Here is a 144,179-nt window from a genome sequence, read left to right as displayed (position 1 = left end):
TTACAGAAAAGCAGAGAGGGTGTCTCAGATTACCCACACATTCATACATCTGTTACCATTTCATTCATAAAATAACCTCTTATTTTAATAAATAGCCATAGTTTTAGATAATTATTAGAGCGATAATGTGCATTATTATTGAGATAATGCACATGTAATCCCCAAACCAAATCTATGAGATGTCTATCATCACATGTTGGGTAATGTGATGTGGTAAAACTAAACGACCAATGCAAGGTCATCTCTGTTTTCCCCCCACAGTTACCATTAAATATCAAATGATAGCAGTGGAGCAGGATTATGTCCCCTGTAGCTCTGCAGCTGTTCACTGTTTCCTCTTTCTGATTACATTATTTTAATGACTAGACATCACTGCCATCTTCAAGCATGTCACTTTCTATTTAATAAACAATTTTTTTTATGTATGTACAGTATGTTTGTGTGTGTGTGTGTGTGTGTGTGTGTGTGTGTGTGTGTGTGTGTGTGTGTGTGTGTGTGTGTGTGTGTGTGTGTATATATATATATATATTAGTGCTGTCAAATCGATTAATCACAATTAATCACATCCAAAATTAAAGTTTGTGTGTATGTACTGTGTATAATTATAATGCCTATAAATACACACACATGCATGTATATATTTACAAAAAATGTGTCATTTGTGTATAAAATATTTGTATTCATATATAAAATAAATTAAATATACATAATATACAACAATTTTTTTTTAAATATACATGAATGAGTGTGTATTCATACAAAAAATATATACACAGAACACACACATATATTATGTAAACAAACTTTTATTTTGGATGCGATTAATCACAATTCATTGATTTGACAGCACAAATCCTAAGTAAATAAATAAAAGCATGATGTGATGTATTTAACCCTTAAAGGGGCAAGCATAAATAAATTTGATGGAAAAATGATTCATTGCTATTTTTGTATGTATCTAGACTAAAATGACACAGTTCATACATTTTTTCCAAAATATGACCTTTATTTTCAAAGTTACAGTCTGTATCTCCCAGGATACATTGCCCATTTAGGGTTACATTGTAACATGTATTCTTTTTTTATTATAGTTCATATGAAAACTTTTAAAACATTGAATGAACAATTATTTAGCTAAATGTTTTCATGTTATCCATGCAACATTAGAAAAATTGGAAAAAACTGAACTTTTTCTCCCAAGATGCCTATGCAGGGTATACATTTGTGTCTGAGTGTGTGTGTGTGTGTGTGTGTGTGTGTGCGTGTGTGTGTGTGCGTGTGTGTGCGTGTGTGTGCGTGTGTATGTGTGTGTGCGCGCGTGTGTGTGTGCGTGTGTATGTGTGTGTGTTCGCGCGTCTGTGTGCGTGTGTGTGTGCGTGTGTGTGTGCGCGTGCGTGTGTGTGTGTGTGTGTGTGTGTGTGTGTGTGTGTAATAAAGTATTGGGAAGGGGGGTTCCTTCCCTCTTCCCTCCACTCATTTACTAACATTTAGGCCTCAAAACATAAGAATATCTGTGAGTGATCAGCCCTGTTAAATACCCTTATATGGGCAATGTATCCCCCAGGATACAGACATTCAATGGCTGATAATCAAAGTTGTGAGACGATTATTTTAAAAATATGCACAAGAACATGTAAAACTATCCTTAAAAAACTATTTTCTAAAACAAAATCACTCTAAAATATCATAATTGTGAAAATATAAAAACACTTACCTCATGGCCAGTGTCTTTTTCCACGTATGCTGCCATTTTGGATTTTGATACAAATGTTTGGAATGTTGGCATAAAGTCACATGACCCTGATTACATGACCCATCCTCCCATTAGTGTTTCTCATCAACTGCAACCACATAATGCCCATCCCCCCATGGCCCTTCCCCCTACAGCCTGTTAAATGTCTGTATCCTCCAAGATACAGAAACTCTTTAAGGGTTAAAAAAAAAATGAATAGAGTAATTTTTTTTCAAATGTCCAAAAGGCCTGAAATGTCTAATTTTCCTTAAAATATGAGATTTCTTAAAGCACCATTTTGTTTTTTCCATCTTTCCTATTTTTTGTTATTATGTATGTAATGTACTATGTATGTATGTGGGGTTAGGGTTGTAGGCCTATGTATTTATTTATTTGATGTTGGTTTAGATCTTTAGATGTCTAGAAACAGTAGAAACATGCTGGGCTTTATGTGTCACTTATTTCGAAATGTACTTGAAAATTAGGCTATAGGCTATTAAAAATATATACATTAGCCTATATTTGTGTGCCTTGAAAGCAATAGGCTATAACTTAATACAGATATAATTGACAGAATGCTGACTTACATTCACAATACTTAAAAACTTTATAAGGATTTTGTTTTACAAGAAGCCTATTTTAATGTTTCTCTTTTCAATGGGAAGCTACACATATTTTTCCTTAAAGAATGGAGCTATATTTCAAACAGGCGACCGCTCAATCACAGTGTTGCGCAAGTGTTACGCAGTGCTGACGCACATGAACACGTTTGATGTGCTGTTTATTGTCATGTTAAACATTTTCGGTTGCTAGACTACAACAATGCCCATTACATCCGTACAGCGAAGAGAGACGCGAAACGACGCTCTGCAATATTATCGCGTTAACTGTAGTTTTCACATGCAATATCGACGTGAATCTGTTGCTTTTCTTAACGGCGACATCAGGAAACAGCTGCGTCTTGGGAACTTCTTAGCACCCCTTCCCATGTCAATGCTCGTTTATGCTGTTTTATATTAGGATTTACACACACATTTGAAATGAGAAAAATACGATTTCCTGCTGCATCATAAAACTGGGACATCACAGGTCGTACGTCCATTGAGCATACTGTATGAGAATGTATTATGGTCCTGTTGTTTGTAAAAGGTGATGATAAAATAAACACAGGCCATCACATAGGCTATAATGTCTGTAGTAGCTGGAGAACTTGTCACGGAAGAGGAGGTGGAGGATCTGGTAAGTAACAGTTCATGATGCTTAAATACGAATTAATGCTTAATTCGTATATCTCCTGGACTGTAACATTAGCACAAAGTACCATGCAATACCATCGATTTTGGAGATTTACTATGGTAATAATGCATCAGGGTACCACCCCTTATAGAAAAAGTTATCTAAATATAGGTACCGTATGTCATGTGAATATTTCATGGTAGTGTATTAATAGCAGCCTACTTTATTTATATAAATGTTTCATATAGATATATTCATTAATATGTTTTTTTTATTTATTAATGTTTCGTATATATTGTTTGTTTTCAAGGCAGAGGACAGTCTCTGTAGCAGCTATGTGTCTGACACTGAAAAGGTGAGATAGATAGTCTTTAAAGTCCCCATGAAATCAAAATGGAAGTTTGGCTTTTAGTATGAATATGTTAGCCTTAATGTTATAAGCTAGTGTGCTCCAAAACAATGACAACATTCGCATTTAGAAGATATAAGCATTCAAAACTTACAGTCTCACTCAATGACTTTTAAGACATCACTCCGAGTCCGCACTTCAGCTTCTAATCAGATTTTCTGTCCAATCAAATGCTCTCTAGAATCTGAAGGGTCCCGCCCCCTACACTATAAATAGATGCTGAATCTGAGGCTAAAATCAGTCACTTGTTCACACATTTACTATTTGTTTACATGGTGAATGGGCACATAGTGCACTATATATGGGATAGGGAACGATTCAGACAGTGTAAATATGCTTTCCATTGGGGCAAATTAAAGGGTTAGTTCACCCAAAAATGAAAATTCTGTCATTAATTACTTACCCTCATGTCGTTCGACACCCGTAAGACCTCCGTTCATCTTCGGAACAGAAATTAAGATATTTTTGTTGAAATCTGATGGCTCTGAAAGGCCTCCATTGGCTCAATGGCACCGTTCACTCTCAAGACCCTTAAAAGGTACTAAAGACGTCGTTAAAAAGTCCATCTCACTACAGTGGTTCTAAAATAACTTTATGAATCGGCGAGAATAGCACTACAGTGGTTCTACAATAACTTTATGAATCGGCGACAATAGTTTTTGTGCGCAAAAAAACCCTAAATAACGACTTATATAGTGATGACGATTTCAAAACAAAGCATCATGAAGCTTCGAAGCGTTATGAATCACTGAGCCGAATGATGATTCGGATCGCGTGTCAAACCGCCAAACCGCTGAAATTTGGCGATTCAAACTGCTGAATCGACTCAGTGATTCATAATGCTTCGAAGCTTCATGATGCTTTGTTTTGAAATCGTCATCACTATGTAAGTCGTTATTTAGGGTTTTTTTGCGCACAAAAACGATTGTCGCCGATTCATAAAGTTATATTAGAACCACTGTAGTGAGAGGGACTTTGTAACGACGTCTTTAGTACCTTTTAAAGGTCTTGAGAGTGAACGGTGCCATTGAGCCAATGGAGGCCTTTCAGAGCCATCAGATTTCAACTAAAATATCTTCATTTCTGTTCCGAAGATGAACGGAGGTCTGACGGGTGTCGAACGACATGAGGGTAAGTAATTAATGACAGAATTTTCATTTTTGGGTGAACTAACCCTTTAAGTCTGGTTTCATCACGTTAGTGTCTTGCGAACCGCCAACGCATAACCAGTCTGCTCCAGTCCAGACTCCAGAGACACGATAGCACAGAACGGATCATATGTAGTCGGCACATACCAGAAAATGTATCGGACCCATTTGAATTCTGCACAGAATGCTGTATTTTAAAGCGATATGTAGTAGATTAGGAAAAGAAACGGTTAGAGATTAGGAGGAAACTGCAACGTCACTGAGCTCAACAGCTCTGGGTGAGCTGTGATATAATCGAGTTGTGATAGTGTAAAACTGCTCGAACTGGATTTTGTCCATCAGGAATTGATTGGATCCTTATGGTTTGCTGTCGGTCGATCTCATGTGAATGCGTCGCCTGTCAATAACATCATACCCTCGATTTCTGGTTTTATTTTATAGAAACCATGGAAACACCAAAATCACTTTAATAAATTGTGTGTTTTATTAGACAGGTGAGCAACGGTTTGGATACATTCATTGACAGAAAACAAATCATTGTTTTATAGCTCAACACAGTTAGTCTTATTGTTTAAATCTCCTTTTCTTGATTTACCGCGAGTACCATGTTTTACCATTCCTAATATTTATCTAGATGCAGTGTGCAACAAGTCTCATAGTAGCTGCCGAGTGAACGCATAGAGTAGCATTATAACATAACTTTCAACACACTAAAATAATGTATCTAATATGATAAAACAGAGCTGCGTTACCACACATACACATGACCGGAAGAAGCGGAAGTGGTCGTCTGTGGCATAATAAAAGCTCTGCGAAATCATGGCGTCATTAGACACTATTGTTTTGAATAAGTGACCTCTAGCAGCAAAAAATTAAATATTGTGGCTTACTATTTTAGGTTAACAGGTTTCGATAGTTCAACTGTTGTTTTTTTATTCTTGAATTTTTGTGCCAATATGGTCTACATTTAAGTGTTTGATTGTTGTTTTCTTTTCAGAAGTCAAGAAAAAAGAAAGTTTCAGGCAGACCACCTCCTTCTCCTAGTAAGTTTAAGACTGCCACAAAAATGCCACAACCTTTTTTCTTGCGCATTATATCAACACAGTATTGTAAAAATGTGACGTGCTTGTTTCATTGCGAGTACTTATTGCAACTATATACACTGCAAATATGCCTTTAAAATAATAAATATAAATATTTTTATTCAAATAAAGAATCACCATACCTGAACAGTGCAAACTTGCATTTGAAGAAAACCCCAGTAGCATCATGGAGGACGGTGAAAGGGACACAGCTCCAAACCTGTAAAACCCCTCCTGCTGGTACACCCAGGGATGTCTGGCTGCACTTACAGAATGATGGACATGGTCTGTTACTTTTGTCTATTTTTATATATAACCATATAAAAATATAATTTCTACCAAAAAAGTTTTTCAGATATGTTTACATTCTAAAAACCAATCAAAGTTCAGATCTGCAACTCGACATAAAAATGCAATTTTGCTTCTCAGATAAAATGTACCTTGTTTTAAAGATGTTTAGACATTTTCTGGAAAATTAGACAAGATTATTATCACAGAAATTACTTTCAAAGCAAACCTGTACATGCAAATGTAATTTAACTCTATAAAGCCTATTGTTTCATCTTTATGCATTAATTTTTAAGACCTCCAAATTAAAATTGTACATGCCTTCTGCTCCAAATTAAAATGTTACTTGCCTTCTGCCCTCTGATTGATAGTATATACCTTTTTAAGAAGTAAAAGTCCTTTTAGTATTATTCTGAAAAAAAGAAGTCCACCTTTACATGTGGTGCACATGTCTTTTTGCTGTGAAATCTTTGCTGATTTTTATAAAGTAAATGTAAGAATACATTTTATATTGTTAGTAATATTTCAAGATGAACATTTACTGGACTGAAGCAACTTGGGTTTACTTGATTGTCTATACATAATTTTTAGGAAAATCGTGTTACAATGTTAGTATCAAATATGATACATCAGACTTTTGAGAAACGTTTATTTGTACGTCTTCATTGTATTCCATTAAATTACACGTTTTGCCCCCACAATAAAAACTACAGAGTTTTAGTCATAAAACTAAGCATTTATTATCTTTCTAAGACATATTATTGGGATATATAGAGTGACAAATTATATTTATATGCATTTTATGTAAGGAGTCTGCTATTCTGTTTACATTACAAGCCTCTGAGTAAAATTTAGGTGTTTTCTCCTCCTCAAGTGTGAGCTCCATTTTCTCATTATTTTATTGTCTATATAAGCTTAATGGATCCTATATGATACAAAACATAAAAAACATACCTGTATGACATTTTTTAAATTATATTTTTTCTGACTATTTTGTTAGGCTTTACAGGGTTAAATTTTGTTTATTTCAGAAACATTGTCAAAGTCTCCAAAAGGAGCAGATTACAGTGTCACACAGACCAGTATCCTCATGACCAGCACACCTGAATACTTGAAGGAGGCCTTAGGAATGAAAAAGCCAAAACATTCCCGCTCTGCATCTAATGGTGAGATAAAACCAAAAATATTAACCTGAATTATATCCATATAACAGGTATTATTACATTTTTTTTTCTACTTTTGTGACCATGTTATTTTTACAATTTTTTATCAGGTTATGTTCCAGGGACCCCAGTCTATAAAGAAAAGGAAGAAATGTATGATGAAATAATTGATCTAAAAAAGGTGACACTCTCCTCTCGCCCACTCACACGCTGTTGTGTACTGCAAGTGTTTTTCAGGATATGTTTTTGGAATTTTGATTACATCAGACTGCATGTTTTCGACGAATTGGGCTTTGTGTAAATTCTCAATACTATCAGTCCTATATGTATACCAGGGATTAGTGTTTAGGATTAGTGTGTCCCAAATCATAGTTTGTTAAAAATAGCATGCCAAATGCTCCTGGATGGTGTATTATTTACACTGGATTTTAGGAAATATTGATGTAAACTTTTTGGGTTAATATTACCTACAATTCCTTGTGCAGTGCAAGTGGAGGAAATGGTTTGAGATGTATTTCAGTATTGCATAATTTTGTCTAAGATTTCCTGTCACCAGCCTAGAATGTAGCTTTCTTTGAAATAGAAGTATGCACACTGAAATTGCATGTACCTACATATTTCCACTCCCTTTTCTCAGACCATCCAATCCCAAAAGACTGAATCTGACAAGATGAAAGCCAGGCTGCGTCGTCTTGAAGAAGACAGCACTAAGAAAGACAGACAAATCGAACAGCTGCTGGATCCAGCGAAGGTAATGAGTAATTGTCAGCAAATCCAGCAGCAGAGATGAGCTTGAATAGTTTTTATGAGCGATTACATCCCCTTTATTGCGGAAACGAGTAGCTTAGTGTGTGTGGCCTGTTTTTCACACCACATGCATAAGCAGCACAACTGCGATTATTCAGTCACACTGTTCAAACTGAAAATAATATGATTTCTGTTTATTGAATATTTGATTTTTCATGAAAAAAAAAACGTTATTTTCAGGGTGGATTACTGTCAGACATAGTACACTACCATTCTAAAGTTTGGGGTTGGATTTTTTTTTTAATACTTTTATGAAATGTTTTTATTTAATTTTCCGAAATTAATACTTTATTCATCAAAAATACATTTAATTGATCAAAAGTGATTTACTCACCCTCAAGCCATCCTAGGTGTATATGACATTCTTCTGTCAGACGAATACAATCAGAGTTATATTAAAAAATTCTGGCTAATCCAAGCTTTATAATGGCAGTGAATGGCAGCCCAAAATTTGAAGACCACAAAAGGTGCATCCATCCATTAGAAAAGTAATCCCACACGTCTTCTGGGTTTTAATAAAGACCATCTGAAGTGAAGCGATGCGTTTGTGTAAGAAAAATAACCATATTTACAACTTTATAAAGTCAAATATCTAGCTTCCCCCAGAAACAAAAACATTAAAAAAATTCTACTGACCTCTAACTTTTGAATGGTAGTGTTCTCTCAGAGCTTATTGATTTATAATAATTTTTACGTAATAATTTTTGCATTGATCATATAGGACCCATATTATGCAAGGGGTTTAGTGGACAGAAAGACAGATCCTAGATCGGTGAGTATCCCATTATAAAAACAATCACATTTCTTCAGATCAATTATTCTTAATTTGATGAATGATATAAAAACTAAAAATATTTTTTTTTCTTTTTAAACACACCAGATCATTAATGGACTGAAACAGAGGATTCTACGATTGGAGCAGCAGTGCAAAGAAAAAGAGAATGCCTTGAGGTCTGATGCCAACTTCATTTATATTATACAGTCATGTATTCATTAATCATTAATCGGGTTATTGTGAATCAATACAGTATAAATAAACTTAACAAAACTTCAACATGAGAGCTGTTGGCTAAGTGGAGTCCAAAAATCTTAGTCAATATAAATTGTAAATTTTTAGTTGAATACAATGTTGTGTAAACGCCTCCTAAGACTCCAAACTCTTGAATTTTCCATTTCAATTTTCACTCAGTATTTAAATTTTATCTTGATATAAACAAGATACTCCAATGTATGTTGTACCTAAACTGATGAATTGTGTAATTGCCATTACAGTCAGCTTCAGAGTGACCTCAAAACTACCAACATGCAGGAAATGAAGATCATTGTCGAAACCTACTTTGAGGAGGTAGCTTATATTATTTTATATAGAACTACATGTATTTTAGTTCACTATATATTAAGTTATGTGGGGATTTTTAGTAATACATTCTTTATTTTTCATGCTTAGGTTCAAAGATTGCAAGCACTGTTAGAGTCAGCTGAGAGAAGGTACAAACATTGTTAATTTTGTTAATTTTACTCATAGTTCCTCTTGATTCCAAGTGATTCGAATCAGTCTTTCTCTAACTCTATTTTTACTCTCTTCAGTAATAAGGTGGAGAGCAAAGACATCAGGCGGAAGAACAAGACCCTTAGTGCGACGGTTCTGAAACTCACAAAGACTGTTCAACAACTAGAGGACGAGAACCAAGAACTCAAAAAAGAATTGACAGAGGAAGAAATGAGCATGATGGACAGCCCTGTGTGCCGCGCCAAGGGTACTTACATTTACAAAGGCGCATCTTAACTTAGATTCACACTATAAGTGGAAACCAAGCATGGGCCTGGTTTCACAGACAGGGCTTAGATTAAGGTGTGCTGTGGTATCTGGTTCCAAGATGTTAGCAGCAGATCCTTTAAGTCCTGTAAGTTCGAGGTGGGGCCTCCATGGATCGGACTTGTTTGTTCAGCACATCTCAGATGCTCGATTGGATTGAGATTTGGGGAATTTGGAGGCCAAGTCAACACCTCAAAGTTGTTGTTGTGCTCCTCGAACAGTTCCTGAACCATTTTTGCTTTGTGGCAGGGAGCATTATCCTGCTGAAAGAGCCCACAGCCACCAGGGAATACCGTTTCCATGAAAGGGTGTACATGCCCATAGTGCATCCTGGTAACCCTTGTCAAACTCGCTCAAATCCTTACGCTTGAACATGCATTTTAGTCCAGGACTAGGCTTAAGCCTTGTCTGTGAAACTGGGGGATTGTTTTCTATGAACAACCATACTGGCTTAAGCCTGCCTAAGATGATTAACTAGTCTTAGCTGGTTAGTTGACCTGGCCAATTTGGTGTTTAACTGGTTTAATTGACCGGCCAGCTGGTCTCCTAGCATGACAAGCTGAAATGTGCAGAAAATAAAAGGTCTGAACTAAATATTTAGTATTTAAAATTATTCCCGCACACAGGGCTGAATTCAGTTAAATTATGTATCGTATTTTTATATTTACAGGTTATATGGATTGGAGTAAACAGAGACTTGTGCGACGAATCCTGGAACTTGAAAAGGTGTGTGTGTGTGTGTGTGTGTGTGTGTGTGTGTATTGAACATTACTTGTAGAAAGTAATGATCATGTGAATATAGTTTGTCTAATTTTTTCAGAGAGTAGAGCAGATGAAGAATCTTCATATTACTAAAGCATCAGACTCACAGAAGAGCGCAGAGGAGAAAGGCACTGAGTCAGAATCGGCCAATCAGAGTGATTCTGTCAACACAGAGATGGAGCCGTCTGTGATTACAGAGAATGATGCGCATTTGAGGGGAGCAGTTAAGAAACTGGCAGAAGAGAAAAAGGAACTACAGGAAAAACTAACCCAGAGAGAGTGAGTGCACTCACAGCATACACACTAGCATTACAATGTTGGGGGTCTGAAAGATTTTTTTTAATGTTTTTGAAAGAAATCACCAAGGTTGCATTTATTTGATTAAAAAAGTTAATTGTGAAATATTGCAATAACTCTTTTCTATTTTAATATATTTTAAAAAGTCATTACCAAAAAAGACATTAATCCAGTCTTCAGTGACACATGATCCATCAGAAATCATTCTAATATGCTGATATAGTATTATCAATGTTTAAAACAATGAAAATATGTCTCATTTATTATATTTATACTTCTTAAATGTTTAACGTATTTGAGAGTAATTCTGATTTAAAGTATTTGTCATGTCTTATCAGTGAAGAGATAAAGCAATTGTCTGCTGAGAAGGATGAAGGTCTGAAAGAGGTAGAAAACGCGCTGAAGGAACGAATTCGAGAGCATGAGAGACTGATGCAAACACACAGGTTTGTAATATAAACATAATGAAGGAATCAATAATTAAAACTATATTATGGTGGTGTTTTGGAAGACGCTGAGTTCTCACAAGATTGAATCACATATGTGATGTTACTGTTATGCAAGACAAACTTAATAAATCCTATATTTCCAATGCTGTATACAGTTCTTTCTATATTGAAAGCATTTGTGCTCCTTTAGAGATGTTTAGAGAAATTATTTTCTGTGGTTATTGTTGGAAGAGTAACATTTATATTGGAAACAAAACATTCTTTTACTCCTGTAACATTTTTGACATTTTAAAAACCTTGTTTACTTGTGCAAAAAGAAAATGAATTTCAAAGGTATAGAAAGTTACATTTCGATGAAAGATTATGAAAACAATTTTTTTTTCTGTAGAATAACATGCATTGATGAATCATGAGCAAGGAAATGTATTAAGAAAGAATGTAAAGTCAGTTTAGATTTCATGTTTTATTTACAGGCAGGAGATGGGGGCACTAACTGTAGAAATCAACTGTTTAAAAGAGAAACTAGAGGAGGAGAGAAACCTCCGATTAGTACAAGATCCAAGTCAGGTAATACTTTCAAAATACTTATTAGCTACACACACGAACAGACAGTGAAGATGGCAACCCATAAATCTGAAACTGTCACCACAATCCATATATTTTCTCATCTCACAGGTTCGGGATGGTTCTTTATCATTAACGCTCACAGAACCATTGTCATCATCAGCGGTTGCGTCAATAGAGATGAACAGAGCAGCTAAGATCATCCAGACACACTGGCTCTCACACCGAACACGGGTTGGTACAACACATCGACATGTACTGTACTACCACAGTGAATGTAGATCATGCATGTCCTCCTTTAATCTTCTGCTCCTTTGCTTAGGATCTAGTTCTCTTGCAATCCTGTCTCAGAGGGCATCTAATCAGGCAGAGGCAGTTAGATGGACAGAACCAAACAGACCCAGCAATCATCCCTGTTGCCATGGTAACTATTTTTGTATATTTTGTTTTATACACATTTTATTTACAGATATATATATAGTTCAATCATGAAACTCTCGAGGGCACAGACTGATAGGTCCTTTACATGCAATCTGCAAGCAATCACGTCATTACCACGTGGCACACACTAGCCGCTTTTCCACTGTCTGGCCAGTGCGAGCCAGGGCTAACAACATGCCGTGAAGGGCCAATAGCCTCAGACATCAAGTCACAAGGCCAAAATCAAGCTGCGTTTCCACTGTCGGGCCAGTAGCCCCACAACGCTACCCTAAAACCCTCCCTAAAAAAGCCCTCCCACAACCCCACTATTTCACCAGCATGGGGTTAACTGAAAACTAGCTTGATTGCAAAATGAGTATGACAAAAGCAAAAGCTTGGTCTTTACTTAAAGATTTAAGATTCCAACATCGATTGGTGCACATCAGTCATTCTGAATCAACATAAAAAGAGAACAAGCATACTTATTCAGTCATGCCTGCTTCCATTTACATGTAATGAATGCAAGGATAGGATATGTGACAGGAACGCAAAAAACAACTCCACTGGACTTTTAATTCAATAGGCTGACATATGTAGAAAAAAATATTGATAAAATATCATATGTTTTCAACTTGAGTTAGTGTGTAATGTTGCTGTTTGAGCATAAAAAAGATCTGCAAGGTTACAAAGCTCAAAGTCCACACCAAAGGGAGATATTTTATTTAACAGAAATAATTAAATTAAAATAAAGTAAAAAAAACATATTTTGTCAGTTTACTTTAATAATTTTTACTGTATTTTTCATAAAATAAATTCAGTCTTGGTGAGCACGAGAGTTTTTTTCAAAAACCTCTTAACATTTAAAAAAATATTCTTAAAGGTGCACTATGTAACATTTTTTCAGTAAAATATCCAAAAACCACTAGGCCAGTGTTATATATTTTGTTCAGTTGAGTATTTACAATATCCCAAATGTTTCCAACTATTTGTAAATCGTGAGAAATTGCTATTTTAACCAAGGAACCGGGACGTGTGAGCGAGTCGCCTGTCAATGGCGTCATATCTGCGTTACACTCGGTTTCCGGTTTTATTTTGCAGAACGCACAGAGTAACGTCATTACATAATTTTCAACACACTCAAATGTATCTAATATGATAAACAGAGTTGCGTTACCTCATACTCATGACCGGAAAAGCGGAAGTGGCGCCGGCGACTGTGGCATAATAAAAGTCCCGCTGCTCGCGAGGCGTGTGTTGCGTTCATCTTATTAACAATCGCTCCAGCGGCCTTGCTCAGCTCCCACAACACTCTCGGCCCTGCTCTGCTTCATACAGCATGTTTTCTGCCCGAGTCCTATCCCTATTCTTTTCCACCGGCTGTGGATGTACCAAGATTCTGCGCTCAAACTTGGTGTCATCAAACTACGCCTTTGTTTTGAACAGGTGACCTCTAGCGGACGGAAAAGTTACATAGTGCACGTTTAACAACCCCAAACTTTTGCACGGTAGTGTATGCTGTCAAATTGATTAATTGAGATGAATCGCATCCAAAATAAAAGTTTGTGATTACATAATATGTGTTTGTTTTTTATATAATTATTATGCATATATAAATACACAATCATTCATATATATATATATATATATATATATATATATATATATATATATATATATATATATATATATATATATATATATATATATATATATATATATATATATATATATATATATATATATATTTAAGAGATATTTGCATGTATATACTGTATATATATGTTTGTATAATTGATATTATGTATAAATATTATATATGTAAATATAACACATTTAAAATAAATTAAAACTTAAAATAACTTAAATATAAACAAGCATGTGGTTGTATTCATATATACATAATAATTATACACAGTACACACACATACAGTATATTATGTAAACACAAACTTTTATTTAGGATGCGATTAATCGATTTGACAGCACAAATTTTTTATATGATGGTACTGTACATGGGATTATTATATTACATGTCCAAAAACCATGGTAATACTTATTGGGCATAACCCTCCTGGTAAAGACATGTTTGATATGTTTCACATCAAAATATTCCTTTTAAATATAATTTATATTTATATTTCAGATCCAATCAGGTATTAACACTCAGGCTGTAAAGGAAGAGGAAGTGACTCTGCTTCAGGCTGTCTTAAGGGCTCATCTCAAACGCAGCACTCTGAGGATGAACAGGTGATTTAGATACATAGTTTATACACTAAATTACTACATTACTACACTGAAATACTACATATACTACACAGTTTTTGCATATTTCCATATTTATATTATATCAATTCCATTAAAAAAATAAACCTTGCACAGATGATTGTTCTGGTTAGAGAATGCAAGAATGCAGTCGCAACAGTTGGTTTGAATGAATATGTTTGCATGCATGGCCAGGTGGTCTCCTGACAGACATACGTTGACTTGACTTTGCAGGGCGTCTACAGTGACACAGTCTGAATCTTTCATTCATCAGAAAAAGCAGTATCTCTCAACCCCTCCACTGCTGCCCACAGGGTCCCCACAGGCCATATTTACGAATAAAACGCAAACCTCAGGTGATTATTAATCTTTATTAATGTGCTTTGTTCTCACTGAAGAGATTGATATGACCTCAGGTTAGTTTTCTTGTTTGTTAATCTAGGATTGTAGTAAAGCTTGTTTGTACGGGAAGAAGGAGGCGGGAACCGGCGAACAATCAAAATATTTAATCAAACATAAACACAAAATAAAAATGGCGGCGACAGCCCCTCACGGTCGACTGCCGCCTACACAAACACAAAATGAAAACAAAAAGGCTGCAGCCCCTCACGGACGACTGCAGCGTGCACATAACAAAAACGTCCTGGCCTGGTCCTCTCTCCTCCCTCACTGTCGTCGCTCCTCCTTTATACTCCCTCACTCCTCCGCAAGGGCCGAGATCGCTGCGGCTCGCAGCTGGCTCTCATCCTCTCTGATGAGCGCCGCCTCGTCCCGCCCTCACGGTCCCTCGGCCTCGCTGCTCGCCACAAGGATCAATAAGACTTTGTTGGTTTTCAGGTTTAGAACGGTTTGATGAACCAAAAATAAATTTTGTAAACAAAGATGCAAACCTGGTCATCTCTTGTGCTGACCTCTCTTTAAAGTCACTGCAACTTGTATTGGATGCTTTTATAATTATATTCTTTCTAGGTGTAACTGCAGAGAAACTAAGTCCTGCTTATAATGATGAGCTACATGACAAGAGATCAATACCAGAATATAATATATAACTCATTCCTAGTACAGTACCGTTCAAAACGTTTGGGTCAATAAGATTGTTTTGTTTCTTTTAAAGAAATTCATACTTTTATTCAGCAAGGATGCATTCAATTGTTCAAAAGTGACAGTAAATTTCTATTTCAAATAAATGCTGTTCTTTTGAGCTTTCTATTCATCAAAGAATCCTGAAAAAAATTATCATGATTTCGGTAACACTTGACAATAAGGTTTCATTAATTAACAATGACTAAAAATGAACAATAGTCTACAGCATTTATTCATCTCAGTCAACATTTATTAGTACATATTTAAAAATACTAAATTTTTATTAGCTGCATTTTAATTAACTAATGAACTAAGATTAATAAATACTGTAACAAATGTATTGTTCATTGTTAGTTCATGTTAATTAATAAATTAACTAATGGTAACACATGAGACCTTATTGCAAAGTGTTACCATGATTTCTATAAAAAGTAAATAAATAGAGACACTAAATAAGATAAGATGTTTTTTGAGCACCAAATTATCATATTAGAAGGATTTCTGAAGGATCATGTGACACTGAAGACTGGAGTAATGATGTAAATGGAGTAAATTCTGCTTTTCCATCACAGGAATAAATTACATTGGTCCCACTTTATTAGGTGAGGAGTAAATAAATAAATTAAATATAATTGTTAAATATTGAACTTTTGTCACTCAGAAATGCACTTGACAGTAAAGAACTGGTTTTGAGCTAGGATGCATTAAAGTGAATTTACTGCTATTAAATTCTGTCATCATTTACTCACCCTCAAGTTGTTCCAAACCTGTTTGACTTACTCTCTTCTGTGAAACACAAAATAAAATATTTTAAAGAATGTTGGCAACCAAACCATTTTGGTTTGACTACCATTGAATATTGTATGGACAAAAAAAAGACTCAAATGATTTTCTTATATGTTACACAGAAAGAAATTCATTCAGGTTTGTAATGACATTTGAGTGAGTAAATTATCACATTTTAAGTTGAACTAACCCCTTTAAAAACAATAATATTTTAGAGTTAACACCTCATTTATGTAAGACACAGATATCTATCTTTCACGAGGCTCTCATTGAAATAACATTTCATTACATTTCATTAGAACTATTAAAAAGTTCATAAAACATTCAAAAGAGGAAAAAGTGGTCCTTAATTCATGGGATCCAGGCTTTAAAGTTGTTTTGTTGAATTATCCTTTATAATGACATTGTAACTGTAGTTTCATTTAACTGTAAGATCATAGTAGTCACTGATACAACCATGCTCCTCATTACCATGGGTCTCTAAAATAAATAAATAATAAACTATTGAATTTGTAATACAAAATATTGTAAACATGTATAAAATACGAATACATTATAAAAGTGATTTATATTCTGCAATATTTAATGTAAGTAATAATAGCAACATTTTTAATAAATACAGTTCTGCCAAAATGCAATATTTCCTCACTGTAAGTAGCTGCAAGGTCAATTATTATAAAGGTGTGGTGGTGCTAGATTGACAAGTTTGTAGTTGTGTGAACGTTTTCCAATTTACCTCGTAATGTACTGTATTTACATGGTCGCGGCTGTTTTCAGCTGATTCACCACAGAACCTGTAATGTTCCCATATCACACGACTGTATAAAACAAAATTCGGAGTCAAAGTGCCGTTCATGTAATGAATCCACAGAGTCATAGAGATCCATTTGCAGCTTTATTAGTGACAAAGTCAGACAGACAGGGTATAGATCGGTAGACAGGAATGGTATGGGCAAGGCAAAGAATACTCAGGTAAGCTAGCGCTGATGATCGGGTCAGGCAGCGAGGTTTCAAACACAGGTAACAGTACAGGGTCGTGGGAGCCAGAGTATGTTCAGATAGCCAGGAAACAGTCCAAGGTCGAGGTAGCCAGAGAGTGGTCGAAGATTTCCAAAAACAGTCCAAGATCTAAACCAGAATAAACAGAATGAGTAGACAATTGCTCAGTATGTATGCCAGGGCAAAACAAGACTTCGCACTGAATGGGTGTGAGAGAGTGATTCTTATACATGTGGAAATTAAGTGCAGGTGTGAGTGTAATCACTGAAGAGCAGGTGTGTGATCAGTCCGGGAGAGCAGCATTATGGGTAATGTAGTTTGCCTGGCCATGGTCAATACTCTGGAGATGGATCCCTCTGTGAATGCGGAGGTGACGCAGGAGACTCCTGTGTAACAGAGCCCCCTCCCTGCGAGCGACTCCTGGCACGAGGAGACAAACGGCGACGGGGTCTTCCACGTTGTCGAGGAGCAGGTTTATTTGGGTGTGATAAGTGGAATTTCTCCGTGAGTGTGGGGTCCAGGATGTCCTTGGCCCTGATCAAGCACCGTTCCTCCGGGCCGAACCCCTCCCAATCGACTAGGTACTGCAGAGTGTTACCCCTACGTCTGGAGTCTAGTAGTTCTTTTACCCGATATGCCTCCTCGCCGTCTACCAGGACAGGTGGAGGGGTCTGCGGTGTGGCTCTCTCCTCTGACACTCTCTCGGGACTGTTAGCGGGTTTCAGCAGGGACACATGGAACGTGGAGGCAATGTGGTAGTTAGTGGGAAGTTTGAAACGAAATGACACTGGAGTGATTTGTTTTAGGACTTCGAATGGACCGACATTTCTGGGACTGAGCTTACGGCAGGGGAGTCGAAGCTTGAGATCCTTTGTGGACAACCATACCATTGACCTGGACGGTACTGTGGAGCAGGACGACGATGCTGGTTGGCGTGGTGTTCCTGGCGCCGGACTGCATGTAACAGGTGTGCGCTTGATCCCAGACTTCTTCGCTCCTTTGGAGCCATTCCGTTTCCGAGGGAAGTTCTGTGGGTTCCCCGGACCAAGGGGATAGTGGAGGTTGGAAACCTAGTATGCACCGGAACGGAGTTAGACCAGTAGCGGGTTTGACCAGAGAGTTCTGGGCGTATTCAGCCCAGAACAGGTAACGCTCCACTCTGTTTGCTGCTGCTGACAGTATGTGCACAGGAACCGAATGATGTCTTGGTTTAAACGTTCTGTCTGCCCGTTGGAATGGGGGTGATATCCGGAGGTCAGACTGATGTTCACATTGAGGTGTTTGAAGAAAGCCCTCCAGACTCTGGAGGTGAACTGTGGCCCTCAGTCTGACACGATGTCATCAGGCAGGCCGTAGAATCGGAACACCTGATTGCAGAGGATTTCAGCCGTGGCGAGTGCTGTGGGCAGTTTGGGTAAGGCCCCCAGTCTACATGCCTTGGAGAAGTGATCGACTATTGTCAATATGGTGGTATTTCCCTGGGATTCTGGGAGATCTGTAATGAAATCTATAGCGATGTGGGACCATGGACACTGCGGAATGGGCAACGGAGTTAGGAGTCCGGCAGGTAATTGACGAGGCGTCTTGGAAGTGTTGCAACTGGTGCAATTTTGGATGTGGTGGGTTGTGTCGGCGAGTAGAGTGGGCCACCAGAACCGGTTGCGGAGAAGGTGAACAGTGGCGGTGATACCGGGATGACCGGAACTGGGCGTCGCGTGTACCTGGTCAATGAGGTGGGTGCGTAAGGGAGCAGGGACATAGATGCGATTAGGTGGACCATTCAATGTAGGTGGCTCCTGGCGATTGAACTGGTTCAATCTCAGTGATGATGTCCCATTGCACAGGAGCGACGAGTAGGTTCTCAGGAAGAGTATTCTCGGTGATCATGGGTTGGAGTGTCTCATCGGTCTGGCGAGAGAGAGCGTCAACCTTAATGTTCTTGGAACCAGGACGATACGTGATAGTGAACTGGAATCTTGTAAAGAATAGAGCCCACCGGGCCTGACGGGGATTCAAGCATTTGGCCGCCCGGAGAAACTCGAGGTTCTTGTGGTCGGTGAGGATGATGAAAGGTTCCTGTGCTCCTTCTAGCCAGTGCCGCCACTCCTCTAAAGCCAGTTTCATGGCCAGTAATTCACGGTTGCCCACGTCATAGTTGCGCTCAGCTGAGGTTAATTTACAAGAAAAGAAGGCACAAGGATACATTTTTTCAGGCATGCCTTGACGCTGGGACAGAACTGCACCTACTCCAGTGTTTGAAGTGTCCACCTCGATGATGAACTGACGTGTGGGGTCTGGGTGCCGCAGTATGGGAGCAGAGGTAAAGCGTGTTCGGAGCTCAAAGGCTTTGGTGGACTCAGGTGTCCAGCTCAAGCGATGGTGCGGATGTTTGGTCATGGTGGTCAGCGGGGCGGCCACTGTACTGTAGTTTCTGATGAACCGACGATAGAAATTCGCAAACCCCAGGAACCTTTGCATGTGTTTGACTGTGTGGGGAACTGGCCAATTTAGGACCGCCTGAACCTTTTTCTCGTTCATCGCCACACCCTCTGGACTGATGACGTATCCCAGGAAAGACGTTCTTGTGCGATGGAATTCACATTTCTTGATTTTGGCATAGAGCTGATATTGAATGAGTCGTCTGAGAACAGATCTGACATGCTTGACATGTTCCTCCATGGTTGATGAGTAAATCAGTATATCGTCGATGTAGACGATTACCCACCTCTCCAGCATGTCCCGAAAGACGTCATTCATGAACGCCTGGAAGACAGAAGGACTATTGGACAACCCGAATGGCATACTTCCAAGTTGTAGGCATTACGGAGATCCAACTTGGTATAATACTTGGCTTGACGAAGCTGTTCGGCGAAGCGGCCGACCATCTAGCGCCTCGACTGTCAGAGAGAAATTCACAGGGATTAGTTTGGAGTTTATGCTGTGCAGTGAATTCATGAGACATAAAATTTCCCGCGGCTCCTGAGTCTAGCAAAGCGGAAGTGTCAATCATTCTGCCGGGTAGAGAGAGACGAACAGGTAGCGTGAACCTGGACCACCGATTGTTGGAGACTGCCAGGGTACTCACTGGTTGAGCCTGAAGAGACGGACAAACTGGGCAGGAGAGTCTGCGATGACCAGACTGTCCACAGTAGAGACAGAGGTGCTGCTGCAGGCGACGCTCGTGTTCCTCAGGAGTGAGAGGAATAAAACCCAGCTGCATGGGCTCTGGTGCATCCGTGTCGTCGGAACGAGCACGATAGGAAGCTCGAAGTGTGCGCCGAGAACGAATAAGGTTGTCGATCTGAATGGCTAGGTTGTTGTATTCGTTCAGCGTTCTCCCCTCATCGCGGCAAGCTAACTCAGACTGAAGTTCATTGGTGAGACCTTATCTGAACAGGGTTTTCAAGGTGTCCTCAACCCAATTGGTCTGTGCAGCAAGGGTGCGAAACGTGAGGGCATAATCGGCGGCGGTTCTTCTCCCCTGAGTATGACTGAGAAGGCGTTCACTGGCATCACCGAGCTCAGTGGAGTGCTCAAAGACGCTGCGGAACTGCTGGGTAAATGATGCAAATGTGGAGAAAGGAGATCCATCCGGCCTCCAGATGGCAGTTACCCATTCCAGCGCCTTTCCGGTGAGGAGCGAACACACGAAAGCAATTTTCCCAGAATCGGTGGGATGGAGTGCTGGCTGTTGATCAAAGTAGAGGTGGCATTAGAGCAGAAAGCCCTTGCATTTAGCCGAAGCGGCGTCATACTTCTCTGGAAGAGCGAGACGAGGATTGACTGAGGTGCTCACCGAGGGTGGTGAAACCCCTGAGGCCTGATCGACGCAGGAGACTCCTGCGTAACAGTTCATCACTTCATCAGCAGAAACGCAGCGCATGTTCGTCCACGGCAGCACATGTGCAGATATTCGCTTTTTGCATTTTCCCATGCGCTCAAAAAAAAGAAGAAAAAAACTGCGTCTAATATGGACGAGGGGAAGTCTCTCTTGCTTTGGCCTGTCAATTCAGAAGACAAACCAATGGGCCGCTGTCCCTGCATGATGGACCAGTCGGTGGCAAAAAATATATAAATAACCTTGTAGGCTATCGGCCCCAAAGTGTGTCGGCCCATAGGGAAAATGCCCGGTATGCCAGATTACCAGTCCAGCCCTGAGGTGGCCTTAACTACTATGTACTTACATCAGAAAATAAGTACAATGTACTTATTGTGTCCATATTGTATTGCAAAACACTTTTGCTGATATTAAGGTGGGATACGGGTAAAGTTAGGGACAGGTGTGGTGGGTAAGTTTAAGGGAAGTGTCAACAGTGTAATTATAAATGTAACAGATGTAATTACATGCAGGTAATTTTTTTAATGTAAGTACAATGTAGAAACATGTATGTACACAATAAGTGCATTGTATCAAATTATTAATTTAAATGTTATTACATAGTAGTTAAGGCCACCTAATATAAAGTGGGTCCATTACATTTTAAAATATTTTCAAATACAGAAGTATTTTAAATTCTAATAATATTTCACAATATTACTGTTTTTACTGTAAATAAATGCAACCTTGACTTGAGCAAAAGAGTCTTTTGAATGGTAGTGTATGTCTGAGAACACCAGTATTTCTTTGAATAATCTCTGATAAACTACCATTATGCTCATTCATCTATTTAATGTAATTACATGTCCGATTTTGTTTTGTTTGTATTAAGAAGACCTGAAGACCCACCAACAGCAACCAGCCACTGAAATTCCAAAGACCATTGACTCAGATGACTCTGATGACATCATTGTGTCTCCTTCAAGGCCACTGAGAAAAAGAGAAAAATGCTTAAATCCGTTCAGTGCTAATGACTTGATTTAGCTCTTAGTTGTTGTTTTTTTTACTATTTGAACCTCAAACGGTTTCATAAATAATGTATTTTCTCTCTTAACTTAGAACACACAGATTAACTTAAGGGAACTGAAACAAACAAACTGTCATTTATGGGCAATAATGACTGGACAGAGAAGAACATGGATCATGGACGATAGATCATTATGGTTTTGTGATTTCACACTTTATTATTCTGATACGGTCACATTCTTTTGACTTCTAGGAACTGAACCTTCAAATAATGTAGACATTTTAAAAGTTCAACTCCAAAAGTGCCTTGTGTTGGAAGATCATCTCTAAATGAGGTTCAGGGATTTAACATTCTTCATATACTTTTCATTGTAGATAAATATACACATTACACTAAGCAGACTATCTTATAAAGTATATTTAAGCCATTGTGTGCATTTAAGGTACACCTCTGATTGATACAAAAGTACTGTGAATCTCCACAAACATATTGCTGTATAAGAGAACTTCGAGTTCAGATTGGGGGGAAATGACAGTAAATGCTGTTAATGCAGTTATGAATGTCGTCAGTGTGTTTAATGTTATTATAGACAAATATGTATTGAACCAATAATAGCACTGAAAAAATGTGTTGCTGTTTTCTTGTTTCAATGTCTTTGCTCTAAGAGCACATAGTTTTTTGTGCCATTGTCTTTGAATTTTTCTTTATTAAAGATTTGTTTTCTCTGAACTTTTGTCCTTTGTGCTAAGAGTGAAAAAGTACCATTTCCTGATTTAGTCTAGCAATGGCTACCTGATTGTTAATTTAAGAAATTAACATATACACTACAGTTAGGTGATCTATTAGATTTTTTAATGCATTGGAGGCACAAACCCCAGTATATCATATATCAGTGGTTTTCCACATTTTTGACTCCAAGCCCCCCACCCCCCTTTTAAGAGCTGAATGTTCCTCAAGGTTTCCAATCTTTTTAACCAATAACACTTTTCCTGTCGTGATGTAGCGGATAAGGGTTAAGGATAATGATTTTTAAAATATATGCACGAATAAATAAAGCCTACTCTATTGTATTTACAAACCTACTGGCAATTAAAATGTTACTGTAAATTTACAGTAAATTGTTTACAGTGTATAGTTGTCAACAGTTGACATGCACAGCTGAATCTTAAAGGGTTCGTTCACCCAAAAATGAAAATTAGGCCATGATTTACTCACCCTCAAGTCATCCTAGGTGTATATGACATTCTTCTTTCAGACGAACACAATCAGAGTTATATAAAAAAAATGTCCTGGCTCTTCCAAGCTTAATAATGGCAGTGAATGTTGATCTGTTTTAAAAGTGCATCTATATCCATCATAACTGCTCCACACGGCTCTGCAGGGTTAATAAAGGCCTTCTGAAGTGGAGCGATGCATTTGTGTAAGGAAAATATAAATTTTTAAAACTTTGTAAAGTAACATTTCTAACTTCCGGCAGACCGTCTTCTGTATTCAACTTACGGAAAAAATCGAATGCCTCTCGCAGTTCAAAATGCTTACACTACATCTGACGACATTGCACAGTAATGCTCGTCAGACGTAGCATAAGCATTTTGAACTGCGATGGATATAGATGCACTTTTATGACTTCAAAAACAGAGCAACATTCACTGCTATTATAAAGCTTGGAAGAGCAAATACATTTATTTATATAACTCTGATTGTGTTCGTCTGAAAGGAGAATGTCATACACCTAAGCTAACTTCTAAGCTATTCTCAAACATGTACATTTCCTGTTTATGCTATCTACACCCTTAAAGCTATAATTAATAATTAAAATATAATTATTATGTATTCTTAGCTAGCCTATCTGTGAAATCCAAAAAACTGATTGGCACTTTTTTTGTATATTAAGTAGCCTACGAAATTAGTTTGTGAAAATAGAGTACTTTCAGTACATTATGCAAGTGTACTTTTTCACCTAGTGCTTGCTGTCGGCCCGGCTGCGCTCGTCCGGTTGTCACCTGCTGACTGGCGGCGCTAACTTTTAGAGTAACTTTGTCTAACAAGATAACTTTACCAGACCCAGCTAGCTTTTGAAGGAGTAACCCCTGTCAATACAATTGGATTAGCTGCCTGAAACGGAGAGATGTCCGAATCAACAAACACCAACGTGATTAAATCGGATTATCTTTACGTTGTCAGATGATATTGCCTTTAATAGAGCAGCACAGGTTAGTCAAAATTTGCTAGCGGCTGGCTAGTCAATGTTAACTGAATATAAAGCTGTCAGTTGCCTTACTATGAGTTATTATTTTGCTATCTTCCTTACCAGTCTTTGTATATATGCGTTTTAACGCGAGTTCAAACATCATATGGCTGCGGGATTGTTTCTGTGTGTTACGATCGGGGCAAACCGCATAAGTTACAATCCCCATTGTGACAAGGCTGAAACCGCAGTATCTGCTGTGTCAAGAACGGGGAAACAAAGCTAGAACGCAGTAACATCACTTACTGCGGTTTGCCTTGGTATTGGCTTGGATTTTGTAGTTACTGCAATTTTGACACGCTCGTTTCTCTAAAACTGGACAAAATTGAACCAGCAAACTTTGTCACAAGACAGAACAGATGTCACAAAGCCCATTTCAAGTCTTAACTCAATTTTGACCAAATGTGTAGTTACTGCGCTTTGCCTTTGGAAGGCAGTATGGCTTGAGGGTGAGTAAATGCTAATTTCATTTTTGGGTGAACTAAAATCTCCGGGGAATCTCCTGAGAGTCTGCTGGCAAAAAGAGAACGGGATAGACCCCATAATAAAACATAGAGACATTGGTTTGGCTTTTCAGAGATGGCCAGAACTGAGGGTTTTGTTTATTAACCGCCAAAGGGCCACAAGTTACATACAAGGGCACATGAATAAAAAATTGTAATAATTCAATATTAGCCTACATTAAAAAAAAAAATTGTCGATTTTGATTTCATGGTGACTTTAAAACTCAAATCTAGAGGTAAGTATAGCTGGTTTGTTAAGGGTTGCAAAAATAGAAATATAATTAGCCTATAATATTTTGTTTGACCTCCTGAACATTTTGTTGACCATTTTGTTGAAAAAGACAAAAAATAATACATTCTGCAGCTTGTAATATTGTCATGTAAATACTATTCAGTATGCAAATAATTGCTAGAACGATGAGGGGAAAGTTTCAGACGTTACCTTTTTTATAACCTAAATAGCAAAACATATTTGTATAACGTTTATAATACTTATAAGGTTTATAACGTTTTTATAAAATTTGCAGACGTTACCCTTTTTATAACGTAAACGTGTTTGTATACTTATAAACGTTCTATGCAGCATAATTAGCATTAGCATAACCGTTGAATTAAGAAAAGCTGGAAAATTGCGGATAAGAACAATAAAAAGAAGGGTTTTAATACAGCTTTGCTTTGATATATGATTTGAAATTGCGTAATTTGGACACCAGAGGTCTGTAAACACACGAACCCATTGGAGAATTGAAATAGATGGACGTGGATGATTGACAATCGCGGCCGTTTGTAGTCTTCGCACAAATCACTAGTTCATCCTCGTAATGTGTGATATCATCTCGTATTTTATGCAACTCAATTTTAACGCAACAGAAATGCACGAGGGCTGATCACACGCGTCCGCTGGAAGAAAGCGGCGCGGGAACGTTACCTTAAAACAAAAGCGCAATGGGCATCAAAGGCGTTTAAAGCTCTCGCTTCAGTTCCAGTGTGTCGCTGGATAACATGCAGACGGCAGTGACGCAGGGGCTGCGTTGGACAAGAATCTCGATGCATGCTGACTGCTGAGCACAGATAACCCCGCTGTTGCTGCTTTTCGACCAAAAACATCGAAGGACAGAGCCATTTGTCTGTTGTTGAAATCATCGCAGGTTTTTGCTGGAACGATGGTTTAGGCTGATAACGGGTAAGCACGGATTCCCGATAACAAAAGCCTGCCTGAGCATTGCGGTTTAAATCCTAGTATATAAACAATGCATGTTATGTTAATTATTAGATTTAAGAACAATTCTGTATGGTAATGTAATTAAGAACAACGGATGAGTGTGTGGGCACAATTCTAGGGGAAAACTAGCCATTTGTTTGGTCTTTGGTGCAGATTTTTAACCCCTGCTTAACTGCAGGTAGCGTGTAAAGAGACACTTTTAATGCATTTGATGCAATGCGACGTGATGAAACAGCCGAAGTCTGGAATTGGTTGCTGAATGCATCATTGTGTCTTTTACAGTCAGAGATCTGCATGAACACTATGGCTGCAGTGGTGAATTATTCTCCGCCGTGGTGGGTTAACCTTTTCCATCGCCTTCCGCACGTAAACCTACAGTTTCAGCTGACCAGCAGTGATTTCCGACCGGAGGACTCGGAATATCAAAAGGTAGGTCGAGTTCAAGTGCTACACGATTTGGAAATATGAGACAACGTCAAGATCGATGTGTGCGTGCGGAGCGGCAACATCAAAGGTTGTTCTCATCTCAAGCATGACGTAACCCTCTGAAGGCTTTTACTGCAGTGTGTGGCAACTAGTTAGGTTTTGAGGGATTAGATTGTGAGCATTCAGAGTGTCACATATTTGACAGCTAATGGGATAGTTATGAATAATATACACAAAATGTGTGATTCATACATCATTTTGAGAGTTGACCCAGAATAGACAATGCAGTAAGACAATACTTGTCTATTTAAAACAGTACAAATAAGCACTCTGGCTGAAAAGACTGGTCTGCTGGTTCCCGACCAGGCTTGACATCTTTGGTCAACCAGATTTGTATTTTTACTGGTTAGTAGCATGGCTTTGTTGATGAGGTAGCTTGATCAGTACTAACTAGTTTAAACTATGAAAATTCACACTGGTCAAGCTGTTTTTACGCCTAAAAAGAGTGGCATTGATCAGTTTTAATGACTTCATCTCACTGAGCTCCTCGTGTTGCACATGAGAACAGACTGTCCAATCACTGAGCAGTTACTGTCCAGAAATGATGTTATGCTTAGGAGCTGTGTGGAGATAGTCAGTGTTTGTCTATTTACCCACCCACGGAAATGGATATCAACACCCAGTAGGAGACATTATGAGCCTGTGCATATATAATGCATTTCTACACGAGTATTCAACATTTGGTCATATGTATAATGTAGAGGCATTCAAGATTACTGTTAAATCTCAGTCACAGCAAAATTAAGGGAATGCTGCCAAAAAAAAATGAAAAAAGCAGCCTGTTTGTCAGTATGTTTATTGGTGTAAACATCAAAATAGATGTTTTCACATCGTCTGCTAAGCAAATTTGCTCTGTGCTGTTGTGTTGTGAAATTTTGATTTAAAAATTACAAGGTCAAATAAGACATAAAAAACACGCATGGATGAATGGCTTCCTATAATATCAATAACTTTCACTCAAAATAGGGTGATTTTTCATGTCCTGACAACTTTCAAGGGTCTAATGCTATTTCATGCATTCTGACTTATTTACACTGTTAAAGAGTAGGATTCTAATCATGGATGCTAAACATGGCCAAAATTAGTCTAGAAATCTAGACGCATCCTAGCGGCAGCAAATTTTATTTGCAGTCAGGGTCGTCTAGCAACTCTCCGTTGGCTTGGGAGCTGGAAAAAACAAACTCTGGTCAGACCAATCACATCGTGTATAGAGTCGGTGGGCGGGCTTACCATAATGACGGCAGAGTTGCGGCGGTTCCGCGTGCTACTTGTAAACAAAGAAGCTGGCGAACAGCGGTCTTTCGAATCGGCTTTGGCCGCGACTCTGGGAAGACTTGGAGTTAAGTTTTTCTTTGAGAAAAGAACAAAGAACGGCACTGAAGTCATTCTTAAGAAAGGAAGATGTGTTCTGAGTTTTTCCGACCGGATACGGCGAAAGTTTAATCTATCAACTAGCTCCGCTTCATCTTCGCTGCTCTGGTTGGTTGTAGCGCTATCCTATTGCGTGCAGAGGGAATTTGAAAGACAACCGTTTATCCCAACCCTCGGATTGAGCCCTTCCAATGGTGAGTTCCCAGACCCAACATCTTGATGTGGGTCTGGCTTGTCAGGCTAGGCCAAAATGTCCAAAAAAACAAGTTGGATGTGTGACAGAGTATTTCTGTGCCAAATACACTCCTTCAGGATTCGTATAATTTTCAGAAAGTTTTTTCGAGTATGGCCCTGTATGACTAGCCTGGCTCCGCCCTCCTACGTACTTCCGCTCAATTTTCATTTTCCTTCAGTACTGTCTGGGATTGCGGTATATTGTCTGGTTTTCTCTGGTCAAATTTGAACTGGTCCAATCAGCGAACAGAGGGAGTGGCTGAGAACGATGACGTTGATGTCGTGCGCTAGTTTGAGATGACATGCGTCACGACCAACCGTTAGCGATTGGTTATGGCCAGGGCTCTGAACCGGTTCAAGGAACGGAAACGAACGAAATTTTAAGAGGAACAAAAACGGAAACGAGATCAAAATCAATTTGAATCGTTCTGAACAGAAACGTTAATTTGAAATGACCATTAACCGGTTAATAACGTTATTTTATTGTTCTCTTTAATATTTTAATTTGGCAGTGACCAATGATGAATTGAGTAGTACAGCATGTGACGTTGACGGATCAAGCGTGAGTGAAATGCCCGCGCACCAGTCATCTATGAATCTACCGTCATTATAGAGCGCGCATTTTCATGCAATCAAGTACATTTCTTTCCCCGCTGAGGTCTACAATGAAAGCGCAGGTATTGGAGGACATTATTTTCGAACGTTTAAATAAGCAGTACGGACTTTAAGCTCAAATAGACTGATTTAGGCTAGTTTATGGATTTTGTTTAAGCCTGTCCAAGTAGGCTACTAGCATCTATCAAACATTTTTCCTATAGTCTTTCAGATTGCCAATACAGGACAGGTCAATGTTTTCTATATAGACGGCTGATGCTTCGTATTAAATGGTATGTTATATTGCATTAAATGATCAAGCTTTATTAGCTGACTTAATTTGATTATGTGATGCAAGGACGTGTTGCGCAGTGTTTGCTTTGAAATTAGCAGTTGACGATGCATTAAAAGAGCAATGGTTATTCAGTTTATTTATTCTTTATTAATGCAATTTTTAAAACAAGTCGTGTTGAAAAAAAGTTATGTACAAAGAATGTTATCACTCTTCTGAAAATAATTCGGCATAAGAGGGCCACTTTAGATTGTCTAACGCTCCATTAAAACAGGTCCGCTGTTTATGCTTTGTAATTCTAATGCATGTATTTCTGGTTTTAAAAATGTTATGAATTAAATATTCAAGTTTAATTACCATGCGTTATATTATTATATAGTGAAAATAAGTCTATTTACACATATTTGTTTAAAGTATAGGGTAAAATAAAATTAAAATAATGTTATTAACCGGTATTTTTTCATATCAAACCGTTTTCGGAACAGTAATGTTTATTGAGGAACGCAAAAACGGAAACGCTATAATATCGATTCTGCTCGGAGTGAACCGATTGATATTTTTTTTCCGTTTTTAAGCCCTGGTTATGGTAGATCCAGAGTGGCTCTGGGCAGATCCAATAGTTTTAAACTTCAACAGAGTACCCGCCTTCAAGGAAGTTAACACTTGTCAATGGAGAGTGACCAGACTCTCTGTACAAATTAAATGTACGAGAGTCTGGTAGGACCAGCCTGTCCTGACGTCATAAAGGATGGAATTCCTTGTATGGGCACTTCTCCCGGATGAGCGCGTGCGCACATCAACCAGAGCGAGAGCAAGAGCGCGCCCATCAACGAGCTTCGTCCGGGTTACGTAAGCCGTTGACAGCGCTGTCATTTAGTTTTTATACCACGAAATCAACAATGTCACTAAAATAAGTGTGTTTTTGGTTGTGAGGGAAAGATAACCTTGTTTAGCTTCCCAAGTAACCCAGCGTTAAGGAAACAGTGGATGCAGTTTGTTTTTCTGGAGTTCTGCAAGTGTGCTTGTTTGTTCCAGGTCACGAATCGAAACCGCTGGCAGTGAGTGAAACCGCATCAAATGTCTGTGTTTTATTGGCAATTGCCGCTTGACTCTTTTGCTCCGCCCACTGCATGCCTCCACGAGCTCGGCTGTTTTCGTACAGGTACAGCGTATCTGTCTTTTATAAATATGATAACACTAAATACTCTTCAGCGATTAAAAAGGATGCAATATTACTCTATAGGTACTCAAGATTGACACACAGTGAAAAATTAGCGCTGAAAAGGCTTTGACAGGGTTATTTTTGCAATTGCATATGCATTTGTTGGAGTTTTCCTTTCAGGCGGCAAATTTATGGGAGAAGAGTATTTAAATAAATCATACTAAGTAGGGGCAGGGTTGCCAACTTTTAAGTTCAGGTTGGAGTGAGATTTTTTTTCAGAGCATGTCGTAACTCTCTTTTTTTTTTTTTGGCATTTGGCGTTTTTCAACGCCAAATGCCAAATGCCTTAGAGTTGGCAACCCTGAGTAGGGGTGTGACGAGACACTTATCTCACGAGACATGACGTGACACGAGATTGGTTTCACGAGAACGAGACAAGATTTTTACTTAGTTTTTTTAAGAAATCCTCACTGATGAAATGCATGACTAGAAAATTTGTTTGCAGGTGCATTTGAAATGTTTTAACTCATCATCTTGTAATAATGAATGTCATTTCAGGTCTACTTTCCGAGTATGAATTATCATATGCAGTAATAGACAACAAGCACTATAAAGGTTTTGCCAAAAACTCAACTGACTGGCTTCTTTCATGTATGATTGTCTCTTCAGACCTTAGAACTGCATATGACCTTCTTTTGACCTCTTAACTAAACTCCTTCCCACAAATTGATCATAGATATTATACATATACAACAATAACAATAATACTATAATCAAAGTACTCAATATTCAAAGTGCAAATAGAGACCACATTTTTCTTCAAGCATGATACAGAGCTAAGAGATGGTTACAACGAGACTTATATTGGGAGATATTCGCGTGCCTCAGGGCTTTCAAACAGCAGTAACATATTGAAATCGCATTTGAATGCGTGCTCCCGTTTACTTTCACTTTCAATTTCACGATTGTGCGTACTCTGTGAATAGGGAGCGGTGGTGCTGAACGGGCATTTTAAAATATAAGTCTGACGCTTCTCATGCACAACGAATCCTCTGCCACGGTCCAGTCCACTAACATGTAACACACACTCGTAACACACGCTCAATGTCTTCTCTTCACGTGATCAGTGCTCGTGTTGGATGAGCTGATGGAATTGAAGCGACTGTTATCCACCTGAATTAAATTGTTTTTATTTCTATAAAAAGCAATACTAGAGTGGAGGTGTACACCCTCAACCTCCGTCATGACAGGTCATGACGTGGCACAAGATCTCGTCACATCCCTAATACTAAGTGATTTACTAAGGTTTGCTCTAGTCATTTTACTCGTATTTATTTTTTACCGCCCAAAAAAAGCATGTCTTAAACCAGACACCGATTTGTGCTGCTCTTGGTAGATTGTGTTGGTCATTATGGAAATGATCCTGATGCATTTAATTTTCCCTTCGTCAGTAGATCATTCGCAGAACTTTCTACTCCCATCTGCGCTTTTATGGGATTGCGCTCTCATGCTAATTTGCCTTTAGTAAATCTGGCCCATAGACCTCTTTCAGACAGAGATGAAGGTCACAGAGACACTTTTCAAGTTCAAATGTCAATAAGGCTTGTTTACTGTCCACTACATAAAATGAGGCTATTTTGTCAAAGCGTCCATTCTCCAGAGGACCATAGGAAATAGCATCCAGCTGCGTGAAATTGCAGCCATGGTTGCCTTTGCTCTCCAGCTATAGCTGTCAATGACCACATCCAGAGCACTCCAGTGCTGTATGGCAAAATGGCCAACAACAGGCACTTGTTTCCAAAAAGAAATCTGCGATTAAAAAGATACTCAGGGCTGCAGTAATAGAAATGGATCTCTCCGGTTCAAACGTTGTTTGGAGACATCGAATGAATGCAATGCAGTGCTGAATGCACCATCAACTTATAAAGTTTGTTTAAGAGACATGGGTGCATTAATCACTGCAAATTCAGCTGAATACAAATGCAATTTCATTTGTGCTGTGAATAATTTTCCAAGGTCAAGATCTATTATAAGTGATTACATTCAACTCAGTGCTGAAAGACGACTGAAACCGATGTGCTTGCATGTGAATGTACTAACATTGTGGAAAACATCAATAAGGTGTGATTTTCCTGGGATGCTGAGATGAGATTGGCCTAGTTGGTTGGCTTGTTAGGTCCGAGGTCACAGGAAAGCCACAGGGTATGTGGGGGTAAATCTGTATGAGATGAGGTCATGACAAGCCCTTGGGTCTGTCTGGCCTGGCAGAGCAGAAGGGAAGAGAGTGAGGGAGGGAGGGAGGGAGGGAGGGAGGGAGGGAGGGTGAGGAGAGGAAGAGGAGAGGGGGGTTGGGTGTTGTTATTCTCTTTTTGATAAAAGATGAATGCACCCCTTTCTGTGGGCTTCTGTGAAAATGGGGTTTAATCCCTAATGTATCCCAGAGTGCTTTGCAGGCATCCTTTTGTCAAATGGACACATAGTCTTTATGCCAGTACTCCTTCGCTCTCATTCTCACACTCTCACACTTGCATGCTGGGACATATGGGGGTCTGCACTCGTTCACACCGACACATAGGGAGAGCAAGCAAACTACTTGATTTGAAGATCACATGCCAGTACAACAGTTGAAAATGGAAATTATAACCTGTAAATATCTACTAACAATGGTAGTTGATGCATGAAATTAATTCTCTCCCGACCTGCTTCAAATGCCGTTCACTCCCCTTCATAATTTTAATATAATAAAATGTTATTAAATAATACTGTAATAAAATACATAAATAATAAATTATATATATTATTCTATATTATTTTAAGTAATCTCTTCTGTTGAACAAGGCTAGGCTTGTTTGATTTAAAAAATACAGTGAAATTAGTTATATTGTAAAACTTACTTTAAATTGTATTAATGCTTTCTATTATATATTATAAAATGACATTTATTCCTGTGATGACAGCTGAATTTTCAGCATCATTCCTCCAGTCCTCAGTGTCACATGATCCTTCAGAAATCACATTTTGTGGAAATCCTGATACAATTTTTTTTTTCAGGATTCTTTGATGAATAGAAAGTTCAAAAGAACAGCATTTATTTGAAAACATTTTAATAGATTTTTTTTGTAACATTGCAAATATCTTGACTGTCATTCTATAATTTTTATCAATTTAATGTGGGCTTGCTGAATAAAAGCATTAACTTCAGGCCAAAAAAATTTATAAAAAATCTTACTGACCTCAAACTTTTGGTAAACCTTTTATTTATTAGTCACTTGTTTATTTATTAGTAACCCCTTTGGTGATGTTAGTGGCAAAAAGGTGAATATAAGATCATAACTTAATGTAAAACAATTATACAATTTTAAAATGTTCGTTTTAGCTGGAATATCTTTTTAAATGAACACCTTTCTAAACTATTTTCTCAACAGCTTCCATATAAATGGGACAAAGATGGCACACATGCACCCATATGAACTCGGGCACACACATAGGCCTATCCAGTGCAATTTTGGCATTATTCAGCCCCCAAGGACCCCTTCAACCATCTTTAAAACTGTGCTTACATCCTGGCACTGAGAAGAAGACATATATTTGCACTTTTGGATTGAAACCATCTGTGCGGCGGAGGGTTCGCTTGGATCTCAGGGCACTCAGCACAATAGTTTGTCTGGATCTGGCCCACCAGTAGCTGCCAAAACATGTCAGCACTTTGTCCTCCTCTTTTCTCTGTACTTTAATGCCACATGGACCGTATCCACAACCACACTGGACGTTCTTATGTCTTTCTATCGAAAGGTTAATAGTGATTGTCTTATTCGCTAATGAATCATTCTTTTAAATTAGTTCTTTTTTTAATGATTTGGTCAAATCTATTCACAAAGGGCCTGTAGCTCACGACTTCAAGAGTTTTTACAATCTGTGAAATTTAATTGAGAACATGAATATAAACACTAGCATTTAACTAATATTTAGGACTGTTTCACTACAACACAATAACATAACCACACAGGGACTTCTGGGAATGCTGTGAAAGTTATAATTCACCCAAAAACAAAAATGTATTCACTCTCATGTCACTCCAAAATTGTGACAATTTATCTTCAAGAACTGTTTTTGTTCATGCAATGAAAGTTAATGGGATCAAAAACAGCCCAACAACATAGTTATATATATTATTAAATTATATATATTTTTAATTTATTTAGTTTTTGTAACCATAATTTTAACCACATTGTTGCTAGGTTCAAAATGTTTAAAACAATAAAGTTTTTCATGTATTACATGTTTGGAAGGCCATGAGGACAGAATTTTAAGTTTAAGTTTAAATGACTTAATCTGTGAATCTTTTTGCAATTGTTTCGTTTAAACCATGGCTGTGTTCCAGTTCGTTTTTTTGCCCTTCCCTCACTAACTTCCCTCAGTCTCGTTGACTTGGATGTACGTCATTGCTCGCGTTGCATGAGTGCCCACTACTGGCTGAACCCTTTAATTGGAACGTCCTAAGCCCTTGATCACCTGGAATCCGCTATGGATTTGATTTATTTACTTTTTCCCCCCTACGAATTTGTTTAATGCAGCATTTTTTATGTATATAGGTGTGTTTGGGTTGTTTAAATAAAAAATATCAGATTTGTTTGTGGTGGGGGTAAATTAATTAAAGTCTCTTTAAGATGAGTCATTTCACTCGGCGGCCATCTTTGAAATGCCTCTCGGGCATGTAAGTGCAGCTATCTCTTTGAATGGGGAAACTTCAAATTCTTACGATTAAATTTCATATTTGAAATCACCAATGAAATCTGACAACAACTGTCTCATAAATGTTGTTTCTGAATGCTCCAATCATGACTGCAGCTGCAGTGATGCGAGACTTTACTAATCAACAATTGGCTCTTTCATTTAGAAGGCGGTGCTTATTCACCATATTGGGCGTTGCACTTTCTCCCAATTATAAGTAATTGGAATGCACATTCTTCCTATATGTAAGTTGTTTTTTTTTATTAATTTATTAAATGCGATCTGCGGCGACGTCACAATCGTGTTGCATTGTGGTATATGGAGCTGCCTGAAGTGTACATATGATATAGATCGAGGGGTCGAGGGCCTATCCATATAAACTTCACTTGTCTACTTCATGAAGTGGAATGCACTTCAAAATGGCGGCGGGGTTCCCCCTAAGACAAGTGCTTAGGAAAGTTTACGAGTGTGTGTCTAAAATGTATTTATTTATTTAATTATTTATTGTGTGATTTGAAAATGCAGCATACACCTAGAAAAAATTTCCGTAAGGGGACAATAAAGTATATCATATCGTATCGTAAGCAAAGTGGAACAAGGCCCAAGTGTCTAAATGAACCAAGTCTCTAAAATGAGGTAGAGCTATCAATGCTAGAAGATAACACTATGATAGTTGTAGATGTTATTCTGTAGAGTCATATTTGGAGGTCTAGTATAGCTAAACTAAAGATGTAATTGTATATTACAGTATTTGTGCCTCCCTTTGTTCACCTTGGGCTAGCTGTCTACTTCCTGTATGTGGAAAATGGGATTAGCAGATGCTGACTGCACATGTGTTTTGGTTGGTATCAGGCTTCTGTTTTCTCAGCGTTACTGTAGTAAAAATCTCTGCACAACTTTTGTCTGTTCTGTGTCCGAAATGAGAGGAATTTATGACCCTTTCTAAATTTGCAATAGTTTGAGAAGATTTCTTTTAGTTGAAGACGGCTCCTACAGCTGTGTTGCTGTTCTCATTTGACGTGGAAAACGCACTAGGGTTTTTTTTCTCAGTAGGGAATGCTGGAATAATTAAAAGCATATTGGGCAGGAAAGGGGCCCAGCTGGCAGGAAGTCACGAATAGTGCAGATGAAACGATTTACACCAGAACACTGCGCTGTACACACAAAAACACACGTACTAATGACACATAAACACTGAGCTGAGAGGTAAATGTCATTGCGCTTAAATGACCATGATTACTGTTTTAGCTTAACCATTATTCTCTTTGCACAGATTGAGGTAATATGGTGATTTACGTGTTCTGTGGTTTTGTCAATAGCAGTGTGTGCTACAGCGTATTACTGTGTAAAATTGTGCTGTCATAGACCAGATCCTAAAGATCTGTTTAGTTATTTACATGCACATTAATTAAATTGTCTGGGTTTATTTTTTGGTTTAATTAAAAGCACTAGAGCTGCAAGATTCATCTTTAAAAGATCGCAATCTCGATTCAAACACCCTTGCGGTCTTATTCCAAAAATCACTTTTGAGTTGTACATTTATTTTTATTAGTTTGCAAAATATATACTGGAAATTCACTTTTAATCAAATATTGTGAACAAAAATGAAAGCAAATAATATAAGAAAATGTGCTCTTATTTTGTAAATCGAAAACAGAAATATTTTATTATAATTTTGTCCAGACTTGAGGTATATAGGCATATTGGTGAACTGTTTATTAGTCTACTAGCTAAGAAAGGATATGCTAAAGGAACAAATGAATATTTCTGACAGTAGTGTTGTTGTGACTGTTAATAGTGCCCATCTGCTTATATTTACCAATTCTGGTGCTTCATAATGATTCTAGAGAAAATTTGACTTTAAAAACATATTGGATTCCTGCCTGCACATTCATGAAGTATTTGTGTTTGGTTTTAAGGCATTCCTGTAATTAAATAGTGCCAACTAACTGCCATCCTGCTCTTTATTACTACTGAGTCGCACAATACAAACTAAAGTTGAATCTCGCCCTCCCTGTGTGTCTCTGAGGGCTGGTAATAAGATAATTACATTTGAGAGTTTTAGGCTCCCTCCCCCACTCTCATCTTCTCCTGGATTTTTTTGTATGGTCTCTGCTCTTTGGTCTTGATCGCTTATTAGTCTCCGTTTGTGATCAAATTTAAATGTGTTGCCTAAACTTCATCACTTGTCCAGGAAATCTCAGCTTCATAAACTTGGGTTTGAGTTAGTGTTAGGCTATAGTAATTATAATTAGCTTTATATAAAACAATAAATAAAGATATATACACGTTTAGATTAGCAACGAAAGTGTGTGTGTGTGTGTGTGTGTGTGTGTGTGTGTGTGTGTGTGTGTGTGTGTGTGTGTGTGTGTGTGTGTGTGTGTGTGTGTGTGTGTGTGTGTGTGTGTGTGTGTGTGTGTGTGTGTGTGTAAGGGAGGGAGGGAGGGAGAGAGCTGATAATTAATCCTCTCTAATCTCTTTATGCTCTCGGTGGTGACTGACTCAAATGAGCTTTGACACATCAACAGACAGAAGCTGACATCTCGTTCACAGGTCCCTCGATCTCACAGATGACCAGACAGGAACGAATATTAATGTTGTAAAAAATCTCATGACACCAGCTTTAAGCCATAACACTAACAATAAAGCATTTCAATTTAACTTTATGGGTGAAAATGACCGCATTGTGTCAGTGACACTGGTGGTCCTGCCGTGATGAGCGTCTGCACGGGTATCTGACTAGGTCACTCTGGGCATTTGAGGTCAAATTTGTGATCTTGCTCTATTTAGCCAGCCAAAGCCTGTGATTATCAACTGTTTGCAGATGCTGCATTTCCTTTTATTCCCTGAACTGTCTTTCAGTAAGGTTTTTAGAACAGAGGTTATCAACCTTTTTGACTCGAAGGCCTAACCCTGACTGTCCAACGCAATATTAGAACATTAACAGAACTTGTGTGTGTGTGTGTGTGTGTATATGTATGTGTGTAGCCTATGTATGTATACATTACTTGTTCATATACATTACGTGTGTGTGTGTGTGTGTGTGTGTGTGTGTGTGTGTGTGTGTGTGTGTGTGTGTGTGTGTGTGTGTGTGTGTGTGTGTGTGTGTGTGTGTGTGTGTGTGTGTGTGTATATATATATATGGTATATATATGGTATTCCAGTGGAAACGAACAATTCCCTTGTATTCGTATGTTTGAAAACCAAAGAAAAAGTCTGAAACCAAACACTTGTTGCTTAATATGATTTACCCAAGTAGGACATACATCTGGATCAGCACCCTTGTTAGTGCTGGATGAACATTCAGAAGATAATTTCACTGTGATTTTTAAATTATGGTTGGGAATACCTCTCGGGCTTTGATTTTGATAGGAATGTTGTTCCAGGACTAACAAGGGATGTTGATTCAGTATCATGTCCTAGAAGATTTTGGCACCATATTGTGTGTGTGTGTGTGGTTATGCAGACTTGTATACAGTAGAACTTCTGAGCTCTTACGACACACAGCTCTGAGACCAAAAGAAGTCTCCCGTGTTCAGCCTGACCTACATTTTCTGCATATGGAGATTTTCATGGTACACAGTAGCCATGGATTAAAAAAAAAAAATCTAGATAATTCATGACACTTCTGGTGCACTTCAGCTCTTTGTGGATGTAGATCTGGATTAAACATGCAGGACTCTTTTTTTATATCTAGAAAAGCATTTCACACACAAAGAAATATAATAGTCTAAAATTATGTTACTCCAGATTCCAATAAAAAAGGATACGTGATACTGTACGATAACAAAAGATTGTGATTGAAAGACCCAGCCTTCAATGGCCTAATGGTATTCTTTATTGTTCTCGGTACATTTACTGCTCCACTAAAAACAGAGGTCTAAATTACTCTTTCTCTCTCTCTCTCTGCAGTCTGTGTTGTTGCTAGGTGCAGCAGCATTGGTGTGTTTGGCACTGGACCTCCTCTTCCTCCTTTTCTACTCTTTTTGGCTGTGCTGCCGTCGCAGGAAGAACCAGGACTCTCCCAATGCGGACTGCTGCTGCACCGCTTGGTGTGTGATCATCGCCACGCTCGTGTGCAGGTCTGTGAGTTGCATGCTTATACACTTCAACACAAAACTTATCACGTAATAATGCAGCAACCAGAAATGGAAGCTTGTATTTGGCTAATCTTAAAAGCTCTTCAAGGGCACAAGAGACTAAACGTGTGTTCACACTCGGCAGGTTTGGTTCGATTAAAACAAACTCGATTGCCCTGTTAGGTCAGTTCATTTTAGTAAGTGTGAACGCTGCCATCCAAAACCCTGTTGCGCACCAAACAAGTGGACAGAGACTCCTGAACATGAACTCTGGTGCGGTTCGACTGAAATATGTACGCAATGTCACAAGATGCTCAAGCATACCTGTTTTTTCTCATCATAGGAGCTATGTTGCCCATTACAGTTGGGTCTCTTGCAGCTATTCTTCGTTTGTGTGTAATGGAGGAATTCCTGGTGCTATTTTGACTCCTTTACACATTATATAAGCTCTTTGAGATCTCAGCTGGTAAAAATACCATCATATACGGACTACCGGCACATCCGGGAACTTAACTCTTAATTTCGTCAACGCCCCTTTTTGGGGGAAAATAAACTAGACTTCCCATAGACTTCCATACAAAATAGCGGCACAAAACAACGTCCGTACATAGTTGGCAGGCTTGAATAACTTAAGAAATCATTTATTAAGCATTTATTTTTTGGTCCGGACCAAAATAACCTTAACTACAAAGTGTGCACACACTCCAGGGCTCCAGACTAACTTTTTTCACTAGGAGCACAGTGGCCCCCAACTGAAAATTTTAGGGGCACAACCAGAAATTTTAGGGGCGCACACCGTAAATCAACATGCTAACCAAATCTACTAATTTCCACTGTATTACTAATAGGGATCGGTATCGTTAAGGTTTTAATGGTATTACTACTCTTACCGATACTGCTTATCGATCCGGTACTTTAACAGTATTCTTATCGGTTCTTTTTATTATACTTTTTTTAAAAAAAATTTTATAAAAAAAATAAACACAATTAAGAACATAATTAACATGGCTTTATAATCTGAAAAGTAAAATATCTATAGCAAAAGAAACCACAAAGTTTGAACAAAAATATAAAACATCTATTTTGTGAATGGACCAGTGTGTAGGCATTCGGAAGGTCTGCTAACATTAATATTACAGTAAAGAACAAACCTACAAAGAAATCTAATAAAGTAATGAAATGTAAAATAACACTGCATAGTTTTCACTGTATAAATTGATAGATTAATGCTTATAAAAGCTTATAAAAGTTATTAATTCAAGAGATGTGAATATTTTCTAATTGCCTTTTGTTCGATTCGAATTAATGGCTCAATCGTCAGCAGGTTTATAGACGCTGCCCCTTTAAGACCGATCGAATGTAGAACTAATAATATCATATTCTCCTATTTCTCCAAACTATTTACGCCCATTTAATATATAAACTGTTAAAATAACTACTCTCCAATCCGGTCATTTTGACACCGGCTATTTGTTGTTTATTTGATGGTTTAGACGCGCACACGAAGCCTAAAATATTAAGTGCAAGTCGGTCCATTTCGCAGCACACACATATAAGCCGCCTTGAAGTTGGAAACCGCGTCTCTTGCGCGGATTTTTGTGCATTTAATAGCTCTTTATTATCAAACACATCCCGCAGTTTAGCAACAGTAGAGACTGCAGTTTACAACAATCACTGAATCTGACGTTTAGTTTAGGTTTAAGGAGAAATGACAGCGCAGCTGTGAAGGGAAGGATGAGCTCGACGAACATGGCTACAGGAATAGTTTTAACTCATTCCATCTTTTTATAATTCTTGGAAGCCAAAATCGAAAATAAAATTAGATTAATATCACAGCACATCCCTAAAGTTTAAGAAGACTAAACTTTTGTGTAGTTCTCTTGGCCATCGTCACTCATTAAAGCTGACGGTGGTGTTGTGTTCGCTGCAGCTCCACGTGACCGTGCTCGCTCGCTTTCTCTCTCTTCTGGATTGCGAATGGCAAAAATGCATCACGGACAAATGGTTTAATATTATCTCATATAGAAACGGCTGGCAAAGATAGAATTTGCCAGACATAACGTCTATCAATTATAATTAGTAAGTGTATTTTCTTAATTTCTCCAGTACCGACAGCAGGCAAATTTACTGGTCGCACATGTGCGACTGGATGTAAAATTCAGTCGCACACTTTCAAATTTTAGTCGCAAAATGCGACCATTTAGTCGCACTCTGGAGCCCTGCCTCAAAGGGTTAGTTCACCCAAAATGAAAATTGCTGTTCCACAGAAGAAAGAAAGTCATATAGGTTTGTAATAATATGAGGACATTTATTTGTTGACTCATTTATTTGTCCCCTGCCATTGATGGAATTTTCAATTATTTATAAGACCAGGGCAAAATCGCTAGCCCGACGTCCCAGGCCTATGGTATCTTCCAGCCGGGCAACCAAAACGTATCACGGCCTTGCCCGACGGGCTATTTTAAATTGTGAATAAAATTCCTTTCTTGCTTTGCGTTGTTGACTCTCTTGACTGGTTATCTGAAGGAAAATTATGATCACGGATGTTTTTGATCATGCTGATTTGTCCGCAGTGAAGTTTAGCCGATGTATGTGTGTGCGTTTGTGATGAGTGGAAGCGCTCGATGTATATGACAATAAATTAATAAAGCCTATAAGCCTACAGTGGAGAAAATTGTGAAGTCGTTGTGTGCGTGCGTGTGTACGTGCGTGCGTGTGGGCGCTAAAATCTTAAGAGACGCATAGAATTAAGTTGGCGTTTCAGTTCTACAAAGGGAAAAAGACAGGTCAAGACAGAAATTAATAGAAATTTCAGTTCAGGTAGAACCAAAACAAAATCCATTTGTAATGATGATTGTAATTTGATTATTTTTCTTAGGTTTTTGTTTAAAATGTTGATGTCCATTTTTTTACTAAACTCTCCCACATTCAAGTGTTGATTAAAAAAAGACAGCATGAAGCTAAAATAAAAAGGTTTTCTTTTTTTTTTTAAAGAAGAGTGGGTAAAGAGTTAACAAAAGCCAGAAAATAAGAACAGAAGAGCTCTCAAGTAATAGCTGTATGACACATAATTCATGTAACGCATATGGCAGCTTATTAAACGCCTAACCCACGCTGATGAGCGCCGCTGGCCATGATTCATGTGAAATAGTAGGTGTGTGTTTCTCTCTGCGCAGTGAGGAATGGATGGTATCTCGTCTGTATTTTTAGTGATAATCCATGTCTGCATCTCAATGTACGACTGACAGCATCCTGCACACACTCGGCTGCGTTAACCCGTTCTTGCTTAGGATAGTTGGGACATTGCTGGGACATTTTTCATAACCCACATGCTATCATCTGACTCTGATAGTTAGGTAAACAAACTTCCGCCTGCTTTTTTGTCAGTTCTGATAAATCATTTACACTAGTTGACCTAGACAATTAACCTCAACATTTTAAATAATTTCTTTAGATTGACATGGTACTGAATTTCATCTTCCTTTTAAATTGGTTCAGTTCAGTAAATATGGAGGCGTTTGTGTGCAGTTTATCTTGTTGTGGTCTCTGGTTAAAACGTCTCTAATTATTCCTGTCAGATCTCTTTAAATATAGAGAGGGTTGAGAGGTCAGATCAGGCTGGCAGCCATTGCACACTGAACCCTGAACACAGAGGTTAAGTAGTTTAATCAAGTGTCTGCATTAGTTGGGGGTTAAAATTATGTCGGCTAAATTGTCCTGCGATGACCCCGTTTAATAATACCAGCTGCTATTTTCTGTGGTCGTGATGTAGAAACAGAGTGGATTGGTTTTGAAATAAAAGCTTCGCTGAAATACTGTGGAGGGTTGTTGGTTTCGTTTTTTAAGTGGGAGACTTTGCTGTAGTTGTTCACACTTGGTCAGTAAAAGAATATCTGGAAATAACTGCCTGTCGTGATCTATTGGGAAGTTTGCAAGACCTGGGATTTTAGGTTCCTTCATTTATGTAAACAATAAAGGTGTGGTGACTGAGGTCACATTTACAGTTGTCAGGTGAAATTAAGCAGGCGAAATCCAGGAATTCATGTGACATGGGGCGAAAAAGTCCCCCCATGCAGATACCGCTTGTGTTCAAGTCTACAACTCTGTACATCAATAATGATTGTTTTAATAACTTTGCAAGTAATCATAAAGTATTCAAATAAACTAATATGTAGCTATTGAAGGGAAACTCTTTTAAAGTCCCCCTATTATGCTATTTCAAAGTTTCCCAATTTAGTCTCCTACAACAGGTTTACATGCATCAAAGGTCAAAAAACACTTTCATTTTCTCATAATGTACATTGCACATCACCACATTTTTCAATTATTCTCAAATAACGCATTGGATGAATCAGTCTCTCTAAATCCCTCCTTTCCAAAAGCGTACTCTGCTGTGATTGGTCAGACGGCCCAGTCTGTTGTAATTGGTCTTCCGCGTACAGCCCACATCGGAAACAAAACGCTTATTACAATAAGCTTCAGCTGCGGAGACTTCCTAAAGCTCAGCAATTATACACACTGTAAAGACGACAGTAACAATGACATCGATATTTACCATATCAATCCGAGTATTAGTCCAATGATGAAACATTGGACAATATAAAACACAAAACTACATATTTTGAACACCCGGTAGAAAATATATACATCAATAATTAATCATACTTACAGGTTGTGATTTTGAGGAGCAAGCTGTTCCAAATGAACTGGGTACTGACCAGGGCCGGGTTTCCCAATAACGATGTATCTTAGCTCTAAAGAGCGTGTTCTACGAGCGAAGTTACGATCACTCGCAGCAATTCCACGTGCGTTTCCCAAAAATGTACTTAACATGAACGCGCGAGAACGCGCTCTAAGTGCTACTTAAGAGTCGCTGTCCATTTGCGAAGTGCTGAAATATAACCTTATATGGAATCGTTTCCTCTGAACGTTTCACCTAATAATTGTCATCTGATGTGGATTAGCAATCAAAACACGTCTAGGCTATATAAAGCAACTACCTACAGGCTGAGGCACTGACAAAAGGCTGAACAAAAAAAAAACAAGAAAAGATACCTTTCAAAAAGACGAAATAAATATCCTCATTTAATTCAGATGTGTATTTATAATTTTTTTGTTTTTTACCTGCCCTCATAATTTTTTTGTCAGTTTCCACAAAAATATTAAGCTGCAGAACTGTTTTTTTTATTTTTTTTATCAACATTTATAATAATGAGAATATTAAAATAAAAAAATAAATAAAAAAAGTGTACAATAAAGTACAATCAAAACCTTATAGTATTATCACAATGCACTTGAATAAAGTTAAAGGTGTAATCTGCCGGTTGTCCTGTAGGTGACCTCATAACTCTGTCCTCTTACGATACACTTAGAGATTTACGATTACTCCAGAGCACTCGTAGATCTACGATCATTTTCAAGTGCTACTTAAGTTACGATGCTTTTGGGAAACAGACCTTAATATTACGATCACTCGTACAATCGTTTTTACGATCAACTTAGGCTTACGATGCTTTTGGGAAACGCAGCCCTGACCTAAATCCCACGTTGAACTCTGAGATTTGAGAAGCACTTTTCAGTAAAATGACATTTGAGGGCTGGTCAAGTTGTTCGTGTGCGGACAACGTACAACATAGGAGGCCATTAAGCAAATATCTTTTCTAGTGACGTAGAACCATAGCGCAGTGGGATTTGAATAAAAAAACGACTCGTTTAGGCGGATTCCCAAATTTATTTATTGTGCACTTTCGGCTTTACAACTTTGCAGAACGTTTACATTCACAAACAACTATATTACACACTGCTTGAAAGGGAATATTCGAAAAACCACAATAGTTTAAATTAAACTCTAATTTGTGTAAATAATAAGCCATCATTTTGCATATGAATTTGGAATAGTTTTGTTTTCATTAACTGTTACTCATTATTGTTCTAATCACTTTTGGGTTCCTTCCTTTGTCTTCTGTTCTGATTATTTTCTGGGCTCTCCTCCCATTTATCCCCCCACAAGGGTCATCAGACGATCTCCTCCCCTCTGTTCCACCCCTTCTGCCTTCCCTCCCTCCTCCTCTCCCTCATCAGCATACGTCTGTCCTATATCTGACTTCATGCTCTTCCGTTCATGCTGTGATTGACAAACAAAGAAGAGATTAATTCCCTTAGAGAGAGATGGATGCAGAAGAACCAGAAAAAAGGACAATGTCGCCTGATTGATTGAGCGAGATGCAGATAAAGCTTAACGGAGAAAAAAGAGAGAGTTGCGGATCAGACAGAGTGATGGGTCCATGGCAGAGATGAGAGATGTCATGCTGATATGATGGCTCAGATGAAACACATTGTGCCTCATGCATCATTAAGCACATCAAATAGTGCACAGCACATGCTCATGGGTGACCTAAAACACTGTGGCGCTCTCCTAAAAACTTAATCTCACTAATGTTTTGTGTCTTTAGCTTTAGTAGCTCAATGAATGTTCATTCAGAACGGTTCAAAATACAGTAAGCAAATAATTTTCATGACATTCAGTTCCATTAAATGAATTATTTCAGTAGGGTTCAGAACAAGTTAGGCTTTAACAACAGTTAGGGTAATGTTGATCACCACAAAAATAATTTTGACTGGTCCCTTTTTTTGAGCTTCCCCAAAAGAACCGTTATTGGAATCTTTCATTTGAATTTGAATCGATTCAGGTCAGAGAAATACAAAAATGCTTCACTTGGTTTTTCGCTATGATTCAGATTTGGGTGCTGTTTACAGAACTACGTTTTAAATTAAATACTGAATTTTTTTATGCGTTTTGGCTGTTTATTTAGCCTACATTCAGACTGCAGATAAATGTGGGCCCAATACGTTTTTATTTTTAATACATTTTTTTGCAACTCAGATCTGTTTTTCTCATGACCGTGTGAACCACACAAACCACATGGAATCTGATCTTTTCAATTCCGATTTGTGCCATTTCCATATGTGGTACTAAATCTGATACAGGTCAGATGTTTTGCAATGCGACTTCAGTCTGAACAGTCATATCGGAATTTATGCGACTTTTACGTCACTCTAGAGCACAATTCTGCGCTTATCGGAGTCATTTCAAAGATTTTACATAACGACATATCAAGACAGTTGTGAAAGTTAGTCAGTGGAAGGGCAGGTATGTGTCAGAACTAAGTGTTACAGTGACAGCTCTAAACACAAACAAAACATGAGGCTCGGATACATTTGCTGGCTTTGGCAGCAGATCACACTATAAATCAATGAGTAATCGATTACTTTAATGTCTTTCGTGTTTACTTCCGTATGACAGCGTGCTGTCCTGTCTTTTTATCATTCTTTTGTTAATGCAGGTCAGTTCAGGACCATGATCTGTTCACATTGGAATCCTATATTGGCCACTTTGAAAACAACAATGTGAACTGCTATACAAAAAATCGGATCTGAGCTATAAATCGGAATTGAGACTGGCTCGCAGTGTGAACACTTCGATGACAACAGCATTTTTAGGGGCCTGAAAAGGCAAACTTTTGAAAACGAGTTTCAAAGTGAAGGTTTTAAAAAACTTTACCATTATAGCAGTGCATTTCACACCCAGGCCTTCAGTGGTATCCAACCTGAATTAATTCACCTCTTAATAAAATCATCATGACGCCACAGCTATAGAAACCAACAATATTAGCCTATACAGAAACGCAGTAGGCTATAACAGGGCGTTGCGTCTCTCATGGAGCGAGAATGAATGATTCAATTATTAAATTATTTAAGAGTTATTAACGCAGGAAACCCAATTGACACAATTCAACAAGTCTCCTTTCACTGCAGCCACAGCTGCGCCACATCATATCTAACAGAAGCTTCGATCCGCTCCGGGTTTTCCGTGCATTTTTGTAGAAGGCTAACGTTACCTTTTGAGTTCTCCGATCACCGAAAGCAAATTGTGCGTTTTTTTGTGCATATTTTACACGAAAGAAAACGTAACAGCATAAATGGTTCTTGAAAAATCTTACTAACAGTATGACAAATTTATTTCAGGTGAGGTACAAAGATAAAAAAAAAGTTTTTTACATTTAAACCCCACAAAACTATATTTGAATAGTATGAAAATGTTGTAAATGATATATTAGTAACGAAAATAATAATAATTTAAAAAATTGATCATAAAATTTCACGAAAAAATAAATCACATTCATCACTGAAAAAAGGGGGCACGGATTAGCCAGCCCAGGGTTGACTGTAGGATATAAAAAATGTAAATACAGTTCATTATAGCTTAACTAACTCACCAAAATAGGCTATGATTATTACACAAAACATGCCAATGTGTGCAGTAAATTTACTGCTATTACCCATGCTCTCAAACAAATCAAGATCCGCTGGACTTCAAAATCAGTGATGGTATACATTACAGTCCGTTCGTTTTTAGCCGTGACAGATCGAATAGCGTTCTGTGACTGTGCGTTAAGCTGGAGAAGGCAGTATGCGGGAATTTTGAAAACGGCTTTGTAAGTATGTTAATTAATACATTAATTTTGTCTCCTCTGTCAGCCATTTGGGTTTGAAAAAACGCTATTAAAACAAAAGATGCGGTTTGCTGCTCGAAATCTGATTGGCTGATTAAATCGGAGTGATTATCTGATTGGTTAAAGCGCACAGTTTCATTGCCATTCATTTAAGCTAGCGGCGCCCGCGATATTGATTCTGAAGGCCTCAAGGCAGATTTCTTTGACCTGGCAACACATGATGACTGAAATATGATTGGATGAAAGCTCTAACATAAACAAACACTACTGGAAGCAGCGCAACCAAGAGAAAAGCGATGAAGTTAATAAAATAGACTATTAGGAATAATTTAACACACATTCATGGAAAAATATATTAAAATTTAAGTCTGATTCTGATAGTGACCCTGACGGCCCACCACTGCATTATAGTCTCCGTTTAAACTACAAAAACGTGAATTTGTGAAAACAGAGACGTCATGCGCATGAGTATTACATGTTCAGTCTATGGGCCCTATTTTAACGATCTGAAACGCAAGTGTCAAAGCGCGAAGCGCAAGTATTTTGTGGGCGGGTCTCGGCGCTGTTGCTATTTTCCCGGCGGGATAAATGGCTCTTGCGCCCGGCGCAAATCTAAAATGGGTTGGTCTGAAGTAGCTTCATTATTCATAGGTGTGGTTTGGGCGTAACGTGAATAAACCAATCCGAGTGTCATCCAACATTCCCTTTAAAAGCAGGTGCGCAAGTTCCATTATGGATTGCTATTATTATGGCGTATTTACCAGGCGCACGCCAGGAGCGGTTCACAGCCGAGGAGACTGATGTTCTTGTAAGAGCAGTGAAAGACAGAGAAGTGAAGTTGTAATGTTGTACATTATGGTAAAGGTGATTTCACAGTCTTTTTTTTTTTCAGTCTTTCAGTTTTTTTCAGTTTTTTCAGTCGATTTTTTTTCCTGGTTCTTGACGGACAAACCAATTTGTCAGATGTCCTTATATACATATATGTCTTGCCACTATATTGGGCAAACAGATCTTATCCTTAATTATTACAATTAGCCTGAATCATTTGTAAGCTAGATTTATGCCTATTTTTTCACATCTTCGTGGCACACCACAATGATTTCCGTCATCTCATGTGTTAATATTTTTTTAGTGTAACAATTTATGATTTGCAAAAATAACTGTTGCATCTGTGTAGATTACATGAGCAAAGTGTATGCGCGTTGTGCACGCTATACATTATGGTCAAGCATGCGCCCTTAAAATAGCATAATGAACAACGCGCAACGCGCCACTGACTTTAGACTAGGTTTTTTCTGGTCAGTGGCGCAATTGTTTAATGGAACAGCAAAATAGCACCAGGGATTGTTTGCGCCGGAACACGCCTCCTTTTTTGCGCTGAACCGCCCAGGGAGCGCAAGTGCATTCACTAGTTTAGCGACGTGCTTCTGTGGAGGGAAAAGCGCGCTTTGCGCGGGTGCAAAATAGGAATGACACATGCGTCGGTGTACAAAGTCAATTGCGCTGGGTGCAAGATAGGGCCCTATAAGTGTGTAGTGTTTCTTTACAAAGTGACATCGCCAACTACTGGCCTCACATGTATAATACAGCGTTTTTAGTTGTTTTCGCAGAGTTGTCATCTGTACGCGAAAAAACTTATCTGTTTTTAGTACATTGTTGTCGTGTAAATGTGCCGTTAAATTAGATTTATGAATTTTTTTAAAATTACAATAATTCATTTATTTTAATTGCTAATTTTTTCAGATTTTTCCAGCGTGGACATTCTTGATATATTGTTGTACACCATATATTTTGTGTTAGAAAATTATAAATAAAAAAATAATACATTTAGTGAGGTTTATGCTTAAAATTTAACATATATTTATAAAATATTCAAAAACAACTTGTGAAAACAAGTATTATCTTCTGCAGTATTGCTTTACAGATACATTTTAGTTTTTGATGCGGATGTTTTGACATGTTTACTGGAAAAAATAAGACAAAGCTACTAAGAATAGGGTTTTTAGGTGTGTGTGTGTGTGTGTGGTTTTGTCCTGGCCTAAAGAGACTCAGTTTCAGATAAAAAATATTTTCATCCTCTCTGTATTGCGTTCTCTCTTTTCTGTCGCCCTCACGTCAGTTTTTTCCCCATCTCTCCCTGGCGCTGCCCCCTCGGTGCCTTGGAGATGTTGCCATAGCAACAGAATCAGATTTTGAACATTGAAGCTGCGCGATGAATAATGCACTGCAGGTCTCTCTGCCAGTGTGTGTGTGTGTGTGTGTGTGTGTGTGTGCCATAGCCGCATAGAGTCGTTATTCAATATATCTTATCTAACAGTGCCAGATTCTCACAAAGATGATTCTGGTTGTATCTTTAAGTATTTGTGTCCACTGTTTAATTATTTTAACTTAAGTAATTTTGATTGGTTTATGTAGAACACTTTGGCTCCGTAATTTACCCGTCAAGGCAGAATCGTTTCTGTTTAAAGCAGCCAGGTCTCAAAAAAATAATGGCTTACTTTCCACAACGACATTTACCTGAGTTGACCTTGTTAAGGTTGAAAGTCTAAGGCTGTTTGTCCTGACTTTTCACATTTATGTTTGAAAGTGACCCATATATGTCTGTGCCAAATGCATCTCTGAACGAACCCACACAGAATGTCACGAAATTCTGTACTGAATTTCATGTTCCATTGTATTTTAGATGGTACTTTCAAAAAGAAAATGGCTGTACCTTTGCTCTTTTTGGTGCTTTGTTTTTTAAGTGTGTTAATTGTGATTTAATAATTAAATATTGCATTATCGTCTTAAGCCAACACTGTGTAGCACTTATATTTTCATACACATTATACTTTAACAATTAGTTTTGGTAACAGTTTACTATTATTCTCCATTCTCCAAACAGAACTATTAACATGTGCCCACTCACACAATCTAACAGATAAACACACAACAAGCGAGTGATTGTTGTCAGTGGTGTTAGAGTGAGGGTTTCTGGGTAAGAGAGGAAAAGCCTAGTTGAGCCACGTGACTCCTGACCTTAACAAAGAATGACAGCTTGACCTCCCTCTCGATATCTCTTGGTCTCACACACTCTTGAGCTTATAAGAGCTCTCCTGCCTAAATCCTCTTGTATTTGAGTGACAGAGACAAAGAGTAACACATACAGGAAAATATGCATGTAGCATCAGATAAAACCCTGGAAATAAATATAATTGTCCCACAATAATTCCTTTGTGTTAAAGAGGTCATGAACTGAGAGAGAGAGAACTTTTCTAAGAGGTAATTGTAATAAAACATCCTGTAAGTTTCAGAACTCAAAACTTCCTTGTCAGTCCAAAAAACGCTTTTATTGAAACCAAGTTGTGACAAGGATTTTGTCACATTATGACGTAATAGTGCGGGGAAAGACCGCCTTTGCAGAATCAAATCAACACCTACTTCTACATCATTGCGTCTTTGGCCCCGCCCACTGGTGCTGGGTGAAAAGAAAAGAGAGATACAGGATCACTGGACTGAAAATGACATTACCTTCCAAAGGATCCTAATACTAGAAATATGGTTATTTATTTTCAACTGTGAAAGTCTCAGAGTATTATGTTTGTTCGGTACATTTTCACTGTGTATTCTTTGGTAAATCAGTCGCAATTTTGACTTATGCAAACAGACTTTTAGTGTAAGATATGGACCTGACAGTAATGCCACAACATTTAAGTAACTGTGTTAATTTTAATGCCTGATCTGATCAGTGATTTCTGATATGTAATGGTTCATGTATAGTCAGACGTTCTTTATCTCAAAATTGTTTATTGCTGTTTATCAGTAAATAAAGCCAGTGACTAAATGGTGAACATCAAAATAAATAATCAAAAAGTTATTTAAACTGTGATTTTTAAATTATAAACAGAAAGCAATCAAAGAATCCTTCCTATATATTCGCTGGAACTGTTAATCACATATTTGAGTTCTGGACTCTTGCCAAAACTCCCGTTATAATCAATGACGCTGTCTACACTGGACAATCAATCTCTCATTTAGATTGTGTTTGCACTGTTAGTTAGTATAATGAAAGCATTCGTGAGTTCAGAAATTAATTTGTAAATATGAAATCACTGCATTCATGTGCTCACCAGACATGTCTGTCATCGTCGGCTACAGTGCTCATCGCTGCACCTTTCATGCGATGGGAGTAGATCTAAATATAATGCTATCGTCAACACTTTTCTTGGTTATTTAATCTTGGCAGTAAAAAAAAGTAGTATGTTTTCGAGAGCATTCCATATGTAATACTTATTTCTTATGCAAAGATGGACTCTTACATTGAAGTCAGCGGACACACCCCTTAAAACAGACAAATCAGAGGGCTAAAATCAGGGGACTTTTATTTCTAATGCAGTTCAAATGAATGTGAAAGTCTCATGTTCACCAAGGCTGCATTTATTTGATAAACAATTGTCAAAATATGATTACGATTTAAAATAAAAGTTTTCTATTCTAAAATATTTCAAAATGTAATTTATTCCTGTGGTCAAAGCTGAATTTACTCATTACTCCAGTCTTCAGTGTCACATGATATTTCATAAATCATTCTAATGCTGACAATAATGTCATTAGTGAATACAAATTTTAATAAAAAAACCTTTTGGACAGTAATGTACTTGTGTATGTGTGTGTGTGTGTGTGTGTGTGTGCGTGTGTGTGTGTGTGTGTGTGTGTGTGTGTGTGTGTGTGTGTGTGTGTGTGTGTGTGTGTGTGTGTGTGTGTGTGTGTGTGTGTGTGTGTGTGTGTGTGTGTGTGTGTGTGACTGTGTGTGTGTGTGTGTGTGTGTGTGTGTGTGTGTGTGTGTGTGTGTGTGTGTGTGTGTGTGGACTGGTAATCATCACGTTATGGGGACAAAATGTCCCCACAAAGATAGCAATATCCGAAATCCTCATCCTTGTGGGGACATTTTTAGGTCCCCATGAGGAAAACATCTTATAAATCAGACTAAGTGATGTTTTTTGAAAATGTAAAATTGCAGAATGTCTCCTGTGAGGGTTAGGTTTAGGGGCAGGGGCAGTGTAGGGGGATATAATATACGGTATGTACGGTATAAAAACCATTACGCCTATGGAAAGTCCCCATAAAAGATGAAAACACTACATGTGTGTGTGTGTGTGTGTGTGTGTGTGTGTGTGTATATATATATATATATATATATATATATATATATATATATATATGTATGGGTATATGTGTGTGTGTATATATGCAGGCAAAATAAAGTGGCTGTAGTTGTTGTCCAACGTGTTAAAATCCAGTGTTAGAGCTGCGTTGATTAAACAATGTGCTATACTTTACTGATGCAAGCTGGTCATTTTAGGGAACGACCATGGTTCTGTGTATTAATGTCTTTATAAAAGCAAAAACCACAATGTTGATTCAGTCAAGTTCAGATCTTTTAACCTGGTCATTTTCAGGGCCTTTAAGAGTTAGTTGTAGTCTTAGGATTGCAGAATAAAGAGATTGCTTGTGTGAGAGTGTTGTATTACATTCCATATAAAAGAGTCTGTCACAGTCACATGAGCTAATTCCTATTTTGATGACTTTCCCGCAGTGCTGGCATTGCAGTTGGTTTCTATGGAAACGGCGAAACGTGCGATGGCGTGACACGACTGACATATTCCTTGCGCCATGCTAACCAAACAGTGGCAGGCATCGACAAACTGGTGAGTCTTTCACGATTTTGTTGTTTCTAAGCTGTGGACAATTTGCTGTATCCAAGTGTTCAAAAAGACACTTAAATGCCCCAAAAATGTACCATCGCCTCTATTGAACATCCCACTGCTGTTGCTTGAGAGTTCATTGCCCCTTAATGAACACTTTAACTTGCCAAATTCTTCACTGCATCTCCATTGGGCTAAAATCCCCATCATGCATGGTTGTTAAATGTTAAATTATTCATTAGGTTGAGGGTGTAATTGTTTTGGTGGGTTTTGTTATTATGTGTATCAAAATATCCATTAGCAAGTGTTCTGACTTTTAAGGCCTGGATATACTTAATTTTCAGTGTTCCAGAAAGTATACTCCTTTGGCCATGAGTGCAGAAAGACGCGTTTGGCGAGTGCGCACTATCTTGTGGACTTTGTTTTCAAGCACATACACTGTTGTACATGCACTGTCCGCACTGACACACACAAAAATTGACCTGCACGCAGACCCTCCTGATGAAAACTACATCACGTGGACAGTAGTACGTCAGAGGACAAAGTATACTTTGGGCTTTAGAGAACCAGAGAGATGATTGAGACCTACATTAAGACTAGTGATGCACTGAAATGAATTTTTTGTCGAAACACTGAAACTTAAATTAAAGTTTCCATTTAGCCACAAACCGAAAAGAGTTTCATTTAATAATTAGTTGTATACAAGCATTTAAATTGCTCAATGCATTTTTATATCAACTATATAACGGCATGTTTCTACTACAATTTGTTTTTGAAATATAAATATTTAAACACTGGTAGTAATAACTTGTTTTCATGACAGATTTATGCAAACATATAATAAAGGCATTAGGTTAAGTAAAAATATAATGAATATGTAAAAATACTGCATATATTTAGCAAAATGCTCCTCTCTAGAGTTATTGTTTTCTAGCTGACTAATGAGCTATGGCCATTGAATGGGTTTCCTGAGGTAAATGTAACATGACGGGACCTATTGTTTACAAGCTATTTTATTTTATTTCTTTATCTTATCTTAACATGGTTGAAACACAGATGGATTACATGAGACATTTACTTATGCATCAAATGAAAACGGCATAGACTGAGAGAGTTTTCAGACCTGTAGGTCGTTTGCTTTGTTTCTGAAACAGGGACTTTATTTGTTCACAATGTTGCATTTTTTTTCTTGGTTCAGTTCGATTTGCAATGGAAACATTTCAAAGTATAACAAAATGTGTCTATGCAAGTCACATGAGAGTAAAACTCCTCTTATTGGTCAGAGTTTCCTCTGTGTCATCCTTCAAGACACCAAAAAAGGCGCTGTTTGATTTAAATATGCAAATGCTTGAGAGTCAATGATTGGATCATTATTGCAGTGATTATGTTTCTAGCATGTTATATGTTTGGCAACAGTTCTTCTAACACTAATGGATGGAGTGTGTAGCTTTTCATTTCTTAAACAACCATGTTGGAAGAAGACACATCATGGCCATATTCCAAGATGACAATATCAAGATTCCTTAGGCTCAGATTGGGAAAGAATGGTTCGGAGGGAGCATGAAAAATCTCTTTTTGGGGGATTGTTTTGGGGCATATCTGAATGCGATTGCTGTGTTCATATATGCCTAAACAAACCAAACGAATGGAGAAAACACACCAGGTTCCGAAACAAGCGCTTCAAACAAACCAGGTGTGAAAATGCCCTAAATGATACAAGTTCGCTAGAAGCGCTAATTAAATGTTACTGTATTTATATGGGATTTCGGTCCCTCTGAAAAAAAAAAGCTTTTTAAGGCTTTTTTTGCCTTTTATTTAGATAGGACAGTAGGTAGACAGAAAAAATAATGGGAGATTAGAGAGGGGAATTGGGAATCGGGACAGGACCTTGAGTCAGGCCGAAGTGCAACCGCACCATATGCCGGAGCACTTGCCCACACGGCTATGGCTCCAACTCTTTAACATTTCTTATACAGTAATCAGCCTGGCAGACAATTCTCCAGAATTCATCTTCCTGGTCTATCACTAATGATATCATTGTAATCTTCCTGTTTCATTCAGGGGGCAGAATATTATGGATCTGATGTATTGAGCCTTACATATTTCCTGTGTGTGTTTTTATATTAGGTATCAGAGAGCACCAGCAGTCTGAATGAAACCCTGCAGGAGGGTTTGGTGCAGCTGGAGACTGTGTACTCCAAGCAGACAGACTACCTGTCCATCGTCCAGAAACTGCAGGGTCAGCTGGATGAGCTGATCAATCTGATGGTGGATGTGCCTTTCTGGAGCAGTACGGATTTCTCTTTGGATCACCTGGCATCCATCACTGAGCAGTATGACTGGTACAGGTAATTATAAAGTCCAGTCAAGTCATCTTGCTCTGTGATGTCTTAATTTGTTTCAAATATCTTAAGCCCAGAGGGTCGTGGTTACTAAAAAAACCCCCCAAAAAGTAGTTAGCATTTAAAAAAAATATCTAATTCAGTGACTTTTAGGTATAAGTATGACTTAAATGTCCAAAGATGTTACAAAGTAGAGTACACAATAGAGTTTTTCAATGATAAAGTCCAGACCTGTTCCTACTTTTGGAAAGTTATAAAGAAATGTCCAGCCACCTGGAAGTGATCATGTGTATGTGTGTTTTGTAGGTGGTTGGGTTATCTGGGTCTGCTGCTCTTTGATGTTTTAATCTGCCTGCTCGTTTTGGTTGGTCTCATACGCAACTCTAGAAGCATCTTGATCAGGTGAGTGCAAAAATTATTAACACATGTTAGTTAATATGAGTTAATATCACAAACACACGCAATAGCCACCCATATAATCTATAACAAAGGAGTGCCTAATGAACCTTTTCTGTACCTTTAAGGAATGACTTGTTACTTTTGGCCAAAATACTGCATTGCTTTTATCGTTTTTAATTTCATTTAGTACCAAAACATATTTTTGTTTTTTTTAACCGAAAATGAAAAAATATACTATTTGACCCAATATTTGTGTGTTGTATGTATATAATACTTTTTACTGTATCACTGTAAAAAATCATTTTCATTAATTGAAATAAGGCTGAAATAAAATATTAAATGAAAAACAGAGAAAGAGAAAAATAGAACTGAAATACTGAACTGAAATTAAGTAAAAGTGAAAGTACTACAATTATTAAGGGGTGGTAAAACACATTCTTTTGAAGGCTTGATTGTGTTTGTGGGGTGCACTGTAACATGTGTTCATGCTTCGTTTAAAAAAAAAAAAAAAGCATTATTTTTCATATATTTGACCTTTATTCTACACTGCTCTGTCCCTCCTTGTAAAACGGTCTGATGCTTTCCGGGTTGTATGAAGCCAGTCCCTCAAAAATACGCGATGGGCTCAGATTGGTTAGCTGGCCCAGTGTGTTGTGATTCGCTAACCGCCTAGTGTACGTTTGTCGGAAACGTCACGCCCCTTACCTTACCGGTAGACTGTGCTTTGGTCAGTATTAGAAACGATGGCGTCAATAAAACCATACCAATCTGAGCCCGAATCAGACCCAGAACATTTTAGTGAAGATGATCGAGCAGAACCTGTTCAGTCCTCAAGAGTAAAGACTGCGGATCTGTAGTGATCGCTACTGAATGGCACTGTTACTTTTGTATTTTTAGAACGATTATAGCCAAATATCTGTCGCAAGAACTATTAACCCAAAACGAACACTAAACATTGGCTTTACTATAGTAGCCAAATCACACACAGAACCATGTTTAGCATGCCTGTAGATAAACAATACATAAAAGCACTAATCAAAGAATCATTTACACTAATGCCATGTTCGCTGTTGAGATTTTAACATTAGTGTTTGTAACGTTAGGTGTTCGTTGGATAACGTTAAGTATGAATGAGCATTTAACAGACTGTTTTGCAGAACCACGTTGTCATCTGTTTACTTCCTTGCTACAACGTACAATTAACCTATTACAGGAAAACACATCGATGAAAAATAAATCAGACTTACAGGTTGTGGCCCGTAAACAGCTTCTGTTTGTAAATCCAGCTTTCAGGACAAGCCGTTGTGCATATCCTGCATTGAACTCGCGAAGTTTGTGGAAGTTTTCCTCCGTGAAATGTGCTGCGGGAGCCCCGCGCGCGCCTGTTCCACTCCGTCTCAAACACACATGCATATAACATGCTGTATGTTAAACGCTCTGCAACACACCCCCGTCCCACAAGGAAGGCTGAACAAAGCAAGTACCCCAGACCTGCAATCCGGATGAAAATAACAGCGTTTCGTCGGCATTGCAGCAACACCACTCCAGCCTATACCACTATACCACAACAGCGCCGCGATACAAAATGGCCTCACCCCCCCTCCCCATATTTAATATTCTCGGAGGAGGGGTTTATGTAAATATTGAGCCTGGTGATGTCACTAACCCTGGAGGAATGTCTGTAGTCCCTACTGGCCGTTTGCTGTAGTCCTTAGAAATTGATTTCTTTAAAAGCAAATATCTCCCTTTGCTTTAAACTTTAAACGTTGTAACTTTGCAGATGTTGTTTATGCTCAAGCAGCAACATTATACGCTAGCTAGAGTTAGAATAGTGAAATCATGGTTTACCACCCCTTTAAAAACTTGAATAATAAATAAATAAAAGCTAAATCGAAATATTTAGGAAAAACACACAACAAAATTACTAAAAACTTTAAGTTAAAAGATGAAAAAAGCTCATTCAAAATATGAATAAATATAATAGTATATAATATAATACATATAATAGTATATAAATGCTAGTAAAATAACATTTTGTTTTTTAATTCTGTTTATTGGTGTTATTGAATTCAGCAGGGCAGTTTGAGATGTGACATGTCAGTGTAGGGTAAAGAGCAAAATGAGATTGGAAAATGACCTTGAATTGAACTTGTGTCAGTAGAACTTAAATAAATCTAACCGACTTTGACTTACAACAAAGAAATATTAAAGTGTAAGAAAAAAGAAAACTGAATGTCAATGTTACAATGTAAGATCACTTGATATTTCAGGATAAATCATAAGGGCCTTTCTTGTTTTCCCGGTGCATTGCAGGAGGTGCCTCAGGTTAAAATCCACTACTGATTTTACCGTTTTAGTTTGGAAATTTCCAGGTTGAAAATCGTTGTTTGAAAATGCCTATTTTTAGCCTGTAACTATGCAAAATTGAGATACATTCTCTGAAAGCCTTTAGAAATGGAGAAAGAGAGAGAGAGAAAGGGAGAGCACGAATCAGAGAGAGTTGTCAGTGGAGAGATGGATTCAGGCGAAACTAAATCTATTTAGTATACGAGGAAGGGTGAAGATCTCCCCTTGATTCACTCTGACTCACTTTCCCACTCCTTCTGCTGCAATTAGACACCTCTTTTGCCGCATGTTGTGTACATGTGTGTTTGTTTGTGTTTGTGGGTGCATGTGTATCTAGAAGCACATTTGGTCAGTGGGAGGTTGTTTGAATCCCCAGAGATGTTTACTAACTGGGTTACTCACCATGAGCCTAAACAACAAAAAAGAAACCAACCACAAAATATCCAGAAACAACACAGAAACATTTAGGCTTTGTTTTACAGTAATAGCTCATTCGCCAACTCCAATAACACCCATTTAAGGAGGCCATTTTATGCCCTTGATTTTGTTTTTTGGGGTCTACTAGAATAGGTTTACATGCTTCAATGTTCAAAAAACACTTTATTTTTCACATATTTTGCATTGTTGCAGCACCTCTCTTCCCAGTCTGTCAGTAAAGCTCTGTTTAGTTCCGGTTTCTATGAAGCCCCTCCTACTGAAAGGTGCTCTGATTGGTTGGCTGGACCAGTGTGTTGTGATTAGTCAACCACCATCAAGCATGTTTTGGAAATGTCACACCCCTTTACCATAACTGAAGACTTTACCATACCATTTCAAATCACTACTGACGTAACTTAATCAGGCCTTGCCCTTTTTTGTGTATGCACTGTGTGGGAATTATTTAAATGAGGGATATTGTGACATTTGTTCCCGGGAAGAAAACCACAATCGAGGCATTTCAGGGAGTTCAGAAACGGTGCTTACTGATAGAGAGAATAACTCCTTTTGGAGTGGACTTTGTGCTTTGTAACTTTGCAAACCTTTTTCACAATCAAACAGCAACGTTACAGGGATGAGTGCAAATTATTTTCTGTAGTAATTCATAATCTTACTCTATTTCTCTCCTTCAGTGTTTGTTTGCTAGGTGTGCTGACGCTTGTGATCAGCTGGGCTTCACTTGGGCTGGAGTTTTCTGTTGCTGTGGTGCGTAAATGAGCTGAAACACCTTTTAATTCTCCTCACCTTCATGTTGGTATTTCGGTTTGGCTCTATAGCAGTCTAAAGAGAGTTTGAATCATAAACTCACTAGTTCGAGCCAAACTATGTGGAGATTATATTATTCAGGAAAATATTGGCATTATATGTATTAAAATAAGCATATACACTACTGTTCAAAAGTGTGGGCTGAAAGTAGTCTATTACGGTCAGCAAGACGGCATTTATGTTCAAAATCAAAAATATAGTAAAAACAGTTATATTGTAAAATATTATTACAATTTAAAATAACTGTTCTATTTGAACATATTTAACATAATGGCAAAATTTTCAGCAGCCAGTCTTCAGTGTCACATGATGATCCTTCAGAAATCATCCTAATATGCTGATTTAGTGCTCAAAAAAACATTTCTCATTATTATAAATGTTGAAAACAGTATACATTATTGGAAATAGATTTTTTTTTTCCCGTAAAAATGTAAATGTTTTAATTGTCAATTTTGATCAATTTAATGCCTACTTGCTGAATAAAAGTATAAAAAAAACGTACTGACCCCAAACTTTTGAACGTCAGTGTATGTTTGAAATGAGAATTATAGATAACTTAAACAAATATGTGGCATTTAGATATGCATAAACATTTGGATGTTTGTGTCTTTGTGCCTGTATTTGAGTGTTTGTGTTTCGAGGGTGTGTAGACGTCCTTCATGTCTTGTTCTCTTCTTTAGACTGCCAGTGATTTTTGTGTTGCCCCTGACTCTTACATCACCAAAGTGACACGTGAGAACGCCGTTATCAACCAAGGTATGTACTCCCAGTCCCAAGTCAAGTCCAGTTTATTTGTCTTTTGCACAGTTTGCGCAGGGTTCACTGGGCATTTGAAATGATTGTGACATGGCTCACCAAAAAAAGACAATTATATACAGACAGATGCATACAGTATGTTGTTAACAAATATAGTATATAGTACAGATTAAGGCAAGGGCTAAATGCTGGACTCAAATTCACAACACATTTGTGGCATTCATTTGAATCTGTATTTTTTAATTGCATTATACACTGATAGTTCAATGCATATCGTTATGTATCAAGTCTTGAACTCGAGGCTCCTCACAGAAAAGGTGTATGCTTACAATCGCACGCATTCATTGCTTCAAATGTTCTGAAGCATTGCTATGCAGAGGAGGCTTTCTTAAAGGGTGTTTATGTACAAAGCAGGTTTTGTATCCTGCTCTCAGACCTTGGCTTTCCTGGACAGACATGAATGTCATTGCTAATTAGTTCCCACAGGGGATACGATTCACGACCATCTCAGCCCCTACACAACACATTCACAATCAGCACTCATTCACACTTGCATACACACTTATGCTTTACTGCTGGAGGCATTCACTTTTCCGCTGTTGAAGGTAGGGGAATGGGAGGCATGTCTGCAGGCCAATAAATCCTGTAAATAATTGTACTACTTCCTAGCCTGGTGTGGCCATACTCAATTCTAGTCAGAATTTGAGTCTGGTACCGCTCCATTGAGCTTTGATTATGGGGCGTGTTTCAACCGAGCCAGGAAAGACCTCAATTGGATAGACCCACAACCAATCAGAGCAACGGAGCGAAGCGTAACGTGTCAAACGTCAACAGAACTCAACTGCACTGTGTTGCCAAGTCCGTGTTTTTCTCCATGTCCGCGGGTTGAAGCGACCCCAATTATGTGATTATATAAACCCAGGAATGCGAATTTTAGCAGGCAACCTTGCCAAAATAACATATTTTGCCAACCAAACGCCATTTTTTTCCGGAGAACCCCCCGGAAAGTTATTGTTTTGGGCTATAGTTTTGAGTAGCAATTGTGCGCGACATTGCAAAAACACTTGGCAACCCTGTCTGCACGCACGCTGGATTAAGTAACGTTACAAGAAAAAGATGAGTGTAAACGATCTTTGCCAGTAATAAAATAATTTAAGGATACACAGAGTACTTACTAACACGATCATCGTTTCTGAGAGAAATAGTGAAGGTGAATGCATATACGAACAAGTTCTCCGTTTAGGATAAGAGCAAATTCAACCCAAGAGCCTTCGATGACGTGGATGATTACGTTACTGTTGATCATCTGTCCATCATCGTCTAAAGCCCGCCCTGACAATTTCATTGGTCCGAACAGTTTCTGTTCGGGCATAATTACTCCTCTATGGAGCGAGTCCAGACCGAATTGCCCGAGCAAAATATTTTGTGGGCGGGGCTAAATTCGGCTGGCATCCAGGCTAACTACTTCCTGCATATTTAAATACTTTTATTCAGCAAGGATCAAAAGTGACAGTAAAGACGTTTATAATGTTTTTAAACTTTACATTCATACAATAATAAAAAATGCATATCACAGTTTGCACAAAAATATTAAGCAGCACAGCCGTTTTCAACATTGATGTTGAACAAGAAATGTTTCTTGAGCAGCAAATCATCATGTTAGAAGGATTTCTGAAGGATCATGTGACACTGAAGACGAGTAATAATGCTGAAAATTTAGCTCTGCATCACAGGAATAAATTACAGTTTAAAACATTATTTAAAATAACCATTTTCTATTTTAATATATTATATGAATATTTATTTCACAAAATGTATTTCTGTTTTTACTGTATTTTTTTCTTAAATAAATGCAGCCTTGGTGAACATAAGATTGTTCTTTTAAAAACTTAAACACTTACCAACCCCAAACCTTTGAAAGGTAGTATATGATATCATGTAATAATAATGTAAAAATTACTGAAATTAAAATAGTTTACACAATATTTATTAAAATTCACTCAAACTTATTTTAGTGAAAATAAATATGTCTTGAGCACCAAACCATCATATTAGAATGATTTTCATGTGACTTTCAAGGATCATGTGACACCGAAGACTGGAGTAATGATCTTTTTTTGCATCACAGGAATAAATTGCATTTTAAAATATATTAAAATGGAAAATAGTTATTTTAAATAATATTATATAAATATTTCACAATATGTATTGCTATTTTTACTGTATTTTTGATTAAATAAATGTGGCCTTGCTGAACATAAGATTGTTCTTTTAAAAACGTATATACCACTGTTCAAAAGTTTGGGATTGGTAAGTGTTTATGATATCATGTAATAATAGCAAATGATAAATACACAAAATTGCTGAAATTTAAAATTAGTTTACACAATATTTATTAAAATTCACTCACTTATTTTAAAGTGAAAATTATGTTATTATATTGGCCAGTACATGGGATTTCTCACAGTGACACTTCATGATTTATTTTTTACATCTGAACCTACTAAGAGTGTGGTGATTTTGATAATCCTGAGGTTAATTAATCATTAAACCTCTGCCTGAGGTCATTCCACTGCTGCTCCTCTTATTCTCATTTTTCTAGCACACAAACATGCAGTAATATGGTTCGGATCAATCCATTGTCTTTACAGTCATCTCTCTCTTGTATGCATGCACGCGCACACACACACACACACACGTCTGGTGCGCTATCCTTCTGGGGACTCACCATAGGCGTAATGGTTTTTATACTGTACAAACCGTATTTTCTATCCCCTTACACTGCCCCTGCCCCTAAACCTAACCCTCACAGGAGACATTCTGCATTTTTACATTTTCATAAAAACTCATTCTGAATGATCACGGTGACACGAGTCCCCATGAGTCTGTCTACAGTCAGGTTGAAGTCCCCACCAGGCTAGAAAAACATGTACACACATACACACACACACACACACACACACACACACACACACACACACACACACACACACACACACACACACACACACACACACACACACACACACACACACACACACACACACACACACACACACACACACACACACAGAGAAAAATGAGTAAATAATGAAGTAGTGGGTCACAGTGACTCATGAGAGGCAGATGCATGTACTGCTACCAACAGATTCACTGTTTGGATCTGTTTTCTTTACAGAGTGATTTCAAGAATAATTCAGTATCTAATCAAGAATTATCTGTTTGTTGACCAACGGAAGATGAGAGGAATGTTGCAGAAACCTGTCATTATGTGATGATGAGTAAAACAATGATCATATTTATTGGAATTCATATGTATTTATTATTATTTATGCTATATGTGTGTTAGATATCCTACAATATTATCTGAAGTGCAGCATGGGACAGACCAACCCATTTCAGCAGGTATGTAATTACTCTCTCTCTCTCTGTTCTCTTTCACATGATCTTGTTCTCTTGCTCTCTTATAAATTATTCTTCTGATTTGCAGAAACTCTCCGGGAGCCATAAAGCTCTTGTGGAGATGCAAGATGATGTTTCTGAGCTCTTGCGTTCAGCTATCAGAGAATTCCCCAAGACAAAGGTGTGTGATTACGGATGTCTTTTAAAGGGATGGTTTCATTTCAAAAATGAAAATTATCCCATAATTGACTCCCCCTCAAGCCATCCTAGGTGTATATGACATTCTTCTTTTCTAAGAAAAATATCCATATTTAACATGTTATAGAGTAAAATGTCTAGCTTCCGCCAGACCGCCTTCTGTATTCAACTTATGGAAAAAGTTTAACTCGTGCACTCGGGGGTGGGGGTGGGGGGTATGGTTTGAGCCCCTGCCCCTTTAATCGGGAAAGTGCCCTTTTTGGTTGTACCGCAGTGCCCCCGCAAACACGATTTCTACCGAAGGCGTTTTAACGCAATTTCTACTGAATCACAATTGCCCCTGCCCCTGCGTAGGTCTGTGCACGCCACTGAACTCGAGCAATGTATAATGTTGAACGTTGTAAGCGTTTTTTTTTTTTTTTTATGATTAACATTTTATTGGTTTTTCAAAACATTTAAACACACATACAAATCCGTAAAAAAACCCACAAAAAATACAAAAACAAAACACTACACATACAACAAAATAGAATAAAGGAAGACATAACACGACCATAGACATAAAAAAAAATAATAATAAAAAGAACGATGACAGTGACGCACAGAGCCCTTGAATTTACTACCTTTCCTATATGTAGGTACAGAATTGTATCAAAAAGTGTTCGTCAATCATGTTTTCTAGTTAAATGCTATGTTTATGAGCCAGAACGCCATTAAACACCCAAAATGTACGAATGATACTTCCCCCATTTCAAGTTATACTCCTCCACTTTATCAAGTAGCCTGTAGGACAATTGCTCTGGGCAGCCTGCTGACCCAGAGCAACGAGCCACAAATTCAGTGCAGGTGCAGAAGGGGTTTTCCATTCTTTGACCAGAAGTTTCTGGCCTAACATACGGACAGTCTGGGTCCAGTTAGAGAGGGGTCAGATCACTTAATGCGGAGGGGTCCCCCAAAATAAACAAACTAGGGGTGAACGGGATATTCTGGTCAACAATTTTCTCTACGACTAGATGTAGGGAAGACCAAAAAGTCTGAATTTTTGGGCAATTCCAGAGCATGTGTACTAGGGTACCATTTTTGTCCCACCACCTCCAACAATCCGAGTTATCAACCAAACCAACCTTATGCAGCCTGGATGGTGTCCAATAGAATCTATTCAGTATTTTAAATTGGATAAGTCGCGTTCGCTTGAGATTTTTTTCCCGTTTCTAAGAATTCTACCCCATTCTGTATCTGTGAATGACACCTTTAGGTCAGTTTCCCATGTCATTTTAAGGGACAATGTATTAGAGTCCGAGGCCATAAGGATCATTACATAGTAAACAGAGGCTTCATGGCTGCGCCCATAAATTGTTAGGATCTTCTCTAATATGTCACAGCTCGGGGGAACTAATGAATGGGAGCCGAAGACCTGCACCAGGAGGTGTCTTAACTGAAAATACTTCCATTGCTGATTACGTACTAAATCAAATTCCTGTCTAAGAGCCTCAAAAGATTTTAATGTCCCATCTTGGTACAAGTCTCCAAGCACCCTAATCCCTTTTTGCAACCATAGCTTCCAAAGGAAGGGAGATTTATTTATACAGAGCTTGGGATTTTGCCAGATCCCTGTAGACTGTTGAAGATACGGATCAAATTTAAAGATCTTAGCTACTCTCTTCCAGACCCACTGAATGTGGGAAAAAATTGGATGTGACTGATTCTGTTGGGCTAATTTAGCTGTGATGTTTGCTCTGGGTATGAGAGGGGAGGACACCACGCTTTCGAGGTGAAACCACAGGGGGCTCTCTCAGGGGGTAAAGACCACCGTGCCATATGCCTAAGGGTGAACGCATAATGGTAAAAGAGCAAGTTGGGCACATCTAATCCTCCTCTGTCCACTGGCCTCTGCAGCTTTCGCAGGTTCATCCTGGGACGTTTGTTATTCCATAAAAATTTATTACAAAGTTGATCAAATTGTTTGAAATAGCGCAAAGGAATTTGGACTGGGAGAGCCTGTAGTAAGTAGTTACATTTCGGAGCACAAATCATTTTAATGATGTGTACCTTGCCCCACATAGAGAGATACAATGGAGACCACCGCTCTATATCCGCCCGCAGTTTGTCATGTAGGGGGTCAAAATTTGTTTTGATCAGATCCGTCAATTTGGGGGGGAATGTTAACCCGAGATATTTAATGCCTTTCTTAGGCCAGGCAAAGGTGCCTGACTGGAAGAGGGATTTGGGACAATATGGTGTGAGAGGGAGAGCCTCAGATTTTGTCCAGTTGACTTTATAACCCGAAATGGATGAGAACTTGTCAATAATTTTAAGTAATGATGCAAGAGAATGTTCGCGATCTGTGACAAACAAAAGGATATCATCTGCATACATCATCAATTTATGACATTTGTCACCAATTTGTATGCCTGGAAATGCAGGTTCTCTACGTATAGCAACCGCTAGGGGTTCAAGCGCAATTGCAAAAAGTAGAGGAGAGAGAGGGTCTCCCTGCCTCGTGCCTCTTTCCAGTTCAAATGGGAGGGAGATGATACCGTTCATAAGTACTGACGCTGAGGGGTGAGTGTATATGAGCCTAATCCAAGCTATGAATTTTTTGCCAAAGCCGAAACATTCGAGGGTGGAGAGCAAATAGTGCCACTCCACCCTGTCAAACGCCTTTTCGGCGTCCAGCGAGATAGCAGCCATGGGAGAGGTGTTATCCTGAGTGGCCCACATAATATCAATAAGTCTTCTGATGTTGTGGAACGTGAACGTATAAAGCCGACCTGGTCAGAATGGATCAAGGAGCTAATTACCTTGTCCAGCCGGTTAGCTAAAATTTTGGATAGTATTTTACTGTCACAGGAAGTCAAACTAATAGGTCTAAAATTTTTACAGTCTAAAGGGTCTTTTCCTTCCTTCAAGATAAGGGTGATAATGGCCTTAGATAATGAGGGAGGAATTTTACCCTTCTCGAGAGCTTCATTATAGGTGTCTAGGAGTAATGGTGCAAGTTCCTCAGCATAAGCTTTATAAAATTCGGCCGTAAAGCCATCTAAGCCTGGTGCTTTACTTGAAAGAAGGTGTTTAATAACGTCATTTATCTCCTCAATAGTCACAGGTGATTCAAGACGTTCAAGCTGATCCTCTGACAACACCGGCAGATCAAGAGTTGACAGAAAAGACATACTGTCTTCCCCGTCCCGCCCTAACTCCAAAGAATAAAGTTTTATATAAAAGTCTCTAAAAGCTGAATTAATCTCCTTGGTATCAGTCAGGACAGACCCATTGTCCCTCCTAATAGCAGAAATGGTACTCATTGCTTCTTTTTGTTTAATGTACCTGGCAAGTAGTCTACCAGCCTTGTCACCATCCTCAAAGTATTTCTACCTTGCCCGAAATAGAGAGAATTCTGCCCTCTGGGTCATAATTGAATTAAACTCATACTTTAATCTGGTCAACCTGGTGAGATTTTCCGAGGACATATTTTTTTTAAACTTTGATTCTGCAGTTATTATCTGCTTTTCAAGCTCCTGGATCTTAGCATTGTTTTCCTTCTTCCTGAAAGACGCATATTGAATTATGTGGCCTCTCAAAAAGGCTTTCAAAGCCTCCCATGCTACCCCTGCTGACAAGGCCGTTGGGAGATTGGTCTCAATATAGAGGTTAATTTGTGATCTGAGTGATGCCTTAAAGGTCTCATCTAATAAAGGGCTAGAGTTTAATCTCCATCTAGTTGACCTAGCTGGCCTATTGAAAGACAGAATATGGAGAAAAATTGGACTATGGTCTGAAATAATTATATTACCAATGTCGCTCGCTCCCATAGCTGATACCAGTGATTGAGACACAAAAAAAAAAACTATTCTGGAAAACGAACTATGTGGAGAAGAGAAGAAAGTAAAATCTCTCGATGATGGGTTTTGTAACCGCCAAATGTCTACTAGACCCGATGCTTTGGACATATCTTTGAGCACTGCGTGTGCCCTAGTAGTATGGACCGACGGAGAGCTACGGTCTAGTATAGGGTCCAATACCTCATTAAAATCGCCCCCCATGATAATTGGATAGTCCCCCAAATCATTCAGTTTCTTCTCGACTAACCCAAAGAATGTCGGATCGTCTCTATTTGGAGCGTACACATTCGCTAGTATGATGTTAATCCCCTGAATCTCACACAGCATCAACAGCATTCTGCCTGCCTCATCTGCACTCTCTTTTAACCCTTAATCGTCCCTTGGGGTCCAGCTGACCCCACTGGACTTTTCCTCCATTTTTTAAAAGTGTTCCCTTCATCTCAGGGCCATGAGACTCGGTTTTCCTAAATAATCTATCTAAACATGCACAAAAAATCTGGGCTTGATTTGGTTGTTCTAAAGGTGTGTAAAATTTTTTTTTACCTTTTAAGTCCCTCAGGGTCAGATTGACCCCACATTGAAAATGAATGGGAAAGTGAAAAAAAAAAAAAATTCACTTTTTTTGTCAAATTTGTTTGACTAAATCCTGTATAAATCTGAAAATTTCCACATTTATATCAAGGTCTGGTCCTAGAGCATAAACACAAAGTAGAACGAACTTTCTATCTCATACACACACACGTACACACACACACAAACACACACATGTGTGTGACTGCAACAGAGAGTATTTTTATTGAAATTGGCAAATAAAATCAACAAAACTGGCATAAATCTGAAAGATTTTCATACATAAATGAAGTACTAATACTAGAGCACAAATGCAATATGGAACAAGCATGTTCACTCACACGCACACACACACAAACACAAACACAGGTGTCTGGAGCATTTTTTTGGATTTTGGCAATGAATGGGAAAATGTAAAAAATGCTTTTTTATCACTTTGTTTGTAAAAAAAAATCAACTAAATCCAGTGTAAATCTGAAAATGTCTACATTTATATCAAGATCTGGTCCTAGAGCATAAACACAAAGTGGAACGAACTTTCTGTCTTATACGCACACACACACACACACACACACACACACACACACACACACACACACACACACACACACACACACACACACACACACACACACACACACACACACACACACACACACACACACACACACACACACACACACACACACACACACACACACACACACACACACAAACACACACATGTGTGTGACTGCAACAGAGAGCATTTTTATAGAAACTGGCAAATAAAATCAACAAAACTGGCATAAATCTGAAAAAATTCCATACATAAATGAAGGACAAATACTAGAGCACAAATGCAACATGGAACAATCATGAGAAAGAGAGGGAAAAGGGCAAATAAAAGAAAGATGAAAGGCAGTTTAACTTTTGCATAACTTCCCTATGGACTAGTGGATAATGTGGTCATTGCACTCTCTTTCTCTTTAACTATAATTCCTAAAGTTTTTCCACAAACCTACAGATGGCGGTATTCTATCCCTAACACATAGAGCAATGTCCAAAAACTATTTATATTTATTTAAGATCATCATTCAAGTGATTTTTTCATAAAAAAATAATTTTTAATGAGCCAATTTATGACATAGTTAGGTATTTGTGCAGCAAATACGTAAAAAACTACCAAATACCCACAAAAACACAGCATAAATGTATAGTTGAGAAGTAAATAAAAAAAATGATATATAGTTTTCCATGTAAAAAAAATATATTTCCTTATGCAATCGCTCTGTAAAAGTTTGGGGTCTATCTGACCCCAAGGGACTCAAACGTAAACCCTACTTGAGGGGCGATTAAGGGTTAAGCATTTAAATTGTAGTCGTTTGTTAACTAGAGTAGCCACTCCTCTGCTCTTACTACTGCCGCAGGCAGCCGCCACAAAGCCCACCTAATCACCCCGAAGCTTTTGAGATTCTTGTGGTAGTAAATGGGTCTCCTGCATAAATACTACATCACATTTTTTAGATCTAATGAAAGTTAACACCTTCCTCTTCTTCACCATGTTATGGAGGCCTCTGACGTTCCAGCTCATAAGCTTTAATCCTTTTGTACTACTAGCTGAAATAATGTAAAACGAGTGTTATACCAGTTTTGCTGTACCTTCCGGAATGACTCATTTATGAACATCACTAAATAAAAAGAGACAAGAAACTCGTAAACTTTAAACGTACACATAACAAAAGCAACGAAAATGCATCTGAGAAGCCAGATGCTTACACTAATCTCAGTTTGGTCCGTGACTCACTAACTTGAAGCCGATATGAACGTACCCCACCCCACCCCTGTTAACCCGCCCAACGGGCGTAAACATGAACATTATAATAACAAAGAGGAAGATATTTCAAACTTAGTCAATGAATTACACATTAACAGAAGTTTGCATGAAGAAAATAAACAATTGTGTGACTCAAGTCGCCATATGCATAGACCAGAATAATAAGCGAACATTGTAAGGACAAGGCCTGGGTTGCTTGAAATTAGCAGCGGTATTGCCTTGAACCGTAAATCGATTATACTAACCTCCAGGTGAGTCCGCTCATTAGTCCATAGTGTGTACACCACCAGTAGCATTATCCGCTTGTGCTTTGACAAAAACCTTGTACACTCCGGGGCCGAAGGTAAACCAACAGAAAAAAAAATAAAAAATACACACGGGCCAGCCCCTCACAATTTAAGGCTGTGATACAGTGGCGCTGTAGCCTGGATGCCAGCCGAATTTAGCCCCGCCCACAATTTTTTTTGCTCGGGCAATTCGGTCTGGACTCGCTCCATAGAGGAGGAATTATGCCCGAACAGAAACTGTTCGGACCAATGAAATTGTCAGGGCGGGCTTTAGACGATGATGGACAGATGATAAACAGTAGCGTAATCATCCACGTCATCGAAGGCTCTTGGGTTGAATTTGCTCTCATCCTAAACGGAGAACTTGTTCGTATATGCATTCACCTTCACTATTTCTCTCAGAAACGATGATCGTGTTGGTAAGTACTCTGTGTATCCTTAAATTATTTTATTACTGGCAAAGATCGTTTACACTCATCTTTTTCTTGTAACGTTACTTAATCCAGCGTGCGTGCAGACAGGGTTTCCAAGTGTTTTTGCAATGTCGCGCACAATTGCTACTCAAAACTATAGCCCAAAACAATAACTTTCCGGGGGGTTCTCCGGAAAAAAATGGCGTTTGGTTGGCAAAATATGTTATTTTGGCAAGGTTTCCTGCTAAAATTTGCATTCCTGGGTTTATATAATCACATAATTGGGGTCGCTTCAACCCACGGACATGGAGAAAAACACGGACTTGGTAACACAGTGCAGTTGAGTTCTGTTGACATTTGACAACTAACGTTACGCGTCGCTCCGTTGCTCTGATTGGTTGTGGGTCTATCCAATTGAGGTCTTTCCTGGCTCGGTTGAAACACGCCCCATATTCAAAGCTCAATGGAGCGGTACCAGACTCATATTCTGACTAGAATTGAGTATGGCCACGCCAGGCTAGTGGCGCTGAATACCATTAATTCGAAACGCAGTAACGGCAAGTTATCAAAGGGAATGAATGTTAGCCAAGGCCTTTTTATGGTCATCAAATCTGCGGGGGCCCTGCGCTGATCTCACGGTGAGCACTGCCGGGTAGTCAAGAGAAAATTTAGTGCGTTTTTCATGGAGCATCTTCTTACACTCGTTGAACTTTATGCGCTTCTCATTGACCAACTTGGAAAAATCGGCGAAGACCATTATACGATGCTCCTTCCACGTAACTTTACCCATCATACGTGCAGCCTCCGAGATGCGGTTTCGGTCCTGAAATCTGAGAAATCTGGCGATGATGGGTCTTGCTGGCGAGGGATGCTCAGGACCTGAGCTCTTGCGCAGTCCTCCAATCCTGTGCGCTCTGTCGATTTCTAGTATTGTTTGGCATAGTTGCATATAACGTCAACTTTTCACACGATAACTCAACTAAAGTTGGACTCTATGTCAAGTTTCAAAGTTAGTTTCATGCGGGGGTGGGCGCAGCTCTCACTCAAGGCCCGGGTATACTTCAGCCGTCCGCGTGCAACAGCGCATGCGCCAGCAGTACAGAAGAGTCCACTAGGTGGCAATACGCACAGTATTGAGCACAGTGCTCAGCCGTCGAAGAAGAGTGTGCAAAGACCGGCTTAAAAACAACACGCTTGAAAAAAAAGAGAGAATTTTTGATTCTTCAGTGTTTCTTCCAAACTATGTTGCAATGGTGGATGCACTACAGTTCTTCTCCGATCATGCCCAGCAAATGTCCCGTTGATAACAGGACTCAGTGCTGCCCTCCGATGTCTGGTAGAGCATAGACATTTTTGTACTGCGCATGTGTCGAACGCGATCCTCCGCGCGCATCCGTGGTGTAGTATACTTTGAAAGACGCGCGGACAGGGCTGCGCGCGTGACGTGTCCGGGCGCGGAAAGTGAAGTATACCCAGGCCTTCAAGCAGCCATTCTCGTCAACCACGCGACGTGACTCGTTTTCAACTTTGTAAGCGTTTTGAACTTACACTTTCTGCGTAAGTTGAATATGGAAGGTGGTTTGGCTTAAGCTAGATATTTTATTTTATAACGTGCTAAATATGGATATTTTTCTTACACAAACCCATCTCTTCGCTTCAGAAGGCCTTTATTAACCCCCCGGAGTCGTGTGGAATACTTTTATAATGGATGGATGCACTTTTTTTGGGCTTCAAATTTTGGGCTGTCATTCACTGCCGTTATAATGCTTGGATTAGCCAGGATTTTTTTTATATAACTCCGATTGTATTCATCTGAAAGAAGAATGTCATACACAATAGGATGGCTTGAGGGTGAGTAAATAATGGGGTAATTTTCATTTTTGGATGAACTATCCCTTTAAGAGTAAAACTAAGCGTGGTTTTATGGAGTATCTGGATGTTTATCGGTTAATCTTCTTTGTCTTTCTCTGGGTTGGTTATCAGAGTAACCTGGAGGAGATGCAGGGGGTGTTAAACTCCACTGAAGTCAGCCTCCACCACCTCACTGCCCTGGTCGATTGTCGGAGCCTGCACATGGTACGTGTGTTTTTGTGTAGGGCTTCTTTATGGCTCATCTCGGGTTAAAATGAAAAATATAGAAATAGAAATATTTTTGTTTGCTTTACGTTTCAGATGTCTATACACTGGCCAGCTATTTCTGTGTAATGACAAAAAATACTGTGTTGCCTCTGACCCCTAGTCTTACAAAAAACTTTATTTGAGGCAAAATGTATTTATTTCACTATTATTATCTTTTTCTTAGAGTATCATCATAGTTATTGTAAATGTGACTTTTATGATGGATTTTAATAGTGTATAATATTGAAAATATGGGTCTGGGACAAGGGTAAAACAGTCAATAATTTAAATCAATAATTAAATGCTTTTTGAAAAATATCAAAAATAAATTATGTAAAATGTTTAAGACATACAATACCGTTCTTTTTTTTGAGAGAGAGAGAGAGAGATAAAAAGTAACACTTTTATTCAGCAAAGGCACATTATTGTTCAAAAGTGACAGTAAAGACATTTATAACTTTACAAAAGAATTCCATTTCAAATAAATGCTGTTCTTTTAAACTTTCTATTCATCAAAGAATCCTGAAAACCAATTCAGCATAGGATCATGTGACTGAAGACTGGAGTAATGAAAATTCAGCTTTGCATTACAGAAATAATTTACATTTATAAATATATTACAATTGAAAAGAGTTATTTCAAATTGTATTATTTCACAATATTACTGGGGGGTTATTTTATACTGCATTTGTGATCAAATAAATGCTTTTGTTTGCTTAAGAGACTTCTTCTTTGAAAACAATTAAAATCTTGCCGACCCCAAACTTTTGAACAGTAGTGTATAAGCAAAAGAAAGCGCATCTATTCGTTTTAATAAAAATCCCTGGGAGAGTCCGAAGTTGAAGGAACTTCCTGTGCAAATACATTTATGCCGCCTCCATTACTGTGTGCAAAGACTTCTAAAACAAGAACAGACTGTTCAATTGACTGTTCATCTTTTTCTTTATGTCTCACAGGACTATGTCCAGGCTCTGACTGGACTGTGTTACGATGGAGTCGAGGGTCTCATTTATCTGGTCCTTTTCTCATTCGTCACTGCGCTAATGTTTAGCTCCATCGTTTGCAGTGTGCCTCACACCTGGCAGAGCAAGAGGTGAGAGGGCAAGGGTCAAAAGAGAGAGGAGGCGGGGGGGTGCAGGAGGGCAAAGTACCTTAAACGCAGCTCCAGTAGATAGACAAGGACTTAATTTCATGGACATAGAATTGACTGCCAGTCACGTGTTTAATGCTTTTTTTTCACATCTGCTCCTTTTTTCACATATTAATCATCTTCTCATGACTGTGTGTAGTTTCTGTTGTCTTGTCGTTCATTCCTCTTTGTGTCATAGATTTGGAAAACCCACTGCCCCATAGTATGTGTGAGCGACACGCTTGCTTTTGTAGTGCTCAATGGGTTACCTAAAAATAGCTTGCCTATGAAAGAAAAATAGTAGTATATTTTGAAAGGAGTAATTGGAATTAAGGCTTTGGAATTAAGGAATTGAGGGATTTGCTATTTGACTCACGGTGTAGCATATGTCTGCGTCAGTGCGTGTGTTTCTCTGTAAAGGGAAAGAACAAAGAGACCATATTCCAAATTCTGTGCAAAGGCAGACTGATATTTCTGTGGAAGATACTGCCTCCCTTTGGACTATCTTGAAACTGCAAGCAAGGCTGATGTGCATTTGTAAAGTGTCATCATCATTGAAACTATGTTGGTGATTTGAAACTGTTCATTTGCCTAGATTACACACTTGGCATGGTTTGGAAAAGGTCTGTTAAGAGTTACCCAAACAAAAGATATCTTGATCAAAGTGGCATCCAAATCTACACCTTCACAGATCCACGTTTTCTTTTTTTTTATTCCTTTTCTTTAAAAATCCCCCCTCCCCCCCTTTTTTATGTTTCAAATCCGATTCATAGTGGGTGTTTGTTGATTTAATGCATGACTCAAATCACTGAGAGAACCTTCAGTGGTTACTGAGGACAATCCATTGGACATGCAATGGACATCCACAGTAGTTTTTGTGAGATATTTGTTTTAAGTTCTCTTGAATTGCTTCTGACTAGCATCATTTTAGTACTTTTACTTTCTCTATGGCTGTAGGATTGTTTTGGCTTTTCTTTATGTACTTTTTAGTATTTTCTACATTGATTATGCACATGTATTAAAGCAAATACATACAACAATTAAATGGAGATGCTGCCCCATTCCAAAATGAAGTTTTTTTTTGTTGGTTGTTTGTTTTAGCATCCCGACTGCCAATTTTACATGTATTCTAAAAATGCTCAGATGACGACATTTGGTTTGCAATAGGTGTAATGAGCCTAATTTTTCCATCAGTTGGCAGATAAACTGTTTCCTAATTAGTTCAACTACAACATTCAGTAAGCCATTTCAAATCATAAATATAAAAAGTGGCTTTTAAAATCAAAAGTTGAGAGCATCAAGATTTCATGGACATTAGATTTCCCAGTAAACAGTCTGACTCTGAAGAGGTCAACTTATTTCATTTGAATTATTTTAATACAATATTTATTTTATAAATATGATCTAAAATATAATAATGTACACTACCACTCAAAAGTTTGGGATCAGTAGTTTGTTTTTAATGTTTTTAGAAGAAATCTTTTATGTTCACTAAGGCAGCATTTATTTGATTAAAAAAAATTAACAGTAATATTGTGAAATATTACAATCTAAAATAACTGTTTTCGATTTGAATATTTTGAAAGTTTAAAATTATTTGTATTACATTTTTTATAGCCATTACTAAAATATCATGCAATATATCTCCAAAAGCACATTGGTTGGCTAAAAGGTGTTGGATTTTATTTGTTGTACTCAATGTAAGAGTAGAGTTGAATGATATAATTTTATCTGAATGCATGTAATTCATATATACAGTGAGGGAAATAAGTATTTGAACACCCTGCTATTTTTGCAAGTTCTCCCAATTAGAAATCATGGAGGGGTCTGAAATTGTCATCGTAGGTGCATGTCCACTGTGAGAGACATAATCTAAAAAAAAAAATCCAGAAATCACAATGTATGATTTTTTAACTATTTATTTGTATGATACAGCTGCAAATAAGTATTTGAACACCTGTCTATCAGCTAGAATTCTGACCCTCAAAGACCTGTTAGTCTGCCTTTAAAATGTCCACCTCCACTCCATTTATTATACTAAATTAGATGCACCTGTTTGAGGTCGTTAGCTGCATAAAGACACCTGTCCACCCCATACAATCAGTAAGAATCCAACTACTAACATGTCCAAGACCAAAGAGCTGTCCAAAGACACTAGAGACAAAATTGTACACCTCCACAAGGCTGGAAAGGGCTACGGGGAAATTGCCTAGCAGCTTGGTGAAAAAAGGTCCACTGTTGGAGCAATCATTAGAAAATGGAAGAAACTAAACATGACTGTCAATCTCCCTCGGACTGGGGCTCCATGCAAGATCTCACCTCGGGGGGTCTCAATGATCCTAAAAAAGGTGAAAAATCAGCCCAGAACTACACGGGAGGAGCTGGTCAATGACCTGAAAAGAGCTGGGACCACCGTTTCCAAGGTTACTGTTGGTAATACACTAAGACGTCATGGTTTGAAATCATGCATGGCACGGAAGGTTCCCCTGCTTAAACCAGCACATGTCCAGGCCCGTCTTAAGTTTGCCAATGACCATTTGGATGATCCAGAGGAGTCATGGGAGAAAGTCATGTGGTCAGATGAGACCAAAAATAGAACTTTTTGGTCATAATTCCACTAAACGTGTTTGGAGGAAGAAGAATGATGAGTTCCATCCCAAGAACACCATCCCTACTGTGAAGCATGGGGGTGGTAGCATCATGCTTTGGGGGTGTTTTTCTGCACATGGGACAGGGCGACTGCACTGTATTAAGGAGAGGATGACCGGGGCCATGTATTGCAAGATTTTGGGGAACAACCTCCTTCCCTCAGTTAGAGCATTGAAGATGGGTCGAGGCTGGGTCTTCCAACATGACAATGACCCGAAGCACAGCCAGCATAACCAAGGAGTTGCTCTGTAAGAAGCATATCACGGTTCTGGCGTGGCCTAGCCAGTCTCCAGACCTAAACCCAATAGAGAATCTTTGGAGGGAGCTCAAACTCCATGTTTCTCAGCGACAGGCCAGAAACCTGACTGATCTAGAGAAGATCTGTGTGGAGGAGTGGGCCAAAATCCCTCCTGCAGTGTGTGCAAACCTGGTGAAAAACTACAGAAAACATTTGACCTCTGTAATTGCAAACAAAGGCTACTGTACCAAATATTAACAATGATTTTCTCAGGTGTTCAAATACTTATTTGCAGCTGTATCATACAAATAAATAGGTAAATAAAATCATACATTGTGATTTCTGGATTTTTTTTTTTTAGATTATGTCTCTCACAGTGGACATGCACCTATGATGACAATTTCAGACCCCTCCATGATTTCTAAGTGGGAGAACTTGCAAAATAGCAGGGTGTTCAAATACTTATTTTCCTCACTGTACATGCAATGACTCTAGCTTGAGTAAGTTTTTTTTTTTTCTCTCTAAAAAATAGGCCTATTTTTTTTCTCCCCCTTTTGTCATGTAAACCGACAGAGTTGAAACTGGGAGAACGAAAGCATTAAACATGTCAATTTGACAGTACCCATCAGTATGCTGTAGAGTCAATATAAAGACGGCCTGAAAACTGAAAACACCTAGTCAGAGGAGAGACTTTTGCCCTGCCCTCCCCTCCGACCCAGGGGCACGTGTTTGACCTGTGCTAATTTGTCTGAAGGTCTGAGGAGGAGGATGGTGATGAGACTTCGGCCACACTCGGCCCGCGAGCACCGCACGATAACCTGTACCGCGTGCACATGCCTAGCCTGTACAGCTGTGGCAGCAGCACCTACGGCAGCGAGGCTAGTCTCCCCGCTGCGGCACACACTGTCAGCAACGCACCAGTCACTGAGTACATGTGAGTGTAGCCATCCTAATGCATGGGCTGGAATTGAAGGACCGTACCGGTATTACAGGTCCTGTAGTATAGGTTCGCAAGCATAGATTACTGCATGGGCTTTGCTGTATTTACCGTAGGTTTTCAGATTTCAGTTGTTAATACTGCATGGGTTTTACTTCTTGATTAAAGTTATTATAAATATAGAGCCCGTAAACGGCGTGTAGAAACAAACATATTATGGCATGGGAAGTATAAGAAGATTAGGGCTGCACGATATTGGAAAAAAACACAGTTTATACACCGTTTTTCTGCCGTGTATATATATTGCGCGATATGAAAACAATTTCAGAAGATAAATTGAATAGCTCTTTTTGGAAAGAATTAATAATTCTAGACTGATTGGGGTGATTTTGTAGGGGAGTGAATCTGCATAGAAAATAAACTAATTGCAAGCATAGATAAATACAATAGAACAAAGATACAAATGAAATAAACAGTGCTTTTATGTTTTTCAGGTAAGTCTAACAGTATCCAGGTACAGAAATATAAAATAACACTGCACTGTATAGTCTCACTGTATAAATTAAATATAATTAATCTTTGTTAAAGCACAAAAGTGATTTTCTCTTTGTATTTTGTTGTTTGATTAACATTAATGACTCAGACAGCAGCGGGTATATTAGGCTGCTGTCACTTTAAGACCGAATGCATGGATCCAATATAACGATTCGCATCTATTTTCTTACTCAGTTGTTTTATGTTCACATAAGCCATAAGCGACTGTGTTTACGAGGATACATGTATGTATGCATGTATGTGTCCGTTCAAGAACAAATAGACATGAAAGAGAACTTAAAGGATTAGTTCACTTTAAAATGAAAATGTCCTGATATTTTACTCACCCCCATCTCATCCAAGATATTCATGTCTTTCTTTCTTCAGTCGAAAAGAAATTAAATTTTTAGAGGAAAATTATTCATATTCTCCACATTGTAGACTTCCATGGCAACCAAAATGTTGAAGGTCCAAATCAATGCAGTTTCAAAGGGCTTCAGAGGCTCTGCGCGATCCCAGACGAGGAATAGGGTCTTGTCTAGCAAAATTAATATACTTTTTAACCTAAATTGCTCCTCTTGCGCTGCTCTGCAACGTGTCAAGGATTGCCCAGTCACGTCGTAAAGGTCATGCTGGACGTAGACAGAAGTACTGTCCCTTAAAGGGTTAGTTCACCCAAAAATGAAAATTATGTAATTAATTACTCACCCTCATGTCGTTCGACACCCGTAAGACCTCCGTTCATCTTCGGAACACAAATGAAGATATTTTTGTTGAAAGCTGATGGCTGAGAAAGGCTTCAGATAGGCCTCCATTGACATTCAGTACATTCACAGTCCCAAGACCCATAAAAGGCACTAAAAACGTCGTTACAAAGTTCATCTCACCACAGTGGCTCTACAATAATTTTACGATGCGACGACAATAGTTTTTGTGCGCAAAAAATACATAAAATAACGCCTTTATCCAACTTGTTCGTGTCTTCCGTGTGTGCCTCCACGACGCATGCGCGAGAATATTACGCAGATCCGGCGTTCGGACACACCCAGAGGCGATTTGTTTAAAAGCAGAGGAAGACGTGCGTATCTAAGCTGTTGAATTCTACATTGATCGTGCTTTAGGTCTCGGCGTAGTGCTCAAAATGGGACTAAAGTGTGCATTTAATGGATTCCCGAACGCCGGCGCTACGTCATTCTCGCGCATGCGTCGTGGAGGCATACACGGAAGACAAGAAGAGGTTGAATAAAGTCGTTATTTTGATTTTTTTGCGCACAAAAACTATTGTCGTCGCTTCGTAAAATTATTGTAGAGTCACTGTGGTGAGATGGACTTTGTAACGACGTTTTTAGTGCCTTTTATGGGTCTTGGGAGTGTGAATGTACTGAATGTCAATGGAGGTAGGGCTGGGCGATATATCGCATGACATTGTTAGGCGCATCTCGTCAGTAAAGCCGGTTCCTTGATAAGTAGTAAATCGCCATCACCTGCTTTCAGATAGAGCGGCATTTACTACACAGAGCCGTAGTTCACTGACAAGCTGAGCCATATCGCATTAATTATCACGGACGTATCGCCTGCGATAATTAATGCGATATGGCTCAGCTTGTCAGTGAACTACGGCTCTGTGTTGTAAATGCCGCTCTATCTGAAAGCAGGTGATGGTGATTTACTACTAATCAAGGAACCGGCTTTACTGACGAGATGCGCCTAACAATGTAATGCGATATATATCGCCCAGCCCTAAATGGAGGCCTATCTCAGCCATCAGCTTTCATCAAAAATATCTTAATTTGTGTTCCGAAGATGAACGGAGGTCTTACGGGTGTCGAACGACATGAGGGTGAGTAATTAATGACATAATTTTCAATTTTGGGTGAACAAACCCTTTAATACAAGTGTCCTTTAGCAAAAAAAAGGTAAAACAACGATGTCGGACGATTTTGAAGTTAAAGATGGAGTGTTTTTTGGTAAAAGGTGTTTGTATTAGTCCTTGCACGTTTGCTTGGGGCGGTACTTCTGCCTACGTCTAGCGTGACCTTTACGACGTGATTACTCAACCCGTGGCACATTGCAGAGCAGCGCAAGATGAGCAATTTATGATTTATTTTTGAAAATGGCCGATAGTTTCGCTAGATAAGACACTATTCCTCATCTGGGATCATGCAGAGCCTCTGAAGCTCTTCGAAGCCCTTTGAAACTGCATTGATTTGGACCTTCAACGTTTTGGTTGCCATGGAAGTCTACGATGTGGAGGAAAATCCTGGAATATTTTCCTAAATAAACTTAATTTATTTTCGACTGAAGAAAGAAAGACATGAACACCTTGGATGAGATGGGGGTGAGTAAAATATCAGGACATTTTCATTTTGAAGTAATCCTTTAATTCGGGGTTCACATGCTGTCTGCTCTGTGTGTGCGCACAGAAAACAGAGTGCAAGTTCCAAATTGAGTTCTCTTTTGCATCCTCTTGCGCTCGAATGGTTTGAAAAGGCTTCAACTGACAGGACCTAAACACGTGCAAATAATAAGCTTTCGCTCTAAGATGGTTAAACTTTGCAATTAATCCGAGAATCACATTCTTTTCGAAACGCGGTGTCTGGACGTACATACGGATCAACTACAATTCCTATACTTAACATACAGATGCACGCATCGCGATACCAATGCTAAAGCAATATATTGTGCAGCCCTAAAGTAGATAATTCAGCTTGTGTAATGAGTTTTTCTCTGTGATTGATGTTTCACACATCCCAAGCGCTATCTATCATGTACCTCTAAATATATAGCGGATATGACTCAATATAGTGCATAGAGGTATCACTTAATGGCTTTGCGCATTACTCCTACACTGCAGTTTAAAGCTTTATGTCAGATTTGTAAAGTTTAGTGCTTCGCGGTGTGGAAATCCCTCCCATGAAGAGGGAGTCGGAGTAACTGGTGTCTCGTTTGTGACGCAGGAGCCAGAATGCTAACTTTCAGACCCCTCGGTGCGAGAACACGCCACTCATTGGCAGAGAATCCCCCCCGCCGTCAGTAAGTGCACAAGCACATTTACACAAACACACATGTCTAGATGTACAGTCGTTATTTAGCGCACTGTCACACATTCAGGTACTCTTTTATTAGATGGCAGGGATCTTCCTGCAACCCTGCCCCATGATTGATATAACTGATCTGTAGTTGCCCTAAGTTGTTTAGATAATCCAGTGGTAGTATTTATGCCTGTCTCTTACTGATGAGTATGTAATTACCAGCTTTGACAAACTTCGATTTTAGCAGATAAACTGAACACTGTCCACTCAAACACACACATAAAGAGTCTGGAAGGTCATTTTGGCAGCCTGTATGCGACGGTAATTACAAGTCGTCTTTGTATAACCGCCACAAAAAAGTCCTCACAAAAAAAACAAGGTGAGATGGCACGAGCCAATTTTCTGTCATAATTTGCTTATTTTCAAGTGAAAGCTTCTCTTTTCCATACGATAAATGTAAATGCAAATGGGAATGACGTGGTCCAAACATGACAAAAAAAAAAAGCACTGTAAAAGCTATTTATACACCAGGGAAGTCTAACGATAGATTTATGTGAGGAACAGACTTAAATTGTAATTGTTAGATGTAGTGTTGTCACAATACTGGAGTCTCAAACTTCGATGTAATACCTTGAAAATATTGATATTCAATACCACTTTTAATACCATGGGGAATTATTATTAAGACTTAAATTACTATTGTAATACATAAAAAAAATACTTTATATTAAATACACTAATTATTTTACTCACAAACGCTTCTCATTGCACATTTGCTTGAAAGTATGAAATGCTGTAATCATGTCCACAAAAATCTGAGAAGAGAGAGTGAGTACCAGTGTATCGGTGCGATGGGAAAAGGAGCATTAAAGCGCTTTCAAAGATCGATTTGTATTGAAAAATCTATATTTATGATAACACTAGTGAGATGTAAAAAGGGAAGATTCTCTGCAAATAATGTGCATTTCAGTCTGTTCCTCACACAATGCTTTTGTATGGCTTCAGAAGACTTGGAGTTAATGCATGGTTTGTATAGACTACTTTTAGGGTATTTCTATGGCGCCTTTTTTGTCATTTTGGTGGTCCATTTCCATTCACATGCATTGATTGAAAAAGGGCTGCATGAACATTTTGCTAACTTTCTATGGATGAACATTGTATGGGTTTGGAGTAAATGGTGGTAGATTATGCATTTTTGGGTAAACAATTCCTTTAAAGCATATTCTGAGACGGCATTCATTTTTCCTCTTATTTTCAAGTCAAGGCCCCTCATTGAGTGGAAGTGGGGTTTTGCAATGCTTTACAAAATCTTGGAGTTTGCATGATTGCATGTACAGTCAATGACGAGACCAGAGAATGCTTCTCCTGGTTCACGCGCGGTGAATAGGGGAGCATGGTACTCTTTTTGAAGGAACAGCGCAGCTCTTTTAACCAGACTTGGCATGCAAGGGCATCCTTCATCCTCCTATTAGTTTGAGTTCAGAAACCAAGAACACTCAGACGACTTCTAAGCATCGCTCTCACTCCGTCTTACTTTCTAGGTGTCTTTTTTTCCCTTTTGATTCTGTGTTCATGGGCCCTGGACGTGACGCATGCGTATTCAAACTCCAGACTGGAGAGACCACCCAAGAAACCATGTTTCTTTGAAAGGATGTAATCTGATTTTCAATAATGTCATGGTCCAGGATGCTGCTTTTTTTGGTGCCTGTTCATGCTTTGGAATAATGAATTGGAATAGCCGATATATTATGGAATAGTCTCTCCTTCTCTGGATTTTATGATTCAAAATATGCATGAATTTTGTCTCTTTCTCGCCCATCTGAAAAACATACCTCATGCATGTCTGTTTTGTCTCACATTATAACCCCAACCCTAAACAGTTATATATTCCCCCTCCTATAACTGCATTTTCTGTACCTGTGTGTCATTCTCATTCACTGTTTTATTTTCCTATTTGTTATAGTGTCAAATTCTTCTTTTCTATTTATTTCCACATGAATTGCACTCTTTTTAAAGGAATTTGCACTCAAAAGCCGATCTCGAGGTGTAAAGTATCTTATCGCATAATGTTAATGTGCATCATCACAGTAACTTTTGGCTTTAAAACAACATCAGGCTGTCCAAATGACTGTCAGTTTGTCTGTAACGCATGTGAGTGAGTTAGCGACAGAATGAGGTTCATATTTATATGTGCTTCATGTTTGTAAGACGCTGTCCTAATGACCATGTAGACACTGTAACCTTTCCTTACTTTGACTAAATCATTTTATGAACCGTATTTTGTATTGTATAGTAAAAAAAAAAAACCTCTTCAGAATGATGTGATGGTGTTTTCCCTCCCCTTTTTCCTTGTTTTCTCACCCTGTTTTACAGTACACCTCAAGCATGAGAGCCAAATATCTGGCAACCAGCCGTCCAGACCAGTCTAGGCCATCAGAATCCCAGAACGGTCTGGAGCCCAACATGCGACCAGACCTGATCAGCCGCTCCGCTCCCAATAGTCGACCAAATTCAGCTATCCACCGACCCCACTCCGCCATCCATTAACCACCCTCGAACGCGTGACCAACATTGATCTACCTGTCAAGTCCACCAGTACAAAGTTTCTCCACCTCGATGTTCAGCCCTTTGCCAGTAAAGAAATTCACCCTAACATCTTTATCCGATTGGAATCAGCCATCCATGCTTATCTACTCTGGCTTTTCAAAGACTCCATTCGACCAAACTTTTGTTGAAACTGCCATTTTTTTACTCCTCTAATCGCACACAATGCATCACAGCAACTACACTGCCCTCTTCTGGAGGACTCCTCTCAGTCGTCTGCACAGTAACTCCCATACTACCCTCGCAGAGAGTCTCTCAGGGCAGCCATATTGGCAAGGACTGCAGGACCACATTACCACAGCAGGATAATGGTTTATACCACTGTCATTTTTAAGAGTCTTGCCGTGCTGTGCAAGAAATGTCACTATGACATTTGGTTTTATGATGGAGTTCTATTTTTAAGTATTTTGCTAAATTACTCTGTTGTCGATATAGTTTAACAAGGTTTTAACGATGCAGCTTTTGCGCTTTCTCTGCAGTTCCTGGCAATATGGCAGTGTTCTACTAGTACAGCCACAATCCAAGGTATCCATCATTGCAATTTGATGTAAACTGAGATGTTTACAAATGTTCACGAGCATAATTGTGACTCTGTGGATTGACAAATGTTCCTGTCATCGAAGGCCATTCTTTGTATTTACAGTACAGTGTAATCTATGGTGTACCACAGTGTGAATTGACAGCCATCAAGCCTTTGAGCCATTATGCACATTCAGTATCTTAATATAGAAGGGAAACAATTTCGCAGCACACTTGACAGTGTGTTTGTGTGCGTGGCATGTTTGCCTTGTGCATTAGTGAGTGTGTTTTAACACGGCACAACTCACAGCTTTACTCTTTGTAAATAGTAAGTGTTTTTGTATTTTAAAAAATGTCTAAATGATCAACACTTGGTGCACTAATCTTCTGTGTAACAGTGCAGTGCAACATCTGCCGTGGCTTAAAGCTGCAGTGAAGAATACCTGTAAAAAAAAATGGTCAATGAACTCCGTGATGAAATAATAGTACATGTTTTGTAGACATATCACTTGAATTTGTGAATACACTTGTGGGTGCTCGTGTGTATGTGCACACTTTAAATGTGAATATTTCTAACGGAGGAAAATTTGCTCAGTGGAAAAGGAGAAGAAGGGATACCTGGACAAAAAGAGAAATGCCTCCCCGCTGCCCCACTTGTAAATCTTTTTTTTTTCTTTTCTGTTCAAGCACGTTGTCCAGGCTTCACATTCTTTAGCAGGAGATTTTTCTTTGTCTTCGTCACCATGGTCAGCCTTTTTCTTTATTTCCGTTTTACATCAATGGGGAAACACTTCTCTGTGGTGTTGATGAATCTGCAATATGGACACTGGTCGTGTGCCACCAACAGGACTTTTGTGGTTTCGCCTCCTTTCCACCACAGATTAAAAAATAAAAATGGAAAGGAAAAAAAAAACTGATGGGACAATGAAACTGAGGAAAGTTCCTCCTTGTCATGCAGTCACTAAGTAAGACTTGTGTGGATGTAGTGTAAGATAACCTAGCTGTCTTTACCAAGTGCAGTATTGTCGGTTTCATTTACTTGCATCCAGTGTCATAACGCTGACATAAGTGTTTAGACATTGACATGACGCCATGCGACCGCTAATGTTATCATGCGTAAAACATCGCGATTCTTGAACGTAGGTGTTTATGGATTCTTTTGATTTGAATAAATATCATAAATTACATTAGCGGGTAGAAATGTCGTTTTAAACTGGAAAATGCTATAATGCTGTATCTTTTCTGACTTTGTGACGCCCTCAGTCGATTGAGGTTGCGTGCTGTTTGAAAAATCTTATTGTGTAACAAAAGTGGATGCTGTGTTTGGATGCAAACAGGAAAGGGCTTGTATCCCTAACCCTCAAAACTCACGCACAGATGTGCTTTGACCATGAAGTGTCAGGCAACCACGAAGTTACAAAACACTCATGCACAAAAAGCGACAATGCAACACTATATGTTTCACATAAACACAGAATATTACAGAAAAAGTCACGCAATGTAGTGGATAAAGATGCACCTTACCCACTCAATAGACACAATGTAAAATTTCTCTGAGGCTTTTTACAGTATTTACATGTATTCAACCACTAACCATTATATAGAGACAATCCAAATGTTCGGATCTATGATTCTGTACCATATGATGCAGTTGCATGACTGAAGGAAATATGAGGAAGAAATATTCTGCCTTTCTTAACATTTTCATACAGTAACCTTTCTTTCTGTAAATGTACACATTTTTCCCCTAACGTATTGTTAGCTTTCTATTGTATAGACCATAACAAATGAGCCTACTCACTCCTTTCTAAATGTGAATAATGATTCGTCATAAATTGATGTTTTGATAACAATTCTTATGGATTTTTCATGTTTTTATGTTTTCTTTCATTTGTGATTTAAGATGTTGTACATGTCAGGAAAACTTGATTTTCTGAGCCTGGATTCAATGTTTTAATAATATATTAAAATGAACTTATCTGGTGCAGGGTGTTGAGCATCAGTGCCTGAAGACAGAAAGAAAAAAAAAACAATTTATCAAGGTATGCTCTACAAAAAAAAAAAAAACAATCTTGATGCTTAAAATGGAAAGATAAGCTATGACCGTATGCCAAAGTTCTTGAAGAGAATTTGTACACTTGTTTGTTTGAAAACTGCATGAAGTCTGTGAGCAGGTGTACATTTAAAAAATAGATCATGTTGTAGTAGAACAACAAAATAAATGCAGTTGGGCTGTTAATAAACTACTATATGTTTAAATGCCATAGAGAAAAGTAGTCTAAACGTGTGTGTTGTTCCTGGGATGTCATCTATAAAGCCAATATTAAATATAAAGCACTAAACACTAGAAAATGATATCGCTAGTATAGACATTGATTTGGTAATAAATGTATGGGTTGCCCAAAACTGAAAAATCTTTTTTCATATTCACCCTCATGTCGCTAGAAGAATGATTTTCCAGGGCCCAGGCTGCTCTTTTTCACATAGCCTATGCCGCGAAGGGTAGTTGGGTTTACAAACTCCAAAAGTTGCCATAAAACAGTCAGTAATAGACCAAATATATTTACATTTTTGTGAATAAAAAAACAAAACAGGTCTGTAATACGTAGTATCTTTACAACTTAATACTATCCGTTCAATTAAGTTCCTGTCACGTGCAATTGTCGCCACGTTTTCTGGAGAGATTTTATTCTTCTTCAATATTGCATCGACTGCACAGTCGACACCCAGCTACACAACAGCCTCGTTTTCATTCACACACACACAAAAAACTAAAATAAAGTATGTAATCTAAGGTCCTTTTAGGAAATGTTACATCTATGTAAAAACAATTTAATTCTAAAAAAAAAAAAAAAAAAAAGCTCTTCAAAACAGGGTGGATTATTGTCTGTCAATGTATTATCGTTAAAACGTTCTGAGTGATTCCATAACGTTTCTCTTACATAACACCATAACTATAAAGATATAGTTCTAAAATCGGACTGAGTTCACACCACAGAGCGACACGCCCACCGTCTCAATTGAATTTTTGTCATTTCTGACTTATAACAAAAAACAGAACATGTCTAAAAGCTGCTATGTGACTGAAAAGATACAGCAAACAAGCTACATACAACAGTGTGCACATATATTTTAAATATATGTTATGTTCTTATATTATGTATATCAATTGCTAAATATTTTGAATTAATGGTGTAAACTAAACAAATGTAAAAAAAAACATGCTTTCATTAATTTCGTACATATTTTTTAAATATAGGTTATGGATGTGTACTTACACACTTGCAATGCAATACATATGACATGCCTAAGCCTTAAATGTTAAACAGTGCAGTTATCAAAAAATAAGTAATACAGTAAAACATTTAAAACATTTAAACTTTATTAAAACAGTTTTAATATAAAAAGAAAAATTAAGCTGCGCAAAATTAGAAAACTACTGAACACACAACTTTATATACAAATACAATATTACAACAAAACAAGTAACAAATAAAACAGCACAGAACATGAAAATCCACCAACAGGTATATGATACAGCCTGTAATTTTTTTTAAATTAGAGTCTTTTTGGATGTCCTCAGCTCAGTGATCTTTTGATTTATAGCTACCCCTAGTTGGCCCCTGGTGGTTCCAGGAAATTTCTGGATCACCGATCACGGTTGTTCAGCTTAGGCTTGCGCCCTTGTCCTTTACGCACTGAAATTCCTCCAGATTCCTTGAATCTTTTAATTGTTATGCACTGTTTAATGTGAAATATCCAAATCTCTTCCTATCTTTCTTTAAGGAACATTGTTTGTAAACATTTCAATAATTTTCTCACGTATTTGTTGGCAAACTGGCGATCCTCGGCCCATCTTTGCTCTTAAAGGATTAGACCTTTCTTGGATGCTGCTTTTGTACCAAATCATAATTACAATCACCTGTTGACATCACCTGTTTCAAATCACATCATTATTTAACCATTTTACCTCATTACTAGCCCTAAATTGCTCCTGTCCCAACTTTTTTTTGAAATGTTTTGCAGGTCTGAATGACATGAAGTTGACCAGACAAAACATGAAATATTTTGTGTTCATATTGTCTGCAATGAAATACAAGTCAAAGTAAATTTAGAAATCACTTCTTTTTTTTTTTTTGCGTTTTCCATACTGTCCCAACTTTTTCTGATTTGGGGTTGTATATATGTATATAAAAAAACTTTTTCAATGAAATGTGGATTGTGTAGACTTGTTAAAAGTTCAAGCTGTTCAAATAAGGAAAAGAAGGAATGAATTAATAAGGAAACCATAGGCATATAAAATGTATGTTGTTTAAATAAATGGGCATATATAAATTAAACATATCGGTGACATATATGGTCATAACATACAATATTATATAAACAATAGTCATATATATCGTATTAATATATGTCAATATACTAATTTAATATGGAAAATGTATATATGTTATAAACTTATATCAACATATATCAAGAGATATGTATATATGTGATAGCAATATATTGTCTTATATTTAGCATATATGACGGCGTCATTTGCGATATAGGGACATTTATGTCATATATTAGCCTACATTTCCGTATGGGAGGCAATTGAGACAGAGCACATGTTGTATTACACTGAAAACTACACCCACTGGAGGAGAACATAATCAGCAACAGGAAATATAATATATAAAACTGACATTTGGATATTTGACTTTACTGCACACGTAGACATACTGAGGCGCAGTAGGCTACTGAACGTCAGGATCCCAAAATGTACCCCTTCTTCCTGCTGATGCTGCCTGTATCCACCTTTTCTCCTTAAATACTGGCTTTTACGGTTCGTCTAATAAAAACTTAGTTCTGGGGTTTTTTTTAGCTTGTTTGCTGTAAACCTTGTCATATAGCCTAACGTTCTTCGAGTCTTGGTTGTTTAAATTAAGATATGGTCCACCAACGCTGTGTATAATGCATCTCTTACGAATAATGCCCCAGAGAAATTGCAGTAGGCACAGACTGAGCACAGAAATTCCGCACAGATGGTGTGCCAGAAAATGGAAACACTTTAGTATAATGAATTCAGAAAAAGGAGAAACATCAAATGAAATGTGCTGACACTCAGGTGAAAGTAACATTGTCGTCCAGAACAGAGTGGGAGTTAATTAACGGGTGAACGGGTGCAGATCTACAGTAGCTAAGTTGAGCTCTCTCTTATTAATGAATAAAGACATTCTTCTTTTTTGGCCCCTTAAAATTATGCAACGTGCAATTATTTTCATGACAATATTAGTTTATTATATGTGTAATGAGGAAGTAGCTTACTGAATAAAAAAATTAATTGATTATCAATTAAATAAATTACATATCAATGTTCCTATAAAATAGATCATTATTATGAAAATGTTGCCAACTATTACTCCCATTATTACACTTCTTTTTTCATTACATGTTGCTCCAAGAACACATTAATATGCAAATTAGATACAGAGTAGCCTATATCTATTGCATTAAACCCATGTATGGCTATATTTTACCCACATATTGCATACAGTAAAATGTTATATCATTTAATTCTGTTATATCTTTCATAGTTGAGAATCATCTTTAAACAGTTTGGTTACAAAAAAATCATGAAACCTAAAAATTGATTGGTGAATGAAAAAAAAATCCCATTGTTTTAGCCTATAGGCTACCTGTAATGACATAGCATAACATGTGAATAACATATAATAAAGAAATCAATTTGTTTATAATGCTCTAAACAATGTGAAGACATACCAGAATACCAAATTCAAAATACTTTGTTTTCCTGGGGCTTAGGAGGTGAAAATATTTGTTTTTAAATTGTGTCCTGACGGATATTTCAGTAGCCTATAACTTAGGCTAATGAGAGTGATCATTTTACAGTGCTGGTTTTATTAATTTCATACTATTTACATTTCATCACTTTACAACTTAAACATTTAAACGATTCTGCTCACTTAAGCGTCTGGACGCACTCTTAATTCTTGCCACAGGACATCAGCAGGTTAAATCAGGAGGAAACTATCAGTGACTTCGTGTTGCCGCGAGGGGGCGCATGTGCGCAGCGATCGAACACAGTTAAGACGAGGCTTGCCTTGAACCTCAACCGATAACTCATCTCCTTTACCAGAGGTCGTGAACAGGTAACTGACGGCTGACCGCGCTGGATTTAACGGAAGTCTGTTGGAAAATCTATGGTGATCTTTATCTGGGGTACATATCTTAACTTTTGACCTATTGGAAGATACCTCAGAGCGCTTGATCGTTTGAGTAAGTAGGATATCCATTTCAAATTCAACTGTGCCTAAAATTAGCTGTGTTCTGTGTCGACTGCTGAATGTTTCGTCATTTTAAATGATGTATATTTTATCTAAAAATTATTATTGATAGCATTAACATTTAAATCGAGGGTATAGTGTTTTAATAAGCTATTTTAATCATAGTATTTATGCTTTAAATTATCACTGAGATGTACGTTACCTTCATCAGCATACATGCTATTATACAAATATGTTATTTTATATTCATAAATTAAAAATGTTACCAATAAGTACAAGAGTTTTTTATGAATGGATGGAAACATTTGCAGCACTATACATCAGCATGACTGCATAGCCGTTTGACAGGTGAATTGGTGAATATAAAGCTATTGATTTATGCGAAGTAAAAACCTTTCTGTCTCATTTACTGCTGTTAGCACTTTAAATTGAGCACAGTTTAATGAGGGAATCTCAATTCCCCTTATACACACTCACACGATGCAGCGTGAGACTGAAAGTATGAATAAATGAAAGGATTTAGAAAGCTTTTGCTTGTGAGTGTTTGCTGGTTTTCTACATTCTTTTCAGGGGTATGTGAATAAATGTGTACGTCCGTGTATATCTATGTGTGTAACTGTCTCTGTCCTTTTTCAGGACATACATGAAGATACAGATGACCTCAAGATGTGAAGGAATGAAGATGAGGTATACATATTAGATAAAGAAGAGGATCTTATTTGCTTTTGTTGTCATCCATATTGTCTGGGGCTGTAAAAGTGAATTGTGTATTTAATGCTGTGTGGAAGAAGAGATGCATTGGCTTTGAGTTAGTGACACGACAAAGGAAAGAACAATGGATTTGAGATCGTCTGCTTTTTTCCATCATGGCCTTCAAGCTTTTTTGTGCATGAATGGAAATTTTGGCACCTGAAAAGTCAAGTAAAACATTCAAACTGTTACCATGTAGTTTAGTCATGATGTAGTTCTGTTACAGTTTACCCACTCAATATCACAGGAAAACCACTATGAATCTGACCCCAGATCAGCCAACAACCCAGTTCTACGACCTGCCCAGGGCATTGGACCTTCAAAGTGAACCTCAAAACAAGAGCAGGTCGACTCCAGCCAGCTTCTTCAACAGCTCCTTCTTCTTCCAGGATAATGCTGCTTTAGAATGGCAGCTGTTCCTCACCATCCGAGAGCCTGCCACCATTTTATTGACCGTCCTTTACTCTATTTCCTTCCTTGTGGGTTTCTTTGGGAATGTCATGTCCATCAAAGTCCTACTTGGCCAGCATGGAAGTGTGCGTCTGTCTGGTGCCAGCGCCACCCGCTGCCTGCTCATAAACTTAGCAGTGTGCGACCTTGCAGTGGTTTGCGTGTGCATGCCCGTCACCTTGGGCCACCGCATCTACACGCCTTGGGTGTATGGGGACTTCCTGTGTCGCGCGGTGCCATTCACGCAAGCCGTGTCCGTTTCCGCCAGCGTCCTGAGCATCACGGTCATCAGCATCAGCCGGTACTATGCGGTTCACTCGCCGCTACAATCTCGAGCCTACTTCACTCGTCGACGCATTCTCGCCTCCGTCACAATCGTGTGGCTTATCTCCTCAGTGATCTGCATGCCAGTTGCAATAGTTACCAGGCGTGATGAAGTAGCTTTGATCGAAGGGCTGGCCATCGTGCTGCCTGTCTGTGGAGAGGTGTGGCCTCAGCCACTCTTGCGACAGGCCTACAACGTCCTGCTGTTCAGCGCACTCTACTGCCTACCTGTTGCGTTTAATCTCACCCTAGCCTTCCTCACGTGTCGCCGGCTGCGCAGCACCGGCACCGAGGGTCGGTTCACAGAGCTGGACCCCCGTTCTCAGGCGCTTCATGAAACGAGGTTGCAGGGCCGCAGGCAGATCGCACGTATGGTCGCAGCTTTGGTGCTGCTCTTTGCTCTGTCATGGCTGCCTATGTATGTGACCGATATTTGGCTGGACCGTGAGCTGCGCCATCCACCGGACTGGCTCCTACAGACCAGGCCCTTTGCACAATGGTTAGGCCTCACCAACTCTTCTCTCAACCCCTTTTGCTACTGCTTCATCGGTGACCTCCACCGCTCGGCCAAGGCTTTGCGTTTGCGCCTCTGTGGCCCGTCCCCAGCCTCAGCGCTGGCTCTGGCCTCCCTCCCGAAAATATTCAACCTGCAGAATCAAGACAAATCTCCAGGAGGCACCGCTGACAACTCAACCAACTCCTGCGGGGAGGACGCTGGGAATCTGAATCTGACGATGTGGTGGACTCAATCGCGCACGTGCGAGTCAATGAGCTTACCTTACCACTTAGGAATGACCGAGGCGATTGCACTGGATACATAGCAGATGCACCGCTGTGGACATTTGCTCACAGATGTGTTGTGCTTTGTGCTTCTATAAACCCTTCGTTCCAAACCTGTTGACTGTCTTTCTTTTGCGGAACACAAAAGATGATACTTTAAACAGTTTTTGTCCATATAATGAAAACAGTGACGTCCAAACCCTAACCTCATTGACTTTCATTATATGGCACTTTTCAGAATTTTGTGTTTCACAGAAAAAACAAAGTCATACCGGTTTGGCCGACCCCAACGACATGATGGTGAGTAAATGACGACTGAATTTTCAATGTTTTATGTCTTTAAAAAGAGCTTTCAAGGTTTGAGGAAAAAATGGCAAACTTATTTTGCGGAATATATCCTCAAATGCGAATGGGACAGTCATATGTGAGCCTCTTTTTAAACACCACATTAATTGTTTGACTGCATTGTTATTAAACATTTCATATTCCATTTGGAGTAGATGTTACTCTCTTAGCAATGTTTAGATCTCCTGTAAATGTAATAATATGTAATAAATATCTTGCTATTTACAACTTAAGTACCATGTAAGAAATCCATATTGTGAAAGGAATAAAGTGGTTCAATGCAGAATGTGTAAGGTTTTGCCTATAGCAGTGTCTTAAAATAAACCAAACGTCATTAAATGTGGCTCCTACGTCTAGCAGAGCGGTAATTAAAATGATCATCTTAGTGAAACCGAGACATACTGTACATACATATGCTCTCACACCTACAATCTCTGGTGTAGAAACGTTGTGTAAGCGTCTTTCTGTGAACACACTCACTCACAGCTTCTCACCTTCTCTCCTAAATGTGGAAACCATCTGCATCTCAAGTCATCACCCTCTTCTTAGTGTTATCTTACTGAAGTCAGAGCAGAAACTTCGATTCTACACCGTTCAAAAGTTTGGGGTCAGTAGGAAAGAAATGTATACTTTTGTTCAGAAAGGACGCATTCAATTCATTAACCTCTTGTGCTCTGGGACCATTTTGGGGGATTTCCACCTGGATTTGGCCTACCCAAATTGAAAAGCTTCCCATACCCACATAAAGTGGTCTAAATACACAATTTTGGTATCATTTTAAAGGAAACTCTTTGAAGTTACATAAAACACTGCTAAAAGTGATAAACATACAAGTATATGTTGTCTGAGCTGTAATAACCCCCCCCCCCCACCCCCAAAAGAAGCACTTTTAGATTTTTTGGTTATAAATTCATTTTTGAAAGTGTATAACTAGCACCCTGCAGACAGCTTTGGCTGTTTCCACTAGATTCCAGAAAATACTGAAAAAATACTGGAATTTTGTCTGTATCATGTTGTATGGAAGATTTATTAAAATGGATCTGAAGGGAGGAATATTACCTTTTTTATGTCATTCCCAGCCTAAACAGTCTATTCACTTTCAAAAAGTGTGGGGTGGGGTTTGGGTTATAACAGCTCAGACAACATATACTTAAATGTTGATCACTTTTAGGAGTGGTTTATGTAACTTCAAAGGGTTTCCTGTAAAATTACACCAACATTTTGTATTTAGACCACTGTTTGTGGGTATGGGAAGCTTCCAGAGCTCCTGCACAGACATTTAAAATTTAAAGTATATACTTGATGATGTCATTATGGACCCTTATCAGCTCTCTGGAGTGACGGTACTTGCCTGACTGTATTGTGCCAAATTAAAATTTTTGTGGAGGTGGGATTATAGTGTGAAGGGTTGTTTTTCAGGGGTTGGGCTTGGCTCTTAATGCTTCAGCATACCAAGACATTATGGACAATTTCATGGTCCAAAATTTGTGGGAACAGTTTGGGGATGGCATGTCACAAAAGATTGCTATTTTTTTTTATTTTTTACTTTCTATTCTTCAAAGATTCCTAAAATAAGGTAAGCATCACAACTGTATTCAACACTGATAATAATAATAAGAAATGTTTCTTGAGCAGCAAATCATCATATTAGAATGATTTCTGAAGGATCATGTGACAAGCCTGGAGGAATGATTCTGAAAATCCAGCTTTGCATCACAGAAATAAATTACATTTTAAAATATATTATAGTGGAAATCAGTTTTTTGAAATTGTGATAATATTTGTCATAAGTCGCACGGGTATATTTGTGTCAATAGCCAACAATACATTGATCAAAATTATCGAAATCATTAGGATTTCAAGTAAAGCTCCATGTTCCATGAAGATATTTTGTAAATTTCCTACCGTAATTATATATATATATAAAAATCGTATTATTAGAAATATGCATTGCTATGGACTTCATTTGGACAACTTTAAAGGTGATTTTCTCAATATTTAGCCTTTTTTTGCTCCCTCAGATTCCAGATGTTTAAATAGTTGTATCTCGGCCAAATATTGTCCTATCCTAACAAACCATACATCAATAGAAAGTTGATTTATTATGTAAAAATTTCAATAAAAAAATTTACTCTTATTACCAAGGTCACATTTCACATTATCACTGCTTTACTGTATTATTGATCAAACAAATGTAGCCTTGGAATGAGCAGCGACTACTTTTACTAGTATATACTAGTATGTATATAGAAATTACAGTGACTTCACTTTCAACCTAAATTTTCCTGCACAGCAATATGTAATGTCTGTCACGATGTCTTAAAACTATTCTGTGAGGAGGAATGCCCTCTGGTGAAAATGCTCAATATTTTATTGACTTGGAAATATTATAGCAGCAGTTGCATAAGAAGCTACAGTAACTGAAAATCAATTTGACACAGGTATGATGGAGGGAGACCATAAAAAAAACCAGATATAAAATGTACAAATGTATATATATATATATTTAATATTTCAGTCATAAGCTTACAAAAATACACTATTATAGTGTGTGATGTTTTATATATACTTCCCTTTCCTATTTAGTTTTTACACATTTATACAGGTACATATTTTTCCATGAGTTCTGTAAATATGAATGTTTTCTGCAATATAGACATGATTGGTGTCTTGTGTATACTAGTTCCACTATCTTGGCATTGCAATTTATATGTTAAATGTACATTCAGCAATCAATAGCATAAAAGTATTATGTCTCAGAGAGGACATGACCTCAGATTTGTCAATATCATTTATAATAAACAACTACATTTCATTTTGTACCCTCTGTTCTTGCTCTTTGTACCCACCTTCTCTCTCATGCTCTTTTCTAATCAGCCAGAAGCTTTCAAGTGACTTGTAGTGGAGCCTGTGCCCAATTGATTCAGATTGAAAGTGGGTACCTGATAACATGATCACATAGAGACCAAACTGTTGTGTTGCTGTTTCTGTATACATGTATGCCTGATTTATCTAGTTGGAGTGGCTACATCAAAAGCACTGCATTTAAGACGTGTCAATTTCTTGAGATGTACATTCTGTTCCATTCTGTTGCACTGGCAACCCACCGACTAGGTCATTTTGGGGGGGAAAAATCTTCCTTAGGCCCTGATACATTCAGCCATGAAAATGCAGTAGGGATTTTTCTGCATCTGTTTTTGTCACACTTACATCATGTAATTATATGAACCTATAAATAACTGCATCTCCACTGCCAAAGTTGCGAAGAGTTGACAGTATCTCAGTATGATATACTACAGGTGCTGGTCATATAATTAGAATATCATCAAAAAGTTGATTTATTTAACTAATTCCTTTCAAAAAAGTGAAACTTGTATATTATATTCATTCATTACACACAGACTGATGTATTTCAAATGTTTATTTCTTTTAATTTTGATGATTATAACTGACAACTAAGGAAAATCCCAAATTCAGTATTTCAGAAAATTAAAATATTACTTAAGACCAATACAAAGAAAGGATTTTTAGAAATCTTGGCCAACTGAAAAGTATTACTTTTCAGCATGTACAGCACTCAATACTTAGTTAGGGCTCCTTTTGCCTGAATTACTGCAGCAATGCGGGGTGGCATGGAGTCGATCAGTCTGTGGCACTGCTCAGGTGTTATGAGAGCCCAGGTTGCTCTGATAGTGGCCTTCAGCTTTTCTGCATTGTTGGGTCTGGCATATCGAATCATCCTCTTCACAATACCCTAGATTTTCTATGGGGTTAAGGGTAGGCGAGTTTGCTGGCCAATTAAGAACAGGGATACCATGGTCCCTAAACCAGGTACTGGTTGCTTTGGCACTGTGTGCAGGAAAATGAAATCTGCATCTCCATAAAGTTGATCAGCAGCAGGAAGCATGAAGTGCTCTAAAACTTCCTGGTATACGGCTGCATTGACCTTGGGCCTTAGAAAACACAGTGGACCAACACCAGCAGATGACATGGCACCCCAAACCATCACTGACTGTGGAAACTTTACACTGGACCTCAAGCAACGTGGATTGTGTGCCTCTCCTCTCTTCCTCCAGACTCTGGGACCCTGATTTCCAAAAGAAATGCAAAATTTACTTTCATCAGAGAACATAACTTTGGACCACTCAGCAGCAGTCCAGTCCTTTTTGTCTTTAGCCCAGGCGAGACGCTTCTGACGTGTCTGTTGTTCAAGAGTGGCTTGACACAAGGAATGCAACAGCTGAAACCCATGTCTTGCATACATCTGTGCGTAGTAGTTCTTGAAGCTCTGACTCCAGCTGCAGTCCACTCTTTGTGAATCTCCCCCACATTTTTGAATGGGTTTTGTGCAGTTATCCCTATTGCTTGTACACTTTTTTCTACCACATCTTTTCCTTCCCTTCGCCTCTCTATTAATGTGCTTGGACACAGAGCTCTGTGAACAGCCAGCCTCTTTTGCAATGACCTTTTGTGTCTTGCCCTCCTTGTGCAAGGTGTCAATGGTCGTCTTTTGGACAACTGTCAAGTCAGCAGTCTTCCCCATGATTGTGTAGACCTACAGAACTAGACTGAGAGACCATTTAAAGGCCTTTGCAGGTGTTTTGAGTTAATTAGCTGATTAGAGTGTGGCACCAGGTGTCTTCAATATTGAACCTTTTCACAATATTCTTATTTTCTGAGATAGTGAATTTGGGATTTTCCTTAGTTGTCAGTTATAATCATCAAAATTAAAAGAAATAAACATGTGAAATATATCAGTCTGTGTGTAATGAATGAATATAATATACAAGTTTCACTTTTTGGATGGAATTAGTGAAATAAATCAACTTTTTGATGATATTCTAATTATATGACCAGCACCTGTATAATGTAGGGGTGTCCACTGTCCAGTCCTGCTCCTGCTAAATTTAGCTCCAACCCCAATTGAAAACACCTAAACCAGCTAATCAAGGTCTTACTAGACATACTAGAAACTTCCAGGCAGGTGTGTTGAGGCAAGTTGGAACTAAACTGTGCAGGACCGTGGCCCTCAAGGACCTTGTTTGGACATCCCTGATATAATGTTTGCAGAAACGATGTATATATGCACATACACTATATTGCCCAAAGTATTGAGACACCCCTCCAAATCATTGAATTCAGGTGTTCCAATCACTTCCATGGCCAAAAGTGTATAAAATCAAGCACCTAGGAATGCAGACGCTTCTACAAACACTTGTGAAAGAATGGGTCGCTCTCAGGAGCTCAGTGAATTCAAGTATCAATACCGCGACAGGTTGCCACATGTGCAATAAGTCCATTCGTGAAATTTCCTCACTTCAAAATATTCCATCATTATAACAAAGTGGAAGCAATTGGGAACAATAGCAACTCAGCCATGAAGTGGTCCTGCATCCAAGTGCAATGCAAAGCGTTGGATGCAGTGGTGTAAAGTGTTGGAGACGTGTTCTCTGGAGTGACGAATTGGGTTTGGCGGTTGCCAGGAGAGCGGTACTTGCCTGACTGTATTATGCCAAGTTAAAATTTTTGTGGAGGTGGGATTATGGTGTGAGGGGTTGTTTTTCAGGGGTTGGGCTTGGCTCTTAATGCTTCAGCATACCAAGACATCATGGACAATTTCATGCTCCAAAATTTGTGGGAACAGTTTGGGGATGGCTCCTTCCTGTTCCAACATGACTTCGCACCAGTGCACAAAACACGGTCCATAAAGACATGGATGAGCAAGTTTGGTGTGGAGGAACTTGAAAGAGTCCTGACCTCAACCCGATAAAACACCTTTGGGATAAAATATTACAGAGACTGCGAGCCAGGTCTTCTCGACCAACATCAGTGCCTGACCTCACAAATGCGCTTCTAGAAGAATGGTCAAAAATTCCCATAAACACACTCCTAAACCTTGTGGAAAGCCTTACCAGAAGAGTTGAAGCTGTTATAGCTGCAAAGAGTGGGCAACATATTATATTTGGCAATATAGTGTACAACGGGCGCATTTAGCCCAGCACACAGCATTGTTATGTATGTTTGACAAGTTCTGTCACAAAATATATGTCATAAAAGCAGTTTGTTGTTCAAATTAGGTTCAGTGTTGATAACAACACTGACAATGTGAACGCTAAAGCAAACCAGAACTGTATATTTCTCTTTTTTTTGGTCCTGACCAAAAGAACCAAGTGAACTGAACTACAAATGTGAACACACCCTAAAAATACTCAAAGAAAAAAGGAGTCTGTAAATACAGCAGTTTTCAGACAAATCCCTGAAGTGATTCTGTAAACGTTGGAGTGTTTTCTTTTTCATCAGTCAAATTTCTTTATAAAGCATGCCATCTTAAAAATAATGTCTGTCTGTGATTTCTGCAGTCCTGGCTCTCTCATACATTATCAATGATTTCATCTTCATCAGCACAGTCTCTGTGTAGATTGATGGTGACATTTTGCCCAAGGGATATGAATGTGACTCATTTTAGTATTTGTGTGTATTTATAACTAAATTCACTACATGGTCAAAGGTATGTGTAAAGTACACCCAAACACTACACCTATATGTACTTGAGGACATTTAAATGTAAAAACGATGGGTTTTAATCAGGGGCGCATTAGGCACATACTGTAGCTGCATGAAAATAATATTTTTTAAATAATTATTTTTATATATGGGAGTTTACAGTATTGACAATTGCATTCTATAAACAAACTCACACACCTGTACATTTTCAGGACTCACAATCGTATTTTTCAGCAAAGCCTGGACTGGACAGCTTTCTATAGTTATCTGAAGGTTTTATATATTCAGTCACTGTCTTCCATTGCTAGCCTGACAAGCCAGACCCACATCAAGATGTTGGGTCTGGGAACTCACCATTGGCAGGGCTCAATCCGAGGGTCGGGATAAACGGTTGTCTTTCAAATTCCCTCTGCACAAAATAGGATAGTGCTACAACCAACAAGAGCAATGAAGATGGTGAAGCAGAGCTAGTTGATGGATTAAACTTTCGCCGTATCCAGTCGGCAAAACTCTGAACACATCTTCCTTTCTTAAGAATGACTTCAGTGGTGTTCTTTGTTCTTTTCTCAAAGAAAAGCTTAACTCCAAGTCTTCCAGAGTCGCGACTAAAGGCGATTTGAAAGGCTGCTGTTCGCCAGCTTCTTTGTTTACAAGTAGCACGCGGAACTGCCGCAACTCTGCCGTCATTATGTTAAGTCCGCCCACCGACTCTATACACGATGTGATTGGCCTGACCAGAGTTTGGTTTTTCCAGCTCGCAAGCCAATGGAGAGTTGCTAGACTACCCTGACTGCAAATTAGATTTGCTGCCGCTAGGGTGCGTCTAGATTTATAGGCTGTTCCATTGCTGCTTTAAAGTCTTAATTTGTTGATAGAAAAAAAGGGGGAATCGCTTAATATGGCTTAACGTGATAAACTTCAAATGGTTATGATTTAATCTACATAGGCTATACTTGTCCTTTCAGAGCAGTTCGCAATAGCTCACAATAATGGCAAGCAATTGCTTTAACCTGCTGCTGATGAATTATGACTACTTTATGTTTCATTTATGGTGTTGATATCATACTGTACACTCTAAAAAAAAAAAGGTTCTATATGGCACCAAAAATGGTTCTTGGCTCGTAATCATAGGGGAACCTTTTTTAGTGCTATATAGCACCAATTTTGGTGCTTCAGTGGTTCTTCAGCGGTTCTTCAGAGGTTCTTCAGCGGTTCTTCAGCGGTTCTTCAGAGGTTCTTCACCGGTTCTTTGACTAAGGTGCTATATAGCACCTCTGAAGAACCGCTGAAGAACCACTGAAGCACCAAAATTGGTGCTATATAGCACTAAAAAAGGTTCCCCTATGATTACGAGCCTTTTTTTTAGAGTGTACCTGATATCATACCTGTTGTTGTGAATTTAAAAGTAATGCGTTACTTTACTAGTTACTTGAAAAAGTAATCTGATTACATAACTCAAGTTACTTGAGTTATCCCCAACACTGTTTACTGGAAAAGTCATTGTGGTCATTTTATGTTAATTTCATCACATTTCAACCAGGAATGTATAGAATTTCGATGGCATTTTCTTTTCTTCCTTACCTACTGTAGCCCAGGGCCTCTGGTTATATTCCGGTGCGCCTGCTGTTAATAGATAACTGGACCTTTCTTTGCTGCTTTCATTCTTTTGGGAAGGTTTTACACTAAATGTTGGATGTTGGATGAAGAGATTTGCTCCCATTTGTACTCATGCGCGCGCGAGCATCAGTGAGTTCAAGCGCTGATGTTAGGTGATTGCTCCTGACTCGCAGTTTGTATTTCATTCCAGAGGTCTTCAGTGGGGTTCTGATCTGAACTTTATGCAGGCCAGACATGATTTTGTTCTTGTCTAAGAATTATTTGGCAGTATGCATTATTATAGGTGCATTTTTTTAAATGTAATACTGTCTGTATCCAAGTATCTGTGCATGCACTACTGCATGTCTGACAAATCCCATGTGATGTAACATACCAACATGTGTGTGTTTGTGTGTGTTCATGTTTTTCTATCCCGGTGGGGATTTCAACCTGAATGCACACAGACTAAAGGGGACTCATGTGCGTGGGGACCTAAATTCAGGTTCCCATGAGGAAACAAGCTTGTAAATCATAGAGAATTAGTTTTTTTGAAAATGTAAAAATGCAGAAAGTTTTATGTGATGGGTAGGTTTAGGGGTAGGGTTAGTGTTGGGGGATAGAATATACAGTTTGTACAGTATAAAAACCATTACATCTATGGAGAGTCCCCACAAAGATAGTGATCCAGATGCACGCGCGCGTGTGTGTGTACCTGCTGTGATCCTAATTCTGCCTTCCAGTCTCAGCATCAAACTGTCAGTGTTGTGTAACTGTGAGGTTTGAGCAGCATTGAAAGCTAGTTACAAAGGCTACTGATATTAAGTTACCCTTTTAAAGAAATAGTTTACCATACAAGCTAGAACAAAAAGTAACTACACTGCTCAACAAAATCTCTTTAAATATATTGCTTTCAGATGTATTTTTCACCTCTGCAATCAAATCCTTGTTTATATGACACAAGTTACACAGTATCTACTTTATGGCAGATTAAATATGAATAAATACAGCTGTTTAGAATCAATTATATATCAAATGAGCAGCTTAACTGTGAATCATTTAAAATGAGTAACTGCAAGATGTTGGGTCTGGGAACTCACCATTGGCAGGGCTCAATCCGAGGGGCGGGATAAACGGTTGTCTTTCAAATTCCCTCTGCACGCAATAGGATAGCGCTACAACCAACCAGAGCAATGAAGATGCAGCGGAGCTAGTTGATAGATTAAACTTTCGCCGTATCCGGTCGGCAAAACACCATACACAAGAATGATTTCAGTGGCGTTCTTTGTTCTTTTCCCAAAGAAAACCTTAACTCCAAGTCTTCCAGAGTCACGGGCAAAGGCGATTCGAAAGACCGCTGTTCGCCAGCTTCTTTGTTTACAAGTAGCACGCGGAACCGCCACAACTCTGCCGTCATTATGTTAAGCCCGCCCACCGACTTTATACACGATGTGATTGGCCTGATCAGAGTTTGGTTTTTCCAGCTCGCAAGCCAACGGGGAGTTGCTAGATGACCCTGACTGCAAATTAGATTTGCTGCCGCTAGGGTGCGTCTAGATTTATAGGCTATAATTATGCAGCATTATGAAAGAAGTCTCTTATGCTCATCACCTGCATTTATTTGATCAAAAACAGCAATTTTGTGAAATATTATTAAAGGGGTGGTAAAACATTCTTTCGAAGGCTTGATTGTGTTTGTGGGGTGCTCTGTAACATGTGTTCATGCTTCGTTTTTAAAAAATTGCATTATTTTTCATATATTTTACCTTTATTCTACACTGCTCTGTCCCTCCTTGTAAAAAGGGTCTGATGGTTTCCGGGTTCTATGAAGCCAGTCCCTCAAAAATACGCAATGGGCTCAGATTGGTTAGCTGGCCCAGTGTGTTATGATTCGCTAACCGCCTAGTGCACGTTTATCGGAAATGTTACGCCCCTTACCTTTACCGGTAGACTACGCTTTGGTAGTATTAGAAACAATGGCATCTATAAAACCATACCAATTTGAGCCCGAATCGGACCCAGAACATTTTAGTGAAGATGATCCAGCAGAACCTGTTCAGTCCTCAAGAGTAAAGACTGCGGATCTATAGTGATCACTACTGAATGGCACCGTTACTTTTGTATTTTTTGAACGATTATATTCAATTCAATTCAATTAAATTCAAATTTATTTGTATAGCGCTTTTCACAATACACATTGTTTCAAGGCAGCTTTACAGAAAGTGCATTTCATAGATGTACAGTAAAAATGTTAGAAAGACAATGTTAAAGAATAATGTTCGAAAAAGTTAATCAATCGTGTATTAATTTAGGCCATAACAACGCTGGCGTTGAGTCGTCTCTTCACAGGCGTGGAGTCGTCTCATCACAGGTGTCGGGGCATCCGAAGTCTCCATGAGAGGCTGGATACAAACTGGAGCTGATGAACTATTTACCTCGGGACTAGTGTCCCGAGATAACAACAGAAAAGCAGATGGGAAATGATTAGCGTAGCTGCTGTTCAGAATATTATATTAATGCTTTTGATCCGATTTAACTGTAGTATAAAAAGATAATTATAATGTGAATGCTTGGCTAAAGAGATGCGTCTTTAATCTAGTTTTAAACTGGGACAGCGAGTCTGAACCTCGAACAATATCAGGAAGACTATTCCAGAGTTTAGGAGCTAAATGTGAAAAAGCCCTCCCTCCTTTAGTGGACTTAGATATACTAGGAATGACCAGAAGCCTCGAGTTTAGTGATCTTAAAGAGCGCGATGGATTGTAGGGCGATAGAAGATCCGTTAGATACACTGGAGCTAAACCATTTAGGGCTTTATAGGTTAGTAGCAATAGTTTGTAATTGATACAGAACTTCACAGGTAACCAGTGTAGAGATGATAAAATTGGTGTTATATGATCATATTTTCTTGACCTAGTAAGAACTCTAGCAGCCGCGTTTTGGACTAACTGTAGTTTGTTTATTGAGGATGCAGGACAACCAGCTAATAAAGCATTACAGTAATCTAATCTCGAGGTCATGAATGCATGAACTAACTTTTCTGCATCAGAAATAGATAGCATGTTACGTAGCTTAGCAATGTTTCTAAGATGGAAAAATGCCGTTCTTGTAACATATGAAATATGATTTTCGAATGTCAGGTTGCGGTCTAATATAACACCCAGGTCTTTTACTGTAGTGGATAAAGTGACAGGACATCCTTCCAAGGTAAAATTGTATTGCGAGAGGTTTTGTGGGCAGTTTTTTGGACCAATAAGTAACACCTCCGTTTTATCTGAATTTAATAGCAGAAAATTACACGTCATCCAGTATTTAATATCTTCAACACACGCTGTCAGTTTAGATAATTTAGCGTTTTCATCCGGTCGTGATGAAATATATAATTGAGTGTCATCAGCATAACAGTGGAAATTAATTCCATGTTTTCTTATAATATTACCAAGTGGCAGCATATATATAGAGAATAGCAGAGGGCCTAACACGGATCCTTGCGGCACCCCATAGTCTACTGACGTCATCTTTGATTTTTCCCCATTTAGACAGACAAAATGGTAGCGGTCTGATAAGTACGATCTAAACCAGTTTAATGCCTGTCCCTGAACACCAGTATAATTTTGAAGTCGATCTAAGAGTAGTTTATGATCTATGGTATCAAACGCAGCACTAAGATCGAGTAGAACTAGTATTGAGATACAGCCTTGGTCAGAAGCTAGAAGTAAATCATTTGTGATTTTAACGAGTGCAGTTTCTGTGCTATGATGCGGCCTGAATCCTGATTGAAATTTTTCATAGATATCATTTTCTTGCAAGAAAGCGCACAATTGAGCGGACACAACTTTTTCTAGTATTTTAGACATAAATGGAAGATTTGAAATTGGTCTGTAATTTGCTAGGTTATTATGATCTAATTGTGGCTTCTTAATGAGAGGTTTTATGACTGCCAACTTGAATATTCTTGGAACGTGACCTAAAGATAAAGATGAGTTAATAATATTGAGAAGAGGCTCTTCCACTACAGGTAACAATTCTTTCAGTAGTTTAGTGGGTATTGGATCTAATAAACATGTTGTTGGTTTAGATGCAATGATAAGTTTATTTAGCTCTTCCTGTCCTATAGTTGTAAAGCGGTGTAGTAGTTCTTGACGGGCGATAGTTGCGGTTGAATCATTATAGCCAAATATCTGTCGCAAGAACTATTAACCCAAAACGAACACTAAACACTGGCTTTACTATAGTAGCCAAATCAAACACAGAACCATGTTTAGCATGCCTGTAGATAAACAATACATAAAAGCTCTAATCAAAGAATCATTTACACTAATTCCAAGTTCGCTGTTGAGATTTAAAAAAAGTTTGTAACGTTAGGTGTTTGTCGGAGAACGTTAAGTATGAATGAGCATTTAACTAACTGGTTTGCAGAGCCAAACAGCGTTGTCATTTTTTTTACTTCCTTGCTACAACGTACAATTAACAATACGAACTATTACAGGAAAAAACATAGCCGAAAAATAAATCTACAGGTTGTGGCCCGTAAACAGCTTCTGTTTTTAAATCCATCTTTCAGGACAAGCCGTTGTGCGAATCCTGCATTGAACTCGCAAAGATTGTGGAAGCTTCCCTCCGCGATATGTGCAGCACAGAGAGCGAGATTTGGGTATTAATTATGAGGGACTGAGTTAAAAATAAATTTTAACCATTGATCCCTAACTCCCCCGTCCCTAGGAAGGAGGAAAAAAGTGGACCTGCGATCCGGATGAAAATAACAGCGTTTCGTCGGCATTGCGGCAACAACACTCCAGCCTACTAACTATACCGCAACAACTCTTCCCCACAGCAATAAAAAATGGCCTTGCCCCCCTTATTTAATGTTCTCGAAGGAGGGGTTGATGTAAATAGTGGGACTGGTGAAGTCAGCAACCCTGGAGGAATGTCTGTAGTCCCTACTGGCCGTTTGCTGTAGTCCTTAGAAATTGATTTCTTTAAAAGCAAATATCTCCCTTTGCTTTAAACTTTGAACGTTGCAACTTTGCAGATGTTGTTTATGCTCAAACAGCAACATTACACACTAGCTAAAGTACGAAAAGTGAAATCGTGTTTTACCACCCTTTTAAAATAATGGTTTTCTATTTTAATATACTTTAAAATATGATTTATCCCTGTGATGACAGCTGAATTTATAATCTTCACTCATTTCAGTGTCACATGATCCTTCAGAAAACATTCTAAAATGATGATTTAATGTCATTGTTGGAAACAGTTGTGCTGCTTAATTTTTTTTTAAACCTGCTGTGATCCTCTTTTCAAGATTCTTTGATTAATAAAAAGTTAAAAAGATCACAAGGTCACAATATTAGGCTACTGCTTTTTCTGTATTTTTGATTAAATAAATGCAGGCTTGATGAGCATAAGAGACTTCCTGCAAAAACATAACACACACACATATATAATTATGTGTTTATATATATATTACATATATATTGGATATTTAATTTAATTTAACATTCTATTATGGATATTTACGTTTATACATATGAATGTAAAATAAATATTTAACTTTGGGATATACTAAGACATATGAGGTTACACTACAACATTAACTCAAAGAGAATTTAAAAGCTTATAGTATTCACAGCAAGAGAAAAAGCTGCAATGGCATATAAAGGTTTAGGTGTCGTGAGTCTTGAGTGAGAACGAAAGTGCCTCTGCACTTTCAAACACAAACTGGCATCATATATACAGCAATTATATTACACAAATCAGCCAATTTAAAATCAACAGTACCCAAATAGAGAAGGAAGATTGATTGGGTAGTTTAAAATGCATTCAATTCAAGTGACAGATGTCACACGTTACTTTAACAGATTGTCTCGAGACTCAGAGGCTTCTATTCGTTCAGTCTGTCTAAACCATGAAAGAGAGCGAGAGAACGTGTGATCCATCCATGAGTCCATATCCCCCACCATAAACACCACAGAGCTGTGAAGTCTGCCACTACTAATTAAGCTGCCAATCTCACCATACATTCGCATTGTATCTAAAAATGATGCACACAAGATGCAGTCTGATCTGAAAATCCAGCAAATCAATTTACTCAGCCAGATGATGATGATGATTGATGATGATGGTGATGTGAGTGCTGAACTGGCTGCACTGTTCTCTATATTGATCTGTGACGACTCAATATTTCACTTCAAGGAGCTCTCGAAATGTCTTTTCCCTTTGGACTGATTAAACTTTTCTGTCTTGTAAGGTTAAAAATGTAATTGACATAATCGCAGAGATAATTACAGACTGAGATATATATATCTGGGAACACATCCATATATATATATATATATATATATATATATATATATATATATAAAACGCACACTTCAAAAGTTTGAGGTTTTTATTATTTTATTCAGCAAACGAAAGTGACATCCTTTATACAGACATTTATACAAAAGATTTCTATTTAACTAAATACTGTTCTTTTGAATTTACTCTTCATCAAAGAATCCAGAAAATTTTTTATCTTGGTTTCCACAAAAATATTAAGCTGCTAAAATAAGAAAAAAATAAGAAATGTTTCTTGAAGCAAATCAGCAAATTAGAATGATTTCTGAAGGATCATGTGACACTGAAGACTGGAGTAATGGAGAATTCAGCTCATGCAATAATTTACATTTTGAAATATATTAAAATCGAAAAAAGTTATTTTAAATTGTAGTAATATTTCATAATATAATTGTATACTGATGGAATATGCAGCCTTGTTAAGTATGAGATTTTTTTCAAACACTTTAAAAAATCTTACAGACCCCAAACCATAAACGTGTGTTTAGTAGAGCCCACAAATCAAGATAACTCAAAGGCGTGATGATATTATCACAAAAACAAAGCGCTGAGGGATCATTAAAAGCTTGCAAGTTAGAGCAAAATGACTGAACTCTTAATTAAAGTTTTCAAAATTCCTCAGGGCATGCTGTGTGATCTCAGCATTTCTCACTTTTTAAAAATCTGATGAAAAATGATCAAATTGGCATCCAGCAGCATTTTGATTAGGTAAAAAAAAAAACTTTCACCTATTTTGAGATGATTACCAATCCGTAGCCTATATTTGGATTATGTATGGAGGTGCTAAATGTAGTGAAATGCATTATGTACTTGGCTCAGCTAAAACGGTTATTCTATGGGCAAAAAAGAAAAGTAAGTGTCCACAGGACCTCTCATGATATAATTATTTCATAAATAAACAGACATTTCTTCCTGGATGAAGGAACATCACCTGCAACTCAACCTTGCAAAGACAGAACTGCTTGTTGTCTCTGCCAACCCAGCACTTCACCACAATCTCTCCATTCAGCTAGGTTCATCAACCATAACTCCGTCCAGGACAGCCAGGAACCTTGGGGTTGTGATTAATGATCAGCTAAAATTCACTGACCACATTACTGCAACAACCCGGTCCTGCAGATTTGCACTATACAACATCAGGAAGATTAGACCCTTCCTATCAGAGCTGGCCACACAACTCCTGGTCCAAGCTCTTGTTCTCTCCAGACTGGACTACTGCAATGCTCTTCTAGCGGGCCTTCCAGCATGCACTATCAAACCCTTGCAACTGGTCCAGAATGTAGCACCGAGGGTGGTCTTTAATGAGCCGAAGAGAGCGCACATCACGCCTCTCTTCATCAGTCTGCACTGGCTACCAATAGCCGCTCGCATCAAATTCAAGGCACTGGTGCTCGCCTTCAAAGCGACCACTGGCTCTGCACCAATATATCTAAACTCGCTTGTTCAGACTTACACACCCTCCAGGAACTTACGTTCTGCCAGTGAACGACGCCTTGTGGTGCCATATCAGAGAGGCATGAAATCGCTCTCACAGACCTTTTCCTGGACCGCCCCCACTTGGTGGAATGACCTGCCTATCTCAATTCGTGCAGCCGAGTCTGTAGCCATTTTCAAAAAACATCTAAAGACACATCTCTTCCAGCAGCACCTGACCAATCAAGAATAGCACTTATCATTCTATTCATTGTCTGTCTGTCTAATTTATTTAAAAAAAAAAAATTATGTTCTGTGCTAGATTAACGGAGACTTGTTACAGCACTTGCATATTGTTGCCCTTGACTGTTCTAGTTGCTTTTATTGCTCTCATTTGTAAGTCGCTTTGGATAAAAGCGTCTGCTAAATGACTAAATGTAAATAATCAGTAAAATGACAAAGTGAATCTGAATGGTTAAGTAAATCTGAAAAAATAGTACATTTAAGTGATGTCTTGAATGACAGACACTTTTATTTGTTAATGGGATAGTTCATCCAAAAATTCTGTCATCTTTTAATCACCCTCATGTTCTAAACCTGTATGACTCTTTCATCTGCAGAACACAAAAGAAGATATGTTGAAGAATGTTATAAAAAAACAAAAAAGCAAAAAAAAGCCCAGCCCAGATGAGAAAAAGTCACATAACGCATTACCTTTCTTAAAAAGTAACACAATTAGTTACTTTTTAAGGGAGTATCACAATATTGTGATGCATTACTTCTAAAAGTAACTTTCCCCAACACTGCCAGTAAATACACAAATGTGCTGTCTTTTTACTGGTAAGATATCCCATTCAAACATCAGTACCAAAATACCAGTAAACTGTGATATAATAAATAATTGTAAATTACCTTAAAACGCTGAGCCCTTTTCTTTATCCAGCCACAGAGGACAAGTGATTTAGTTTCATTATTTGTCCAATTTGACAAAAAAAAATTTAACTTCTGAGTGACAGGCAAAAGGGGATGACCACACAGAACGCGATTTTGATCTTAAAAATGTGAGATGCATAATAGTCAGGCTACTATAGCAGACTATTGCAGTTACATCAGGTCTGTTGACGGGGGTAGAAAACCTGGACCTGTATTCAGCACTGTGTCTCGCTTTAGTGCTCTTTAAAGTCTCGTTGTTTCAAAACCGTGAAGAGGAAGCACTGAGCCAGTCACAGGAGGCATTCCCACCATCTCTGTCAGCTTGGCCCTTTTAAGATGAGGTCACATCAGCCAGCTCTTCCTCCTCAGGGTGTAAACTTTATCTGGATGTGCCTGCCATCGTGATCACAGCTCCTGCAGTGAAGTCTCACGAGTTTAAAGGTGTAAGATTGGCTCATTGTTGAACACTGTTGGTGCGTCACTACAGCCGTAAGCCACAATATTATTTTCTGTAAACTACATCCCATCATATTTTTCTTGCGGTATCTCATATAAGAGAATGGAGATGATTAAAGGCTTCTGAATACTCTCATATTTAACAGGTACATCTATTTTTATTGCAAGATTATTGAAAAAATTCAAAAAGCAAAATATTAACATAGGCAATAATAGAAATGGCAAAAATAAAGAACCATTAAAAAAACAAGCATATTCATTCTTATAATTAACATAATTTACTTATATAAAAAAATATTATTTCTAACACTATATTTGCAATTATTATTAATAATTACAATAATTAATTGCAAAAAACTCAAATAAGTACCATGCTACTGTCATATCATGTATCAGATGGTAGACTAATACAATAGTAATTTGATATATATAATTGTACTGTTTGATTACCAATATATTAATATCCAACTTATTGGTATTTACATACTCCAAATATTCATGGTTCTACCTTGGTATACCTTGTTCAAAACTAGGTGTAAATCTGTCATATGTTCTGTGTTTGTCCTTTTGTGATACTTCCTGTTTTCTGTCCCATTTTGCAGTCATTTTGTAGTTTTTCTCCTTGAATGTCTTCCCCAGGTTTGTCTCGTTATCTTGTTACCTTGGCCCTTGTGTTTCTATTGTTGCTTGGTCAGTCGTTACCTGCATCCCAAATCAGAGACCGCATCTTTCGAAGGCCGCATTTGAAGGCAGATTGAGTCACCGTGGCACAGCGAAGGCTGTCCCAATCGAAGGCTCCTTCAAATGCGGCCTCCAAATGCGTCCTTCGTTTCCCGTGAAATGAACGATACAACAGATGGATCCTTCACGGCCTTGCCTACCTCAGAATTCATTGTGCGGCATTGACGACAGGATTTTTTTTACACAGAAATTACAGAAATTAAACGTACGTATTGGGTTTCAACTTACTCAACTATCTAATGATACAATTGTAGAAATAATAATTTACAAAAAAAACCTTTAAAGGTGCAGTATGTAATATTGACAGCTAGCGGTTTAAATAGGTACTGCAGTTCAAATTCAAAATATTAGAGAGAGTTGTTGCCAGATTGAGGACACGTAACAGGTGTGAGCGCAATTGACAATGGAAGCCGAGGAAACTTACACACTATAATTTGATGAGTTGATTTATCCGCGTTTTAATATGCTCCCGTTCATAGAGAATTTTAGACAGATGCCGAGGCTTTTTAGGTCAGGTAGAATCTGCGATCTCTGACCCAGTTTGTTTGCTGGCTTCCATGGTTGCAATACGCTGTGTTATCTGCCAAGTGGTGAAATGCAAACATGTTATATTGTTATGCTTTAGCACAGTCAAAAAATTACATACAGCACCTTAAAGCTGCATGTTCAAATGTTGACATTACTAACATGCAATTATATATAGTTTATACTCTTTATTATATACAGAATTGAACCATAGTGAACATATTTAGACAGTTTGTCAACCCTGTTTTGTTTTCAGACAACTTTCAAAAAAGTCTAACGTTACTGCCACTCATCAACGGCAGCTGTCATGGTTGCTAGGCGACAAGAATAGTCCTCCTTAGGCTGGACCGTCGCATTTAACAACACTCAGTCCGACCTTCATGGCCTTCGAAGACATGGCCTTTAAAGAGTACTTCGAAGGATGCAGCCTCTGAATTGGGACACAGCTGTTGTTCTCTTTATTTTAGATATTCCATTTAAAAAATGCTATCATTAATGAGTAGGTGGTGTATTTCATGAGTCATTAGAATGATTCAACTGCAGAGTCTAAACAGGTGTGACCATCAGCACTGACCTTCAAACACTGTCACATCCTCACACTTTCAAATGACACACCATCACACCTGTTCAACCATCCAGTCATTGATTGCTTGGAGACCCTGGACTTCCTCTTCAAGATGATCATGGATATGTGTGAGTGGTGTCCAATTTTGGGTAATTTGAACCACAGCAAATACTGTAATTCCCTTTATGATCAATACGACTGCACGATACGGAAGGATCTTGATTAAATGTGATCTGTGCTTCCCCCTTTGCAGGACAGGAAATTATGGCATTGATAGACAGATTCTTTAGGGAATGGTTTTTCTCCTGTCACTCACTCATAATAGGAAATTTATGTAGATTACCTGTGACAGATGAAGCCTGGAAGGAAATCCAAAGAGGAAAATGTGCAGGAATATGTCTTACATACATTTCACATTAGCAGTAAAAGTAAAATTCAAAGGTAATTTTGGAAGCAACAGTGAGTGTGTCGTTTGTTTTAAAGGGGTGGTAAAACACACTCTTTCGAAGGCTTGATTGTGTTTGCGGGGTGCATTGTAACGTGTTCATGCTTCGTTTTTTTACAAAAAAAACAAAACATTATTTTTCATATATTTTACCTTTATTCTACACCTGCTCTGTCCCTCCTTGTAAAAAGGGTCTGATGGTTTCCGGGTTCTATGAAGCCGGTCCCTCAAAAATACGCAATGGGCTCAGATTGGTTAGCTGGCCCAGTGTGTTGTGATTCGCTAACCGCCTAGTGCTGGTTTTTCAGAAATGTCACGCCCCTTACCTTTACCGGTAGACTATGCTTTGGTATTAGAAACAATGGCGTCAATAAAACCATACCAATTTGAGCCCAAATCGGACCCAGAAAATTTTAGTGAAGATGATCGAGCAGAACCTGTTCAACCTGTTCAGTCCTCAAAGGGATTTTTTTGAGTAAAGAATGCGGATCTATAGTAATCGCTACTGAATGGCACCGTTACTTTTGTATTTTTAGAACGAATATGCACCCGCATATACCTAAATTAGTTTATGTCTGCGCAAATCGTTTTACACCAGACTGCTTTGTGAACAAGAGTCAATTCAAAGGGACAATACAAAACACAGGTTTTGTTCAAAAGTACCAACTGTTCATGATCCAGCTTATAGAGTGATGGTCATGGCAGTAATGAGAGGGAGAGCGCACACTTTATTACAGTTCATCTGAGTTGTTTTAGGGATATTAAGTTTACAGGTAATTAAATAACCATTGAAAAGGTCTGTATATATTTATTTACTGTTAGTTTTAATAAGGGTTTTCTGTAATCTTTTGTTTATGATAATGCAAGGGAGAGAGAGTGTTTATGGACAAGACTTTAATGCGCACTTCTGTGTATTCAGGTCTTCCGGTGATTTTCTGGAGTGGAAACAGATGCTTCATCTTTTATGTGATGTACAATAAACTTCATAAAACTCATCAGTAAAGTTTTGGCCATCATTCTGATCGGGTCCGCTACAACAGGCTTGTACTAATAGTTGGTAACTAATAGCTGATAATCATACAGAAGTTATAACTGTAATTAAACTAAACTATACCTGTTCTATCTTCATGCATGCAGCATATATTTTCCGGCTCTGTAGGCATCATTGTTTGACTCCGGTTCCAACTGAACACTGCTACTGACAGTTTTTGACATTTTCAGTGCATGAGATTGTCCCGAAGCCGGAACATGAGCTCTTGAAGCTCCGCCCTCTTCTTGAAAGGGGGCCGGGAACACCAGCTCATTTGCATTTAAAGGGGCACACAAAAACGGCACATTTTTGCTCACCCCCAAAAAGTGCCAATTTTTTTCACATACACACTCTGGGGACATCAGAGACTTATTTTGCATCTTGTAAAAAGGGGCATAATAGGTCCCCTTTAAGCAGCACAGCTAGCTGTTTTCAACATTGACAATAATAAGAAATGTTTCTTGGGCACCAAATCAGCATATTAGAATGATTTCTGAAGGATCATGTGACACTGAAGACTGGAGTAATGATGCTGAAAAAAGTAATGATTTGCCATCACAGGAATACATTTAAAAAATAAAAAAGTTATTTTAAATTGTATTTTATGGTAATTTTGAAGCATAAGTGAGCATAAGAGACTTTTCAAAAACATAAGCAAAAATCACAGACCCCAAATTTTTATACAATCTCGACTTGTAACTGGGAGTGGTTTCCTTTGCATGCCATGAAAAACGTTCTTTCTTTGACTCATTAAAAATTATTTGTGTGTTTTGAGACTAATTTGATAAACACCATGATTTCCCTTATTTTCTTTCCTCTCTGCAATCTGTTTTCCTTCCTGCCTGTTAAAACACAAAGATTTACCACACTGTACTCACCAGGTCTACCTTTCCTTGATTCCATATTTTCCTCTCCCTCTTTGCTGCCTTGCTGGTTGTTTGTTTAGGAAGGCCCCTAAAGCTCTGTCCGTACTGGTGTTAAAGCATGCTAAGAGGGTGAGCATCTAATCGCAGCCTAAAGAAACCTGAAAATAAATAAACACACACAGCCTCAAGACATCACTTCCAACACATTTGTACAAGACACATACACACTTACCCGAAATAGGCCTGAGAGACATTCAGTCACCACCAGTCACCTGACTCACCAGCGATAACATTTAAGGACAGGAAGCAGTGAGAACCACCCAATGACCATCCAGAGCCCTCAGGCTTTGTCTTGGACGGTGTGCTGCTCTTATCTTCTTCATGATCGCTCAAGTGAAGCATTCCCTGGCATCCAGGTCTCTAAATCTTATCAAATACAATCAAAATGTCAATGTTTATATTGTCTTTTATTCGCTTATCTTCATTCACAAATCTGGTTTATTGGTGGATTTATTCCTCAATATCAACACTTAAAATTGATGTTAACAATTTTCATGATGATTCCAAATAAGACTGTTGTCACAAAGACAACGTACAACTATAGAAAGATCAAACCCTAAATATTTTACTTTCAACAATCAACATGAAATGTATCCTTTTCCAGAATTTAGAAGGCCTAAAGATATATTTAGTTGTCTCTTCGTATGAATTTTTCAGCTCTTCATATTTTTTATATACATTTTTTTCAAATTTTTGTTGAGATTCATCATAAGCCATTCAAATGTCTTTTGTTGTCCATGTATCCCTTACAAAAAACGTTTATTCGAGTGTGTTTATTACTTCTTTTAAACTAAAAATAGGAAAGTATACTTTCAGTCTTTTTATGTACTTCTCAGAAATACTTAGAAATATACTTAAAATTACACAAGTAATCTTGATTTATAAGCTATACTGACAGAAAAGTATTTACTTGTACTTAATCTGGATTTACTTAAACGTATAATTAAGCATTTTAAATATACTTGGCTTGTAGTTGGGTTGTGTTTAATTTTTTGACTGAGTAGCCAACTAAATATTTTTTTCACATTGTTTTTACACAGGCCTGCTGTCTTAAGGTCTAAACGTACAATTTACTTAAAATCTACTCACCCCCCCCACCCCCCACCCCCATTGACGTAATTTTCTGTAATTTATGACAAAACACTTCCCATGTTTTCACTGTTATACGGTAGGGGGGCGCTATTACGCATCTTCTGACTACAGAATCTCCAGATCAAAACACAAGCAAAGAAGAAGCAGAAACAAGCAATAGATGCATTGCTTCTGCGGATGTAAAATAACGCTATCATCAAACATTAAAGAGGCTATTAATTCTGAAAAAACTGCTTAAAGTGCCAAACGAAATGTCAAACCCAAGAAGAAGTATGCCATGTGCAAGCTTTGGGGGTGTGGATGGACTCGATCTTCCCATCTAGCCTATGTTTTGATCATAGTTCTGAATCTGACATAGTCTTTGACAAAAAAAGTATACTTGCAATATAAAACTACTAAACTAGTAAGCTAGTTTACTAAGTGTCCTTCAAAGTGTACTTTCATAAACTAAAAAATGTGATACAAATATTTTAGTAAACTATCAGTGAACCTATATTCACTTAGTAGCTCCCTTTCAGTTGGTCACGTTCGACGTACGTCGGAACTGACCGACGAATTGGGATCTGTTTTCAGAGACCAATTGTTACAAGTACACAGGAGGCAGACACAGATGTTAACAGGTAAGGGTAGTTTATTAGACCACAGTAGAGCAGGTGTTGTGGAACAGGTGAGTTAACCGGTTGTTGGTAGATTTGAAGGTGATACGAGAGAGAGAGTTACTGTCTTTTGTTTTGTAGATGGACGGACGCTGGAGCCTGGAGATCGCTGGAGAACTGAGGGACGGACAGGAACACACCCACACAGCAGACAAGGAACACGGAAGGAGGGAGACACGCTGGAGACAGGTAAGTATCTGTAGAGGAGTCCTTGAGGTAAGCATAGCCTGTAGTATATGCGAACGAGACCGGACGTGGAGTGCTGTGTGGTTGTGAGTCTTATAGTGCTGGTGATGAGTGTGGTGATGAGGTGCAGGTGATGGTGATCAGTACTCTGGGGAAGGAGTGCGCTGTGATTGGTGGAGGGTGGAACCTGACGTGTCTGTGACAGTACCCCCCCTCCACGGCCCGCTCCAGAGGGCCGAGAACCCCGACGCCGTGGTGGACGTCCTCTACCCCGCGGAGCTGGCTTCTCAGGATGACTGTCGTGAAAGGTCTGGAGTAAACTGGGATCTAAAATGTCGTTCCTTGGGACCCAGGAGCGTTCCTCGGGACCATATCCTTCCCAATCCACTAAATATTCCAGCTGTCCACCACGACGTCGGGAGTTCAAGATTTCATTAACCTTGTAGGCCGTACCGTCCTCCAGGATGAGTGGAAGGGGGGGTTCGGCGGGAACTACGTCAGGTCCTGTGGGAGAAACAGAGGGGTGGTGAGTTTTCAGCAGTGAAACATGGAAAGTGGGATGTATACGATACCCTTGTGGCAGACGGAGTTGATAGGTGACTGGGTTGACCTGCTTAATGATGGGGAATAGGCCAATGAACCTGGGACTCAGCTTTTTGCAAGGCAGACGCATTTTGATGTCTCTGGTAGATAGCCAAACCAGCTGACCAGGCTGGAAGACAGGGGTGTCAGAACGTCGGAGATCAGCTACCATCCTGCGTCTGCGCAGGGCCCGTTGCAACTGATGGCTCTCTCGGAACCAGTAGTCCACTGCAGGAACGTTGGAGGGTTCCCCATCCCAGGGGAACAGTGGAGGTTGAAAGCCGAGTACGCACTGGAACGGGGTGAGTCCTGTGGTCGACTGTTTCAGAGAGTTTTGGGCGTACTCGGCCCAACCCAGGAACTGGTTCCAAGAGTCCTGGTGGTCATGACAGAAGGTACGTAGGAAGCGGCCAATTTCCTGTACCTTCCTTTCCGTCTGCCCGTTTGACTGTGGATGATACCCCGACGTCAGGCTAACGGCCACACCTAGGAGTGAGAAGAACGATCTCCATACTCTGGATATGAACTGGGGACCTCGGTCTGATACAATGTCCTCTGGTACTCCGAAGTATCTAAAAACTTGGTTGAAGAGTGTCTCAGCTGTTTCCATGGCAGTAGGCAGACCTGGGAGTGGGATCAGACGACAAGATTTAGAGAAACGATCTACCACTACTAGAATGGTGGTATTACCGTCTGAGACCGGCAGGTCAGTGATGAAATTCACTCCTAGGTGTGACCATGGGCGTTCTGGAACGGGCAGAGGAAGGAGTTTACCAGCTGGAAGATGACGCAGAGACTTGGAAATGGCACACTCCCTACAGCCCTGCACGTACCTTCTGACATCCTTAGCCATCCCTGGCCACCAGAAGCGTTCTTTTAGCAACGAGAGGGTTTCATTGACCCCCAGGTGACCAGTACCAAGTGACGTGTGAGCCGAGTGAATGGTGGGAGTGCGTCGTGTCCGAGTGAGGTACAGCAAGCCAGGTGGACAGCCCAGCGGAGGGTTTGTGGAGGCATTGGAGGAGGGGATAGTTTCTTCGGACCAGGTAATAGGACTTACGATGAGGGAACTTGGAATAATGGGTTCTGGTTCTTCGGTTTGTTCGTCAGGAGCATGAAGACGGGAGAGAGCATCAGCTTTAAGATTCTTGGTATCGGGACGATAGGAGATGGTGTAATTGAAACGGGAGAAAAACATAGCCCAATGGGCTTGTCTGGGGTTTAGTCTCTTGGCTGATTGAAGATACTCTAGGTTTTTGTGATCTGTTAGCACCAGGAACGCATGTTTGGCTCCCTCCAACCAATGCCTCCACTCTTCCAAGGCCAGCTTGACTGCAAGGAGTTCCCTGTCACCGATGGAGTAGTTGACTTCCGCCGGGCTGAGCTTGCGGGAGAAGAAGGCGCATGGATGGAGTCTACTGGGCGTCCCCTGCTGTTGTGACAACACCGCTCCCACTTCGGTTGTGGAAGCATCCACCTCCACGACGAAGGGCCTTTCCGGGTCTGGATGGACTAGTAAGGGAGCGGTGGTGAAGGCTTTCTTGAGTTGGCTGAAGGCGTTGGTGGCTGCCGGGTTTCAGGACAGAGACTTGGGCTTATTGCGTAACATACTGGTGAGTGGATGAGTGATAGAGCTGTAACCTTTGATGAACCGTCTGTAGAAATTGGAGAAACCTAGGAAGCGTTGGAGTTCTTTTATGGTAGTGGGTTCTGGCCAGGTTGTGATGGATTCCACCTTCCTCTCGTCCATCCGGATGCCACTGTGATCTATGTGGTAACCCAGGAAGGAAACTGATGCTTGGTGGAAAGAACACTTTTCGGCCTTGAGGAACTGACGTAGACGGTTGAGGACCTCCGCAACGTGTTGGCGATGTTCGGCCTGGCTCTGGGAGTAGATGAGGATGTCGATGTAGACTAGGACGAATCGATGGAGAAACTCCCGGAGCACCTCATGGATGAAATCCTGGAATACGGAGGGGGCGTTTACCAATCCATACGGCATGACGAGGTATTCATAGTGTCCAGTAGAGGTAATAAAGGCGGTCTTCCACTCGTCCCTCTCACGAATCCGGATGAGGTTGTAGGCGCTGCGGAGGTCCAGCTTGGTGAACACAGTGGCACCACGGAGATGTTCGAGGGCTGCTGGGACGAGAGGAAGGGGATACCGGAACTTAACAGTGATTTTGTTGAGTGAACGATAATCGATGCATGGCCGCAAGCCTCCGTCCTTTTTTGCCACGAAGAAGAAGCTGGATGCAGCAGGGGAAGTAGACGGCCTGATGTAACCTTGGGCGAGGGCTTCCTTGATGTATTCCTCCATGGCCTTCTCCTCCGGGATGGATAGTGGGTATATCTTACCCTTTGGTACTGGTTCACCCGGAAGCAGGTCGATGGCACAGTCCCATGGCCGGTGTGGAGGCAGCTTGGAAGCCCGTTGCGGGAAGAAGACATCGCTGAAGGGGGCGTAACACTTGGGGACATCAACAGAGCGTTGTTCAACTGGACTTTCGATGGATGTGGCACAGAGAGTCAGATCAGGCGGAGACGAGGATGGAAGAGGAAGTTCAGTTAGACATTGAGAGAAGCAAGTGTCGCCCCACTTCAGGATTTCGCCCGTCTTCCAGGAGATGGTAGGGTTGTGCTGCTCCAACCAGGGGCGCCCCAGAACCACGTCAGCAGTCGAATCCTCCAGAACCAGCATGTGAGCCTCTTCCCGGTGTAATAACCCTACTTGGAGAATGACTGGTCCATCCACGGTACGGACGTGCTTGCGACTGAGGGGTCTGCCGGTTATGGAGCTGATCCTGTAGGTGGTCGGAGACGGAGTGGTCTTGAGGCGTAACTGGCGGCAGATGGCATCGGAGAGGAAGTTGCCGGCTGACCCCGAGTCGAGGAGCGCGACCACTGAAAGGGAGACATTAGCGGCAGTAAGGGTGACGACAGTGGTGAGTGGTTTCATTTTATGATCAGCAGGAATAATGGCACTCACCATGGGTCGCGGGGGTCGTGTGGGGCATGCAGCAATGACATGCCCAGGCTCACCACAATACAGGCAGAGACGAAGGGTCAGCCGACGGCGGCGTTCTTCAGAGGTTAGGCGGGAGTTCTCTAACTCCATGGGTTCGTGGGCTGGTTCTGGAGTGCTGACGGATTCGGATCGGCGGAAGGGCACGTTGAAGGGATACTGGTCCTGGTGCTCTTGGATGCACGCTTGCATGCGAGTGGCGCAGCGAATGGAATGCTGGATGAACTTCTCAAGGCCGATGGAGTCCTCGCATGCAGCGAGATGCAGCCGTACCCGAGGTTCCAATCCTTGCCGAAATGTTGTTATCAGCGCCTGTTCATTCCATCCGCTGACTGCTGCAAGCGTTCTGAATTGCAAAGCATAATCGTAAATGGACATGGATCCCTGTTTTAAATTATAAAGTTTCTCACCAGCTGAAGAATCTGTGATCGGTTTTCCAAACACTTCCCGGAAGTGGGAAATAAACGCTGCGTATGATTGCATTACCGCACCCTGTTGTGACCAGATGGAATCGGCCCACATTAATGCTTTGCCGCTGAGCTGAGAGATTATGAAGGCGATCTTGGAAGTGTCGCTCGGGTACAAGTGCGGCTGCATCTCCAGGACCAGTGTGCATTGCAGCAGGAAGCCGCTGCAATTCTCCGCCGATCCTGAGTAGGGCGCCGGTTTGGCCATGGGACTTGCATACGGAGGTAGTGAAGGAGGGTTGTTGACAGAGTAGTTGGTGTTCGCTGGTGCAGGTGAATGAACAGTAACTGGAGTGGGTGGTGGAGGAAATGTACGCCGAAGCGCATCTACCAATTCCTGGAACGGATCCGGTTGGCTCATACTGGGTCTTTGGTTGGGTCCGGTCTTCTGTTACAAGTACACAGGAGGCAGACACAGATGTTAACAGGTAAGGGTAGTTTATTAGACCACAGTAGAGCAGGTGTTGTGGAACAGGTGAGTTAACCGGTTGTTGGTAGATTTGAAGGTGATATGAGAGAGAGAGTTACTGTCTTTTGTTTTGTAGATGGACAGACGCTGGAGCCTGGAGATCGCTGGAGAACTGAGGGACGGACAGGAACACACCCACACAGCAGACAAGGAACACACCCACACAGCAGACAAGGAACACGGAAGGAGGGAGACACGCTGGAGACAGGTAAGTATCTGTAGAGGAGTCCTTGAGGTAAGCATAGCCTGTAGTATATGAGAACGAGACCGGACATGGAGTGCTGTGTGGTTGTGAGTCTTATAGTGCTGGTGATGAGTGTGATGATGAGGTGCAGGTGATGGTGATCAGTACTCTGGGGAAGGAGTGCGCTGTGATTGGTGGAGGGTGGAACCTGACGTGTCTGTGACACCAATCTACTTCGAGTGATTAAAAACGAGCCAATGGACATTGGCATGTGGTTCACGCATTCCACGCACCGCCCCGTTAATTTAAACAGATGAGTTGTAAAAAAAATTCACCCCCCTCACAGTTGTCATGAAGGGAAAAATTAGCTGTATAGACCAAAACCACTTTTTGTACCAGGCTGTAAATATATTTTTTTCTGCTGTAAAGTTGGGCATTTTAACATGGGGGAGATACAGATTTAACTCCCTTTTGGAGCCTGCATTTTAAGTCACATTTCCGTGTTGGCTTCAAGAGAGACCGCGTGAGGTTGCTGCTTAGTTTCAACAGTACTAACATGAATTAGCAGGTTACTAGCATGTTTAAATTTTGAATCAGAAGAATAATCATTAGCTTAAAAATGGCAGATAAGTATGTTGACTTTTTCAAGCCAAAATAACAACAACAACAATTGTCCTATGTAATACTTTGAATTTAACTAAACTACATTTAGAATAGATTATGTGCAAAAAAATTAAAATGAAGTGATTGTTTTGCAACAAGGTGGACAAAGTTCTGTTCATAACAGTAGACCTGCTGATGAAGAAGTGACAGGTACAAGAAAAATAGTGGAAAAAGGATACACACACAAGGGTGAGACAGAGATATCAGGGAAAATGAACAGAAGGAAAATGTAAGTGAAGGTGCAGTTCAAGAGAGAACCTTACATTATTTTGCACTGCCCCAGCCCAAGGATTTAAATCTTTGTTATGTGATGGCCTGAAATGTTGCCCCTGTCCAGTCCTGGAGATATAGACGTGTTTGTGTGTGTGTGTTATGGGATTTTGCCCCCGTAACATATAGCCTATATGTGAAAGAACATAAATGTATGCCGCTGATTTAAATGACTTGACACCACTACTTCTAGCAACGGGATTTCTACTTCCTTTTTTTCAAATACTTAAAAAGCTTCCCAGAAAAAAAGTAAAGGGCCTGAGGCCAGTGGTCACACAAAGCACACATACACAAACTTGTTCTAACTGTTGCTGACACATAAGCAGGAAAGCAAAAGAAATGTACGTCACAATGTTGAAGAGGTTAAAGAGAAAGGTATTGATTCTGTCAGTGCACATTTAGTTGCCCTGAAATCAGGACTGAGTAGCTTGTTTCTTTAAATGGTTTAAGGAAGAGCAAATCTCTTTAGGTTGGACTAACAAGACCCTCATTTGATACTTCCTCACAGACACAAAGCAACACAACCATATATCTGTTTTATATTGAAAAACATCATTTGCTTTAATTCTAATCTAACATAGTAGCATTTGATGTTTATAATTGATTAGCTATACACAATATCATTTAAAACACTTGTCACTATACCACACACAACATGTTCCTGTTATTGCTTTCTGTATAGGAAAGTGCAAGACATTAAATGAAAATCTAATTTAAATTGAGCTATCCAAATATGTAAATGTCAAAACCTTTTGGTTCCAAGAACAACCCTGTTTTTCCTACCAATGTGGTATTAGTGCTAATTATATTTGGAAATTGCATTTGTTTTGAGTGTTTGATGTATACGTTTTAATCAATGTTTTATCCCAACACTTCAGGCAAGGCGCTAGAGTTCTCATAACGATGCAGCTTAATGTGAAGGCTACTATTTAAACCATTCGCAGATGTGCAGAGCGTGGGTGTGCAGTCTGAATGTGCGTCCATGTTTAAATTGACGTAATTACGAACGAAATAATTGGACTTAAACCATAGACTGTAAAAAAATATGGACGTAGTGTCCGTGACGTCACCCATAGGATTCTGAAGAGCAGTTTTGAAGAGTAAAGTCTTGGCAGCACGTCATCGCCCGTCACTCCCGGAAAACAGAAAATGGGCAAAGAGGCGGGACGTGGGTGGAGCTGAGGAGACGTGATGACTAACAGACAGCAGATAAATGGCTATCCACCTGTCACTCAAAGTGGCCACGCCCTTAATTATGCCGAATTTTAAGGCTTTATATAATGTAAACAAATTAATTATAAAAAAAATTCACCCCCCTCACAGTTGTCATAAAGGGCAAAATTAGCCGTATAGACCAAAACCACAAGTTGTACCAGGCTGTAAACATGTTTTTTTCTGCTGTAAAGTATTTTAACATGGGGCTCAATGATATTCTGCTCCCTTCTGGAGCCTAGTGGCCAGTTGATGAATTGCAGTTTAAGTCACTTCCGTTTTGGCGTCAAGAGAAACTGCGGGAGGTTGCCGCTTGACTTAAACGCAGCCCCAGTCCGAGGATGTGAAGAGCTCCAAATAGAATGTCACGTGTTGTCATCTCAAGACTGCGGTCATGAGCCCAATTGTGAGTTATGCCAGAGATTGTTTTGTTTTAGGGAGATGAGAGGGTCTGTGCGGTTCTTACCATCAGTGTTGCCAGATTGGGTCAACGATTTGGAACCCGCCTAATCTGGCAACATTGCTTACCATTGGAAAAAGCGTAACGGCAAACTTGGGTCACGTGAGGCACCTCAGCCTATCATAAACTCTATTCAGATGGGATTAGTTTAACATGGAGAGGTGAGGTAAGTAATTATTACCAGAGCTTCTCAGTGATTTTAGTCCCGCAAATGTGCCATCTCAGTAATCATTTCGGACAATGTCAGTAAAGATTACAGCTACTTTTACCTTCTGTAAAAAGGTCCGGAAAAATTACCTCAGATAATACTAATCCCGTGCAAATAGAACCGCTGTAAATATGTACGTAAATATTCCATAATTTCCTAAAATATGTTTTTAAATCCTCGTTTTTCAAGTATGGTGGTGCTTGAAAAACCATTCAGTTGCGTTCTATGCGGTGGGACAAGTGTGGCAAACCTCAAGTGTTTTCTGCTTACCAGAAGAAGAAAAAAAGTCGAAAGCACTTGTCAGAGGCACAAAACTTATTTTAGCTTTAGGTAAGTGCATTTTACCAACAGAATCAAATCAGAATTTAAATAATTTTATTAATAAAACGTTCAACCGGACCTAACTGGTATATTGGTTATGTATGTATTAGACATGTGCCGGTGTAACGGGGTTGTTTCTGCGTTGTGTTGTGTTTAACTCACTGACACCAATTCGTTCTTGAAGACAGACTTTTATTCTGTTGAAAACATTAAACAGTGGTGTTCAGATTCGCCATTCACCCTCGTGCATGCTCGCAGCCACTCACTCTCGCGGCTGGCGCGAATCTAAATATATATCTAACATTTATATAAACAATTATACAACACCATTGAAAAATATGTACCTGTTGAAAACATTAAACAGTGGTGTTCAGATTCGCCATTCACCCTCGTGCATGCTCTATAATGATGTGAACAAACTTGATATTACAATAAATATCATGCAGCACGAACACAAATCATACAATATTCTTTTAAACACATGTATACATTAATATTAGTTCATAAGAGGGTTATACAATTAATACAAAATACTTATATCACGGAGCACTCACTCACCGCAGCCACTCACTCTCGCGGCTGGCGCGAATCTAAATGACCCTACCGGAACCAGTTCATTATCTGGGTGGAGTGTAATTAAAGGGGCCCTACATGAAAATGTGTAGCAAGTGGAAACATCTTCTTAACCCTGTTACACCGGTAAACTAGGGCTGCTTGATTATGGAAAAAATCATAATCACGATTATTTTGGTCAATATTGAAATCACGATTATGTAACACGATTATTTCACATGACTTTGGGAATGTGTTGCATTTATTAAAAAGACACCTTTCAACAATTCAATTGAAATTGTAACATTTGTTGTACTTTTTAACTATTAAAATAAATAATATAACATATTCAAATCAAAGTATAAAAGTATTCAAGTAAAAATGATAACCACAAATAAATAAGATCAACAATATGGTTCGGCTAAGCTTTTCAGGTTTTTTCAGGTACGTCTAACATTAGTTTTCAGGTACAGAAATGTATCAAATGTAAAATAACATTGCATATTTGAGTGCATAAATTAAAGATTAATCCTATTAAACTTACAAAAGCTATTCAATCAAGAGCAGTGAGTGATGTCCTTGTCTTTTGTTGTTTGACATTAAACAGTCAGCAGTAAAGGCTACTGCCCCTTTAAGACGTAATGCTCGGATATGCGTCGTCTTTATCGACTGTATAAAGTTTACTTAAGGCATATACAGACTATGTCTGCTAGAATACTCAAGATGGACGTAGACATACGTTTTGTGTGAGTTTGTCCGTTCAAGAGCAAGACTTGAAAGAGAACTCAAAGATACGCAAAGATATTTGCGCGCTACTTCTCATTCGCGTCTTCTGGCACTAAACCCGGGTGATGACGGCAAAAATGACTGGTCATATTCGAAAATATGGCAGCACTCGCATGCTTTGAACAAAGTTTACAAAGAGAGAATTATTTGAAAAATATGAAGGGGAAAAAAAGGACGTTTACACGGCACCCCTGCTCTCGTCAGTTTTTGTTTCTTTATTAGATTGTCATAGGTCACTCTGTGTTTAATTTTCAAGTGGTTAAACAAATTCGTGGTGTTCCCTTGCGTTGCAGCCACTACCATGTAGCAAATCTTGCACGTAGCATGTTTCTGCTCGTCGTCTGATTCCTCGAAGCCAAACTGTTCCCAGACAACGGAGTTGGTTTTGCCTTTTTTGCTCACCAAACGCTGCTGTAACTGCCCTCCTTCCAGGGCCGGCCCGTGGCATAGGCGGAATAGGCAAATGCTAGGGGCGCCACTCATCCATAGGGGCGCCAAAATGTATTACTGATACTATTTTATTAATATTAATTTGAAATATTACCAGATAAAGCGCAAAAAAAACTTATCTAAGTCCCCCGCCTCTTCCCGGTCCGCCTCATCAATCTCCCCCGCCGATCTACTTGAAGTGCGTCAGAAATACAACGCGCGATCAGTAACGTTGGAAATTTGTTGTGTTGCGTCGCCTCTCGCCGCATCCAACGCAGACAGGATTGCTTTCATTTTTTAGGGTGCTTGGCCGCTCGCTCCAGGTGTTGACACGGTGTAAGTTGCCTGATTATTTATGACGGATGGCCGAATTGTAGTGTCAAAAAAGACGAAGCCCTCTGATGCAGGGAAGATAAGGGATACACTGCTCTTCTTACATAGTATTTGTGTTTTGTTTATCTAAAAATTATTAAATCAAGGTGCATTTACTAGATAAGTAAAATGACAGAATATATTTTTCTTGTTTACTTGAAAATAAAAAAAGAGTTTTTGCTTAAAACAAGCAAAATTATCTGCCAATGGAGTGAGAGAAATAATCTTGTTCCTGATTGAAATCTTGTTTCTGTCCCAAACAGAAATAAGATTATTTTTCTCACCCCATTGGCAGATAATTTTGCTTGTTTTAAGCAAAAACTCACTTCATTTTGATTTTATTTTCAAGTAAACAAGAAAAATGTCTTATGTCATTTTACTTATCTATAAAAGCACCTTGATCTAAGAATTTGTAGATATTTGGACTGTAAACAAGAAAAAGATTTGTGTTTAAATAAGAAGAGCATTTTTTGCAGTGTAAAGACAGAAGTAAAGTGATGTAGGCAAATTAATGAACAGTTTATTTAATTGCATAGTAGTAAAATACTAATGTTTGCTAATTAATTCAGTTATTTTTACCTTAAACTTTATGCAAGCAGCTGTTCTGGGTTCTCCAGAGGCCACAGCCAGTGTGATTTTGTACAAAATAAATAATATAAAAATATTAAACGCATGTAATATCACTTTTTTAATAGCCTAATGTTTTACCTCTGCAGTTGTGCAGTTTTAAGGGAGTTTTAAGGGGGTGTATCAATTTTAAAATGTATTTGCCCAAATTAGTAATGATATTTATATACAGGTTTATTTAAAATAGCAACATTTTATGTAAAATTCACATTAAATATCTAAATTTCTGTTTAATTCCTGGTGAAAACATGAATGCTCATAGCTTAGTGGACTATTGCTGCCATCTACTGGAAAACAAACACTTTTGCTAGTTCTCAATGAATAGTTTGTGCATGAATGCTGAGATGGTGGAACTGACACACAGAAGGTTGCTGGTTTGATCCCAGCGGTCACCACCAGTGTGTCCTTGAGCAAGGCACTTTACTCCATGTTGCTCCAGGGGGATTGTGCCTGTAATAAGTGCACTGTAAGTCGCTTTGGATAAAAGCGTCTGTCAAATGCATAAATATAAATGAATGCTAGATGAACTCCTGCTCTTTGTGTTTAGGCTGTAATGTGGCATAGGTGCAATTTTTGTATAGTTTGACTATCATCAGCCTTTAAAAAATAATAATAATAATAATATCATGAACATAATGACGGGGTAGAATGGACTGGACATCATATAAAACAACAACAATAAATATAAAAATAAAACATCAATGCATTACAAAAATAAAACAGTATGAGTGTTTCCAAAGACTGATAACGTGTAGTGCTAAACCTTGACACAAGGGGCACCAAGTAAAATCTTGCCTAGGGCAGCAAATTGGTCAGGGCCGGCCCTGCCTCCTTCTGCCATCTTTACTCACGCCTAGTTTTTAAATTCCAGCGGATGATATGCACACGAGTAACGAGACTCACGACCTGAGAGAGTTTGTGGCTTCAGGAGGGGCGGATGTGCGTGTGCGCGTTTCATTCAGAACGCAAGACCAAATAAGAGTGTTCTTGCAAAACTGAACATGGCAAAATAATCGTTTTTTCTCGATTGTACTATTTTGGTGATCGTTGGGAGCCAAAATCGAAATCGAAATTCAATTAATTGCACAGCCCTACGGTAAACGGTAATACGATATACCGCAATAATGAACATGCTCAATATTGTTATCGTGGGCACTTCAAAATACCGTGAATAATTATTTATTACGAATTATTCCGATTTTTTTAATGAATTTTAAGAATACTTTACCCATCAACCATTTAAAATGATCAACACGTCAAAGAGGAACGTGCAATGATGTAAAAATAGACCAAGAGGAACGCGCAATGATGTAAATAGACCGTGCATGAGCTGAGCACATGGCGGAAAGAAGGCGCTGAAGTGCACATTCACTCTTTGACAGCAGAGGGCGCTGACGGAACAGCAGAAATGCAGCCGTTTCCCCGCTCATCACATAAACTAATACATAATACTTTTCATAGTATTAGTATTTTTCATAATACTAAGGCTATTCATTTTCAAACTTGAGCATTTTATATTTTAATCTGGACTAAATTACATGCCCTAGATATTGTTTCAATATGTTCTGACTGTTGTTCAGTCATACACTTTACAAGGCTCCATTATTTAACATTAGTTCATTCATTAACAGACTGACAATTAAAAATACTTCTAAAGCTTGTATTAATCTTAGGTAAATGTACATTTCAGCATACCTATTGTTCTTTATAATTATTTTGCACTTTAATCTGTTTTAAATATTTGTTTACTTTATACATTTTTGTATATTGCTTTATTGTATTTAAATGTTTGGTTCTTTTGTTACAAGAAAGTTATTAAACCTGTTTATAGTATGACAACACTTTTTTGCAACTTATTTCAATATCGTGATAATACCGTATATACCGTGATAAAAGCTTCAGCAATTAATCGCAACATGAAAATTTGATACCGGCACATGCCTAGTATGTATGTATGTATATATATATATATATATATATATATATATATATATATATATATATATATATATATATATATATATATATATATATATATATATATATATATATATATATATATATATATATATATATACTGTATATAGCTGTTTTGTGGTTGGACCTGGCCAACGCCTATGGGTTCATACCACACAAGCTGGTCGAGCTTGCTCTACACCTCCATCATGTTCCCTGTAAGATTAAGGACCTGATCCTGGATTACTACAATAATTTCAGGATGTGGGTCACTTCTGGGTCAGGGACATCAGACTGGCATCGTATTGGGAAAGGAATAATAACAGGCTGCACCATCTCTGTTATTCTTTTCGCTCTCACCATGAACATGGTGGTTAAGTCAGCCGAGGTGGAATGCAGAGGGCCCCTAACCAAGTCAGGCGTATGACAGCCCCCTATAAGAGCCTATATGGATGACATTACCATCACGACGACATCAGTCCCAGGGAGAAGGTGGATCCTACAAGGACTTGAGAGACTCATCACCTGGGCAAGGATTAGGTTCAAGCCCTCCAAGTCAAGGTCCATGGTGCTGAAGAGAGGGAAAGTGGTTGACAAGTTCCGTTTTTCCATCTCGGGAACTGTCATCCCAACCATCACGGAGCAACCTGTCAAGAGTTTGGGGAAGCTCTTTGACTCCAGCCTGAAAGACTCTGCCACCATCCAGAAGTCCAGCAAAGAACTTGGAGCTTGGCTCACCAAGGTTGACAAGTCTGGTCTGCCTGGTAGATTTAAAGCTTGGATCTACCAGCATTCCATCCTGCCCCAAGTCCTGTGGCCCTTGCTGGTCTATGCAGTCCCAATGACAACAGTTGAGTCCCTAGAAAGGAAGATCAGTGGCTTTCTTCGGAAGTGGCTGGGCCTTCCACGCAGTCTTACCAGCGCTGCACTGTATGGGATGAGTAACATCCTGCAGTTGCCCTTCAGTGGCCTCACTGAAGAATTTGTGGTGGTACGCACCAGAAGCCCTACAGTATAGGGATTCCAGGGACTGGAAGGTGTCATCAGCCGGCATTGAAGTGAGGACAGGAAGGAAATGGAAGGCTGGGAAAGCAGTGGTGGAGGCAGAGGCACGCCTAAGACAAAAGGCACTGGTGGGAACTGTGGCGACAGGCAGAGCGGGCTTAGGCTACTTCCCAAAGTCTCTGGTCAGCCAGGCCCACGGCAAGGAAAGGCACCAACTACTCCAGGAAGAGGTCAGAGCAGGCGTCGAGGAAGAGCGAGCGAGCAGGGCGGTGGGACTTCGGCAGCAGGGATCATGGACTAGGTGGGAGAGTACACTTCAGCGTAGGATAACCTGGGCGAATATCTTACAAGCAGACTTCCATCGGGTCCGTTTCTTAGTACAAGCTGTCTACGATGCCCTGCCAAGCCCAGCAAACCTCCATGTCTGGGGGAGGAGCGAGTCTGCCTTCTTTGATCTGGAAGAGGCTCTCTAGAACATCTCCTCAGCAGCTGCCCAAAGGCTCTGGCTGATGGTCGCTATCATTGGCGCCATGACCAGGTGCTTAAGGCAATTGCTGAGAGCTTAGCCTCAGCCATTAGCACCAGCAAACACCATCATGCACCAAAGAAGGCAGTCCCCTTCATCAAAGCTGGAGAGAAACCCCAGGGACGATCACAATTAACAACAGGTCTTCTCCACAAAGCCTCGGACTGGCAGTTGCAGGTCGACCTGGGAAAACAGCTAAGGTTCCCTCAGCACATTGCAACAACAAAACTCCGCCCAGACATGATAGTTACCTCTGAGGTTTCAAAACATCTGATCATGCTGGAACTTACAGTGCACTGGGAAGAGCGTATTGAGGAAGCAAATGAGAGGAAACGCGCTAAGTACCAGGAACTGGTGGAGGGGTGCAGGGAGAGAGGCTGGAAAACCTTCTATGAGCCTATAGAAGTCGGCTGTAGAGGCTTTGCAGGACGTTCACTGTGCAAAGTCTTCTGTCGTTTGGGCATTACAGGGGCGGCCAAGAAGAGGGCCATTCAATCCGTGAGCGAAGCAGCAGAGAAGGCCACAAGGTGGCTTTGGATTAAGAGGGCTGATCCGTGGACTGCTACTGGGACGCAAGTCGGGGCTTGATCAACCCCGGCTGGGTTGCTTGGGTGAGGGTGTATGATGTTGCGAGACCCAAAACACCCAATGATCCCAGGACACATCACTGAGGATGCGTCCCCGAGCATCCATGAGATGTTTCTTGTAGGAGGGGTAACTCAATTTAACGCCGTCACCTGCATGCGTATAAAGTTAATTCAATTCCTGGTATCGTATCACATGCTCAAACACATATATTATATTTTATATATATATATATATATATATATATATATATATATATATATATATATATATATATTTATATGTATGTGTATGTGTGTATTTATGTATGTATGTATACATACATACATACACACACACACACATTATATATATATATATATATATATATATATATATATATATATATATATATATATATATATATATATATATATATTTATATATATATATGTATGTATGTATATATACATTCATACATATATACATACATACATACATACGCATACATATATATATATTGTACCCGCAGTGCTTAAAACCGCACCGAGCCGTTTTCCGACAGCAGCACTAATTAAAATCCGCACTGACCTGACCCGCTTAAAATAGAACCGACACCCGCACCCGTTTAGCATATCACATTATAGACACACTTACAAAAATGCCAGCATTTATTGCCAGCATACAGAAGTTATTAGACAACCATTAACACAAGGACATCTTCAGCCGAAACTTCAGGCCAATTCAAACTGCACCGACAGACGTATACCAACAGTGACAGTCACCAGATTACAGCACGTCACTTCTCAGACATTTTAACTCTGATTTAGCACGTTCCATCGACCAACAGACTCCAACAGGGGTAACACATTGATCCGACAAAACCCAAAACCAGTGTCTGATGCCGTCTGTCTGTGTGTTGTGAATTGGCGATTTTTCGCACATGCCCACGCCACGACATTCATACCATATTCATACTCCATATTATGGAAGAACTCATTCTGAGTAACTTTCCTCTAGGACCACCGCTGTCAATCGAATCATTAAACATTGGAGATTGTTTCAAAAAACCTATAGTTTCGTCAACTCCTAGGCTTTTGGCTCAACCTCAATAACTGTTTAAAAGCTTTAAAACATATATTGCCTCAGTAAATTGCCTGTTTTTGTTGTAAATGGTCTTTTCCATCTATGTTTGGTTACAGGCTTGCTAAATAAAACATAATACCTTTTTAAAGACCTTAAATCGCTTGAATCCTGTTAATTGCTGCTTGCAGCTATATTTTTAATTGAGTTTTGACTAAATGGATATTTGTAAACAGCTTGCTGAAAAAATTAAGCAGCATGGTGGCGACCCGGCCCAGCAGTTTCTCCCTGCACAGGCCACAGCCACACTGACAGCGACAGCTGTAGTTGAAGAACTCTTCTAATAGTAAATGATAATGGCTTTGGTCTCCATGACAGTTTTTTGGTTTCAGGATTGACCCGAGGCCTGTTGCATGAAGCTATTTGAACAAACTCTTGAGTTTCAGAGTAGGTTTAGACTTGACAAAACCATACAAATCCAATCTGGTTTAGAGCAGGTTCAGCAGGCTGAACACCACTAAAATCTGTGTTTAGAGACCACAAACCCAAACTGGACCAGTCAGGAATTTAGCTCCTTCAAGCACTCTCAAGTATTGGGACTGCCTGTACAATTTGTTCCTCCTCTTCATCTTCTGAATCAGTTTCTGGTTCAAATATACATGGCTGAATTAAACCAATATTTCCACTTGCCACTGTGTAGCGTTTACCGAGTGGATCAGGGAGTGGTGTGGTTGAGTGGAGGTGGGGACTATTTTGCATATTCATGGAACCGCATATACTAAATCAAGCAAGGGTGTAAAGTTACATTCAAGCTATTTTAAGGCATGAAGAACTTATTTTCACATGATTTTTTGAGTTTTAAGGAGTAAAATAATTGACTGCAGGGGGGCTTTATATATACGTGGGTGTGTTTGTTTCAGGTACGTTATGTAACAAAGATGGCAATATCCAAAATCCTTTTGGGCTCTTTTTTGGTCCTTATAGGAAAACCGCTTATAAAATTTTAAATATAAAAATGCAAAAGGTTTTTCTGTGGTAGGTTAGGGGATAGAATATATAGTTTTGGATATATATTTGTAAAAATTTTAAAAATGCATAAAGTTATCTGTTAGGGTGTGGGATAGTAGCCTGTATACAAGTCTATGGGATATCACTTATTTAGAAAGTTTGACCTCTTGAGATGAATGAAGGTCAAGCAGTTCCTGACCACTTGGAAAAGAGCTTCAAAGTGTCTTTTCAGATCCTATTTTGTTCACTGTTGATGGAAAGTGCAACCACACGTTCTCTATCAGTCTGACTGATCTACATTTTAGCAACAAGTAGGATCCCTTGTGAGGGGGGTCAAAAATGTGCTGAACTAAAGGAAGAAATAATGGACATGAGTCAGCATGGACAGGGGTCACAGCCAGGAAGCAAAAATGTACTTGCATCCTGTTCTTGTGGGTGACTACAGCAGTCCATTACTATTGACCTTTATTCAAAAGCATCTCATAGAGGGGACGACATTAAAAGGACCTGCCACACAACCTTTCAAACTGTCATACAGCAGAAACATAGGCAAGCTGAAGAGGACGGAAGTTCAGAAGACTTTACTCTGTGGTGAATTCGCCCTTGACCTTTCAGACCATCCAGTTATAGTCAGTTTGATAGAGAACTAAAGAGATATGGAGAAAGAGGACAAGACAAAACAGTTTTTTTTTTTTGGCTTGACGCAATTTACAGTGACCTTTTCATGTCCTAATTTGTAATGAATTTGACTATATGAACAAAACTCCCAGTACCATTATTTATAGTAGCTCAGTTGTAGAGAACAGATTACAAAAACAAATAAAAGTACATGTACTTATTAAAATAAAATGTAGTATTTCTTTTTATAATAACATTTAATAATGACTCAACGATTTTCAGCAGATAGTCCCATCCAAAACTCATGCTAGACTGGTTAAACCAATGTGAATGTGCTTGGGATGCTATACACACACAACAACGTTGGCAAAAGTGTGCCCCAATGAGGGAATTTATCATCTACATATTATGGTTAAAAGTATTTTAACATAAAAAATGAATAACCTGACCCAACATAGACTTAGGAATCTGGCAAAGTTAATGCTGGGTGGGTTTCAGGTTAGTGGTTTTCAGTGAAGGTAATACGGTATTGGATTGCCTTTTTGCCAGTTGAACTGAAGAGTAAAGAAAATATGACCCCAAAGGATTTGTGCTAAAATCATATCAACATCTATTCCTGAGAACACTTTATTCAGATAAAACATCAAAAAAATTAAATGTCATACTTTTCCCAGATAAGAAGCTCTGGCGTTACACTTTCAGATGATGTGAAATGTCACTTTCTGTCTCCAATTAGCCTACACGTCTGAGATGTAGTGTTTCAAATTAAAACAGGAGCCTCGATTTTACATATTCCACTGGACCTTAAAGAACTGTCAAAATATGCCTCTTCATGAATTCTAAATTAGCTTTTTTTTTAGCATTAAAGATTCATACTTCATCAAATTTTAGAACATCATCTGAGCGCTGCTGACATAGCTGTATATTGCACTGGCTGCAACAAATCAATTGAGAAACACTGTACCCTTGTGGCCAAACCAACTCAATGCACTGGTTTGGTCATTTCTAACCAGGGGTCCGTTCTTCGTACGTGGATTACGCAATTAGCTGGATTTCATTGTTGACATGATCCAGGATTGTTAGGTTCTTCGAAGCTAATTGAGTTGCTGTCATAGCAACAGGTCCGTAAACTCAAACCTGCTCGGGAGCAGTTTATTTCATGTAAACAGGATTAGACTGCATCTTTTTAAGCAGAGGTAATAAAAGGTCTGTCCCAGCCACTGCAGTTGCTTACCTTGTACGGCTGATGTCTGTTCTAACCATGTCGGAGTTGGCTGGGTTTTGAATTGAAGATGTTGATAATATCATCATATTCTGTTAGTTCACTTTCAAACGACAAAAGTGTCATCTCTGTCAAGAGGTGTTTCTTTCTTAAATGTGTCATAAATGGCAGTTTATTCATTTTTTTAATGACAAAAAAGGCGCTGCTATTTGGAATCGAGACAGGTGTCATTGCCGCGAAGAAGAACATAACATTACTACTGGTGTGACGTAACTGAAGAGACGAAATAGCATATTTTTTTTATTAATATCAGAATAGAGTTCTTATGCATGACAAAATAAATCACATTTAAAATAATTATTGAAGAATTGTTTAACGTTAGAAAATACTATTATTAAAAAAAGTATTTCCCTTGATCTGACAGAATGGGCAAGCTGTCAATCTGGGTGGGCCCAGGCAAGATGCAGATAAAAAATTAGCCTATTAGCCTAGCTGTTAACTTTTAAAGTTCCGATGACAATGTGTAAGAAATTACGCTCTATTGGTTTTATTATTCACTAATGTGTTTTTGTATGCATTATATAGGCCTAGTAAGCTATGCATATTTTAAATTAATATAATTTGTATAGCCTAAGCAGAAGATGATGGATGGATGGATAATTTGTATATTTTTAGGATAATCATTAACTGACAGTTGGGGAAGACCTGATTTTGAGGAGGGACCAGATTGGTCATGACACTGGTAATCCAAGTTTTTGTCAGATGTGCACGGTCTATGGATGTGTGTGTGATGTTCTTTTTTAATATGTCATTACATTGATGTCTTGCTGCCAGCCAATCGCTGTATTGCTGATCATGTTTCGAGTATCGACATCTGCCTTTTTCAATAGATCCTTTTCACAGACTTTGATGACGCGTTTTAACGGTCATCAACATCGTAAAATCCTGCAAAGTTCCCTTTCAGTCAGTCACGTTCGACGTACGTCGGACGTAACCGACGAATTGGGATCACTTCAGGGAGCCCCTATCAGCTTCGAGATCTAGAGAACGGGCCAATGGCCATTGGCGTGCGGGATTTGCATATCGCGCTCCGCCCCGCACCGCAGGTATAAACAGGAAGCGAGAGCAACCCGCAGTTGTCATTCACTTCGGAGCCGAACAGGCGTTAGTACTAAGACGAGACTGCTGTATCAGCAAGAGAAAATATTCTGCAAAGAAGACCGGAGAACGAAGAGGACGCTCGTGTTGGCGATTAGACGGCACATATCAGCGGGACCGCATGCTCAGCTGCTTCGTGTATAAACACAACTGCTGTTCTCACAGCAAACCAGTTGGTTCGGTGAGGGCGTGGTTTTGAGTGCAAACACAGGCTGCACTATCTCCTGTGTGTTGCCGCGGTCTCCCTGGGTGCTTCAGCACATTCTTAAAAGAGCGTTTCCTCACAAAAAGAGCAACACTGCGTCTTTTTCAATATGTCATTCCACCCGTGCGTTTCTGGATGCGGTCATTCCCTCTCACCCGTCTTTCCTGTCTCACGTGTTTGGGCGTTCAGCACGCTGAGGCAGCGTTTGTGGATAGTTCATGTTCCTACTGCAGGAACATGACTATCTCGGAGCTTAGATCGAGACTCGCCTACCTTCGGGAAGGTGGAGTCCTCCTTCGCATACCTCGATCTAGTACTATCCCTGAAAGAGCAGTTTCCAATGTCTCTGGGTACCAAGAGAGCGCGCCTGTCGGTGTTCGACGCTCCCATGCCTTGTCACTCTTAGACGCCTCTCTGTTCGCCAGCAGGGGGTGCCGGCTGCGGGGACGCACCTCAGAGGCCTTCCCACACTCGCTCACCCCCTCAGCGGAAGCAGGTAAGTGTTGCACAGCACACTCAGACCCCACTTCGGGCCGCCACCAGGCTGTCCGAGTCGGGTCCCTGCATGCCGCCTCGCTGCCCCGCTGCGGGTACGTCTGTAGTGCCGATGGTCCCGCTTGCACGGTCCCTGGGAGCCTGGCTAGTGCTTCCCAGACCGTCTCGCTGGCTCATCCGTACCATCAGACTCGGCTATGCGATTCAGTTCGCCCGGCGTCCCCCCAAGTTCAGGGGCGTTCACTTCACCTCTGTGTCGAAGGAGAACGCTCCTGTGCTCCAGGCGGAGATCGCGGTCCTACTGATGAAGGACGCGATAGAGCCGGTCCCTCTAGCCGAAATGAAGACCGGCTTCTACAGCCCGTACTTCATTGTACCCAAGAAAGGCGGCGGGCTACGGCCGATCTTACATTTTACATTTTATGCATTTGGCAGACGCTTTTATCCAAAGCGACTTACATTGCATTCAAGGTACACATTTTACATTTTTGTCAATTCTTGCTTTCCCTGGGAATCGAACCCATGACCTTGGCGTTGCTAGCGCCATGCTCTACTGTTTGAGCTACAGGAAAGCCTTGGATCTTGGATCTGCGGTTCTTGAACCGGTCCCTTCACAGGCTGCCGTTCAAGATGCTCACGCAGAAACGCATCTTCAGGTGCGTTCGTCCCCAAGATTGGTTTGCAGCGATCGACCTGAAGGACGCATACTTTCATGTCTCGATTCTCCCTCGACACAGGCCGTTTCTTCGCTTTGCGTTCGACTGACGAGCATATCAGTACAAAGTCTTACCCTTCGGGCTAGCCCTGTCGCCCCGCATCTTTACGAAGGTTGCGGAGGCAGCCATTGCTCCCATGAGAGAGCGTGGCATTCGCACCCTTAACTACCTCGACGACTGGCTGATTCTTGCCCAGTCGCGAGGGCAGTTGTGCGAACACAGGGACATGGTGCTCAGACACCTCAGCCAGTTGGGACTTCGGGTCAACTGAGAGAAGAGCAAACTCTGCCCTACGCAGAGGATCTCTTTCCTCGGGATGGAGCTGGACTCGGTCGCCCAGTCAGCGCACATCACAGAGGAGCGCGTCCAGTCGGTGTTGAACTGCTTGAATTCATTCAAATGCAGGACAGCGGTACCACTGAAACATTTTCAGAGGCTCCTGGGGCATATGGCATCTACAGCCGCGGTAACACAGCTCGGATTGCTTCATATGAGACCGATTCAACGCTGGCTACACAATCGAGTCCCGAGATGGGCGTGGCACAGCGGATCCCTCCATGTCCAAGTGACGCTGAGATGCCGCCAAACCTTCAGCCCGTGGTCGGACCCTTCATTTCTACGGGCAGGAGTGCCTCTAGAACAAGTGTCCAGGCATGCTGTTGTCTCCACGGATGCCTCATCCACCGGCTGGGGTGCCACGTACAACGGGCTTGCAGTTTCGGGTCTGTGGACGGGGCCCCAACTGCAATGGCATATCAATTGCCTGAAGTTGTTAGCAGTTCATCTTGCAATCAGCCGCCTCAAGGGGCCGCTCAGAGGCAAGCACGTTCTGGTCCGTACGGACAGCACTGCGGCCGCTGCGTACATCAACAAACAGGGTGGTCTACGCTCCCGTCGCATGTCACAACTCGCCCGCCATCTCCTCTTGTGGAGTCAGAAGCATCTGAGGTCGCTTCGTGCCACTCACATCCCGGGTCTGCTCAATCGTGCAGCCGACGAGCTCTCACGTCAGCAGGTGCTTCCCGGAGAGTGGACACTCCACCCCCAGGTGGTCCAGCTGATCTGGATTCGCTTCGGGACCGCTCAGGTAGACCTGTTTGCCGCCCCGGACACGACCCACTGCCAGTTGTTTTATTCCCTGACCGAGGGGACCCTAGGCTCGGATGCTCTGGCACACAGCTGGCCCCGGGACCTACGCAAATATGCGTTTCCCCCAGTGAGCCTTCTTGCACAGTTCCTGTGCAAGGTCAGGGAGGACGAGGAGCAGGTCTTGGTGGTGGCTCCGTATTGGCACAACCGGACTTGGTTCCCGGAACTAATGCTCCTCGCGACAGTACCTCCTTGGCCCATTCCTCTGAGGAAGGACCTCCTGACTCAGAGACGGGGCACCCTCTGGCACCCACGTCCGGACCTCTGGAGACTCCATGTCTGGTCCCTGGACGGGACATGGAGGTTCTAGGTGGCCTACCACAGAACGTGGTAGACACCATCTCTTCCGCTAGAGCTCCCTCTACGAAACGGCTCTAAGCGTTGAAGTGGAACCTGTTCGTCGACTGGTGCTCTTCTCACCGAGAAGACCCCCGAAGGTGTACGATCAGCTCGGTGCTTTCCTTTCTACAGAGCGGGTTGGAGCGAAGGCTGTCTCCCTCCACCCTCAAGGTATATGTTGCCGCTATCGCCGCTAATCATGACTTAGTAGACGGGAAGTCCTTAGGTAAGCACGATCTGATCGTCAGGTTCCTGAGGGGGGCGAGGAGACTATATCCGCCTCACCCTCCCTCTATACCCTTTTGGGACTTAACTCTGGTGCTTACCGCACTGCAGAGGGCGCCCTTTGAGTTTTATAGCCTGCGTGTAGAGCCGGTAGCTTCCCGTGTGCTCACTTCCCATAGTCAGTAACACTGGAGTGCCCATTCTAGTATCGGCTTGCTGCGCCATTCCCTTCCCCATGGAACGGATACATGCGCTTATTCTGCTCCAGTTGAGTTCCCCTAGGGATAGGCGAACCCTGTCGAGCCCTCCGCAACCTGCGGCAGTCGGATGTGGCGGATCATCCGACGCCAGGTTTAACACTCGAATGCATTGGTGGAACTTGTGTTAGACTGGGTTCCATATGTTGTGACCCCCACGGTGGTCCCGTATGTGTATTCTTCCACGGTACAGCTCCCTACGGCGAGCTTGTGTCTTTCCCTCGGCAGAGGCTCCTCTGCCGTCCCAGTACGGTGTTGCTCCCCCGCCGTAAACTTGGCCGGGGTCACCCCTGGGACCTCCGTATGTTGCACTGCACAAGGCCAGTCCATACGTGTATTCTCCACATGGTAACTCCCTCCGGGCATGATGTGGCTTCCGCAGCGTCCCTCCGGGCACGCTTTCCCAGCGTTATCCAATAAAGGTCTGCTGAATGGGTCTTGCGGAACAGCAGTGTGACTCTCCCTGCGTGAGTTTTCCCGCCCGATACAGACGGGGTCCGAGGGGCTCTTCGCTGGGCGCTGGAAGACGTACGTCCCGTCGCCACAGTTGCTGTACCATCACTGCAGTACTGAGCCACTGAGTTCGGCTCCTCAGTGAAAAACAACTGCGGGTTGCTCTCGCTTCCTGTTTATACCCGCGGTGCGGGGCGGAGCACGAAATGCGAATCCCGCACGCCAATGGCCATTGGCCCGTTCTCTAGATCTCGAAGCTGATAGGGGCTCCCTGAAGTGATCCCAATTCGTCGGTTACGTCGGATGTACGTCTCCGTTCCCTCCTTCAGGGAACGAGGGTTACCATATGTAACCGAGACGTTTTCTTTTATATTTGTATGTATGCATTTATAACACTATACTTAGTATTCGGGGTTGCCAACTTTTAAGTTCAGGTTGGAGCGAGATTTTTGTTGTTGTTTGGGGGGTGTAGGGGTGATTGGCACAAATATCGCTTTCGATCTTGATTCAGTATCAATTCATATGTAGCCTATATAGCCTACTGTACATATAAGGAAAAATAGCAGTATTAGCAGTATTTTAAACGTTTCTTGGGTTAAATTATATGTGCTCGCATTCATTAATATTCACTTGTGTGTGCTTATATAAGTATCATTAAAAATATTAGAATGTAAGTTATTAACGTTTTAAAATGTCACATTTAAAGAAATCTAGTGTTTGATCATATCTAAATATTTATTAAAATGCAAAACCTAAAAATAAGTAAGCAGTTATGATCTGCAATACTTTTTTGAGCAACTACACTAGATACATGTATATCATATAGGCACCTGGCACCTTGTGGACCTGGCACCATATAGGCACCTGGTGGATAATGGCATTACAAATGAATATTATTATTTTTCTAGCCACAAAAATGACTCTAATTTGCCTCTTTGAATTGGAATTCTCTATTTTAACCTTAACTAATTGTAATATAAATAATAAAAAATATTAGAAGAAAAATATTTTAAGTGGTCATTAATTGACAATAATTATTGCACAAATAGTATTAAGTACCAAAAGATCTCCTCAAAATATTCAATAAATAGTATTGAACTAAAATATAGAACATTTATTTAATTGAAAAATTGTTGTACCACCAATGAGTATGAGTGTGACCAATTAGTAAGGAGTAGCCTACTTGAGGGCTAAATACAAAAAACATCAACATTAATGTTAACAATGTTAGATCTCCATCACTCTCCATAATAAAATGATCCTGTAAATATGGTTGACGTAATAATCAATGCACACTATGCTGTACTGTTTACCAAAACTTGCTGCAAACATGCCACAACTCTGCTCTGGCTTTAACTGTTATGCCACATTAAGTTCGCCAAAGCGGTATTTATTGTTTGAATTTCATATTAAAACTTTAAAAAATGTAAAATCTTAGACTTTGTTTAATATCAAAAGCAGTTTTGGCAATTTGGCGTGAGATTAAGTTGGCAGAGTAAGACTGGGCCTGAAAGCGTGTGTCTCACGCCAACTGTGTGAGAGTTGACAAAGAGTTGAGTATTATATTACTTTTGCATCAAATTACAAAAAACTAGTCAGCCTGCTGCGAGGGTGTTTCTAATACAGCGGCTGTGGGAGGGACAGTAAATATTTCTCTTCTGACGGCCGTTATCAATCTCTCTCTATTTTTCCCCTCTTTTGAAAGTTGTGAAAACTTTGTGAAGTTGTGAGTTTTTCTTTTGCAATCAGAGCAAATGGGAACACAAAAAAAATATTTCATGTGTTCTCTCATTCACCGCGATAAAAGTTTACCCAACTTTGACGACTTCCGCTTCCGAGAAACCCGGAAATGTGAAAAGAGAACGTGCAGTAATCCCAGACAACTTGATCAAGATATTTTAATCAAATCCACAAAATAGTTTGAAGAACTAAATTAGCCTAAGATCAGTTATCACGATTAGAAGATCTGGCATCTGTCAAATCCTCAGATGCATTAAGCGCGGTACAAAGACCGGACCCCTGTTCAAAATTCATTACAACAGCGTTTTTACAAACAATGAAATATTACTGAAATTTTCTATGAGGGCAACATGAAAATCTAATCATTGAGCAAAGCAATACAAAACAGCAACCATTTACCAACAAATATAAAAATGTGTACCTGATAATTCACTGTTTTAGTAAAACAAATTACAATTATGTTTAAGTACCAAAGTATCTGTACAACCCACTTTTTAAAAAATAGTATATGCATGTAATCCCTTTTAAAGAAACAACTATAGTTCTGTCACTCGTCCAGAAGTGTCTCAGGTTTGTTGTATCCAAATAATCTAAAGTCTGCTTCATAAAGATTGTACAGCTTTCTCCTATCAGCTATGGAAATGTGTGCAAACCAGTCTCGCTCCCAGTTTGCAGCTGTCCTATTGCGGTACCCGGGGGGAAAGTGAATCTGATTATCCACCCCAAGAATCTTTAACAAAAGTTCTGTATCCTCATCAAGAGTTTCCAGCTTCCCAACAAAGTCATAGTCAATTTGACACGGATGGCAGAGTCTGTACACCTGCTGCCAGTGTTCATTGAATGGCTCCTCCTTCTCAGTCTGTGGATCTAACAGGTACTGAATAAAGTGTGTGAAGGACAGTCTGATACCTGCGGCGAAGGCCTCTTGAGCGGAGTCAGGGGGGGTTGAAATATTAGCGTAACGCTTAAGCATTGTGGAGCCAAACTGCCCATAGAAATCCTCATTTGGCTTAACAAACTTGTTCCGGAAAGCAGAAATAAGGCGTACAAAAGGATCCCGTACAAAAAGGAACTTTGTGTATTTCTTTAGTCTGTTATGCATTAAAGAACGTGAGAGATTACCATAGAGCTTCCAAAACTTGTTAAACGTCAGATGCAGAGTAGCATTGTGGGATATTGCTGATGGTATGTCAAGAGGATCCATATATGGAGCTCCATTAGGTGCCTTCAGGTTCTGGCTGAGCACAATCATGACTCGTTTCCAGTTGGTACATGCTACCTTCGGTACATAACAGTAAATAACACCATGATGATCATCCACAATGAGATGGTCCAGGGCTTTGCTTGGAATTTGGTCGAATGTCTTAAATTTCCCTGGGAAGTTCAAGCTGCTATTGGCAGAGCAAAGCTCTCTTATAGTACGTCTACGATGTACTTGGCGCAGTTTGAGTAGGGTGTACTGCGTAAACGTGTGCATTAGCTTGTTTGGACCCCGAGCATGTTTAAGGTGAGGTGTGATGATCGTCAGGCTTGGTTTGACTGACCTGCTTGACTTTTTCCAGATAAATGAATCTTCACTTGACCAACGTTCAGAGGACATCATGTTAGCACCTGATGATGCCACGTGCAGATAAAAATCCCTATCGCTCACATCATCCCAGTGAACTATTATGAACAATATGATAAATACTGTTCCCAACAGAAATAATAACTGAAGCTTCCTCAGCATTTTCACTGAAAACAAGTCTGTAACAGATCCCGACTTGAATGCATAACATTATCATCTCTGGAATGAGTCGTGAGCCATGGGAATGGAGCAAGGCCGGTGGCGCAAGTGATAATGAGCGTCCC

General features: G+C 39.4%; 4 protein-coding genes across 6 annotated transcripts in view; 3 read left to right on the top strand and 1 right to left on the bottom strand.

Annotated features, from left to right (window-relative positions):
* Window positions 1–2,460: 2,460 nt before the first annotated feature.
* On the top strand, window positions 2,461–22,874 carry iqce (IQ motif containing E). Of its 3 annotated transcripts, none has more exons than XM_079811520.1 (21): window positions 2,461–2,971; window positions 3,279–3,323; window positions 5,523–5,568; window positions 5,740–5,892; window positions 6,927–7,061; window positions 7,169–7,239; window positions 7,696–7,809; window positions 8,587–8,637; window positions 8,746–8,816; window positions 9,138–9,210; window positions 9,313–9,353; window positions 9,453–9,622; window positions 10,352–10,407; window positions 10,502–10,722; window positions 11,079–11,186; window positions 11,663–11,756; window positions 11,865–11,987; window positions 12,076–12,177; window positions 14,317–14,420; window positions 14,670–14,791; window positions 22,016–22,874. In XM_079811520.1, exons 1-21 carry the CDS (start codon window positions 2,921–2,923, stop codon window positions 22,162–22,164), a joined length of 2,100 nt encoding a protein of 699 aa, XP_079667646.1. In that variant the 5' UTR covers window positions 2,461–2,920; the 3' UTR covers window positions 22,165–22,874. The 3 variants fall into 3 exon arrangements, with proteins under 3 accessions (XP_079667646.1, XP_079667645.1, XP_079667647.1); XM_079811519.1 differs by having other exon boundaries at window positions 22,013–22,874; XM_079811521.1 differs by lacking the exon at window positions 14,670–14,791 and having other exon boundaries at window positions 22,013–22,873.
* A 2,759-nt stretch (window positions 22,875–25,633) lies between these two features.
* ttyh3b (tweety family member 3b) lies at window positions 25,634–86,908 on the top strand. The gene is made up of 15 exons (XM_079813525.1): window positions 25,634–26,081; window positions 26,403–26,549; window positions 38,903–39,072; window positions 53,158–53,269; window positions 55,394–55,614; window positions 55,915–56,010; window positions 59,463–59,535; window positions 60,276–60,351; window positions 63,701–63,756; window positions 63,842–63,934; window positions 72,863–72,955; window positions 73,954–74,090; window positions 77,768–77,947; window positions 81,442–81,517; window positions 83,890–86,908. The coding sequence occupies exons 2-15, from the start codon at window positions 26,415–26,417 to the stop codon at window positions 84,061–84,063; spliced, it is 1,692 nt and encodes a 563-aa protein (XP_079669651.1). The 5' UTR covers window positions 25,634–26,081; window positions 26,403–26,414; the 3' UTR covers window positions 84,064–86,908.
* Window positions 86,909–91,936: 5,028 nt separating this feature from the next.
* LOC307123548 (neuropeptide FF receptor 1) lies at window positions 91,937–93,274 on the top strand (the record flags this gene model as incomplete). Its single annotated transcript, XM_079812107.1, has 1 exon — window positions 91,937–93,274. One exon carries the CDS (start codon window positions 91,937–91,939, stop codon window positions 93,272–93,274), a length of 1,338 nt encoding a protein of 445 aa, XP_079668233.1.
* Window positions 93,275–142,475: 49,201 nt separating this feature from the next.
* The window catches only part of LOC307123125 (carbohydrate sulfotransferase 12), a 2,011-nt gene continuing 307 nt past the window's right edge, over window positions 142,476–144,179 (bottom strand). The window contains exon 2 of the mRNA XM_079811531.1: window positions 142,476–144,179. This exon is cut by the window's right edge and continues 134 nt beyond it. Coding sequence (XP_079667657.1) covers window positions 142,876–144,057 — 1,182 coding nt within the window. The 5' untranslated portion in view covers window positions 144,058–144,179 and the 3' untranslated portion in view covers window positions 142,476–142,875.

This window comes from Gobio gobio (assembly GCF_949357685.1).
Source record: "Gobio gobio genome assembly, chromosome: 3".
Classification (NCBI taxonomy): Eukaryota; Metazoa; Chordata; class Actinopteri; order Cypriniformes; family Gobionidae; genus Gobio; species Gobio gobio.
The sequence above is the reverse complement of the archived record's forward strand: the minus strand, read 5'-3'. Positions and strand labels throughout refer to the sequence as shown.

Bases quoted from the DNA above. Each gene is read 5' to 3' on its own strand.
- ttyh3b (XM_079813525.1), top strand. From the start codon at position 26,415: ATGAACACTATGGCTGCAGTGGTGAATTATTCTCCGCCGTGGTGGGTT. The intron at 56,011-59,462 runs GTGAGTGCAAAA...TCTCTCCTTCAG, and splicing joins TCTAGAAGCATCTTGATCAG to TGTTTGTTTGCTAGGTGTGC. The intron at 72,956-73,953 runs GTACGTGTGTTT...TATGTCTCACAG, and splicing joins ATTGTCGGAGCCTGCACATG to GACTATGTCCAGGCTCTGAC.
- iqce (XM_079811519.1), top strand. From the start codon at position 2,921: ATGTCTGTAGTAGCTGGAGAACTTGTCACGGAAGAGGAGGTGGAGGAT. The intron at 2,972-3,278 runs GTAAGTAACAGT...TTTGTTTTCAAG, and splicing joins AAGAGGAGGTGGAGGATCTG to GCAGAGGACAGTCTCTGTAG. The intron at 9,211-9,312 runs GTAGCTTATATT...TTTCATGCTTAG, and splicing joins TCGAAACCTACTTTGAGGAG to GTTCAAAGATTGCAAGCACT.